Source organism: Petromyzon marinus, chromosome 17 (genome assembly GCF_048934315.1).
Source record: "Petromyzon marinus isolate PM22_M1 ecotype Great Lakes invasive population chromosome 17, UKy_Petmar_22M1.pri1.0, whole genome shotgun sequence".
Classification (NCBI taxonomy): domain Eukaryota; kingdom Metazoa; phylum Chordata; class Hyperoartia; order Petromyzontiformes; family Petromyzontidae; genus Petromyzon; species Petromyzon marinus.
Window position 1 is genome coordinate 15,920,426 of NC_133683.1, and position 109,916 is coordinate 16,030,341.

A 109,916-nucleotide genomic window follows, 5' to 3' on the forward strand; every position below is an offset into this window, starting at 1 on the left:
TTAGTGGTAGCTGTGTGGGTATAACCAGGGTTAGTGGTAGGTGTGTGGATGACCAGGGTTAGTGGTAGGTGTGTCGATGACCAGGGTTATTGGTAGGTGTGTGGATGACCAGGGTTAGTGGTAGGTGTGTGGATGACCAGGGTTAGTGGTAGGTGTGTGGATGACCAGGGTTATTGGTAGGTGTGTGGATGACCAGGGTTAGTGGTAGGTGTGTGGATGACCAGGGTTAGTGGAAGGTGTGTGGACGACCAGGGTTAGTGGTAGGTGTGTGGACGACCAGGGTTAGTGGTAGCTGTGTGGATGACCAGAGTTAGTGGTAGGTGTGTGGATGACCAAGGTTAGTGGTAGGTGTGTGGATGACCAGGGTTAGTGGTAGGTGTGTGGATGACCAGGGTTAGTGGTCGGTGTGTGGATGACCAGGGTTAGTCGTAGGTGTGTGGATTACCAGGTTTAGTGGTAGGTGTGTGGACAACCAGGGTTAGTGGTAGCTGTGTGGATGACCAGGGTTAGTGGTAGGTGTGGGTATGACCAGGGTTAGTGGTAGGTGTGTGGATGACCAGGGTTAGTGGTAGCTGTGTGGATGACCAGGGTTAGTGGTAGGTGTGTGGATGACCAGGGTTAGTGGTAGGTGTGTGGACGACCAGGGTTAGTCGTAGCTGTGTGGATGACCAGGGTTAGTGGTAGGTGTGGGTATGAGCAGGGTTAGTGGTAGGTGTGTGGATTACCAGGGTTAGTGGTAGCTGTGTGGATGACCAGGGTTAGTGGTAGGTGTGTGGATAACCAGGGTAAGTGGTAGGTGTGTAGATGACCAGGATTAGTGGTAGGTGTGTGGACGACCAGGGTTAGTGGTAGGTGTGTGGATGACTAGGGTTAGTGGTAGATGTGTTGATGACCAAGGTTAGTGGTAGGTGTGTGGATGACCAGGTTTAGTGGTAGGTTTGTGGATGACCAGGGTTAGTGGTAGCTGTGTGGATGACCAGGGTAAGTGGTAGGTGTGGCTATGACCAGGGTTAGTGGTAGGTGTGTGGATGACCAGGGTTAGTGGTAGGTGTGTCGATGACCAGGGTTAGTGGTAGGTGTGTGGATAACCAGGGTAAGTGGTAGGTTTGTAGATGACCAGGGTTAGTGGTAGGTGTGTGGACGACCAGGGTTAGTGGTAGGTGTGTGGATGACTAGGGTTAGTGGTCGATGTGTTGATGACCAAGGTTAGTGGTAGGTGTGTGGATGACCAGGTTTAGTGGTAGGTTTGTGGATGACCAGGGTTAGTGGTAGCTGTGTGGATGACCAGGGTAAGTGGTAGGTGTGGGTGTGACCAGGGTTAGTGGTAGGTGTGTGGATGACCAGGGTTAGTGGTAGGTGTGTCGATGACCAGGGTTAGTGGTAGCTGTGTGGATGACCAGGGTAAGTGGTGGGTGTGTGTATGACCAGGGTTAATGGTAGGTGTGTGGATGACCAGGGTTAGTGGTAGGTGTGTCGATGACCAGGGTTAGTGGTAGGTGTGTGGATGACCAGGGTTAGTGGTAGGTGTGTGGATGACCAGGGTTACTGGTAGGTGTGTGGATGACCAGGGTTAGTGGTAGGTGTGTGGATGACCAGGGTTAGTGGTAGGTGTGTGGATGACCAGGGTTAGTGGTAGGTGTGTGGATGACCAGGGTTAGTGGCAGGTGTGTGGATGACCAGGGTTAGTGGTAAGTGTGGGTATGACCATGGTTAGTGGTAGGTGTGGGTATGACCAGGGTTAGTTGTAGGGATAGAGCTGGGTGTGAGTTTTGGGCGCCAGCGCCACCTTCATCGCAACCGAGACACTGCGCATCCTGCCTCAGGGATGGTGATGTGGTTGTTGGTCAGGGTGATGGCTCCGCTGTGACGTTGTAAAGCTGATGTTGGTGATTTCACGGCGCTGTGACAATGGTGATTGTGATGGGAGCTATGATTATTATTGTGATGGTTTTGCTGCAAGAGCATGGACTCTTTTCACTCTCGCGACCCCCCGATCCAGACTTGGGACCCTGAGGTTGCTGAGAACTTTCCACCCTGTCCCAGTGGTGGAAAGTCCTCATTCCCATGGGGGACATGTATTTCGTTTGTTGTCCTTCCCCCGCACCTCCGATTATCACGGTTGGCTTCGCACGGCGCGAGAGAAGTTCAACACACATGCATCCGTGAGTTAGCCACTGCTGACTTCTCACAGTGTTACTCATTTTATCGACCCAGAATGATGGACAGGCTGGGCCGAGTTGACGCCCGGTCTCCTGCTTTGGCCTCCCAGTGCTGGCTGCGGTCTTAGATCCCACTCCCAATCAGTTGCTCCCACCGGGGTTCTACTTTGAACATGGTCCCAGTCCCCCCCTTGCCCCTCTCTTCCAAGTCCTTCTGGGTCCCCTTGCAATGTCTTCTCTGAACCCCCTTACGTCGCATACCTGGGTCCCCCTAGGCCCCTTGGGTTTCCCTCTGGATCCCCTCCATAGTTCCCACTCGGGCCCCCTGAGTCATTCTCTGGGTCCCCCTGGGGTCACCTTTCTATGTCCTCCTGGGCCCCCCAATATCATCACTCAAGCTGCCCCCCCAAGTCCCCTCTCCACGCCCCCCAGGGTCCCCTCTTTGGGCCCCCAGAGTCTCTGCGGTCTCTCTAAATCCCCAATGCAGCTCCCCTCTGCTCCCCTGGGTCATCAACTCCAGGTCCCCGTGAGTCTCCCCATTAGGTTCCCTTGCGTCCCCTCTCTGTACCCCCCCACCCCGCTGGAGGTCTGTTCAGGTACCCCCTAGGTCCCCTCTCTGGTTCCCCCCAGGGTCCCCTCTCCGTATCCCCCCCGGAACCCCTCTGGAGGTCTGTTCAGGTACCCCCTAGGTCCCCTCTCTGGTTCCCCCCGGGGTCTCCTCTCCGGGTCCCCCCAGGGTCCCCTCTTCGCTCCACGTGGGACACTCCGGGCGGGTTTTTAGGCCGTGCGTTGCTCGCGTTGTTCCAATTGGACGGTGCGAGTCACGTGCTACAAGCGGCGCGCTCCCATTGGTCGCTGCGCGGGGCCGCGCTCGAGCGGCGCGGAGTGGAGGCGAGGCGAGACGCGGGGCACCCCAGCAGCGCGGAGCCCTGCGGCGCGGGACCCCCTCGGCGCGGGACCCCGGACCCCGCCAACGAAACTCGGGGACCTGCGCGAGCCCTGCGGCTGCCGCTGCTTCCGCGCACCCCGAGAGCCCCCGAGGGCGGGCGGTCGGGCGCCACCGTGGGGCCTAGCAAAGGCTTCTGCCGGGCAGAGCGCGGGGATCGCGGCGGAGCGGCCAGGCGGGACCACCCGACCCCGGGACCCCCCCGGATCGTCGCTCTCCTCCCTCGCGCGCCCAAGCGGGGACCGGCCCGGCTCGGCATGGAGGCGGACGCGCAAAGTAAGCGGCGGCTCGCTAGCGTGGGGCGCCACGAGGCTGTGGCGAGAGTGTGGGGCTGCGGCAGGCGATGCGGGGGTTCGTGGGGTAAAGAGTTTTCCCGAGTCCCGGGGTCTCCACTCAAGAGGAGTTCCGCGACTTACGGGCTGTCGGCTCCCGCGGATAAGGAGCCGAGAGGGAGGGGGGTAGACGTGGTCGTTCAACTCGCGGTCCCGACGCAAGGTTCTGACACTCGGGGTGTGGGTGTATGGGAATGTGTGGGTTCATGTGGAGGTATGGGGGGTGTAGGTTGGTGTGGGTTCGTGGGATGGTGTGGGGCGCATGTGGAGGTGTGCGGGGTGCATGGGTAGGCGTGGATTTGTGGGATGGTGTGGGGTGCATGTGGAGGTCCTCGGTGTTTGGGAGGGGGTGGTTGCGCGTGGGAAGGTGTGTGGGTGCATGGAAAGGTGTGGGCTGCATGGGAAGGTGTGTGGGTGCATGGGAAGGTGTGTGGGTGCATGGGAAGGTGTGTGGGTGCATGGGAAGGTGTGTGGGTGCATGGGAAGGCGTGTGGGTGCATGGGAAGGTGTGGGGTGCATGGGAAGGTGTGGGCTGCATGGGAAGGTGTGTGGGTGCATGGGAAGGCGTGTGGGTGCATGGGAAGGTGTGGGGAGCATGTGGAGGTGTGGGATGCATGGGAAGGGGTGGCTGTTTGCGAAGGTGTGGCGTGCATGGGAAGTGGTGGTGGGGGGTGAGTGCCTAAGGTGTGTGGCGCAATGTGGAGCAGTGGGGGCAAACAGGTGAGCAGTGGGTTTGAGTAGGTTCGGTGTGTGACGGAGGGTGTGGTGGACAGGAAGGGGGCCCGCATGTTCAGGAGAGAAGGCGCGCGGTGTCGAGGGAGTCGTGGGTGTACAGGAAGGTGTGAGGAGAATGGGATGGTGTAGGTGCACAGGAATGGTCTTGGGGTGCGAGAGAGTGCAGTGTCCGCGGCAAGGTGTGGAATGCGCGGATGAACGTGAGATGTGTGCGGTGTAGGTGAGGGAGGCATGGTGGTGGGTGTGGGGTGTGTAGGGAGTAAATGGTGCGCACAGTAATGTTGACCAGTGAACGAGTCGGGTCAGTGAACGTGAGTGTCGGGTCACCGTGGCTCAGACGTCGTCTGGGTGATGGTGATTCGGGCGGTGCAAGGGTGGTGGTGGTGGTGGTTATAGGTTGTTGTTAGTAGTCGTGGTGGTCCTGGTGGTATTATTGGTTAGTGGTGTCGGTTGTAGCGATTGTGACGGTGCTGTTGGCTGTCGTGGTGTCGGCGGTGCAGATGATTTGTCGTGTTGGTGATGAGGATGTTGGTCTCATTGCCAGACAATGCAACTGACAGCATCGCAGTGGCCTGGCTGCAAAAAAGCAGAGCGGATGAAGAAACTGGGAGGCAAGGGAAAGACTGTGGGGGGTCGCTGATTGGAGATGGATGCAGGGAGAAGGCAATAGAGGGATAGACTGGGAGAATAATCTAGGGGATAGAAACCCTGGGGGAAGGTGCAGACAGCAGTGAGAGGTGATGGTGGTGCTGATGGCGATTGAGATGGTGCCGAGTTTCTGTATCCCCGTTTACACGCGCTGCGGTGGTGAGATGTTTACTACCTTGCCTGGTGTACAGGAGGCCATGGGTTCAATCCCAACCCAGACGCCTGTGTATATTTGGAGTTTCCATGTTCTCCCCGTGGTCGCGTGGATGTTTATCCGGGTCCTCCGGTTTTTCCCCTCCACATTTAGAAACACGCGTTTTAGAGTATTTGGCTGCTATACGTTTAAACACGATAAGCCACTTAATTGGGCTATCATTTGGGGTCAGGTCACTTCTGAAAAAGAGCTGTATAGCTCAGTAGGCCTTACATGGTAAAATAATAGTTTAAAAAAATGCTAGTTTTACACGCCATGTGCCATTGCAGAGTCATCCAGAATAGATGTTGCCGCACCCTCTTCCCGGTGCTTGCTCTTGCCGGAGCGACCGACGGAGCCGTTAGTATTTGCATGGAATACTGGTGCTGCGGTCAATTTAATGAAATGGCTACAATCATTTCCCGTAAGCACAACTCCGCTTAATTACAAAGCAAGGGAAATTCCCAATTGAGGTTTTTTTTTATGTAACTAGACAGGGGCACCCATAAATCTCAGTCATTCTCATCATCATGACCATCAACAGCAGTGTCATCGTGATCATCATGATCATCATCAGTATCTTCCTCATCGTCATCATCTTGATCATCATACGCAGCAGCATCAGTGGCAACATCTTCTCTGTCGAAACTGCGAAAGCTGCTGATGGGAAGGCAGTGATGAGGTTGTGTGGAGTTCTTTGAGAATAATCATTGTCAGGATGATGGTGCTGCTGCTGATGTTTATATGCCCACCTTTTAAAAAAAAGATTTTCTCTCTCACATCCCAGGTGAATGTGTGATCTTCATGTAGTCGCTATCACCGCCACCACCGCTATAACTACGACCACTGTAACCACCACCATCGCTACCACCATCATAACCATAATCATCACGACTTCCTCTGCCACCATCGTTAACCACCACCATCACCAATGCCATTGCCACCACCATCATCATAACCATCACCAACACCACCATCACCACCACCACCACGCCTGGCCCCCATACTCCCCAATCTCCCGCCCCTCACCGCGCCGCGGGCGATTTCTCCACATTCCAGCGCCTTAATTAAAACTGTAACGAGAGCGCGTAAACAAATAAATAAATAAACAGAGCCCCACGGCCACCACGTCGGCGCAGCGGTCCCCGTGCCGGTGGAGCCATCACGAGCGGTGGCTGCGTCTCCGAGGGGTGGCGTTGACAAACAACGGTAATAGTGCCAATGATGGCATTGATGATGGTGATGCCGATGATGGTGCGGATGGAGCTCATGATGGTGTCAATGATGGTGCCGATGATTCCAATTGTGAATTGCCTGGCTTCTAACGATTCACCGACATCCCCGGTGCTTAAATAAATTGTCACGGTTCAGGTTTGTGATGCGATGAAAAAAGCAAATATTTGTTCATCTCGTTTCTACAGTTTTGTTCACTCCGTTCACCTAAATGTAAGATTCCCATATCATCTGTATACATTGTGAATGATCAATTCTCACTTGTGGTGCATCCTGAGATTAAGAATCGATGTAAATTAAGTGATGCATATTTATATGCCCAGTGTCTATAAGTAGATGTTGCATGAAGTGTACTTGTAGGCAGCGCTTGTGCAGGTGCCGACGTTGATGGTGGCGGTGATGCAGGTGGTGGTGATGCAGGTGGTGGTGGTCAAGACTAGTTCAAGATACACTTTGCAAATCGCGAGCACAATAATTAATTACAAATGTTATGCTAATTATCAATAACGGGGTGCGTTCCCACCAGACCTCACCGGACTGCTAATGCGGGTTTTGTCCACAGAGGTTGTCACATAGCCTTCATGAACCACAGCATGAAAGAACCCGTTGAGACTCATGAAATGGCATTGCCTTTTTTGCAAGATAGATAAACAAACAATGTCTCATTAACATATGTCTACCCGCTTACATTTAAAAAAAGTATTTAATATCCAACCCATCGGCCCACAGCCTTGTGGGAGTGAATAATTTCAGCGGGGCACATTTGCTTCAAACAAAACAAACTCTGTACCGGTTTCGACATACAGAGTCTCACCAGCAGAGTCAGGCTGCCTGAATCAATCGCTGGTGAACTGCCAGATGTAATAGGAGGCAAGGACCTTCTGTTTAAGAAGTGGGTCCTAGTTGGACGCAAACATTTAATCGTAACGCATGAAACAAATGAATCGTTAAGTGTCGTTCGTTACTTATATTCTCTGCCACGATGCTGCTGATGAGGATCTCTCTTGCAAGAGCGTGACCTGGATTACATTGAGAACAGTTTAAGAATAGAATAAAACGTAAAACAAATGTAAACAAATCTTCAGGCTAAATTCAACAAATATAATTAATACAGGACAGTGTGCATAAGGCGAAGCAAAAATGGGTGCAATGTTACTCACTTATACATGTATAAAAAGTATAAGTCTTGGAGAGGAAAGTGACTGGATTAGGCAAGTACTGCCAAGGGTTAAATCTGATAACAAAAAGTTACAAAGTGGCTTTGGCAGTTGCAAAACATTAAAACACAATCCATAAAAACGTCTGCAACGGGGCGATGCTCATCTGCCTGGGGCCTGCGCAAGTGTCGTGGGCAGCGCTGGCGTAGGGGCTGACTGCAAGTGGGGCTCGTGGCGGGCGGCGATTTGCCACACTCCTGCTGATGATGCCCGTGCAGGTGGTGGTCGTGCCGGTGTCGTGCGCCGAGCTGGGTAGGAGCTGACAGTGCATGCTATGTGGGTGGTGCTGGTTGTGTGGGTGGAGGGGGTGGTGTGGGTGGAGGGGGTGGTGTGGGTGGAGGGGGTGGTGTGGGTGGAGGGGGTGGTGTGGGTGGAGGGGGTGGTGTGGGTAGTGCTGGTGGTTTGAGTGGTGCTGGTTGTGTGGGTGGTGCTGGTGGTGTGGGTGGTGCTGGCGGTGTGGGTTGAGTGGGTTGTGTGAGTGGGTTGTGTGAGTGGGTTGTGTGAGTGGTGCTGGTTGTGTGGGTGGTGCTGGTGGTGTGGGTGGTGCTGGCGGTGTGGGTTGAGTGGGTTGTGTGGGTGGTGTGGGTGGTGCTGGCGGTGTGGGTTGAGTCGGTTGTGTGGGTGGTGCTGTTGGTGAGTGGTGCTGGTTGTGTGGGTGGTGCTGGTGGTGTGGGTGGTGCTGGCGGTGTGGGTTGAGTGGGTTGTGTGGGTGGTGCTGTTGGTGAGTGATGCTGCTTGTGTGGGTGGTGCTGGTGGTGTGGGTAGTGCTGATGTGGGGACTTGACTCCGCAGGCTCGACTGAAGTAGGCGGTGCTCTGGGCTGACGCGTTTCGCTCACTCGCTTGTGTGCGGCCTCTGTGGCACAAGTGGCCTCTTGTGTGGCCACGGGCGGCCGCGTGCAATTGTTAAACAGAGGAAGCTGTGCCCGCCCGCACGGCTCAAACTTCACAGTGTAGCGTCTCAACCCTCACCGCACGCGCCCGCATGCGCACCGTTGCGCGCGCACACACGCGCAAGAAACGCACGCACACACGTGTGGCACACACACACTTGATCGCACACTCATGCCCTCTTGCACACTCATGCACACTCATGCACACACACACACACACCGCCAGTGAGTGGGCACAGCGCGGGTCGGGGATAAAAATTCCAAATATTTCGCTGGTGAGCGTGGAGGGCGGTGGCGGCGCACCGCCCTCCCCACTCTGTTTACATTCCCCGCCGACGATCGGACCCAAACCCCCCCCCGACTCCGCATCACCGGCCCCCCCCAAACCTCCTGCGCCGGTGAGAGCAACATCCGAGACCCCACACCCCGTCACCTGGCCCCTCTCCCCCTCACCACCGTTCAACTGGCCCATCTCACCGTTGCCACTCACCTGTACCCCTCTCCCCCTCACTGCTCACCTCGTCACTTCTCCATTCACCTGTTCCCCTCTCCTTTTTACGGCTCGCCAACTACCCCCCCCCTTCACCGCTCACCTGGTGCCCGCACAGACCTGCACCTGCTGCTGTGCTTTGGCATGGGGGCTCCTGGCGACGCACATCTCTTAATGGTTTTTATAATCTCGATGACGCGGGCGTTGTGGATGTCGTGGATATGGGTAGCGGAGCGAGAGGCGGGGGGGAGGAGGAGGAATGTGCCCTCGCCGCTCGCGATTGTTTTGTCTCTCGCGACGAGGACGATGAGGCCCCCGATCGGAGAACGTGATAGGGGCAGCATGCGTCTTGCACTCACACACAGGGCCTCCACACTCACATACAGGGCCTCCCCGCTCACGCTCACACACAGGGCCTCCACACTCACACACAGGGCCTCCCCGCTCACGCTCACACACAGGGCCTCCACACACACAGGGTCTCCCCGCTCACACTCACACACAGGGCCTCCCCGCTCACGCTCACACACAGGGCCTCCACACTCACACACAGGGCCTCCCCGCTCACGCTCACACACAGGGCCTCCCTGCTCACACACAGGGCCTCCCCGCTCACACTCACACACAGGGCCTCCCCGCTCACACTCACACACAGGGCCTCCCCGCTCAAGCTCGCACACAGGGCCTCCCCGCTCACGCTCACACACAGGGCCTCCCCGCTCACACTCACACACAGGGCCTCCCTGCTCACACTCACACACTGGGCCTCCACACTCACACACAGGGCCTCCCCGCTCACGCTCACACACTGGACCTCCCCGCTCACGCTCATACACTGGGCCTCCACACTCACACAGGGCCTCCCTGCTCACGCTCACACACTGGGCCTCCACACTCACACACAGGGCCTCCCCGCTCACACTCACACACAGGGCCTCCCCGCTCACGCTCACACACTGGGCCTCCACACTCACACACTGGGCCTCCCCGCTCACGCTCATACACTGGGCCTCCACACTCACACAGGGCCTCCCTGCTCACACTCACACACAGGGCCTCCACACACACAGGGCCTCCCCGCTCACACTCACACACAGGGCCTCCCCGCTCACACTCACACACAGGGCCTCCCTGCTCACACTCACACACAGGGCCTCCACACTCACACACAGGGCCTCCCTGCTCACACTCACACACAGGGTCTCCTTGCTCACACTCACACACTGGGACCCCCACTTCCACTCACACTCATTGGGACCTTTCCACTCACGCTCATACTCTCCCTCGCCTCTCCCTCTGTGCCTCCACGCTCTCTCCCAGGTATCTGGGCATGAGGCACATGGAGGCCAAGAAGATGGTCGAGTTGTGCAGAGAGAGTGGAAGAAGCCAGAAAAATGGGAGCAGGGATGGGGGTAGAAGGGAGGGGGGGAGCGTGGAGGGGGTGGGAGCAGGGAGCGGGGAGGGGGGAGCAGCGAGGGGGAGTTGCGGTGGCGCGCTCCCTCGCTCCGCCCCCGTGTAGAGCCGCGCGATGAATGCCGCCTTTCACCGAACTTCCTGCCGCCCGCTCTTTATTTGTGTTGCAAAATCAGACTCGGTGTTTTCTCTACAGCTCCACCTCAGCTGCAACTCCACCTCAACCCCGACTCCACCTCAGCTCCACCTCAATCCCAGCTCCACCTCAGCTCCACCTCAGCGCCACCTCAACCCTAGCTCCACCTCAGCCCCAGCTCCACCTCAGCCCCAGCTCCACCTCAGCCCCAGCTCCACCTCAGCCCCAGCTCCACTTCAATCCCAGCTCCACCTTAGCCCCAGCCCCACTTCAATCCCAGCTCCACCTTAGCCCCAGCTCCACCTCAATCCCAGCTCCACCTCAATCCCAGCTCCACCTCAGCCCCAGCTCCACCTCAATCCCAGCTCCGCCTCAGCTCCACCAAATTTCACCGAGTTCCACCATATCCTGGCTGCACCGCAGGCTACACGTGTGCACGGAGATTACCCGTGGCTGGGGCCGTTAATCCCTATCTCTTAATCTCACCACAGCCGGCGTTGGTGCAGACATGGTCATGGGCCATGGCCTCCTGACCCAGACATAGGCAGCAACAGGGAGGCCTACGTGGTGCAAGGATCCTCACTTTGTCATCGCCATCGTTAACATCATTGTCGCCATCGTCATTGCCATCATCACCCTCGTTGCCATCCCTGTCATCACCATCATCGTTGTCACCGTTGTCATCGCCGCCATCATCACCATCGTCGCCATCATCACCATCGTCGTGAGCAAAATCATAGCCATCACCACCATTGTTGTCAGCATCACATCATCATATTAATCAATGTTGTGGCCATACTCTCCCACAATCATCTATCGCACTCATGCAGTGTTTGCAGCCGCAAGTGTCTTCCTGGTCCCAAGTGGACTGGTTAATTTCTGACATAACGAGCGCCCTTAGTCTCATATCCACCACCCTGAGTCTCATATCCACCACCCTGAGTCTCATAGCCAGTACTCTGAGTCTCATAGCCAGCACCCCGAGTCTCATAGCCAGCACCCCGAGTCTCATAGCCAGCACCCCGAGTCTCATAGCCAGCACCCCGAGTCTCATAGCCAGTACCCCGAGTCTCATAGCCGGCAATCCGAGTCTCATAGCCAGTACCCCGAGTCTCATAGCCGGCACCCCGAGTCTCATAGCCGGCACCCCGAGTCTCATAGCCAGCACCCCGAGTCTCATAGCCAGCACCCCGAGTCTCATAGCCAGCACCCCGAGTCTCATAGCCAGCACCCCGAGTCTCATAGCCAGCACCCCGAGTCTCATAGCCAGCACCCCGAGTCTCATAGCCAGCACCCCGAGTCTCATAGCCAGCACCCCGAGTCTCATAGCCAGCACCCCGAGTCTCATAGCCAGCACCCCGAGTCTCATAGCCAGCACCCCGAGTCTCATAGCCAGCACCCCGAGTCTCATAGCCAGCACCCCGAGTCTCATAGTCGGCACCCCGAGTCTCATAGTCGGCACCCCGAGTCTCATAGCCGGCACCCCGAGTCTCATAGCCGGCACCCCGAGTCTCATAGCCGGCACCCCGAGTCTCATAGCCGGCACCCCGAGTCTCATAGCCGGCACCCCGAGTCTCATAGCCGGCACCCCGAGTCTCATAGCCGGCACCCCGAGTCTCATAGCCGGCACCCCGAGTCTCATAGCCAGCACCCCGAGTCTCATAGCCAGCACCCCGAGTCTCATAGCCAGCACCCCGAGTCTCATAGCCAGCACCCCGAGTCTCATAGCCAGCACCCCGAGTCTCATAGCCAGCACCCTGAGTCTCATTGCCGGCACCCCGAGTCTCATAGCCGGCACCCCGAGTCTCATAGCCGGCACCCCGAGTCTCATAGCCGGCACCCCGAGTCTCATAGCTAGCACCCCGAGTCTCATAGCCAGCACCCCGAGTCTCATAGCCAGCACCCCGAGTCTCATAGCCGGCACCCCGAGTCTCATAGCCGGCACCCCGAGTCTCATAGCCGGCACCCCGAGTCTCATAGCCGGCACCCCGAGTCTCATAGCCGGCACCCCGAGTCTCATAGCCAGCACCCCGAGTCTCATAGCCAGCACCCCGAGTCTCATAGCCAGCACCCCGAGTCTCATAGCCAGCACCCCGAGTCTCATAGCCAGCACCCCGAGTCTCACATCCAGCACCCCGAGTCTCACATCCATTGTCCTGAGTCTCATAGCTGGCATCCTGAGTCCCCATAACCAGTCACGTGCGTCATAGTTGGTGCCCTGACTGTCGTAACTGGTGCCTTGAGTTGTATAATCGCGAGGTGGTGTGGGAGTTGCTGTGGTGAGCAGGGGAGGAGGAGGAGGAGGGGGTGGGAGGTTTCTTTGGTGGCCCTCAGGGCTCCCCGTCCGGTTTATCGACATAAATCATTAGTGAGTGGGGCTGCGCTGCAGGTGACGATTACAGGTATGCGTCCCGTGAGTGCTTGTGTTAGTGTGGCAGCACGTGTGTGTGTGTGTCAGCACGTGTGTGTGTGTGTCAGCACGTGTGTGTGTGTGTCAGCACGTGTGTGTGTGTCAGCACGTGTGTGTGTGTCAGCACGTGTGTGTGTGTCAGCACGTGTGTGTGTCAGCACGTGTGTGTGTGTGTCAGCACGTGTGTGTGTGTGTGGGAGCGCGCGCATGCATGTGTGCGCGCGCGTGTGTTTGTATGGGCTGAATGTGCACCTAGCCTGGCACAAGCGCCGTAGTGCTTTCGCTGTCACTTAGCGGGGACTGCTGCTGCTGTTGTACTTTGTGTGCTTGTGTGTGAATACATGCCCATGCAAGATACCCGGGCAACTCTACCCCCTCCCCCTAATTTCCATGAGCATCCACTCCCCCCCTTGTCTATCACCACCCCAGTTCCCCCCCAGCTCACCCCAGGAGCCCCCCTTTGTGAGTGTGGGGGAGCTGCCCCGTGTCTGTTTGAGCTGATTGCACCCCCCCCCCCACTCCTTCCCCTACGGGGGCACTGTTTGTTTGAGACATTTTTCTGCAGAGTTTTTGTTTGATCCCCACATGCCCCCACTCCCCCACCTCCTCTCATTTCCCCCCCTCTCCTCCTCTCATGGTCCAGGGCTGTGTGAACTGGGTGTATAAGAGGGGGCCTGTTGGTGGGGAGGGGTGTGCGGCGGTGATGGGGGGGGGGGGCGGCTTCTGCCTATCAGGGATGTTTGTGGGATCTTGAGGAATGGACCAAACAGGGGTGGGTGGGGGGGAGCTGGAGTGGAGGAGCAGTGCTGATGAAAGTGGGAGCAGAGAGAGACAGGTGGGGGAGGAAAGAGACGGGGAGAGCGATAGAGAGAGAGAAAGGAGCTGGAGCGAGAGACGGGAAGCTGTGAGATAGACGGGGAGAGCTTCAGGGAGTGAACGGAGCTGGAGAGAGTTGACGGAGCGGGACCAGAGCTGGGAGAGGGGGTAGAGAAGGGAGCGGTAGGGAGTGTGGAGAGCGAGGCGGGAAGAGGAGGTGGACGGAGAGGGTCAGGGTGGTGGGGATAGATCTGCGAGAGGCCCCAGGGCGTGAGAGTCGGGGGTGGCTCGGGGAGATGGAGCACGGAGCTGGGATCCTCTACGTCTCCTGTGGGGCCCCTCGTGTGGGTGAGCATGGGGGGGGGGGGGCGGTGAACGTCCACGGCTGAGCGTGTGGGTGAATGTAGGGGTGAGCACACATGGGTGAGTGTGTGTGCGAGCATGTGTGTGAGAGAGTGAGTGTGTGTGCTGGCGTGAGCCTGTGTGTTCGCTAACAGCACTTGCCCCAACAGTCTGTTAAGGCTATACGGGGGATCTTTATCTTTGCCCGTGTGTATGTTAGTGTGTGGGGAGTGGTGGCGCAGTGGTTAGCGTGCTGCGCTACGAATCTGACGACCCCAGTTCGATTCCCGCTCCCGACCAATTGCAGTGGCGAATATCTTACCTAATCGTGTACCTCCCCTTGGTCGAATTATCCTGAAATGAGTACCTGGTGTGATGTGTAAACATCAGTACTGGGGAGACAAAGGTGGCCGGACGTGGTTCTGGCTACCCACCTCCGCATGTACTTTGCCGGCATTCATAGATGCTCAGCAGCAGCACTTGCCCCAATAGTAAGTTTAAGGCTATATGGGGGATCTTTGTCTTTGGTGTGTGAGAACAGCTTTCGAAGGCTAGACGGGGGACATTTGTCTTTGTGTGCTTGTTAGTGTGTGTTGGCAGTGCTGCTATTAGGAAGCCACTGGAACTATGCACTTGAATCATCTAGATTGCAAACTCATTTCTTTAGAACTGCTTTTTGTGTTTAGTTTGTTGTCCTTCGCCCGCACCTCCGATTAACACAGTTGCCTATGTACGGTGCGAAATAAGTTCTACATACATACTGTTGCTATAGCTTCCACAGCTGATACAGCTATTGATGCTGATAGATGCTGCCACTGCTGCTCCTGCTGCGATCATTTTGAGGCCATCAGTCGCAGGGTGAAATTACTGAGAATAGCAGGGCACTCATCTCGACCGTAATGTGTGGCATAGCTGCTGCTGTTGCAGCTTCTAGGTCACTGTGCTGTGTGCAAATGTGCGTGCCTGCGTGTGTGTGAGTGCATGTGTGACCAGCTCCAGTTTAACAGCAGAGGTCTCACTCCGAATCAGTCGAGCGGCAATATCTTTTCATCGGTTGCGTAACGCTGTGTGGAAGCTACCTGGTCTGTTGCTCCGCACTAAGCTTCAGGTCTTCTCGGCCACGGTCATTCCCTCCCTTCTCTACGCTTGCGAAACGTGGACCCCCCTAATGGAACATCTTCGCCGGTTAGAAACATTTAGGCTAGCCTGCCTACGATCCATCCTGGGTTTAACCAGGCTGGATTGTGTGAGGAGCTCACAAATCCTTGAAAGATCTGGGCAAGGTCCCATCGGTGAGCTCCTCCGGCAGGCAAGGCTGCGTTGGCTGAGTCATGTAGCCCGCATGCCCAGCCACCGCTTACCGAAACAGCTTTTGTTCGGCCGGATCGAGGGGGCTAAACGGGCGCGGCACGGGCTAGAGAAGAGATGGAGTGATGTGGTACAGGAGGACGTGGAGCTGAGTGGACTTGCCGATGACTGGTACCAGCAGTGTTAAGATCGGCCTCTGTGGAGGAGGCTCGTGAAGGACGCTACTGGGCAGTTGAGGCAGTCGCCCTCCAACAACAACGGAGGGCAGAGGAGCGACGCTCACAACAACGAGCGGAGCGCCGGGTGGCTAAAGCACAGCAGGTTGGCACAGTAAGGGGCACAGGTGGGTCATCAGCCAGTCATCTCAGTCATCTCAGTCAGTCGACCCGTGGCACTTGGGTCTGCCCCGTGACCTCCTGTCAGCGGGCGTTCGACACTTCACGTGGCCTCAAGGTTCACATGGCCTGGCACAAGTGTCGTGGTGACGTCACCGCCACTTAGTGACGAATGGCGGTTGTTGTTATGTGCGTGTGCGAGCGTGGATCCAAGAACATCCACTGCATCTGCACGGGTGTCTGTGTGCGCAAATGTTCATGCCTGCGCACGTTTGTGTGTGCGCACGTGTGCATCGTACGTCAGCATAAGCGTGAACGTGCATTGCATGTGACTTTAACACTGCACGTGCAACGAGTGTGCGTGCGTGTGTTCATGTGTATATCGCATTTGCGGGCACTTGTGTAAATACAAATCGCCAAACGGGATTGCATGTAGGCGTGTATGCGCGTGTGTGCGGATTGCACATGCGGGAGCACGTGTGCACTGCACGCATGTGAGCACGCACGCGTGCCTCGCGCGTTCGTCTTGACGTGCGGCGGTGGGGTTGCCGCTGCACATCCCCGCGCCTCTCTGTGAATTTATTCTGCTTCGCTTGCCCTCTTCGGGAAGCCGCATTTTGGAAAAAAAAAGGAACAAGAATATTTTCTTCAAAAAATGCTGACCAGCTGAGCTTGTTCCCTCCCCCAGTGCAATGCCTCGTGGGCAATGCCTCGAGATGTAAATGGGCGAGCTGCGATTACACGCGCGTGACCGCAGGGTCCGGCGGTAGGCACCGTGTTTGCCAAAAAATGGAGTACGAGGAATTTGTTTTAATTAAAGCATGTTCACAGGCAGCCTGCTGCAGGCACAGACGTCTGTACTCGCCCCACCCACCCGCACAGGCCTCTCCGCTCACACCCCTCCCCTCCTCCCACGAAAAACCTCAGAAATCAACATCCGCAATTGGCCCGACTCTGGCCGATGGAGCCCACCACCTCCACCCTACCCACTTGCAGGCACTGCCAACGCACGCACACGGGCACACGCACGCTGACGCTCACAAACACTCATTCACAACGTCGCACGCACATCGACAGACATACACGGCCGTACACTCGCTAAGACAACAAGGGCAGCAGCCTGCCATTCGCCAGCAATGGCGGTGACGTCTGCACTTGTGCCAGGCAGGGTGCACTCAGAGGTCGCATGCAGTGTGGAAGGCTCGCTTGCAGGAGGTCTCGGGATAGACACGGGTGTTATGGGTTGATTGAGATGGCTGGTAGATGCACCACCTGCGCTCCCCACTGTGCCGTCTTGCTGAGTCTTAACCACTCGGTGCTCAGTTCGTTGTTGTGAGCTTCGCTCCTCCACCCGCTGTTGTTGTCGGAGGGCGACTGCCTCCAACTGCCAAGTAGCGTCCTTCACGAGCCTACTCCGCATCGGCCGATGTTGACACTGTTGGTACTATTCATCGGCAAGTCCAATCGGCTCCACATCCTCCGTTACCGCATCAGCCTTCCTCCTCCCTAGCCCGTGCGCAGGTTAGCTCCCTTTGACTGGCCAAAGCGAAGCTGCTTGGGCATGCGGTGTCTGGACATTACCCAGCCAACACAGCCTCGCTTGCCGAAGGAGCTCATTAATGGGACTGCGTCCAAATCTATTAAGAATCTTTGAGCTCCTCACACAGTCCAGTGTGCATTAAATCAAGGATGGATCTTAGGCAGGTGAGCCTGAATGTTTAAAACTGGCACAGGTGTTGCTGTAAATGCGTTCACGTTTCATAAGCGTAGATAAGAGAGGTCTTAACTGTGGCCAACAAGACCTGGGGCTTTGTATGGAGTAATAATAGATCAGGCAGCTTCCACATAGTGTTGGGCAACTGATGAAAAGATGATGCCGCTTGACTGCTTCCAAGCGAGATCTCTGCTGCCAAACTGAAGCTGTTAATGAGCACACTGCCCAGGTATGGGAACTCCTCCACCCTCTTTACAACTGCCCCATTACTCATGGGTAGTTGAAGGGGTAGAGTGATTTGTGACGTACAATACCCACGCAGGTGCTTTGATTTCGTTGGGCTAATGGTAAGGCCCCACCTCTTCAGTGGCATGCTCCAGGTTCAGCAGTACAGTCTCCAATTCTTTCCATTTTTTTCAGAGTGAGCCGTAATGACCAGATCATCGGCGTACGTGGCATGGTTGACGAGTAAGGTGCCGGCCCTAGACCTCACCTGGAAATCCATCAGCCTCCGATTGTACCTCTCCCAGATGGATGTATATTCCACTGGTAGAGTCATTGAAGCTTCTGCGAACTGTGTGGTTAAAAAAGATGTTAAATAGTGTAGAGGCCAGAGGACATCCCTGTCTACTCCAAGGTGAACAGGAAATGGATCTGACTTCCGGCCGCACGGCTTTATCCAGACCTGCACGCCATAATGACAGCTCTTGATGATTGTGAGCACTGGGTCAGGGACCCTCCTGATGTGGTTCCTGTGCTGCGCTGCAAACCCATCGACCAGGGTTTGATTCCCGGCCACGGCTAGCGTAAGTGGCGAGTGATCTCAAAACCTCCCTTCGGTCGACTCGGTCATGAGGTCGACTGCCTGCGTTGGTGTGTAAAAGACGAACACTGAGAAGACAAAGGTGGCCGGACGTGGTGGTGGTGGCCACACCACCCCCTCGTGCGCCGTACCGGCATTCATAGGTGCTCGCCGACACACAACGCCCACGTTACGCGCCCACATTTCGTAACCCGCTCACTACCACTCTCGGATGCAATTGGTGACACAGTCCCATTGATTCACACACACAATTAAAATGAAATAAAATGAATCGGGGATGGCATGGATGGCTGCCTTCCTACCCCGCTACCCACCCCACTCGCCCCCACACGCTCTCCCTCCTCCTCCGACCACTCCCCCCACGCACAAAGACAGCTTTGAGCGGCGCTGCACGATTCAGGTCCCTGCCACCCTCCTCGTCCTCCTCGCTCCTGTCGTCGTGACGAAGGCAGGAGGCCGCCTCGCTCACCGCAGCGCGCGCTGCCCGCAGCAGTGCCGACGCCGACGCCGACGCCGCTCGCTCTCCGCAATTAGCGGTGGCGACCGCTCCCGGCCGCCCGTTGGGGGTTTTTTGGGATTTTCGTGGAACAAAGGGAAGGGTCAAGCCATTGTCGCTGGGGGTGAGTGGGGAGATGGAGGCTGTGTCTGTGCGTGCGTGCGCGCGCTGCACAAGCTCTCTCCGCGTCCGCCTCCATTTGCCTCCGAGTCTCTACGTCTGCACCGCCACGGTCACAACCGTTGAAGCTGCTGCTGGTGGTTGTGATGGCAATGAGGATGCTGCACTTGCTGTTGATGCTGTTGAAGATGCTGTTGCTGCTGCTGTTGATTGTGATGATGGCGGTGATGAGGACGTTGCACCTGCTGCTGATGCTGCTACCTCTGCTGATGGTGGTGATGAGGATGCTGATGGTGAAGATGCTGCTACCGCTGCCGATGGTTGTGGTGATGGTGGTGTAACGTCGCCCGCGCCAATCGTGCGTGCGCAGTCGCTTTGTCTGTCGAGCCAGCGGACTAATCTGTGTCCCGTGTGCCCGAGTGCGCGTACTCGTGTGTGTGTTTGTGTCCATGTATAACCCGTGTGTACGTGTGTGTGTCTGGCCATATCTGCCCGTCCATCCTCGCGTGTGCGTATGTCCGTGTCTGTCTTCATGTCCATGGGTGTGTGCCTGTGTCTATGCCCGTGTGTATCTGTGTATGGTCCGTATGTTTTTGTGTGTGTGTATTTTGTCTTTTCTATGTGTGTCATATGTCTCTATGCATGTGTGTCATGTGTGTCTATGCATGTGTGTCTATGCATGTGTGTCATGGTCTCAATGCATGTGTGTTTGTGTATCTGTCCATGTCTTGTGTCTGTGTGTCCGTCCGCACGGTGCCTCCTCCTCCGTCCCCCGTGGCGCAGGCGAGGACGGGAGCTGCGTGCTGACGGAGAGCGACGGCGCCGACGCCCCTGGCGACGGAGACCCGGACCTCGTCGCCCTCGGCAATCGCTTCCTCAGCACCGACGGCATGGCGAACAGCACCGACGGCGACGGGGCCGGCCCCACCGGCAACGCCGGTGGCGGGGCCCAACGCTCCGTCTCGCTCGCTGAGACCACGGCCTCATTGAGCCTGGGCTCGGTGAGCGACTACCACCCGCTGCACCACCACCACCATCAGCAGCAGCAGCAGCACGGCGGGGCGGGCGGCGCCGATGCCCTGCACCGGCTGGCGGCGCTGGAGCGGCGGGCGCGCGCCCAGGACGACGAGATCACGGTGCTCAAGGCGGCGCTCGCCGACGTCATCCGGAGGCTGTCGGCCGCCGAGGAGCAGCAGCAGCAACAGCAGCCCGGCACCACCACACCCACGCGCGGCAGTGAGAGACGCCGCACGCTCGCACGCTCGCACGCTCGCTCACTCGCTCGAGCCTCTTTCAAAGTCGCTCACTCGGGCTCCCTCTCACTCAGCCGCGTGTCGTGGTGAGAGATGCTGCCCACCCGCTCGCTCGCTCGTACTCGCCCACTCGCACTCGCTCACGCTCACTCCCTCTCACGCACGGGCGGCGGTGAGACTACACAACCTTTCACACAATTTCTCTCAATGGCCCTCTTTAACTCGCGCAAGCAGCTTTGCCTTTCACATTCCCTGTTTGTCGTGCGTCAGTAAAGTCAATGTGTGGTCCTTAAGAGCTGGGAACGAGCCAAATTAAATAAAAAACTAAATTAATCTGTGCAGCGACATCGGCCTCCCACCATCGACTCCTTGGTCTCAAGAACCTGCTTTCATCGTAAGCAGCTGAAAGCTGGATTCAAACCCTGGATCTCAGCAGTGCCGTCATCCGTCTCTGACATGGCCATTGGGAACCCCCTTGGACCCATCCTTTTACTAGGTTACTATCAACCTGTCTCCTTGCTGCCGTCTCCACACGCCGTCCTTGCGTCCGTGCGTGTGTACAGTCCGTGCACGTTTCCGTCCACTCGTGTCTTTGTGCGTCTCGGTATGTCTCACTATCTCCGTTTGTCTGCGTGTGTGGTGTCCCCGTGTGTCTCCACTTGTCTCCTTTCTGTCTCAACGTCTGCATGTTTCTTTGCATATCCCCGCGTGTCTCTTTGTCTCACCGGCTCCGTGGGGAGCGGTAGTGTAGCGGTAAGCGCGCGCTGCGCTACGAACCCTACGGCCCGAGTTCGATTCCCGCTCATGGTCAACACCAGTGACGATTGTCTGAACTGGCCATGGGCCTCCCATAGCTCGACTCGGCGGTCGGGGCGTGATGCTGGCCACCGACCCCCTCGTGCGCCGTGCTGGCCTTCGTAGGTGCTCGTTAACAGCATTTGACCTGACAGTCTGTTCAAGGCTGTATGGGGGATCTTAGTCTTTGCACTTGTCCGTGTGTCCCCAGGTCGCCCGTCTCTGTCCTCCCACCCGTCGCGCTCGAGCCTGCTAAGCGACGGGCCCCCCCTAACCCCCCGCAAACCGAATTCGGGATACGCCCCACTCAGCACCCCCTCACCCAGACCGTGAGTTTCAACCACAATACGTCCACCGCACCAATTCAACCAAACCACACCAACCACACCATGGCAATCGCCCCAGTGAAACCACACCATGGCAACCACACCATTTCAAATACACCACATCGTGCCAACTACGCCACACACTTTAACCACACCATGGCAACCACACCACTCGCATTACACCACACCATGCCAACTACACCACAACATGGCGACCACACCATTGCGATCAACCCACACCTCGGAGTGCAGCGTCATGAACCATCAATGTGTAATTGTAGGAGCAGTCTGCAGTGCTGCTGCTGTCGCTGCTGCTGCGTCAGCAGTAGATCGAGCGGCTCGCTAGCGGAAGGTCGCGAGTTCAAACCCTGGTTGGTGGATGGTTGACTCAGCCCATCAACCTTCCTCCCCGGGGTCAACGGTGGCTCTGCTATGACTGCTAGACGCACCCCCGCCATAGGAATGTGGAATTGTCCACTACTGGCTCAGGGCTGTAAATGGGAGATGAGCACCAATGTCCTCGTAACGTGATGATCAGCTTTGTGTCTCGCTGGGTCATAATGAATGTTCGTGTACGCTGTTGCACATCTAGTGCAGATGTGTAAACGTATGGTCCTCGCTTTATGACCATATATGTGTTGATTGTGAAAATTAATGTTGAAAGAAAGTGTCTTATTTATGTATCATCATCATCAGCCGTGATCTCTCCACTGCTGGCTGGAAATCACCGTGGCTTGCTCCTGTGTCGTGCGCAGCACGGAGAACTGCACCCTGCGCAGGGAGGCGCGGCTCAACCGCTCGCGGTCCGTCACGGAGAACAGCGCAAGCAAGCGCAAGCAGCTCGAGTGGGTTCCCCCTCGGCACGCTCGCCAAACGCTCACCCCACGTTCACCGCACTCCACACGCTCACCACACTCCACACGCTCACCACACGTTCACCGCACTCCACACGCTCACCCCACGTTGACTGCACTCCACACGCTCACCACACGTTCACCGCACTCCACACGCTCACCCCACGTTCACCGCACTCCACACGCTCACCACACGTTCACCGCACTCCACACGCTCACCCCACGTTCACCGCACTCCACACGCTCACCCCACGTTGACCGCACTCCACACGCTCACCACACGTTCACCGCGCTCCACACGCTCACCACACGTTCACCGCACTCCACACGCTCACCACACGTTCACCGCACTCCACACGCTCACCCCACGTTGACCGCACTCCACACGCTCACCACACGCTCACCCTACGTTGACCGCACTCCACACGCTCACCACACGTTCACCGCACTCCACACGCTCACCACAAGTTCAAGCGCCACTCGCACCGCACACGCCACGTGCACTCGCATCACGCTCACGCCACTCGGACCACACGGACCACGCACACGACTCGCACCACTCGCACAAGTCCTGTGCTGGAGCGGTGTTGAGCCCTCGAACTTTCACTAACCTTCCGTCACCCATCCCTTCTGTCTCTGCCCTCACTCCCTCTTCTCTCGGAGTAGCAAACCCAAGCCGGAGTATTGCTCAGGTGAGCTCTCCACAAAGATACACACACTCGCATGCATGCACACAGACGCACGTGCACACACGCACGTGCGATCGCGAGCGTTGCCACTGTGTAATTATTCACGATGCGAAATGACGGTCCATGATGGTGATTATCGTTTGTGGTTCTAACATTTGTTGTAACTGCTCATGGAAACAAATATTTACTTCAAGCTTCTTCAACTGCAGTTCACTCTGCCTTCGCCTGCACTTAGTTATGCAATGTTAGCAACCTGTAATGCGTGAATTGCACATGCTGGCCATTATGCAAAAACTGTTGCATTTCCAAATATTTAAATGAAATATAATGCCAATGATGAGGTCATATAATCATGCCATCATTTGCTCCGCAGAACATTCTGCAGAGCACTCAATTTAACGTATAACAGCCGTTCGTTTGCAGCTTTAATTTTAGAGTTTGTTATTTCAGACGTAATTTTGCCAGGGAATAAAATAATACAAATGATCGGGATTTGATATTTAGCAAAACGGACGATAACGATCGTTGTGGATCTTATATATCGTACGACGAATCGTGGTATCATCACAACGTGGCAACGCTCGTGATCGCACTTCCGGGGGTGAGGCTGGGTGCCAGAGAACTCCATCTGCCTCGACCGTGCGCACGAGCGTTCATCGTTATGCTGTGATTGTCGTTTTGCTGGTAATTGATTGGATTGGTGCTGTGATGGCTGCTAGTTGTTTAAATGGTTGTGTCGGTGTGGGTGTCTGTGCGACAGACAAGCGTCGCGTCACGTACTCACCAGGTGAGCCTCACCCCGCACGGTGCCAGCTTGCTCTGCAGCCTCCCCACCGTTCTCCACCTCCTATCCTCCTCGCTCACTACCCCGGTCACTCTGCTCCTGTGTGCCGCTGCATGATATCATATCGTGTGTGTTGGTGGTGGGCTGTGGTCACTTCCTGTGTTAGTGGTGGCGTGACAGCACCGTGTTGCCGGCGGTGCGACATCACTTGCTGTGTTGGTGGCGGTGCGACTTCACTTCCTGTGTGTTGGTGGCGGTGCAACGTCGCTTCCTGTGTGTTGGTGGCCGTGCGACATAACTCCCCAGCGTGTCGCTGGCGCGGCTGTGTTACACTCCGCTCTGGCTGTTGGTGGTTGTGGCTGTGCTTGTTCCTCGTGGCTGTGTCGCTGCCGCTGCTGCTGCTGCATGCCGGTGTCCCAGCTGCTAAACGCTTCAGTTCGATCAAGAAGCAAATCTTAACCCAAACGGCTCTTATCTTGTAGCTACACACCTCGAATCCCTGTTCAGGCTCAAGCCCTTCATTTTTTTCCCTTGGCCGATAACCAACAGCCTCAATCGCTCTCGGTACAATAAATATGGCCCCTGTTCCTGCGCCGCGTCTCCGCGATGCGGTCGCATTTGAACGCGATGTCACTCGACGTTGTTTCGCTTTGTAGCCACAAGATAAGGGCCGCTCGTTTTTTCCCCCGTCTTTTAACAAAACAAACTTCGCTCGTGGTGCGTTTCGATGTCTTTTGCCACGCGAGGGCGGGCGTGTGAGAAATGCTTTCCCCCCCGCCCACGCTTGCGATGGTGGCGGCGCGGACACCTCGCTCCCCGGCCGGCGCGGCTGATTTCGCCATCGATCATTGTCGGCGACGATGATCGTGTGGCATTGCCTATGGTGGATGGGGGCGGCGGGGGGGGGGGGGGTCGGTGCCTGCGCCTGAGACTCACTCGCTGATGCCTTACGCTCGTGACGCTCTGCGTCTCGTCTCACTCTCCCCCGTGGACACTGGGAACGGGAGGGAGGCTTCTTAACGGACCCATGGCCTGGCCCAGGGAAAGGGCCGGCACTTTCCGTTGTGGTTACACAAATAATTATCCCGACGGTGCTGTCGGTGCGCTGTCATGGAACGAAGATTCCAATTCGGATCTCTCGCAGAGAAGTGTGACCCTCCGTTTTGGGGCACGGCCCGCCCTCTGGTCCACATAGTAGAGGGCAGCATTTTGCCACCAACAATGCTGCTGAGAGTAAAGTTCATTGCATGACATTTAAACCGATGTTTTTGATTGTCAGTGATGGAATTTAGCCAAATTAAGTGAAAAAACTAATTTGATACAGTGGGTTTTTGTGTAGTCATTGGTCACCCTGCTAAAATTAGTTTCTTTTTTTGTTTGAGAACCCATTTTAATCATGAGCGGCTGAATGCTGGATTCTAACCAAAGATCACAGCGGTGCCGGCTTCGTGCTCTGACACGGCCATCGTGAACCCACGGAGCATCTGGCCACTGCCTCCAGCGTGGTTTTGATTATCTGCTTTTTCCACACCTCACAACACACACCTGTGCTCACTCTCCCATCCCCACCCGCCCATTCGTTTTATCAAACCACTCATCAACCCACTTATCCACTCGCTCAACCATCTACTCCCTCAACCACTCCCTCCCTCCCTCAACCATTCACCCACTGACCCGCTCACCTACCCACCCACCCACCCACTCCCTTTTCCACTCATCCACCCATACGCTACCTCGTTCATCCAACCACTCATCCACCCCCTCACCCACACTCAATGTCACCCCCATCTTCCCATTCACCCTCGCTCACTCCCACCCGCTTGCCCGTGCGGTGGGGTCACCCGCGCCACCCGCCCGCTGGCCGCAGAGGAGGGCTACGTGAAGATGTTTGTGCGTGGCCGCCCCGTCACCATGTACCTGCCCTCGCACCTCAAGGACGATTACAGCCTGAGCCAGAAGGTGGCGCTGCCTCCAGACAAGCTCAAGCTCGAGTGGGTGTATCCTCTCACCTCGTGTTGTTAGTACAATAGAGGGGTGAACGGCACGTCGCCTTCACGTATTTATAGCGACATATAAGTAAAACAAAGTGTCTCCCATAACCCGTTGGCCACGTAGCCTGGGAGTGTGTAAGATCAGCAGCATTTAGTAAAGCAAATTCTAAGCCGGTTTTGACACGCATTGTCCCATCAGCAGGGTCAGGCTCGCTGCCATGGCATGGTGCCGATGGGTTGTGTGAGAAATGCGTCTTTATTTTTTGCATTAGGAAACAGATATGTGAAGGAGACATTCTTGAAATCTACTCTGTTATTTAAGTTCCCCAGAACTACGCGCATGATTATTTTATGCTATTACATTTGTTTAACCAGGAAAGTCAAGAGTCTCAAGATCCTTTTGTCAGCCGGGTCCTGCCAAGTTCCGGGTCCTGCCAAGTTTTCGCGGGAGGGGGAGATGTTGCTTTGTGTAGTCCCAATTGAGTAATTGGCAGGTAATTTTTGAGCATCGGGATGATTGGCCAACATCAGTTACGTTGTGTGCTTTAATGTAGCTATGGGAGAACCTGTAGGAAACCCGTGGGGAACAGGGGGATGACATACAAACTCCACACAGGTGCCCGATTCGGGAATTGAACCCAGGCCCTTCTTACTGTGAAGCACACCTATGACCACTGTGCCACCCTCTAATATTAATCATCTTTGCATCGCTGTGGCGCTTGCTTAAATGCGCCTTGCGTCGCATCTCATCGCAAACATCCGAAGGGCACCCCCCAGCGGCAGTTGCAGGGTTCTCGACGACAGTGAATGACCCCTTGACAGCGACGCCCGACCCCAGATACGGCTACCGCGGGCAGGACTGCCGCTGCAACATTCACCTGCTGCCCACGGGGGAGATGGTTTACTTCGTGGCGTCTGTCGTGGTGCTCTACAACGTGCAGGAGGGCACCCAGCGCCACTACCTCGGCCACAACACCGACGTCAAGTGGTGAGCACCGCCGCGGTGATGCTGGTGATGGTGGTGGTTGGCATAGTCGGGGACACAGCTGGTGCATCTGCCAGTCATCTCGGTCAACCCATGGCACCTGGGTCTGCCGCGTGACCTGTCAGCGAGCCTTCGACACTTCGCTTGGCCTCAAAGTGCACCTTACCTGGCACAGGTGCCATGGTGATGTCACCGCCACTTAGTAGAAAATGGTGTGTGCTGTTGATGAAGGTGGTGATAATGACGGTGTGATAAATGAAGGCTAGGATCAGGGTTTAATTTGAGCTGGAGCTGTGCCAGGTTGAGCTCCAGAAAATATATTTCCCCACGCTGGGTCCAAGAAGTTGCGGGTTTGGGGAGACCCCGTAAAATATTCCATGAGCAATGAAGCCCTGTTTATGATGGTGATGATAGTGATGATGGTGGTGCTGAGGATTGTGATGATAGTGTGGTAGTGGCAGTTGTCATAATGGTTAGGAAATTATGGTAATTGGTGGTGGGAGTGATGGGTTGGTGGTAGAAGTTATGATGGGGATTATAATGGTTATATTGTGGTGATGGTTGCACTGATGATGATGAGCATGTTTTAATATTGCTTGTGCCGCACCACTGCCAACGCAGCAGCATCGCTCATTAATTTGACGACAGCGACGGTGCTGGTGGTAATTGTGGGCGTGGTGAGATCGTGGTGTTGGCGGTGATATTGGTGGTGGTAGTCAGGACAGTGCTGATGATGTTCATGATGTTGCTGGTGATGAGAGATGCGGTGATAACAATGTTGAAGGTTACGTGAATAATGGTGTGTGGGGGGGGGGAGTGATTACCGTGGCGATAGTCATGCCGGTGTGTTTTTTCCCTGCAGTATCGCAATACACCCTGACAAGGTCACCGTGGCGACAGGCCAGATGGCTGGTGTTACCAAGGAGGGCAAGGTGAGGGTGTGTGTGTGTATATGGGTGAATGTAGATATATGTGCCATGTGTGGAATTGTGTATTAGTTGGCGCACTTCACTACGAACCCGGTAAGGTAAATTCCTGCTCGCGGCCAACAGAAGTGACCGACATCTAACCTGGTCCTCCCTACGGTCGACTCAGCCTTAAATGAGTACCGGGTGCGGTGTAAACATCAGCACGAGGAAGACAAAGGTGACTGTGGGTTGTGCTGACCACATCACCCTCTTCGTGTGCTGTGACGGTCTTTTATAGGTGCTTCCAAACGGCACTTGGCCCAGCAGTCTGTTAAGGCGTGTTTGTGCGCATTCCGAGTGTGCTCGTTCTGTGTGTGTGTGCGCCCCGCATAGCCGTTCGCGCCCAACGTGCGGATCTGGGACTCGGTGACGCTCAACTCGCTCCACGTCATCGGCACCGGCTCCTTTGTGCGCTCCGTCAACTGCCTCTCCTTCTCCAAGGCGGTGCGCGTACACGCATGTTGAAGCGAGCGAGCGAGTTTGTGTATACGTGCGCCCGGAGTAAGTGTGCGTACACGCGCGTCGGAGTGAGTGACTGCGTAGAAGCGCGTCGGAGCGAGTGTGCGTACACGCGCTTCAAAGTGAGCGAGCATGCGTATGTCGGAGTGAGCAATTGTGGATCTTACGCCATGCCTGTTATCCTCGGGTCTCAGCACTGATGCTGTCATTTGTCATCTCGGTGGATGTGTGCGGCCATGCGTGGAGACCGCGTGATGTAGGAATGAGCAATGTTGAGTAATGTTGATTAGTCAGGAGTCAAAAGTGATTTCGTGCTCAATTGAGCAGTGAGGTCAGTGCTCCTCTCCCGTTTACAGCCCTGAGACAGTGATGGGAATTCCGCAAGACTGTCCATAGGACAACCACTGTGGATGCCGTCTGCTCACTTGCATCCACGGCACCACCCCCCCCGCTCCCCTATATGACCTTAGACCCCTGCATTTAAGATTTTGTGGCGATAAAATTCCACATGATGACCATTTATTGAGCTATCACTTGTGGGCAGTTCGCTTATGAAAGTTAATACCTCCGTGGTCTTTACCTGGTAAAATATATTTTAGTTTTAGTTGCATATTTTTCAAAAGCGATTTGTTTACCTTTCCTATACTTTGCACTTCTATTGTTTTTGTATTTGTTGTTGTGACGTTCTGACTCTCCCCTACTGGATATCTGTGAAAAGGAGCTTTATAGCTCATCGGATTCATCCAGTGTAAATATTCTGATTCTTTGACCCCTGCATGCGTGCAGAACGGAGGCCTACACCTCATGGTGGTGGACGATGCGAACGAGCACGTGATGTCCATCTGGAACTGGCAGAAGGAGGACAAGTTCATGGAAATCAAGGTCCCTGTCACCTCCACATCATCACCATCACTCTCATCATCAGCCGACAATCATTCTGCGGCTTTCATCGTCATAAGCCCCCCCCCCACCAAGCCATCTTTATCTCGCACGATCATGTGATGCAACAACCCATATCGCTCCGTGCTTCTTCCTCTCGAGTCTCAACCGCTGGCCATTGTCCCTTCTAGTTGTGACGTGTCCTGCCCCAAGCCCTCTTACTTTTCTTAAGAGCTGGGACACTTTGTAACCTGCATTTGTTTTCTTATCCACGTGTTCCTCTCCTGTCTCAAAGTAATTCCAAGATTATTTATTTCAATGCCCGTGTTGTGCTGCTGCTTATGATGAGACAATTAGTGATGTGACGATGGCAATGTCGCGGTGATCGTGACGTTGCGGTGATGTGTTGGTGATGGCGCGTGGTGCTCTAGTGTGCCGGGGACCCCGTGTTTGCGGCCGAGTTCCACCCAACGGAGAGCAACTCGATCATCACGTGCGGCAAGGGGCACATGTACTTCTGGAGCATGGAGAGCGGCATGCTCACCAAGAAACTCGGCCTCTTCGAGGTGACGCCGCCACGCCTGCGTGCCCGAGTGTGTTTGCACGTACAATCAACATGCAAGTGTGCGAGAGTTTCTAAGTGTTCGTGAGGCTGCGTTTCTGTGCACGCGTGCGAGCGCGATGTTGTGCGACGTGTGACGTCGTGCGGTTGTGCCTGCCACTGCCCCGGCCCCGCAGAAACACGAGAAGCCCAAGGCGCTGCTGTGCCTAACGTTCAACGAGAGTGGCGACGCCGTCACCGGCGACTCCAGTGGAAACATTCTCGTGTGGGGCAAAGGTACGATGGCTTCGAGCGCGCTGGCGGCGGCGGCGCAACCGCGCACCTCGCGTGGCGTGCGGCGCATGTCACGTGTGTCATGTTGCCTGTGGGTCACGTGCGTCATGTTGCCTGTGGGTCACGTGCGTCATGTTGCCTGTGGGTCCCGTGCGTCTCAGGCACCAACAAGATCAGCCACGTGATCTCGGGCGCGCACGAGAGCGGGATCCTGTCCCTGTGCCTCCTGCGTGACGGGACGCTCGTGTCCGGCGGAGGGAAGGACCGGCGCATCGTCGCCTGGGACAGCGCCTACCGCAAGCGCCGCGAGATGGAGGTGTGGGGCGGGGGGGGGCATGGGTTGTATTCGAGTGTGTGATTTGACATGCGGGGAGCAGCGGCCCAGTGGTTAGTGCACTATGGTACTAACCCTAGCGACCCGAGATCGATTCCCACTCACGCCCAATACCGGTGATGAATATCTGAAACGGTCCTTGGCCTACCGTAGGTTGCCTCGGCCTTAAAACGGCATCGGCTGGGCGTGGTGCTGGCCACCCATCTTCTCATGTGCCGTGCCGGCTTTAATAAATGCTTTTAACAGCACTTGCCCCAACAGTCTGTGAAGCCTCCGAAAGGCATCATTGTCTTTGTACACGTGTTGTGTGTGTACACGTACAGGTCCCCGAGGCATATGGGCCGGTGCGCACGGTTGCTGAGGGGAAAGAGGAAGCCATCTTGGTGGGGACGACCAAGAACTTCATCCTGAGCTGCTCCCTCGACGGGGAGGTCAATCCCATCATACAGGTGCAGCCGCTCGCCCACCCATACCCGTTCACCCATCAGCTCGCCCACCCGCCTGCTCACCCCTGCTTGCTACACCTTCACCCCCCCCACCCCAAGGGCCACACCGATGAGCTGTGGGGGCTGGAGTGCCACCCGAGCCGCGACCGCTTCTTCACATGCTCCTACGACAAGCGCGTGTCCATGTGGGACGTGCACTCGCACCGCCTCATCTGGAGCAAGTCCGTCGAGGTGGGGGCCTGGCGGTTCACTTGAGTGCCCTCTCACCCACGTCGTTACACTCCAGCACGTGCTATAATGCTGCAGCGCACACGCTAACGTGCGACAAGAACATACAAACAACACACCAACGAGAACCCCCAGTAGTCGTGGTTGTGCGTGTTCATTCATGTGCTTTAATTAGAACTTGGCGAGAGCCCAAAGAGACAAAACATGTATTTCACTCTCCCCGTTCATTTCTGTGCTTTATGCATAACCAGGTGAGAGCCCATTGCTGAGGACTTTGTGTTTGTTTTGCTGCGTGTCTTTGCAGGAGGCGGCTCAGTCAGCTGACTTCCACCCGACGGGGACAGTGGTTGCGGTCGGGATGCAGAAGGGAAAGTGAGTAAAGAGTTGTCATGGAAGTGATGACACCCGATTTGCAAATGATAAGGCATGTCGTGCTTACAGCTAGCTCCCCATCATCATCCTTCTGCTAAAATATTATTATCAGTGCCATATTACTTTTGAAGACGAATGGACATAATCCACGTGTATACATGGTTTTTCCTTACTAATCTTTGTCCCAAAACTTCTGGAACTTGCTGCTGGTGGAGTCTTGCCACTGAGAAGTGAAGTCAAGTAAGTCGTCCGGCCACCTCAGGTTTCCAGACTGGTGTGTGGTTATGGTGCAGGTGGGCGGTGCTGGACGCCGAGACGAGTGACCTGGTGACCCTGCACACGGACGGAGCCGAGCTTCTCTCCGTCATGCGTTACTCCCCAGGTCCCTATTCGTTTCTCCCCTTATATCTTTGCGTTACTCTAAGGAAAGCGCTCCGTGTCTGTGTGTACACTTGGGCCTGGGCTGTGCCTGGGTTCATTTGGGGTAAAATTGAGCGAACATGGAAGGGTGTGGGATAGACCCAGACTTGGAGAGACACCGTTTTGGCACTCACTAAAAATGTGTGCGTGTCTGTGGCAAGTGGTGGCACAGTGGTTAGCATAATGTACTATGAAACCGGCAACCCAAGTTAGATTCCCGCTCATGGTAAAAAAATCCATGGTGAATATCTGAACTGGTTCTGGACCCTCCCCTAGGTCGACTCGGCCTTAAATGACTGCCTGTTGCAGTGTATATCTGCATTGGAAAAACAAATACGGCTGGGTGTGGGGTTGACCACATCACCTCCTCATGCACTGTGCCAGCCTTAATTGGGGCTCGCTAACGGCACTTGCCCCAACAGTTGATGAGCTACATGGGGGATCTTTGTGTGTGCGATTGCCATGCAGACGGCTCAATGCTCGCGATCGGCTCACACGAGAACTTCATCTTCCTGCATGCAGTGAGCGAGGATGGGCGGCGATACACGCGGCTCGGCAAGTGCACGGTACTGCCAACACCGCGTTCGCCGCACACGCAACAAACCCAACACCCCAAACTCACTATACACCCTGCACTCACCACATACTTAACCACACCCAGTGTTACCAATACCACAAACACGATATTAGCAATACCACACACAGTTGGTCATATCACTGCAAGCCTTGATAGGTGCTAACAAACAGCACTTGCCCCAACACTCAGATGGCTGCACGTGATGTTTTCCGTATGCACGTGTGCGCATGCAGGGTCATTCCAGCTTCATTACTCACCTGGACTGGTCAGTGGATGGAGAGTTCCTCGTCTCAAACTCCGGGGACTACGAGATCCTATACTGTGAGTGGCCATGTTGTGAATGCCTGGGAGTGTGGGTGGGTATCGCCGTGTGCCGATGTATTGTTTGCCACATTGCCCCCACGTGCGCCGTGCAGGCATGCATAGGTGCTCGGAATGGCCGCATTTGCCCCAACAGCCTGTGTAGGCTACATGGATGTGTCTTTGTGTGAATATATTGTTTGTAGATGCGTGCCTGCCTTTATAGGTGCCCCCTCACAGCCCTTGCCCCCTACAGTCTGTTACAGGCTATACGTGGGATCTTTGTCTTGTTTTTGATCATGTGTGGATGTGCTCGTCCAGGGAACCGTAACTGTAGGCAGCAGCTGATGGCGGATACCATCCGGGACATCGAATGGGCGACATACACCTGCGTTTTGGGCTTCCACATCTATGGTACGCACACACACACGATCTTGGATATTTTTGAGTAAATGTAACTTTCAGCAAGAAATTCCGTCGAGATGGAATACCTTGTTTGCAAGGGTGTCAATATAAGCATACAGCTAACACACATGGGTACATAGTCACATGCGTGTGTACATTTACTGGTGCACACAGACATTTGACTTCAAGGCTCCTCCCTCACTCAGTGGGACGAGGGTTAACTCCTGTCGAGGCAACCACCAATTGAATGTGTGTGTGCTCAACGGCCCATTGCGCCTTACAAATTAAAATTATTTGTGTCTGTGCACGCGCATCTATGCGTAGAACATTGTTATTGTGATTTGTGCACTATGCTATCATCCCGGTGACCCGAGTTAGATTAACACTCACGACTAACGTCAGTGTTAAATATCTGAACTGGTACTGGGCATCTTCTAGGTCGGCTCAACCTTAAATGAGTACATGGTGCAGTGTGTAAATATCAGCACTGCACAGTGCATGGCACACCCCACCCCATTGTGTGGCCATCATATGTTCTTACTAGCATTGCTTGCCCCAACGTTGTGTGTAGGCTACACGGGTGGGTCTTTGTCTTTGCGTGCATGTAGGAGTGTGGCCGGATGGCTCCGACGGCACGGACATCAACGCAGTGTGCCGAGCTCACAACCGCGCAGTCGTTGCTGTGGCCGACGACTTCGGGAAAGTTCACATCTTTGTGTACCCCTGCTCCCAGCCCAAGGTGTGCCATGGTCCCGTCCAAAATGCAGTGACCAGATTCTTGGCCCACACCTTTCAACGAGACTGTCACCCCCATACTCCGATTTCTTCATTGGCTCCCGATCTCACCCCGTTCGAAGAACCTCCACGGACTCATCCCTGCCTGCCTATCCTCCATGCACTCTCCTAACTCTGCCCTCATCTCGCTATACTCGTTTCCACACTCCTCTACCCGTCACTCTCATCCCACTCTATTCCCCTCCACCCACTTTTCTATTAAAGTCGCAAGTCAACCTTGGGCCAGGAAATAGTTCAGGCTCAAGTCCTTCCTCTGCTCCTATGACTATGCCCAGCATATGTACAGCATCTCGAGATGTGGTCAGATCCTGTATACTGTATATCCACAATGAATTGTGTTGCGCAGGTGCCGAGCCGAATCTACAGCGGGCACAGCAGTCACGTGACCAACGTGGCGTTCCTACACGATGACTCGTACCTGCTGAGCACGGGCGGCAGCGACACGTCCGTCATGCAGTGGAAGGTGTGCTGAGGCTGGCGTTGGGGCGCCCCCCCACCCTCCGCAAAGCCTGCGCCACTTGGTTGCCCCCGCTCTCCCATTGGTGGAGAAATTCCGAAAACCGACCGTTGCTACTGCGTTGAAGAGGTAAACGGTACCGTGGAGGCGACGGCGAGCCCTCATCCGTCTCGATGGTGGCGTCGGTGCTGGGGAGGCCACGGCTTTGTTGTGCACATGGGTGGGTGAGCAACCCCTCGCAGAGCCCCCCTTCCTGACCACCTTGACCCCCTGAACCTGCTTATAGAGCCTGCCCCACACCGCACGGAGTTGGTGAACAAGTCGATTATTGTTGTAAAAACTCAACGGTGACGTTTTCGTGCGCTGGTCTTAAGTGTCCTGCTCGTGTCGGATTCCTGTAAATGTGTAGCTTTGCCTTGTGCCGTTGCAAATGCGCCCCGGTTGTGCGCACACGTTGCTCGATGTCGTTTTTGTAAACAAGGAAATATTTTCAAGAAAATAATAGCGGCTTTGCAAAGAAAAAAATTAAAAACGAAAATACCAGTGGTGTTTAATTGTGGGGCGGAGGATGTACAGTATTTAGTATTAAGGCGCAACTTGGCGTTGTCGCGAGGAGCCGTTTTAGAACGTAGTGAGTTTTGTTGGTGGCGCCCTAGTCCTGGTAACGGTAGCGTTGTAGTACATTTCACTCCTCGGTTGTTCTGATACATTCCTGTGTCCGCCCCCCCACCCTGCCTCACCTGGCCCCCCACACCCAGGAGAGGTTGGGTTGAGAGTTTTGGGGCGAGAAGCTTAGGCATTTTTACCTGGAATGTGTTAATGGGTTTTTATTAATTTATGTTTATAGTTTTTATCGTGAATCGTAGGGGGAAGCTGGGATGATGTTGATGCACGATTCGAGAAGAGGTCGTGATGGCGCAAGGGCATGGAGCCTGGTGGCTACAGCTCATGTTTGCTTGACACTGATGGAATGCGAAGGAGGGGGGTGAGGCGGGGATGACCAACCCTTCCCCTGCTTCAGGGTGGGAACATCACCCCCCCCGTCCCCCCTCACGTCAAGTCACCCCTCACCCCCAATCATACCTTACATTGCTGCCCCTTAGTCACTCTTCACTCCCCTTTCTCTCCCAGTCGCCCTGCACTCCTCACACCATTGAATCCTCGCCCACTCTCGCCATAATCCCCAGTCACTGCTCACCTCTCAGTCGCTCCTTGTTATTCCCAGTCACCTGTTGTTGTGCACTTGGGTTGAGGGGAGGTGGAGCCACGTGAGATGAGGGTTTAAAGGCAAGCACGCGCCGGCCACGTGATGATGCTTGTAACTATGATGATGACCCCCCCTATTTTGATGGCGACTGTGACAATGTTTGGTGGTGATGTTGGTGATGATTGTTAGTGGTGGTTAAGACGATGGTGACTGTGGTTCATGTCGCACGCTCTCCCGAGTTCCACGTGAGAGGCTGAGCTGTTTTGCTCGTTATCTGAGAAATAAAGAAGACTTCACACGGTGAGGAGGGGCCATGTTGTGGATGATGAGTGACCCTCTCCCCTGCTCACACGCACTTCTTAATCGCTCTGCAGATAACTCCTCAATAGCCATGAGCGGAATAACTACGTTTGTCAAGTATTTAAAGAGTAAAATTGTGGACCAACTTTTGACGAAAAACGATACGGTAAAAGCAATTTTTCTCAGGATACATTTTTTTAACTTGAGTTCATATTTAAATATTTCACATTTTCTTATTAAATGCTTGCATAAAATCAGTTTACAACAACGAGCAGAAAAAGTTGACCGATTTTTCACAGACTAGTAAATTTAATTATCTAACCCTGTCATATTTGTTGTATTTTATAGCATATTTAGGATCAACACCCTCGTATAAATACTAACATAAGTTAGCATGTTGGGGTTTCCCCCAATTTTGGCAGGACATTTTATAAATGCATACTGCGTACAGTGTCTATACATATTTTGTTTCTTATTGAAAAACCAAGAATTCTTGTGCACGTTTTTCAAAACCATTCCTAGATTGGTCGTATTGAAACATTTTGGCCAGTTTTTTTTATAAATCCCTACTTGTCATTATTTAATACGTTAAAAACTTATCTATGTCTCTTGAAAAAGTAAAATCTCCTTTTAAATTCCAGTCAAATACAAATGTCACACAATGTTTTTACCAAGCTACAATACCTTGTTTTTTCGACTGCAGTGACAGCACTTTCAAATTAGAAACGCATTGCCCTTTAGTACCCAATTAGTACAGCACAATAACCAATTAGTCCTCAAACAGTCATAGCCTGTATCAAATTAAGTCGGGGCCAAATGTGTAGGTTCCTCACCCTAGCCGTAAACAAATGACAGCACCGCTGTGCGTTGGGCTTCATCCCAATGCCCAGGATTCACATGTAAAAATATATAAAACAAGCGAAATGCCACGTGAGCCGGACAGACCCAGAGTAGGCACAGCCACAACTTTAGGGGCGTGACCTTCACAAATGCAATCTCCCTGCACCCGGGCAAACAGTGCCTGGTCACGGTTAAACGACGGAGGCTGCGCATAAGTTGGCGTTGAGTGGACGGTCACCTGGTGCAGGCGAGCAGCGGGGGGCTAGTAGAGGCCTGGGAGCAGGCGGTATGGCACGCGGTGGCAGTACTCGGCCCACGCGGCGCCATAGCGCCGCACGCACGCCTGCTCGGTGTGCACGCCCCGCACGAGCAGTGCGCCGCACACGTACACGGCCTGCACCCACGGCAGGGCGGCCTGCACGCCTGCAGAGCGCAGCGCACACGGGGCCACACAGCGCATCCAGGATACATTACACATGGACTTGAAGAGCACACAAATTATATGATAAACATGACACAGATAGGACACGACTGCACACAGGACATGGTATACTTTAAACACAGATCACATACACGAACAGCACACACCGTATATGCAACACATGGGATATTACACAGGATATTACACAAGCTCTTAAACACCATATCCGATTGATTGAATAATTGAACCAACAATCAGAGTCAATTATTACATAAACAGGTCCCTGCAGGGTGGGCTGGTAGGAACATTGGAATTTTGCGCAATTTTATTTTTACACCCCAACAGCACGAGATTTCACTTCGTTAAAGTATTGAAAGGGGACGGACGGACGGACACATTAATCTATTGCAGGCTGGTACACTCAGTTTACAACTTCGTTCCTACCAATATCATCAGATAATCCAGATGTAGGGGTGCAGATGTTTACCACAGGGCAGGGTCCACGCCATCGTCATTAGCAGCTGTCCCAGTGTGTCAGGGTGGCGCAAGACGCCCCACCAGCCAGACACCAGCAGACGCTTGCCAGTCGCCGTGGGAATGCTCTCCTTGCCTACGCAGTGGAGAGTTTGGCGCCAATGGGTGGCTCAATAACACAATCCAGCCACAAAACTCGGGACTTTTCACTTGGGTTTTTCAGCATCGTCAATAATTCGCAGAAGTATTACATCCTCAAGTATTTAATTAACAATATGTTCCAAGCCACACAACAGGCTTGATGTCGCTAGATGAAGCCACACAAGATGATGTCATCACCTTGGCCAGCAAGGGGAATATACTTTAAGCACTGGCGTTTGTCTTCAGAAATTTTGGGCAATGCTTTTATTTTAAAATTACACTGCTCAAATGAGCGTTGAGGCGGTGCCCATCTCCTGTAAACAGTCATGAGCTAGTGATCGAAGTTCTGCATGGTGGAGGGGATATTTGGCCAGTTTTATAAAGAGTAGGTCCCTATTATTAACACAACTTTATACTAAAAACGAATGCATATTGGATCATCTTTTGTGAGAGCTATTGTGGGGCCCCCCGTGACAGACAGCTAACACATTAACGCTTTCAACCTTTGTTGGAAAGCGTAAAAAAAGGAAAACGGTAAGAGTGCACTGCGAGGCTTACGGGATGAGTGAGCCAAGCTGGGTTTGTGCTGGAAGGCGCGTCTCTCGGCGCTAGCTCTGCAGTAAATGTACAGACCCAGTCCTGCAAGAAACAGTATACATGGCACACTTAAAATGCCGGGTACTGACAGCCAGTGAAGTCAGTGTTCAGGGGCGGAGCCAGGATTTTTACTTTGGGGGGGGCTGACTTCAATATTCTGAGATATCCAGTGTGTTTTCCAATGGGCGCCACAAATGTATAAAACAAATTTTATTGGAGTTTATTAATAGGTCGAAGCCGCTGATGTGGCTAATAAGTTCGATAAGTTCGAAAGGCTGCCGCTCAAGCAGCCTGCAGGGCAGCACAAGGTGGCAGCCAGCATTTTGCAGCAGCTGGATATCCGGTTATCCCGATTACCGACTTTCCCAAGATTTCAGGTGGGCTAAGCCCCCCCAGCCCCCCCTGTGGCTCCTGTCGGTGTTCAACACTGCAGGAATAAAAGTGGGTAAGCGGTTAAGTATTAGTACCAAGCAGTCGGTGAGTGGGCATACCATATAGCTATGTGTGCGGGTGAGTATTATTTGTCAAAGATGAGGGCGAGTGCAGCACTGAGCAGGTACCATAGAGTAGCGCGAGTGAGGCAGAGTGGTATAGGGGCAGCTGAAGGGGCTGCTGGACCAGGTAGGCAGCCGGAAGGGAGCACACGAGGGGAGTCCAAGCCAGATCAATAAACAGCAGCAGGAACCCGGCCCCTAGAGGCGATGTATCCAATGCAGCCACCAGCTTCCCCTACAACAACAGCCACCATTCTTTACTAAGTGACGGTGATGTCACCGCAGCGGTTGTGCTAGGCTAGGTGCACTTGGAGGCCACAAAAAACATCCGACTTACCGGCAGGTCATGAAACATAGCCAGTTGTTAGGAATTGCATCACTTATCCTAAAACTACCCAACTAAACTTTTTTTATTTTACCAGGTAAGGCCCTACACATCCTGTAAGAGCAGTTGACTGTTGATTATAAACCAAAACAAATTGTCCTGCTTATTGATTTAAATCATAATTTTCACAAACCAAGGCCTAAGTAAAAACGGGATTTTAAAAAAAAAATCCACATTAAACGGGTAGTCAGACAAGGATATGCTTTTGGCAAAGTTACAGCAACAGAAGATTTCATTTGATGAGATAAATAAAGGCATAAATATAAATGCATAAAATATTAAGCATCCCAGACTTGCCGATTGCAGAGGCCAGTCATACTGCTAGTGTAGGAACTAAAATCGTCCATACTTCACCAGAAGGTCACGCGTTACCTCGTTCCACAGGGCAGCAGCGACGTACACGATCTGAAAGGTTGCGACGAGAGCGAGTGCAGAGCACGGGGTGCCAGCATCCCGCGTCTGCGCTGCCACCAAGCCCAGCACTAGCACCACCTAAACCAGCACCGAAACAGTCCAGCAGGGACAAGCGAGTGACTCATTCCAAGTTTTGTAATGATGCATCGATTAACATTGATTAAGGATCAAGATGTGTTCATCGAGTCATTGATACAAATTTATTTTTACTTACATGCCTAAAGACCATCACTCCACACTCACAACAGCTCCTCTCAACCACATGTGTTTTTGTTCGAGCACCATTTACGTAAAGGTTTCTCAAGAATGTTCTATACGCAATAACCAACATCTCATCTCAAACATTTGCAAGGGCACCCCGAGTGACAGTTGTCCGTGTGGCACAAGGTGACTCGACACCTGGCCCACAAGCAGGCAATAGTGTGCCAAGTAGGGGATGATTCTTGTGTGTATCCCAATGAAACAATTTGTGAGTCATTTTCGAATTTGGCAAATTTGGACTATGCATGAAGAGCAATGAACATGGTCATGGACATGAAGTTAGTAATTCTGTGGAGCAATAATCTGAGGTAGGGAAGAGCGTGGGACCTGTTCAAGGCGTGGCACGAATCCCCCATAAAGCGTCAGCTGTCACTTGCAGCAGACTAACATGCACCCCGGCACCACTCACCCAGCCCAGCAGGCCCAGACGCAGCTCACAGAAGTGCTTGACGTTTAGGGCGCCCATGCGTGGGTTCAGCTCCCGGCCGAGAACAAAGTCATATGCCATGTTTCCTGTCAACAGCATGAGGTCAAATAACGATTGGGGGAGAAACCTTAACAAAGACAAATATCCCGTTGAGGGAAGCGCTGTTGGCGAGAAACTCAGCAGCCTCTCTGAGGCACAGATGACTGCACCTAGCAGCAGCGCTTCTGCACCTCATTGAGCCACTTCAACAAAGTCTCAATTTAAGTCCTATAGCCCGTTTTGGGATCGTGCACATGCTCTCAAAGCACCTTCATTCAATGCTGAAGCAGTGGAGAGAAATCTGGGACAATACCAACGTCCTTAATTGCTGAATCCACAGAAGATCCACTCGTAATGGTGTGTACAGAATCACATCAGAAACTCACAGCAGATGTGGTTATTTCCTGCAATGTATAATAAACAATAGTCCACAGTGCAATTACATCGTAATGCCACTGCCCGCTTCGATCATTCACCAGCAGTGTTTTGATATTCACCAGGCTACCCCTCAAGCCGCCCACTGGCTGACTCACCAATCTCGATGTCCGCATATTCATATTGGAGATCAAATGTCTGCTATATGTTATGCAGCACACAACTTCAACCAATGGCTTATTTCGCACAGAAGCCATTCGCTCTTCAAGCCTCACCACTGACGCAGCTTCATCCAATGAGCGGAACCCAAGGTGCTAATGCTCACCTGTGTTCCCGAGCGGCGCCAGGTCCGCGGTGTCTTTGCCAAGCGAAGCCAGGTATAGCGCAACGCCCAACAGCAGTGCGGCGCCGGCAGCGGCGGTGGCCAAGGGAGTGAGGAGGGTGGGAGCCGAGGTGGGGTCCAGATCAAATGCCCACCAGCCCCCTCCCATAGCAGCCAGTGTCAGCAACAGCGCCAGCATCCCTGCCCACAGGGAGTGACCACGTGTCAATGAACTGTCACTGTTGTGTTCTAAAACAGGGTTTCCACACTTCATTCCCGTGACTCGCATCTGCAAGTTTTTTTTTTACATTTGCTAATCTATTTAAATAATGCTTCAGTCGTTTCAAGTTTTATGCACCTGATGGTGAAAATGTAAGGTAACAATCACTTTGCAAATGTTTGTAAAACTATAAGACAATTTATAAAATCGAGATTTCTTGTTTAAGGTTGTGAGTGAGATTTGCAGGTCCAATGAAAGACAGTGAGTAAATGGGGGAATGTATACCAATCATTAGGAATGTGCAGCATGTAATAACCTAATTTGTATGACACAATTGGTAAATGTGAAAAGACGTATCATGGCAGGCCACGAGGAATGCTGTTTGGGAAAACTCTTTTCTAAATAAGTACCTGCGATGGCTGCTCTGGACCCAACTGTACCCCACCCTGCCTCAAGTTTCTCACCGTTGGTTCTGTAGGCAAGCACCTCCCCGCTGTTCTGCAGCGCTCCCTTCACCACCTGCACACGACATGGTGCCCAGGTGACATCGCGGCCCCGCATTTACAGAACCGCCCGCAAAATTTATATGATAATAATTACATTCGTGAATGCTAAATATTGCATCAGGGTCAGGGAAGCAAATGCATTGCCAAAGTATCAAATAAAGTCAATATTACAAATTATACAAAACACCTACGTGTTAAAGCAATAGTTAAAGTTGTAAATAAATATATTATTAAAATCAATGCTGTTGGTCTTTGCGCCCCTGCCCGAGACCCCAAAACAACTAAGGTTGCTAAAGACCTCAGAGGTCACAGGTCTACGCCTTGAGTAATTGTGGTGCTCATAAGGAATTTGTAATGTTTTATCACCGCAATGTGGCACTGACGTTCATTACGCATGTATGTTATGCACAATACAAAATTGTCAGCCTATGCCCTCCCACCTGACTCCCTTTGGAGTGGGTGTGACCCACGGGTAAAAGTCCTGTTGTATTGTGAAAAATTATATCGCAATAAAACCTCACTACAAGCAGCTGTGACAACGAGCAGGCATCTCTCACCTCACCGCCAATGGGCAGCACAAACAGCAGCACCTGCAAAGCCATCCACGCCAGCAATGCCACAAGGCAACGCGGGTCCCACAGCCGCGCTGGGGTCCAGGCAGGAGCACCGGGTGACCGGGACAGGGGCCCCAGCAGGCTGCAGCTGGGGGAGCCGGCAACCTGGGCCAGGCACAGCAGACCGGCTGGCCACACCAGCAGCAGCATCACCGCACCTGTAACCCCAGAATTGGAAATTGCCTGATGATGCTGGTTGTAACCGCAAGCAAAACGTCGTATCCAATTGTTAAATGTTGTGGATTGCTCTCCAACATACTGGTGTGCTGAAGCAGTAATACATTGGTACGTTCACGTAACAAATTTATTAATTGGCTGTTTCGGATGGAGGGCATGCGACACATTTGATGTAACCCAAAATATGAATTAGGAATCAGTAAACATGTGACCTTACAAATTATACAAAAATATGTTTTATATATGTATTGATTATGTAATAGTTTTCAGGAAGTATTGATATAGCATTATGGAAGCTGAGTGGTAGCCATCAGGGTGAAATGTATTTACATATTAGTTCCTTAATTGCAACAACTTTATACTGTAGGTTTAAACTGATCTCCATGTCGCCCTCCATTACAGGTCAATGGAGAGAGTTTATGGATTAACGTCCTCAACCTTGGTTGGAAAGCATAAAAAATAAACAATTCTTGGATCAAATCATGACAACTCATCACATTGCAGGGATTGGCGAGCAGGTGGGTGAGGCAAGTGAATCGTTACTCAACTACCGCGCACTCACCTGCCAGGCCACGGGAGGTGAGCGGCGTTCTCTTGGGGTGACATGGGACGGCACGCTTGTGTGGGGAGAGGAGTGGGAGACACAGGGAGTCCCAGCGTGCGCATCTGGGTCCCCTCTGAGCACCAGCCGCCCAGCGTCGTTGGAAGCTGTAGTTCTTCACAATGTCAGGGGTTTGCATCTGCTCATGACCCTCCGCCTGCGTGGCATGTCGCACAGCCATGACACGCTGCAACACATAACATGGGAGTGCACAGCAGACACATGAGCACGTCTGATTAGGATGGGTAGCTATGTACAGTGCGAAATAAGTTCAACAAACCATTTGGATCGCTCACACGGCAGCGTAAGCATTCGTGTTAGAGAACAGCACACGGTCAGAGGCAGCACTTTTCCATCCACCCTGCTACAGAAACAAGTTTGCCAGATAACTGTCAAACAGCAGTGGAATTTAGCCTAACCTGGAGTTTATTTTTTGCAGTTATTGGTAGCCGGTTTAATCACGGGCGGCTGCCTGGATTCAAACCCAGACTCTCATAGATGCCAACTAAGCACTCTGACCCGAGCCATGTAATCGATTCACATAACCTACTCGATATCTGTGAAAAAAGAGCTTCATAGCTCATCAGATTTCTCCAGGATAAATATTCGAACCTTTCTTTAGAAAGATATACATTTTGAGACGTTAAATATTTCCTCCTCGGCCACGAGTGGCGCAACTGTTTACCACAAATGGAATCGCAATCCAAATTGTGAAAATTCTTCAAACCGCCAGGATATTGTGAATATTTTAAACCACAGTACACAGCAAAACAGGCTTACAGCACTCATCCAGACCAAGGTACAACCATTACTACACACACCTGTGGTGCAGGTGCATCTCCCGAACTGGGCTGGGGCTCAGTGCGGTCAGGGCTGCTCTCCAGGTTGACGTTGCTTGGGGGCCCAGGGGGCTCCGGAGGGCTGGCGGCTGGCTTTGTGGGAGAGCGCGAGGACCTGGGCCGTCCACGAGGGCGCGCTGAGCGACCAGGGGAACCAGGAGCGAGCGAGGACTTGGGGCTTCCAGAAGAGCGAGCAGGAGAGCCAGGAGAGACGGCAGACTTTAAAGCCTTGGAGCGGCCCGGAGGGAGGGCATGAGAGGAGGCAGGAGAACCAGACGAGCGTAAAGACTTGTGGCGGCTGGAAGAGCGGGTAGGAGAGCCAGGAGAGACAGCTGAGCGGGAAGCCTTGGAGCGGCCGGGAGAGCGGGCAGTGGTGACCCGGCGCTGCCTCCCTGGCTGCAGACACGCAACAAAGACAATACAGATGACACAACATTGCACACGCATTGGGGAGGATTAAAAAGATGCACGCAATTAAAATAAGCAACTATTTACGGGTTTTCCCACGTGATATAAAGCTTTGCTAATGAGAAAGAACATGTGAATATCATTCGGGCGCGCTCTGACTAAGGCACGGAAGTGATGCTATGCCAAGAACAATTGTGAAGTGTTACTGGTGTGAGTATACCAGATTTAAACCCCTGCAAGCTAATATGAACCATACAATCCTTTTGCGGTGCCCAGAGTTAATAACAGTGTAGGGCATGTGCATTAATCCGTGATGCTGCAAAATAAGTTGAACCTCGTTTCCCTCTTGCAATTCACAAGTCCCCTTTAACATTGGTATCATGCGATAACCTGGATGGCTTTTAAAAGTTTATGTGGAATTATTTCTCATCGTATTTTCTACCCCACTTCATTTACTATCCAGTGTTATTTTATCACCAAAATAGAACATTTTCAAGGTCACTCGTAAGACTTAGGAACAAGAGGTGCCAGTGACCCGCGAGCACAGACAGCCGTGTCGGGTAGGTATACTGGATGTGGTGTGCAGGGTTCGTACAATGTTTTCCTTGGTCAACAAACACGGACAAAATCCGGCTGTAATTAATCCCTGGGTTCAATTCGGGGCTGTGCCAACGTCAACTGCTCCCAACAGCTGCCACCAACGGAACAAAAATGGTGTCGCGTGTGAAAGGCAATACTCGTGGTCACCCCCCCCCCCGTCACTCCTCATCCTCAGTCACTCATCTTCATAAATCACTCCCCCAGTCACTCCTCAGTCACTCATCTTCATAAATCACTCCCCCAGTCACTCATCATCCTCAGTCACTCATCTTCATAAATCACTCCCCCAGTCACTCCTCATCCTCAGTCACTCATCTTCATAAATCACTCCCCCAGTCACTCCTCATCCTCACTCATCTTCATAAATCACTCCCCCAGTCACTCCTCATCCTCACTCATCTTCATAAATCACTCCCCCAGTCACTCCTCATCCTCAGTCACTTATCTTCATAAATCACTCCCCCAGTCACTCATCATCCTCAGTCACTCATCTTCATAAATCACTCCCCCAGTCACTCCTCATCCTCAGTCACTCATATTCATAAATCACTCCCCCAGTCACTCCTCATCCCCAGTCACTCATCTTCATAAATCACTCCCCCAGTCACTCCTCATCCTCAGTCACTCATCTTCATAAATCACTCCCCCAGTCACTCCTCATCTTCAGTCACTCATCTTCATAAATCACTCCCCCAGTCACTCATCATCCTCAGTCACTCATCTTCATAAATCACTCCCCCAGTCACTCCTCATCCTCAATCACTCATCTTCATAAATCACTCCCCCAGTCACTCCTCATCCTCAATCACTCATCTTCATAAATCACTCCCCCAGTCACTCCTCATGCTCAGTCACTCATCTTCATAAATCACTCCCCCAGTCACTCCTCATGCTCAGTCACTCATCTTCATAAATCACTCTCCTCAGCTTACTCAGCCGCTATACCCGCCTCGCTCCCAGACCCAGCCACACGCCTCAGTCACCACCCTTTATCACTCTCCTCAGTCCTGCCACTGTCACTCCCCCACCCCCAACCCCCCCAGTCACGCTCGTCGCTCCAGCGAGTCACTCCTCAGTCACTCCTCACAGTCACTCATCAGAGTCGCTCCCCTCGGTCACTCCTCACACTCCGTTACACCCCCCCCACCGCGGAGCCGATTCTCGGCAGGGTTGAGGCGACGGGGGGGGGGGGGAATCTTGGATTCACTCACCGAGCGGGCGACGGCGCCGACTTGCATGCTGTTGGAGCCCCGAGCCTCCGCGTGTGTCCCTCTTCTCTCCTCGTCTTCCCCTCGTCTCGCCTCCGCTCTCCCTTCTCTTCTCTTCGCCTCCCCCCTCATCGTCGCGTGCCCTCCTCCACCCCTCGTCTCGGTTCCGTATTTTGGGCGGGAAAGGCGAAGCAGCCTCGCGACGCCCTCAATGCGCATGCGCGAGCGCGCGGATCCAATCGGAATGCCGAACTCTGGGTCCCGCCCAAATTATTTGTGCACGCCCACTAATTTGCATGCGGCGTCATCGACCATGGTCACTGCACTGCTGGGCGAAGACACCAGTCAAGGCGTACTACGGTGTAGACCCCGTGTACTCTTGTCCAGGGAAATTGAGTTGTCAGGTCAATAGCGCGTACAGCCGGTTCAATACGGGCAAACACAATGTGTCTATTTGTTTGTGTTTCTCTCCCCTTGTGATGGGACTTTGTAGGATGAACGTTGAGCTTTATAAGGGGCACGGGGTGAGCAATACGGTCTGAATTGGTCTGTAATAAGGTAGGGCACTGATAAATAATGGTTTGACATTATTTATCAGCGGCTCCATCCTTCAAGGCGATTTGTTTAACCAGGCAAACACTCAAGGTGGGCAGGATGGGTCTCAATTGCAAAGGGGGATGGGATCTTGGTCACCAAAATGACGCGCAAGTGAAAAAAAAAACCCAAATGACATGGATGACGCGAATTGAAATCGGCACGAAAATAACAGTCTCACGTGGGTGAGCAATCGAAAATATTTCACAAACATAAATCAACGTCAATTAATAAATTCCTCCCCTTCCAGGGAGTCGGATCGGACAGATTATGCATAGAATACACGAAAAGGGCAGAGATAGGAATATGGGGGGAGATAAGTTTGGTATTGGAGGTGGTATCTAGAGGTGGACATCTAATAAGAGTTCACATCTTAAGTTGTAGATGTTAAACACTTGTTGGCCCAGCAAAGCGTCTTTTAGGTGAAATTGGAAACGAGATCGATTCGATTGCAATGGACAAAGATCAGTGTCAGAGGCGTCTCTTAGTCCTCACAATTCAAACGCAGGAAGTGCCCAGAGTGGCTGTGATGCAGGGTTCACTTCAGCGACGAGGAGGAGGAGGGGGGGGCGAAACGAATTAGATACAAAATATGAATAACATCGAAAAAAGAGATCAGGCGGGTAAGTCGATTGTGACCTCGAATTCGGAGGCTTCGCTGAACAGCACACGATGCGGTGGTTGTTGCCATTGCATAGCGACTTCGCTGCGGTGACCGAATGAAATGACACCTGACCGGCGAAACGTAAAATGAAACGGGAGTTTAAAAGTAAAAGCTTCAATTTTTATATATATATAAAACGGAGAATGCTCGCGTCGTAGACCCGCGGCGAGACAGACGCTGCGCCCGAACCGCGCGGGTTCCTGCGCTCTTTTATTTCGTGAACGTGCGGCGGTGCAGCTCCACCGGCAAAGAAGAAGCGATGCGGTGCGCACGAAGCCGGCCACTGGTGTAGCCAGCGGGGAGCGGGGGGGGGGGGTCAAGGTGGGAGCGGGGGGGGTCAAGGTGGGAGCAGGGGGAGGTCAAGGTGGGAGCAGGGGGGGTCAAGGTGGGAGCAGGGGGGTCAAGGTGGGAGCGGGGGGGGTCAAGGTGGGAGCAGGGGGGTCAAGGTGGGAGCAGGGGGGGTCAAGGTGGGAGCAGGGGGGGTCAAGGTGGGAGCAGGGGGGGTCAAGGTGAGAGCGGGAGGGGGGTCAAGGTGGGAGCAGGGGGGGGGTCAAGGTGGGAGCGGGGAGTGATCAAGGACGCGGCGGCGACGGTGGCGCTGGTACCCGAACTTTGCCGTCCAGCGGCAACAATAATCCCAGGTCCGCCGAGCTCCCCAGGAACCGTGGGATTTTCTGAACCCCGTGGGCCGGCGAAACTCCCAGGACCCCGGGGAAAGTGACGGTGCACGCGTGTGGTTGCTAGCAGCGACGTTATTGCTTTGCAAATTATTAACATTGCCATTGTTGCGACTACTAGTGCTACCGAGCGGTGAAAATAAAGACTTCATATTGCAACAACCGTGGCGGTGGCATCCACCGCCGTGGAGCTCTGAGCGCAACGGAGAACCGGGCAGGGCAGCAGCTGCCATCTGTCCCCCACACACCCGACAGCCCCAGCACACCTTTACACACACGCACACACACAGGTCTGCACACCGTGCGTATACACCTGTACGCACCTGTCCACACACCTATATATATACACACACACATCAATGTACACACCTGTGTGTGTATATACATATACCTATACACACACGCACACACATGTCTACACACATGTCCGCAGAGTGTGCACATCTTATCCAGGGTGTGGAGGCGATTGTTACATGTCATGGGGGTGACAGGTTGGGCTAGGGGAGATGGATTATGGCAGTGTTCTTCACTAATTTTCAGAGGGGGGGCACTTTTGCCGATAAGACATCGTCAGTGCGAGGGCCGCCACACATTTGAAACCATTGGGGGGTTTGACGGCATCACGACGATGACCATGTGGGATGTTGTCACTCTGTCTTGTCGGGGGGGGGGGGCGCACGTCAGAGGCCGCACTAAAGGCCACCGGGGAACGCTAGTGGCCTGCGGGCCTTGCAATGAAGAACCCTGCATTATGGTGAATGGATGATGGACGAGGTACCAATGGGATAGGATGTATGGGCTTCAATAACAGTGATGGACTGGGTTGACAGCAATGGGCCAGCCTAATAATGGAGTGGCGAGAGCTGATCTAGGAGTGGTGGGCTCAATGAGAGGCCCAGGATGGGTATACTTTGGGGGGGGGGGGGGTGTCCTCTTTGTATATTCAATTCCTTCCCTTAACCATTTCACCACCACCCTTGCCCAATGAAGCCAAATGCTCGATTGTTTGGCAATTTCATCTTGCCTTTTTTTTTTAAAACGCGATGCAAGATTTAAAGGCTGAATCAAAGTTAAAAATAACTATTTTAATTTCGGCACAAGGCTGCTAGTAATACACACAGCGATGCGATGGCTTTCACTCCCAAACTACCCGCAGGACGTGCCATAGTGCTCCAGTATTGCGTTGTAACCATTATAAATCAATACACATTTCACAATAAAGGGGGACTTGTCATTCCTAAGACACAGGCTGCAGCACGTTAAGCCCCTGCGTTAATCGAGCCCAGGTGATGGGTTGGGATTGATGGTCTATGATGTATGGGCTAGGGTTGATGGGCTAGGATTGATGGACGAGTGTGTATAGGCTGGGGTATTATGGGCTGTGCAAGCAGGGGGGTGCGAGCCGAGGTGTGTCAGAAGCGAAACTCCCATGGCCCCGTTTCAACCACCACGACTGGAATGCAGCGTTATCGCTTCGCCACCCTGCCACCCATTTAATAAAGGGTAATGTTTTTTTTATATATATTGTCCCCATATTAAAATGGCAATATCAATAAAGTTATATATATTTTATAATTTATATTTGGGTTAGGTCACATAACAATCCGGTTACATTTCTGCTGTAAGACCCACCACCCAACAGTAAAATTGTCACGCGTGCGAGCGTTTAACGCTCATACGTAATTATAAATGTTTTGCTCACCGGTGAAGTTAGTGAGCAATTATCACAACCAGATTCAGCGATTAGATATGCCGCGATGTTCCATTCGAAAGGTCCATGAAGTCAGAGCAAAACCCAGGAAGTCGTCTAATCCATAAATGTTGGTTGCGAGAATCGTTCTCCAACTTTATCCGGTGAGCGAGCTGAAAACAATAACTGGCATCGTCAAACGCGTGTATGCAACAACTGATTTTGTTTGGCTGCGTCAAGCAGTAGAGGGTCTTGCGACAGATTTTACGGGGCCCGAACCAAAACGCAATTATGAATCGTAATACTGACTGCGCACAGCTCCATGCTTAGTTGTATTTTTCGTCGTAAATTATTTTACATTTTATTTTTAATATCTATGGTGGAGCTGTGTACCACACAGGGGCAGGCCAACAACCAATTCCAGCCGTCGCCGGACTCCAACCCTGACCCTTGCATGAAGCCACGGAGAATGGCGAGGACGGGGAGGTGTGGGATGGAGCGAGAGGAAGCGAGTCTATATAGCGTGGGGATGAGGACCCGGACCCTGGTGACTGTTTCTGGGCCGATACTGGGCCACAGACAACAGTTCCCAATGGTCATGGACATGACGTACCGTACCCCCTTTTCCACTGCCACATCTGAGCAGAGCCAGCGCGGGTATGGGTGGTTTTCCAGCGGCTATTTGCCGTGCCGAGCCGGAAACCAAACAGTGCTACTGCTGGCCTCGCAAGAAAACGTCTGAATCTGGCTGGGGGCAAAGCAGGGCCAGGGAAAACGAAGCGCTAATGACGCGTTCGTTGCATCTCACGTCATCACACCTGAGGAGTCAACAGCAAGGCGTCTAAGCGAGTTGGGAGGCGTGCGACTGTGAGCGAGTGAATGAGTGCAACCGTGAGTGTGCGAGTCAACTCAAACACAGTGTGACCGCGTCCATCGTGGGTTCCCGACTTCACACGCGGTGCTCGGCAAGGGCGGGGGAAGCGCGGTTGCAACCGTCGCAGTGCGTGGCCGGAGGTGCCCGGGGGGTGGGGCCCGGCCCCAATCCTCGGCTATTGCTGCTGCCACCGCTAGGCTTTGCTGAACCGCGTGAGCTCCTGGCGCACGGCTGGGGAAGGAGGGGGGAGGTGAAGGGGGGGGGGAGGTGAAGGGGGGGGCAGGGAGAGTGGACGGGGGATAGGTCAGGGTCTACTCGGGGGCTCTCCGATCCCTTGCCTATTGTCAGTGAGGAACACTAATGGGCGATGGCGCTTAACGAGCCGGGACGTGAATGTTGCCACCAGGGGGGAGACTGAGCCATGCGGATCCCGGTGTCTCCTGGGCCGTGCAATTGTGGCCCCGTGCACGGAGATTTGACTGCTACGAACACGGCGGCCGTGTGCACAGGGAGGGGGGGGGGAATGGAGACACGGAGCGAGAGACTGCGAGACAAAGACGTGGAGAGATACACGGAGAGAGAGACACGGAGACAGAGACACCGAGAGACGCTGAGCAACAGATCTAGAGAAAGTAAAATGGAGAGGATACAGACGGAGACACAAAGACAGAAATACACAGAGATGCAGAGAAATGGGGATGCGCAGAGACACGGCACAAGGTTGCAGGCACCTGAAGAAATTGGGGGCCCTGTGCACAGGAGCCTTCACAGCCCTCTAACATTAGAGACCCCCCCCTCCCCTCTACCAACATCGGGTCTCACCGGCCAGGATCTCCTCCTTCACCTGGTGCAGCTCCAGCCGCACGCCGGCCAGGATCTCCTAAGGCACCGCGCGCACCACACAGCCACCGTTACGACGCCCGTCCGCTCCGCGAGCACCCACTAATGGCGCCATGAACACCAAGACGGTGGCGGCGCGGTGGTAACGCCTGTGCCTCACAGCAAGAAGTGCCTGGGTTCAATTCCCCGACTAGGGAGTCTGTATGTTCCCCAACTTTCCTCTCGAAGGTAAACCCACCACGAAATGCGACCGTGTTGGCCAAACGTCCCAATTGCTGAAACCTGACCTGCCAATTTATCGATTAGGACTTCCCACACAGCAACAGCATTGCTCCTGAGCGCAAGGACATGGCAGGACCCTCCTGAAATAGCCTTGAGTCTCACAGTTAGGATGTTCTGGGTGACCATGTGGTTTTGATATCATCCTCAAATCCTCCCTATCTGACCTGGACTAACCCTCCAGTATCCACTGGCGGAGCCAGTGGGGGGGTGGGTGGCACGTGCTCCCCAATGATCCGATCGAAATCCATAATTTTCGATCGGATCATTGGGGTTTATTAGTAATAAATCGGCATTTTGCGACCCCCACTGCCTGCCACTGTGTAGCATATTATTACGTGCCAGGGACTCTATGAGATGATGTATACGCAGTGAGCGCGATGCCGATCACACATTCGCGGTTCGAATTCGACCCTCGATCGATGGCTGCGCCATCGCCGCACACACGTCAAATAAAAAGCAAGGGACAAGTCCTTACTTACTAACAACCCCTAACATTTTTAATTGCTGGAGGGGTTGCCCCTCCTACCTGAAAATCCTGGCTCCGCCATTGCCAGTATCGTGCTCAAATCGCTCATTCTGTCGCCGTAGAACTTGCACGCTCAGCTTCAGGCGGTGTCCTGCTACATCGGGCTGTTGAGCCACAAATTCTATAACCAAAGAGCTTGGCTTCGCATGGGAGGAACCCAAAGCAAACCTCGACATGAACATTCCATGCTCCGTACAGCTAGATTCAATAATTTATCTGCCTTACTGACATCCGGACACATTGCAGCTCGGCGGTAGGCTTTGGGAGTTTCACAAATCTCTCACGTGATCCACCAACCCCTGCCTCAAAATAGCACCACCACACAAAGAGGCCCCAAAACCTTGAGGCCGCAGACCCAGAGGCCTTGGCGGGCGAGTCGGTGCTAGGAACCTTTTTTGCGCGAAAATTCCAATTCGGTGCAAAAACTCAAATTCGCTGCGGCGAGACCATATGTAAGTGGGGGGGGGGGGGAGGGGCACGAACCTCTTTGAGGTTTTGCGAGGGGCCGCCATCCGGCACGGCGTGCAGCGTCAGAGACCCGACACAAGACTTGGTCCTGGTGGTGGAGGGAGGCGGGAGGGGGTGGGGGGGTGAGTGGACAGTGAGTGGGGCGAGGGTGGGGGGAGCCACAGGGATATTTGGTGGCTCAGGACCCAGGCCAGTCCCCCCGCCCCCTCCCCCAATAGCGCTGTCCCTGCATCCGCACCTGCTCAGGCTGCGCAAGGAGTTGAGCGCAGCATCCGGCTGCTTCTTCTCGGCCCCGCGGCTCATCTCCAGCCTGCAGAGACGGAGGAGGAGGAGGAGCGGGCGGTTGGTGGAGAGACATGTGGACGCACTTTGCCGGCGAATGGACAGACAGGCAGATTCACGGATGGACCATTGGTGGACGGACCGACGAACAGATGTGGAGAGGCATACGGACAGATGGACAGGGAGACAGATTACGAGACGTAGGCACCTGCTCAGGCTGCTGGAGGAGTTGAGGGAGGGACCGCGTTCCTTTCCCATGGCCTCATGGCCCATCTCCAGCCTGACGGGGATAGGGGGACAGGGGACGTACACAACGCACACGTGGACGGATGGACGGACGTGTGGACAGATGATCGCACAGATAAACAGTAAAATGGACGGAGAAATGAATCGACATACACAGGAACAGACAAGTCAATGGACAGATGGACCCGACTGATAGACGCCGTATCAATCGACAGATGGACGAACAGTTGGATGGAGATGACGCATGACGATGGGGAGGGGGAGGAGAAGGCAGACATGAAGGGACGCACTTGGACTGTGATCGACTGAGCGGCTTCCCGCTGGCCCATGGCGCCTTCTTGGGGCTCTCTGCGGGCAGACACGGGGAGAGAGAGCGGTACACTGCCAGCAACAGATGCCCAACGACACCCCCCCCACACACTCACCAACAACAACACCCAACAAACACTCGGTTCACGCACGTCACACACACACACCAATACCCAATACACACCCCCTTGTTAAATTTTGATTTAAAGCTTTCGTGACTGCAGTAATTCATATTCTTAGTTCTTTCGGTAAAGTCACGTTGAAGGGAAACAATAAAATAATAAAATATATATAAAACAATAAAAATTCTCACGACGTTTCGACCATAACACAAACGGTCGTCATCAGGTGTGTCGGTTTGTTGCCAGGTTGAAAACATGCGCACCCCTTTAGTGTTCGATTAGTGCAGCTAAGGTGCTACTTGCAGTGACTGATAAGCATCGTCTATGGGCCATTTCTAAGTGGTAGGCCTCATGTGTCAGGTTCCCTGCCCCTGATGATCTGGAAGAGTCTAGAGCTGAGATGATGCGGTCGCTATGGTGACACACCAAGAGGCCTCGTGTCTTTCTTGGGACCAGCGAACGCAGCCGGAGCCTCCTCCTACACAGAGAGACCCACCACCACAGTGATACACCATCACATCATCACACAATCACAGTGACACACCATCACAATCACACACCATCAGCCGTACGCCATCACACCATGAACCACCACAGTGACACACCATCACATCATCACACCATCAGTGGTACACCATCATAGTTGAACCTGGAGACACTCACGGGTCCCGGTGCTGGGTCTGGGGTGCCTGGGGTCCCCGTCGCTGCTGAGAGAACCCCCTGAGAGGTCTTTCTCCTGCGGGGACACACGGTGGGAGGAGGGGGGTGTCGATGATGGTGATGAGGTGTGTGGAGGCAGGAAGGCTCCGATTGTTATTCTTGTCGTGCAAGCCGCATGCCGTATAACGATGGTGTTGACGATCGTGATGACGTCGACAGCAGCGACGGTCGTCAGGATGATGGTTGTGATCATGATGAAGGCGGCAGAAGTGATGGTGACGGGGATCGTGATGGTAGTGGTGGCGGAGATGATGATGGTGATGCATGGTGATTATTGATGATGATGTTGACGAGGGACCCCACCTCCGGGCCAGCATGGCACTCATCTCATCCATTAGGCCCCCCCCAGAGCCTCCTCCTCCTCCTGAGGGCCCCCGGCTGCCCCCTCCTCCTCCAGGCCCCGACTCCTCAGTCTTGGGGGGGGGGGGTACCCAGGGGAGGGGGGGTTACAGGTGTAATCCACCTGTCCATACCAAGGGAGCCTTTCACAAGCTCGAGTCGAGGGTTTGGACATGTACTGAGGGCCATCGACGTATCGAACGCTCGATGTGTTTGATAAATCATCGATGTTCACCGAAAGGTCTCAATGAACAAGCCATTATTTACGGCAAATATCAATGTCTCTAATTCAAACGCAATGTTTGTTTATTGAATAAAACAATTCGCAACGAATCGGTCCGTTCCCGACGTGTCCACGGTTGTTGCCCAATCCCTCCGCATGGACGTTGGCTCCCGCGCGGCCCAGTCCCACAAGCGGTGTGGGGCCCTGGGGACCCTCCCGAGCTTGCCCTGGGAGACGCCCTGGGAGAGGCGCTGGGGGGGATGCGTGGACCCCTTTCTCGCAGGCCAACCCCCAGACACATTTCTCAAGTCAGCCTAGGTCCACTGCGGGCCGACCGAAGTTCAACGCAGCAACAACGGCCACGGGAACTCGGCACAAACCAATTTCTGCCATCCAAAGCACAGACGCCAGCACCCGCACTGTCCGGGGCAAACCCAGAGGCAGGCGGCAGCAACCCTCACCCCGGCCGCCCACTGACTCTTCTGGGACTCGTTGGGCCTTGGTTGCTTTGTCCGCGCCTTGGCCCCCTGACTCCACCAACCCCCAACCTCCTCGTCCTCCACTTCCGCTTTTCTTCTCCCCGCACTTCCCCACCCCCCACCCCCAATGCCACTCGCTCGCATGATGCGGTTGCGTTTTGACGCTGTTTATATATTTCCTGGGTCGTTGAACCGGGCAGGTGGCGGCTAAATTAAGCGTTGCTCGGTGTCCCTGCCTTACAGTGTTCGTGGCATTGTTTGGTTATTGTTGGAGTATGTTATCGGTGCTGTGTTGTTGTTGTGTTTATGTTGTTGTTTCTTGTTGTAGCATTGTTGTTGTCGATTGTGTCATGGTTGTTGCGATTGTTGTTGTTGGTTACCGGCTGGACTTTCTTGAGTTGGACCCCTGCGATCGAGGCCCCGAATGCAGGGGGCCTTGGGGCCGCGCTTCCTCCCGCGGGGGGCGGCGGTGGGGGAGGGGGCGGGGGTGGCGGGGCCCCACCTTGGGTCCCCTCACTCGTGGACCTCGCACCCTGGGGTCCCGTTCCACACACGGGGGCTGCAGTGTGGGCCAAAGTGGAGGCCCCGTTTCGTCCTGAAGTGGGAACAAACAGGGGTCCCATGAACCCCCTCTGATCCCTCACTCGAGTCCCCCCACCCTGCCCCGCCTCCACCCCCCCCCCTTTAAGTCCCCCCGTCACTGAAACCTAAACACGGACGGTGAGACTGACGAGGGGACACTGCAACGAGGTTGAGGACGAGGAGAGGGATGATGGGGAGGGAAAGGAGAGATGAGGGACGAATGTTATGAATGAGCGAGATGAGAAGAAGAGAAGAGGAGGTGAGGAGGGATTAGGAAAGAGGAGAGATGGTGAGAAAATAGGGGAGATGGGAAGCAGACAGATGAGAGGATAGAGATGAGGTGAGAGAAGAGGTGAAATTATAGGGAGGGAATATGTGAGACAGGAAATGCGAGATGAGGTAAGAGAGGGGAAGTGAGATGAGGGCAGGGGACAGGTGGAGAAGGAAGTGACACGGGGGAAATGAGAGGTAAGGCAAGGAGAGATGTCAACGGGAATCGAGAAGGGAAGGTGGTCGTGAGGAGGTGTTACCGTGGAAACTCTTGTCCATGTCCTGGTACAAGTCTAGGGACTCGTACAAGCTGAGATGCAGACACATGGAGACAGATACACACACAAAGACAAAGATTCCCATATAGCCTATTAAGGCCGGAATGGAACACAAGGGTGGCCAGCACAACGCCCGGCCACCTTTGTCGCTTCTCTACCCTCCTGTTGGAGGGAAACTTCCTCCAAATGCCCGGAAGCATCCTTCACAAGCCTCCTCCACAAAGGCTGATCTTGACATCGCTAGTACCAATCATCGGCAAGTACAATTAGCTCACATCCTTCTGTACCGCATCAGTCCATCTCTTCTCTAGCCCGTGCCGTACCCATTAAGTTCCTCTATCCGGCCAAACAGAAGCTGCTTGTACTTGGGATGTCTGCACATGTAGGCTACATGTCCCAGCCAACACAGCCTCGCCTCCTGGAGGAGCTTCCATAGACAAAAAAAACACAAAGATCCCCCGTGACTTTACCGAAAGACCCAAAGGATATTAACCCAGACTGTTGGGACAAGTGCTGTTAGCGAGCACCTATGAAGGCCGGCACGGCACACGGGGTGGTGGGTGGCCAGAACACCCGGCCACCTTTGTCTCCCTAGTAACTAGTGCGATGTTAACATATCGCACTAGGTACTCATTTGTGGCCGAGTCGACCTAGGAGAGGCCCAAGACCGGTTCAGATAATCATCACCGGTGTTGACCTTGAGCAGAAATTGAACCCGGGCCGCCGGGTTTGTAGTGCAACGCGCTAACCGCTACACTACACAGACACGCACACACTCATTGCACACTCACCACCATTGCCCCTCTGTGGAAACATCATAGTGCAGAAATAGGAACCATTCAGAACAGTGCTGCTCGGCAAGTTTGGTGCACTGAGAAGTGCCGGCATGGCAGAACAACGCATCAATAACGTCATACTTATCCACCACTTGAGACGTACAATAACAAAGATCCCCCTGATAGCTTTAACAGACTGTGGGGGAAAGTGCTGTTAGCGAGAGCCTATTAAGGCCGGAATGGTACGCGAGGGGGTGAGTGACCAACACCACGTCAGGCCGCCTTTGTCTCCCTGGTGATGATGTTTACACACCACACCAGGCATTCGATTATCTGAATCGAACCAGGACCGATTCAGATAATAGTCACCGGTGTTGGCCGTGAGCGGGAATCGAACTCGGGTCGCCGGGTTCGTAGCGCAGCATGCTAACCCGCTACATTACCGCTCCACCCCAATTAAGACCACACGCACACACAGGTACACATACACACACGTACATACATACACACACGTACGCACCTGTCGCCGCCCGACTCGGCCTCATCCCGATCCGGGCTTTTTGGAGGTCCTCCTCCTGAGATGATCATGCACACACACGTGTACACCAGTCCACACGCGCGTACGCCAGTCCACACGCGCGTGTACAGACAAAGTTCCCCCGTATAGTCTACACAAGCTGTTGAAGCAAGTGCTGTTGTTAACCAGCACCTATGAAGGCTGGCACGGCGCACGAGGTGGTTGGTGTGACCAGCACCACGCCCTATCGGCTTTGTTTACACATCGCACCAGGTATTCATTTAAGGTTGAGCTGATGTGGGCGAGGCCCAGGACTGGTCACTCGTCACTGATGTTGACCGTGGTGGGGAATCCAACTTGGGTGGCTGCGTTCGTTCTTTGTTGTGCAGTCTGCCGACTAGCGCACCGCAAGTCCCACATACGCACAGTGTCACGCACGCATGCACCGAGCACGCGCGGGTACTATAACCCGCGCAGCTACTGCAGATTTCCTCCCATCACCACAGAACGGAATCCCGCTTCCCCTACACCCACGTGCGTTTAACTACACAAACATACGCCGGTACAACTGCGTACACACGCGTATGCGACACACACACGTGCACACGTGTGTACACACACCACTGCCATTCGCCACTTAGTGACAGTGACGGTACCACACCGCTGGTGCCAGGCTAGGTGCACTTTGGGGCCATCACATGAAGTGTGGAAGGCTCGCTGCTGTCAGGGGGTCACGGTACAGACCCAGGTGCCATGGGTTGACTGAGATGACCATATCCCCTACTGTGCCAACTTGCTGCGTTTTACCCACCCGGCGCTCCGCTCGTTGATGCGAGGGTCACTTTTTTGCCCTCTGTTGTCGTTGGAGGGCGACTGCCTCCAACTGCCCAATAGCATCCTTCATGAGTCTCCTCCTGGCACCACTGGGACCAGTTTTCAGCAAGTCCACTCAGCCAAACATCCTTCTGTACCACATCAGCCCATCTCTTCTCTAGCCTGTGCCATACACATTTCGAACACCTCCATCTAAACAAATAGAAGCTTCTTGGGCATGCAGTGGCTGGGCATGTGGGCTACATGACCCAGCCTTGCCTACCAGAGCAGCTCACCGATACGACTGTGTCCAAATCTTTCAGGGATCTGCGAGCTCCTCACACAATCCAGCCTGGTGAAACCCAGAATGGATCAGTAGGCAGGCCAGCCTACGTTTTTCAAACCGACGCAGATGTTCCATTAGAACGGTCCACGTTTTGCAAGCATAGAGGAGGTCAGAACTATGGCTGAGTAGACTCAAACCTTTGTTTGGAGCGACAGACCAGGAAGCTTCCACACAACGTTGCACAGCTGATGAAAAGATAATGCCGCTTGACTGACTTGGATATAACACACAAGGACAAAGATCCTCCACAGAGTAGAATCTTGGGGCAAGTTTTGTTAGTGAGCACCTATCAAGACCGGCACAGCACATGAGGGGGGTGGGTGGCCACACACACACACGTTCACACACGGACGTATACAATCCAGGGCTTAAAAACGAAACTTTTTCCGAGTCCCTGGTAAACTGCAGTAGCAGTCGTAGCCACAGCCCATAGCGAGAGAGAGGTAGCCTGGATGTGGTTTGTGCGGGGCTGGAAATATTTTCCAGGTTGATGACCCGGTCATTGCTAACTGAACTTCAGTTCTGGAAACAACGACATTCACACACACACATGCACAAGATAAAGACAACGATCCACCATATAGCCTTAACAGATTGTAGGGGCAAGGACTGTTAGCGAGCACCTATGAAGGCCGGAATTGTACAAGAGGGGGTGGGTGGGCCAGCACAACGCCCGGCCGCCTTCGCCTCCCTAGTGGCAATGTTTACACACGAGGGGAGGCCCAGGACCGGTTCAGACAATCATCACTGGTGTTGGCCGTGAGCGGGAATCGAACCTGGGTCCCCGGGTTCGTGGCTTCGCACGCTTACCACTGCGGCAATGCTCCCCACCGCACACAACAACAACCGCCATTCGCCACTAAGTGGTGGTGACGTCACCACGACGCTTGTGCCAGGCCATGTGCACCTTGAGGCCACGTGAAGTGTCGAAAGCCCGCTGGCAGGAGGTCACGGGGCAGACCCAGCAGGTGCCACGGGTGGACTGACTGAGATGACCGAGATGGCCGGCTGATGCCCCACCTGTGCCCCCTACTGTGCCAACCTGCTGTGCTTTAGCCACCCGGCGCTCCGCTCGTTGTTGTGAGCGTCACTCCTCCGCCCTCCGTTGTTGCTGGAGGGCGACTGCCTCCAACTGCCCAGTAGCATCCTTCACGAGCCTCCTCCACAGAGGCCGATCTTGACACCGCTGGTACCAGTCATCGGCAAGTCCACTCAGCTCCACGTCCTCCTGTACCACATCACTCCATCTCTTCTCTAGCCCGTGCCGCGCCCGTTTAGCCCCCTCTGTCCGGCCGAACAAAAGCTGTTTAGGCATACGGTGGCTGGGCATGCGGGCTACATGACCCAGCCAACGCAGCCTTGCCTGCCGGAGGAGCTCACCGATGGGACTTTGCCCAGATCTTTCAAGGATTTGTGAGCTCCTCACACAATCCAGCCTGGTTAAACCCAGGATGGATCGTAGGCAGGCTAGCCTAAATGTTTCTAACCGGCGAAGATGCTCCATTAGGGGGGTCCACGTTTCGCAAGCGTAGAGAAGGGAGGGAATGACCGTGGCCGAGAAGACCTGAAGCTTCGTGCGGAGCGACAGACCAGGTAGCTTGCACACAGCGTTACACAACTGATGAAAAGATATTGCCGCTCGAGTGATTCGGAGTGAGACCTCTGCTGTTAAACCGGAGCCGGTCATGAGCACACTGCCCAGATATGGGAGACTATCCACTCTCTCCACAACTGCCCCATCGCCGATTGGGAATTGTGGGCGTGGAGTGTCTGATGGTACAAAATACCCAGGCAGGTGCTTAGTTTTGGTGGGGCTGATGGTAGGGCCCCACCTCTTAGTGGCACGCTCCAGTTTCAGCAGCAGCGTCTCCAACTCCTCCTCTGAATGAGCAGCTATTACCAAATCATCGGCATACATAGTGGTTGAGCAATAGGGAGCCATCCCTTGACCGCACCCGGGCATCGATCAGCCTCCCATTATATCTGTACCAGATGGCGATTCCCCCGGTACAGCTATTGAAGGCTTCATGAACTACATGGTCAAAATATATGTTAAATAATGTGGGAGCCAGAGGACATCCCTGTCGCACCCCAAGGTGTACAGGGAATGGCTCTGACTCCCAGCCACGTAGTTTTACCCGGGCCCGCTCACTATCATGAAGGTCATTAATGATCGTGAGCAGAGGGTTAGGGACTCCGAAAGCATGAAGAACAACCTAGAGCCCAGGCCTACTGATGGCATCATAGGCCTTGACCAGGTCAATAAAGCAGAGATGTAGGTCATGTTGGAATTCCCTACACCTCTGCTGTAGCAGACGGACAGAAAATATGGCAGGACCGCCCTTTCCTGAAACCGCATTGGGGCTCCGCAAGCCTCTCCTCAGCGTGCCGAGCAAGGCGATGTTGAATAATCCTTGCCAGGACCTTTCTCGGCACACTGAGTGAGATGCCCCTGTGGTTGTTACAGTCTGTGCGGTCCCCCTTCTTAAAGAGGGGGACCACCAGGGCATCCTTCCAATCCTGCGGAACCCATCCAGTGGTCCAGACTGTTGTTATGATGTCATGCAGGGCAGTCTGTGCACAAACACCACCCTCCCTCAGCATTTCGCTTGGAAGATAATTTCTGCCCGGTGCCTTTCCTGGTCTCAGACTCTGGATCGCCTTTAGTACTTCCTAAATAGATGGCACCTCAGCCAGCCACTCACAGGGGGTGACTTCTTCTTCCAATATTTGAGGCACCGCAGCCTCAGCAGGGTCATCCCCACTTTGTGCCACGATGTTTTCCTGGCTGAGGGATTTCCCCTCCCCCAGGACCTCACAGAAATGCTCAGCAAATGTGCAAACCTGTTCCTGGGGGTCGGATATTGGATCACCGTTTTTTCCCCTAATGATGGTAATAGGTGTGGCGCTGCAGGTTGCTTTTTTATGGAGTTAAATAGGGATTTGTGATCGCAGGCCACTGAGGCAGACTCCATTTCCTCAGCAACCCGCGACCACCATCCATCCTTGCAGCGCCTCACGGCTCTCCGAACCTCCGAGCGAAGGCTGCTGTAAGCCTCCTCATTCTCTGATGTGGGATGCTGTAGACGATTAGAGTGGGCCAGTCGCTTTTTCTCAACCATCCTGAACACCTCCTCTGTCAGCCAGGGTCTCTGGGGAGGTCTGGACCGCGTACCCAAAGCAGCCATTGCAGCTGCATGAGTCACAGTCCTAAACCTCGCCCATTTACCCTCGACATCAGGAGGAGTGGGGGACGATGCCAACCCCAGCCGCAAGCGATGATGAAATTCTGGCTTGCAACTTTCATCAGCTAGTTGAGACCAGGCCACCTTAGGTTGGAATGTGGTCCTGGGTGTACACTCACCACCGGAGTGAAAGAATGGCAGACGCATCTTACAGATGACTAGTCGATGGTCAGAGGGCAGATCAGCTCCACGGAAGGTCCTGGTGTCAAGGACATGGGCTCGCATCCGCTGGCCCGTTACTATGTAGCCCAGCAGATGTTCCTGCTTAGACCCGGCATGCATCCATGATGTTGTGTGGATGTGCCGATGCCGGAACAGCATGTTGGTAAATACGAGCCCATGGGCTGCACAAAAAGCTAGCAGCCTCCTACCGTTGTTATTGAGCTCATCTGGCCCATGCCTTCCAATCACTCCAGACCAGGTGCCAGCATCATGACCAACTCGGGCATTGAAGTCACCGCACACGGCCACACACACAGACACACACACAGACACAAACACACACACACACACGTGGCTACACGTGCCACCCCTCCTCCCAATGCAATGTACGTGGTGCCCCCCCCCCCCCATATCAATCCTTAAGACTCAACCTCAACACTTCCCAAGTGTCACCCCTGATTCTATGACCCAGTAAACAGTGGGAGAGGGAGCACAACAGGTGGGGGGTGGGGGGGGGGGTGCACATAACCTCACCTGTGACACAAATCTGTTGTGCGTCGCACCCCGTGTACAGGTGCCCCCCCCCCGCGTGCTTCTGTACTGGTCACACCCACCCCATGCACCCCCAAAGGCACACACACACTCACGTACAACTACAGACACAGAGATACACACACAGGTGCCTCCAGGCCACCCTCCCTCTTCCTACGAGGCCCCCCCCACACCCCCCCCCCGTACCTCCCGCACCCCCCACCGAGAGCGCCTCGGCCCCCCACGTCATGGCGTTGGTGAAGAGGTTGGCGTCGTCCTCGCTCGTGAAGCTCAGGCCGAACACGCGGCCCTCGCTGCGCCACTGCAGGAAGGTTGGGGTGGCGCGGTGGAAGCGCGTGTCCTGCGACAGGTGGCACTCCAGCACCGTCTGGGGACAGGGGGGGGCACGGAGTGAGGGGGGGGCACGGAGTGAGGGGGGGCACGGAGTGAGGGGGCGCACGGAGTGAGGGGGGCACGGAGTGAGGTGGCGCACGGAGTGAGGGGGCGCACGGAGTGAGGGGGGGCACGGAGTGAGGGGGGGCACGGAGTGAGGGGGGGCACGGAGTGAGGGGGGTACGGAGTGAGGGGGGGGTGTACGGGGTGAGGCGGATGGGGCACAGGGTGAGTGGGGGGCAGCGGCGAGGGCAGGGCGGTGAGGTGTGTGAGGTGTGTGTATGTGTGTATGTGTGGTGTGTGTGGTGTGTGTGGTGTGTGTGTGTGGTGTGTGTGGTGTGTGTGAGGTGTGTGTGTGTGTGGTGTGTGTGGTGTGTGTGTGGTGTGTGTGGTGTGTGTGTGTGGTGTGTGTGTGTGGTGTGTGTGTGTGTGGTGTGTGTGGTGTGTGTGTGTGTGTGGTGTGTGTGTGGTGTGTGTGGTGTGTGTGGGGTGTGTGGTGTGTGTGGTGTGTGTGTGTGTGGTGTGTGTGTGTGGTGTGTGTGTGGTGTGTGTGTGTGGTGTGTGTGATGTGTGTGAGGTGTGTGTGGTGTGTGGTATGTGTGTGTGGTGTGTGTGTGTGGTGTGTGTGGTGTGTGTGTGTGGTGTGTGTGTATGTGTGTGTGGTGTGTATGTGTATGTGTGTGTGGTTTGTGTGTGTGGTGTGTGTGTGTGGTATGTGTGTGGTGTGTGTGTATGTGTGTGGTGTATATGTGTGTGTGGTGTGTGTGTGTGTGTGGTGTGTGGTGTGTGTGTGGTGTGTGTGTGTATGTGTGTGTGTGTGGTGTATATGTGTGTGTGGTGTGTGTGGTGTGTGTGTGTGTGGTGTGTGTGTATGTGTGTGTGGTGTGTGTGTGGTGTGTGTGGTGTGTGTGTGTGGTGTGTGTGGTGTGTGTGGTGTGTGTGTGGTGTGTATGTGTGTGTGGTGTGTGTGGTGTGTGTGAGGTGTGTGTGTGTGTGAGGTGTGTGTGTGTGGTGTGTATGTGTGTATGTGTGTGTGTAGGTATGTGTGTGTGTGAGGTGTGTGTATGTGTGTGAGATGTGTGTATGTGTGTGAGGTGTGTGTGTGGTGTGTGTGTGTATGTGTGTGTGGTGTGTGTGTATGTGTATGTGTGTATGTGTGTGAGGTGTGTGTGTATGTGTGTGTGTGTGTGGTGTGGTGTGTGTGTGTATGTGTATGTGTGTATGTGTGTGAGGTGTGTGTGTATGTGTGTGGTGTGTGTGTGGTGTGTATGTGTGTGTGTGTAGGTATGTGTGTGTGTGAGGTGTGTGTATGTGTGTGTGAGGTGTGTGTATGTGTGTGAGGTGTGTGTGTGTATGTATGTGTGTGTGTGGTGTGGTGTGTGTGTATGTGTATGTGTGTATGTGTGTGAGGTGTGTGTGTATGTGTGTGTGTGTGTGTGTGGTGTGTGTGTGTATGTGTATGTGTGTATGTGTGTGAGGTGTGTGTGTATGTGTGTGGTGTGTGTGTGGTGTGTATGTGTGTGTGTAGGTATGTGTGTGTGTGAGGTGTGTGTATGTGTGTATGTGTGTGTGAGGTGTGTGTATGTGTGTGAGGTGTGTGTGTGGTGTGTGTGTGTATGTGTGTGTGTGTGTGGTGTGTGTGTATGTGTATGTGTGTATGTGTGTGAGGTGTGTGTGTATGTGTGTGTGTGTTCACCTATAACTGCCATCTCGTCACTGCGATGCTGGACGAGAACCTCCGCAGGCCGCGTGGGCGATTGTTTTTTTTGTTTATCACCTCACCACTGTGCCTCACCACCACCGCGCCTCACCACCACCGTGCCTCACCACCGTGCCTCACCACCACCGCGCCTCACCACCGTGCCTCACCACCGCGCCTCACCACCGTGCCTCACCACCGTGCCTCACCACCACCGCACCTCACCACCGTGCCTCACCACCGTGCCTCACCACCACCGCGCCTCACCACCGTGCCTCACCACCGTGCCTCACCACCACCGCGCCTCACCACCACCGCGCCTCACCACCGTGCCTCACTACCGTGCCTCACTACCACCGAGCCTCACCACCGAGCCTCACCACCGCGCCTCACCACCGCGCCTCACCACCGCGCCTCACCACCGTGCCTCACCACCGTGCCTCACCACCGTGCCTCACCACCGCGCCTCACCACCGCGCCTCACCACCGCGCCTCACCACCACCGCGCCTCACCACCGCGCCTCACCACCGCGCCTCACCACCGCGCCTCACCACCGCGCCTCACCACCGTGCCTCACCACCGTGCCTCACCACCACCGCGCCTCACCACCGTGCCTCACCACCGTGCCTCACCACCACCGCGCCTCACCACCGTGCCTCACCACCGCGCCTCACCACCACCGCGCCTCACCACCACCGAGCCTCACCACCACCGAGCCTCACCACCGCGCCTCACCACGCCGGTCAGCTAGGGCTTAGCGAGTGCCGTGCAGCAGCGCGCTGCACAATTTCCCTACACCGCCCTCTGCTGACCCCGCAGCCAGCACAGCGCTTGGACACCGGCTCGAGGCGGTCGCTCTCCCGCCCTCGTGCGGCGCAGTCCAGGCTCAAAAGTGGCTCAGCTGCCGAGATCTGCCGAGATCGGGCGGATTCCCCGTGGCTTGGCCGTAGGAGGGGGACACGCGCAGGAATAATGATAACCACCACAGTCATAGGACTGTAATAGCGGCCGTTTGTTTACACGAGTCGGAGAGGCAGCAGAGTGCGTGGAGGGGATTAGAGTGAGGTGAGAGTGGTGGGGTGGGAGAGTGCGTGGAGGGGATTAGAGTGAGGTGGGAGTGGTGAGGTGGGAGAGTGCGTGGAGGGGGGCAGAGTGAGGTGGGAGTGGTGGGGTGGGAGAGTGCGTGGAGGGGATTAGAGTGAGGTGGGAGTGGTGAGGTGGGAGAGTGCGTGGAGGGGAGTAGAGTGAGGTGGGAGTGGTGGGGTGGGAGAGTGCGTGGAGGGGATTAGAGTGAGGTGGGAGTGGTGGGGTGGGAGAGTGCGTGGAGGGGAGTAGAGTGAGATGGGAGTGGTGAGGTGGGAGAGTGCGTGGAGGGGAGCAGAGTGAGGTGGGAGTGGTGAGGTGGGAGAGTGCGTGGAGGGGAGTAGAGTGAGATGGGAGTGGTGAGGTGGGAGAGTGCGTGGAGGGGAGTAGAGTGAGATGGGAGTGGTGAGGTGGGAGAGTGCGTGGAGGGGAGCAGAGTGAGGTGAGAGTGGTGAGGTGGGAGAGTGCGTGGAGGGGAGCAGAGTGAGGTGAGAGTGGTGAGGTGGGAGAGTGCGTGGAGGGGAGCAGAGTGAGGTGAGAGGGGAGTGTTAGGCAGGAGTGAGTCCATGGAGTATCTTGAATAAAGCGAGTGCAATCTTGACATTGATCTGAGATTGTATTGGGAAGTAGCGGAGGGATTGCAGGTTGGGGGTGATGTGGTCTTGGACGGTGGGCTCCCTGAACACTGCAATTGAGAGTCACTGCTCTACATCAACAACAGCCACTAAGTGACGGTGACGTCACCACGGTGCTTGAGCAAGAAGCGGTACCCCTCGAGGCAACGTGAAGTGTGGAACACTCGCTGCCAGGTCTTTGGACGGACCCAGGTGCCATGGGTTAACTGAGATGGCTGGTAGAGGTACTGCCTGCATCCTCCCCCACACCCCACTGTGCCAACTTGATGCCTTTTAGTCGCCCTGGGCTCCACTCGTTGTTGTGAGCATAATTCCTCTGCCCTCTGCTTTTGTTGGAGGGCACCTGCCTCCAATTGCCAAAGTAGCGTCCTTAACGAGCCTCCTCCTCAGAGACAAATCCAACCAGCTCCACATCCTGCGGTACTGCATCAGGCCATCTCCTCTCCAGCCCGTGCAGCACTCGCTCAGCCTCTTCTATCTGGATGTGGGCTACATGACCCATACCGATGCAGCCTTGCCTGCTGGAGGAGAGCTTCCTGATCGGACTGTGTCCAGATCTTTCAAGGATTTGTGAGCTCCATCACACAATCCAGTCTGGTTAAACCCAGGATGGATCGTACGGAGGCCAGCCTGGGTGTTTTGAACCGGCGCAGATGTTCCTTCAAAAAGGGGTCCACATTTCGCAAGCGCAGTGAAGGGAGGGCATGACTGTGGCGGAGTATGACCCGGAGCTTCGTATGGAGCGACAGGCAGCTTCAACACAGCGTTATGCAGCTGATGAGAAGATGCCGCTTAACAAGACCCCCCGTGTAGCCTTAACAGACTGTTGGGGCCAGTGCTGTTAGCGAGCACTTATGTAGGCCGGAACAGCACACGATAGGGGTGGGTGGCCAGCACCACGCCCAGCTGCCTTTATCTCCCGAGGGGCAATGTTTACATACCGCACTAGATACTCATTTGAGGCTGAGTCGACCTGGGGAGGCCCAGGACTGGTTCAGATAATCGTCACGGGTGTCGACTGTGAGCAGGAATCGAACCCAGGTCGCCGGGTTCATAGCGCAGCGCGCTAATCACTGCTCCACCGCTCCCCAAACACACAACAACAAAATATCCTCCGTGTAGCCTTAACAGACTGTAGGAGCAAGTGCTTGCTCAGACGAACCCTGCTTCTAGCCTCGTTTTCCTACTGGGTCGACTGCCCCTGATCTGTCTGAAGCTGTGTGGGACACACAAACTCGTACACACACGACAAAGACACCCCATATAGCCTTAACAGACTGTAGGGGCAAGTGCTGTTAGCGAGCACCTATGAAGGCCATAACGGTACACGAGGGGGTGGGTGGTCAGCACCACGCCTGACTGCCTTTGTCTCCCTAGTGGCAATGTTTACACCGCACTAGATACTCATTTGAGGCTGAGTCGACCTAGGGGAGGCCCGGGACCAGTTCAGATAATCGTCACTGGTGTTGGCCGTGAGCGGGAATCGAACCCGTGTCGGCGGGTTCATAGCGCAGCGCGCTAACCGCTACACTACCGCTCCCCATACACACCTACACACACCTACACACACACACACCTACACACACACCTACACACCTGCTGGTCGTATACACGCTGCCCCCACACGCGGATGGAGGTGCGCTCCTTGAGGAGGTGGATGGACGCGGGACCGGATTCCCCCGCTCGCCCCCCAGCACACGGAACCCAGCGGCGACTCGAGTCATCGTAGAACATTGGGACAGCGACCACCACCGCTAGCTCACTGTGGACATCGGCACGGAGACATCAACATCGAGACGTCGACATTGACACGTCAACGTGGAGACATCAACACATCAACACGGAGACATCCAGACATCAACACGGAGACATCAACACATCAACACGGAGACATCCAGACATCAACACGGAGACATCAACACATCAACACGGAGACATCCAGACATCAACACGGAGACATCAACACATCAACACGGAGACATCCAGACATCAACACGGAGACATCAACACATCAACACGGAGACATCCAGACATCAACACGGAGACATCAACACATCAACACGGAGACATCCAGACATCAACACGGAGACATCAACACATCAACACGGAGACATCCAGACATCAACACGGAGACATCAACACATCAACACGTAGACATTGGGATTCTGGTGAACGCAGACAAAGACTCGTGGAGACGGAGCCGTGGGGGACACAGAGACGTGGGAGATGTGGGGACACGGGGGACACAGAGACGTGGGGACACGGGGGAGACATGGGGAGTGGGAGACGTGGGGGACATGGGGGGCACGGGGGATACAGAGACGTGGGGACACGGGGGACAGGGGGACACAGAGACGTGGGGACACGGGGTAGACATGGGAGACATGGGGAGTGGGAGACGTGGGGGACATGGGGGACGTGGGGGACACGCGGAACACGTAGGGAGACACGTGGGAGACATGGGAGACATGGGGAGTGGGAGACGTGGGGGACATGGGGGACGTGGGGGACACTCGGAACACGTAGGGAGACACGTGGGAGACATGGGAGACATGGGGAGTGGGAGACGTGGGGGACATGGGGGACACGGGGGACACGCGGAACACGTAGGGAGACACCCCGGCCGGTGGGGGGGGGTCCCGTGGAGTCACTCACCTGCTGGTCTCCGCAGGTCCCCCGGGTCCCGCGGGGACCGTGGGAAGCAGTCTCCTGCTGCTCATAGGGCCGGAGCTGGGAGAGAACACAGGCGCAGCGTTCGGATCACGTGTGTCTGCGTGTGTGTCTGTGTGTGTGTTGTATGAGTGTTCGTGTGTATGTATTGGTGTGTGTGTGTGTTCCACAGTGCGAGTTCAGCTAAGGGAGGCCAGACCACATCCGGTCGGCTCTCTCACACACGCAGACAAATATGCGTACACATCAACACTTGTACACACACAGACACACAATTACATATCAACACTTGTACACACAATTACACATCAACACTTGTACACACACACAGACACACAATTACACATCAACACTTGTACACACACAGACACACAATTACACATCAACACTTGTACAACACACACACATCAACACTTGTACACACACACAGACACACAATTACACATCAACACTTGTACACACAGACACACAATTACACATCAACACTTGTACAACACACATACACATCAACACTTGTACACACACACAATTACACATCAACACTTGTACACACACACAGACACACAATTACACATCAACACTTGTACACACAGACACACAATTACACATCAACACTTGTACACACACACACAGACACACAATTACACATCAACACTTGTACACACACACACAATTACACATCAACACTTGTACACACACACACAATTACACATCAACACTTGTACACACAGACACACAAGTACACATCAACACTTGTACACACACAGACACAATTACACATCAACACTTGTACACACACAGACACACAATTACACATCAACACTTGTACACACACAGACACACAATTACACATCAACACTTGTACACACACACACAGACACAATTACACATCAACACTTGTACAACACACATACACATCAACACTTGTACACACACACACACAGACACATAATTACACATCAACACTTGTACACACACACACAACACTTGTACAACACACATACACATCAACAATTGTGCACACACACACATACACATCAACACTTGTACAACAACAACCGCCATTCGCCACTAAGTGGCGGTGACGTCACCACGACGCTTGTGCCAGGCCATGTGCACCTTGAGGCCACGTGAAGTGTCGAACGCCCGCTGGCAGGAGGTCACGGGGAAGACCCAGCAGGTGCCACGGGTTGACTGACTGAGATGACTGGCTGATGCACCACCTGTGCCCCCTACTGTGGCAACCTGCTGTGCTTTAGCCACCCGGCGCTCCGTTCGTTGTTGTGAGCGTCGCTCCTCCGCCCTCCGTTGTTGTTGGAGGGCGACTGCCTCCAACTGCCCAGTAGCGTCCTTCACGAGCCTCCTCCACAGAGGCCGATCTTGACACCGCTGGTACCAGTCATCGGCAAGTCCACTCAGCTCCACGTCCTCCCGTGCCACATCACTCCATCTCTTCTCTAGCCCGTGCCGCGCCTGCTTAGCCCCCTCGATCCGGCCGAACAAAAGCGGTTTCGGCATGCGGTGGCTGGGCATGCGGGCTACATGACCCAGCCATCGCAGCCTTCCCTGCCGGAGGAGCTCACCGATGGGACCTTGCCCAGATCTTTCAAGGATTAGTGAGCTCCTCACACAATCCAGTCTGGTTAAACCCAGGATGGATCGTAGGCAGGCCAGCCTAAATGTTTCTAACCGGCGAAGATATTCCATTAGGGGGGGTCCACGTTTCGCAAGCGTAGAGAAGGGAGGTAGCTTCCACACAGCGTTACGCAACCGATGAAAAGATATTGCCGCTCGACTGATTCGGAGTGAGACCTCTGCTGTTAAACTGGAGCCAGTCATAAGCACACTGCCCAGGTATGGGAAAACAACCCCCTACCTCCTCGCGGTGCCGGACGGGCAACTCTGTCGTGGACAGTGCTGTGGGGGGAGGTCCAATTGTGATTGGCTCCTCCCCTCATGGCGTCTGTGTCCACCACGGGGGCTAAGCGGGGGCTCTGGACGGGTGCGAGGGGCTGGTAACCCCTCCACCTTCAATTAATTACCACTAAACCGCGAATTAAGTATATAACTTGTACAACACACAGACACATCAACACTTACACACACACACAAATACAGACACATCAACACTTGTACAACAGAGGCAAAAATGCATACACATCAACACTTAAACACGCAAATATATACATATTAACTCTTGAACAACACAGACACATGCATAAACACGTGTACAACTAAAAAGATGAAGATCCCCCGTATAGCCTGAACACACTGTTGGGGGCAAGTGCTGTTAGCACGGCACACGAGGGGGTGGGTGACCAGTAACACGCCCGGCCGCCTTTGTCTCCCCAGTGGCCATGTTTACACATCGCACCGGGTACTCATTTGAGGCGGAGTCAACCTAGAGGAGGCCCAGAACCGATTCAGATAGCCACTGGTGTTGGCCGTGAGCGGGTAAGTCCCTCGGGTCGGTTCATAGCGCAACGCGCTAACCGTTGCACCACCGCTCCCCCCCCCATTCTTTCGCACGACACATGCACCCACACTCACGACACACACAACCACGACATACACACACACAACCACGACACACACACACAACCACGACATACACACACACTCACGACACACAACCACGACATACACACACACAACCACGACATACACCCACACTCACGACACACAACCACGACATACACACACAACCACGACATACACCCACACTCACGACACACAACCACGACATACACACACAACCACGACATACACACACACAACCACGACATACACACACACTCACGACACACAACCACGACATACACACACACACAACCACGACATACACCCACACTCACGACACACAACCACGACATACACACACACAACCACGACATACACACACACGCACGTGTTCGCGAAAGGGCGGATACGCACGGTGTGTTTACCCCCTTAGAAAAGGGGACCTGAATAAGTGAGGGGGATCTGGGGGGGGGGGGGGGGAGGAGGGCGCTGTCAGGATGGGTGAGGGGTAGGGGGCTGGTAGTGAACCCGAGTTGGGGTTTTTTGTGGGGGCACACGCGGGGCTGGTGGGACATTTTGGCTGGGATCACCACAAACCACACTCAGCATCACCGTCAGCACCATCACCATCACTTGCGACCGGGGCTTCCATTCAGATTTCGGGAAAATCTTCCACGAACATGATCATGATGGTCACCACCACCACTCCCATCAACCACCACTAACATTATCACCATCACTACACACATCACCATCACTGTCTGTAATCCTCATTACCACCACAATTATTATCACAATCATCACGACTAAAACACTGCGACTACCAACGTGACCATCAACACCACCCCCTCGACAGCCATCACCCTCAAGCCACCATCATCACCACCATCACCACTCTCTCTCCCTCCCTCCCACCAGCACCACCCCCTCCCACCAGCACCACCACCACTCCGTCCCACCAGCACTACCACCACCACCACTCCCTCCCACCAGCACCACCGCCACCACCACTCCCTCCCACCAGCACCACCACCACCACTCCCTCCCACCAGCACCACCTCCACCACCACCACCACCCCCTCCCACCAGCACCACTCCCTCCCACCAGCACCACCACCACCACTCCCTCCCACCAGCACCACCACCACCACTCCCTCCCACCAGCACCACCACCACCACCACCACTCCCTCCCACCAGCACCACCACTCCCTCCCACCAGCACCACCACCACCACCACTCCCTACCACCACCACCACTCCCTCCCACCACCACCACTCCCTACCACCACTCCCTCTTACCACCACCACTCCCTCCCACCACCACCACCACCACTCCCTCCCACCACCACCACTCCCTCCCACCAGCACCACTACCACTCCCCCCCACCACCACCACCACTCCCTCCCACCAGCACCACCACCACTCCCTCCCACCAGCACCACCACTCCCTCCCACCAGCACCATCACTCTCTCCCACCACCACCACCGCTCCCCACCACCACAACCACCGCTCCCTACCACCACCATCATCATTCCCACTCCCTGTCATCACCACCACTACCTCCAACTACCACAACTCCCTTCCACCACCACCACCGCTCCCTTCCACCACCGCTCACTACTCCCTTCAACCACCACCACTCCCTTCCACATCACAGCCACACCCCAGGCCCAGTTCGCGCCGGGTCGGGGCCTCGCGCCTCGCCTCGCGCACCCTTAGACAAAGGGGACCCGGCCCCTCTCCCCCCAGCACCCCCTCTGCACCCCCTCTGCACCCCCTCGCTCCCTCCACACACCTCGTGTGTCTGCGCGGGACCGGGGCGGGGGACTCCGGCACCAGGGCGGGAGGCGGCGGCGGCTGCCGGTGACGACGAGGAGGAGGAATGGGAGGATGATGAGGTGCTGGAGAACGAGGTGGATGAGATGAATGAGAATGATAATGCGGATGATGATGCTGCTGATGTTGTGTATGAGAAAGACGAGGCGGATGATGACGATGTGGTGGATGATGATGGCGATGTGGTGGATGATGATGGCGATGTGGTAGTGGATGACGATGTGGTAGTGGATGACGATGTGGTAGTGGATGATGATGTGGTGGTGGATGATGATGTGATCGTGGATGATGATGTGATGGTGGATGATGATGTGATGGTGGATGATGATGCGTAGAGGTCACGCATCTCTCCCCTCCACACGCGCACGCGCAAAACCTCCCCTGCAGCCCGAGCGGCGAGTGTGAGCACGTGTTAATTCATTCGTGTTCTCATTCACTCGCACGCGGTATCATTCACAAGCATGTCTACTCACGTCCCCTCATTCATTCCCGTCTACTCAGACGTGATTTCATTCATTCACGCGTGCACCCGGCGCTTTCATTCATTCGTGTGCTCAGAAACATGCTGTCATTCATTCACTTGTACTCATCGCAAGTGCTTTCATTCAATCGTTAATTTATCCACACCTGTGCTTTCGCTCGTGTACGCACTCTTAAAATTCATTCACACCTGCTTCAATCAATACGTGCTCATTCACACACGTGCTTCAACTCATTCACGTACTTTCATTCATCCACTCACTCACACGTGCATTCATTCGCTAGCACGTGGGGGTGGGGCCAAGCGTCAAGTCACGCCTCTACGCAGCTCCACCCCGGGGAGGTTTCTCTTGGGGACTCCGGCAGAGTGGAGTGGATCAGGGCAGAGCGGAGTGGATCCGGGCAGAGCGGAGCACGAGGGAGCGGGGTGGAGCACGAGGGAGCGGGGTGGAGCACGAGAGAGCGGAGTGGAGCACGAGGAAGCAGAGTGGAGCCGGGCAGAGTGGAGCCGGGCAGAGTGGAGCACGGGAACGCGGAATACTGCCGCTGTTGCTGCTATCAGTCGTCCTACCTTGACCTGTCTAAACTCAGTAGAAGCTGGGCATACCCCCTCACATCTGATGCAGCTTAATCACAGTTCTGTCGTGGTACAGTGCGTTGGGTATGTTTTGGATACAATTGCTGAGCACAGGTACGAAGGTAAAGCGGCCAGCAACACACAGCGCTATCCGAGAAGTAAACAGAGGGGTGTTATTATCGGTGTAAGAGCTTGGGGGAAGCGACGACGGGAGGGAATTCCACAGTGGAGCAGTGGCAAGGGAGGAAGAGGCAGGTTGGAGAAGTGGTGTGTGACCTGCAGGATGGTGGAGCGTAATACACGTTTTTTTGGGTTGGTTCGCGTAAAAATAAATGTGTCGTTAAACCCGCCGCCACCACCACCCGACAGAGCCAATTAGAAAGTTTTTTCACGTAAACAGAACATGTTGGACAGCAAATCCACATTTGTTCACACCGGTCTGCTGTGCTAGTAGCGAATTGGCATGTTCTATTTACGTGACAAACCTTACTAATTGGCTGTGTCGGGTGGTGGCGGGTTTAACATATTTACGCGAACTAACCCAAAAAACCTTGCGATGTTAGGATGGTGGTGGTTGAACACAATGTGTGGATGAGACGAGACGATCGGTCTAAATCGGTGGCTTAACCTTTTACTGCAGCCTTGCTTACACCCCCCTTTGGTTCTCAAGCGTTAAAACATCTACAATGTTCATACACACCTGGGGTTTGATGAAAACAAAGTGATGATTTACCTTCTCAAAAAAAATCTGCCCATGTCTCGCAGCCCCAGAAAGGGCATCTCGAACCCCCACGGGGTGCAGCGTGCACCCCCAGGTTAAGAACCACTCCTGGTCTAAACTAACCAATTGTATTTTTTATTTTACCAGGTTAGGTAAACTAAGCTAAATAGCTCTTTTTCAGAAGCGACATGGCTATCACAAATGTGGTAGCAGGAGGGAGGGCGAGATGGATGGATGTGGTGGATCGCGATCAGGGAAGAGTGGATGGTGACTAAAGACGATGATATAAACTCACGGTGGTGAGAGAATCTGTAATAGCAGTCATGTTTTTATTTTTATATTGGGACGCTTGGATTGGATGATGTAAGCACAGTTATTATAATACAAGCAACACATCATTATATGAAACTGGTAGGGGGGAAGGAGGGAACTTCTGATACAAGCACACCATATGGGATATAGGCAGCTGGATTTGCTCCCACGGGGGATGTGCTTATATCCAGATGTGACTGCGCATGGCTAATGGCCACGTAACGATTTACCCAAAAACCGGAGCAGGGCCGGCTTGATGGTGGGCCCTTGGATGGGCCCTGGAATGGGCCCTGTGCCACTAATCGTCCCTGCGCCCCACCAAAGTTGACCCCCCCCCGAATCCGAGAGCAGCTGGAGCCAGGCCTGCCCCGATGCCCCCCACCCCCAGCAACGTGACTGGATTGTCACGATTCCGGGTCCCGCAAACCATTCCCGTTGATCTCGTTTCCCCCCCACCCTCCCCCCGTCTCGTTGTTTCGACCTGGTTGGTGCCGCTGAGTTTGCTGCTGTCTAGCCGGAATGCCACATTCGCATACAAGCATGATTCCCAGCCATTCTCTATCCACCAACGGCTGAAAGCCTCTTCTCCTCACGCAGTGTCGGTCAGCGTGCTATTACGACCATACTTCACGCTGGCAGCGCGGATTGGTGAAGGGCGGAGAGGACTGGATGTCACCCGCGACCGATGTCACCCGCGTCTCGGAATCGGAACTGCCCTCACCGTGTTTGTACCGCGGTGCGCAAACCGCTGGACCACCGCTCCACGTTCACATGCAGCCTGGTGACGTGGCCCAGCCATGTCAGGTAGGCAGTTCGAATCCGGCAGGCCGTCCTGGTTATTACTACGTCGTGCGTACATCTGTATAAATATGCAGTTTGTTTCACAGTGGATGTTAGGCCATTGTGTGCCGGCGTAATGGTGTGTAAAAAAATTAAACCGCAAATTACTCCATCCGGGTTACGCACATCAATCAACGCTCCCTACTGGCAGAACCATATCCCTCTGGAACATAGCACCTTCCCTTCGTGACAGCAATGCACTGACAGGGACACGAATACCAAATGCGCGAATTATAAATCTGCGTTAATCGTAATTGCTCCTCGCACACACGACTCGATGCCCGTGTCTTGAGTGTAAACAGTCGTACCCTCAACTACGACTGGCTGCAACGGACGGTGTTTTTCCCAGAGCATCTTCGTTCCAGGCTACAGCTCCAGCGATGAAATTCCGCGCCATCCGCCAGGTATCGGCCACACGGCCAACGGGTATCGGGCAGGCATCGGAAGAGATTTTTAATTTCTCACTGAATATATTCCAGTTAGCAGGTAGGCTGGAGTGGGTGGCATGTGAACAGTGGTAGTCGGGGTAATCGTAAGGGACAGGTATATACTGGATGTGGTGTGCTGGCGGTGCGGAAATATTTTCCAGGTCACTGCCCCGGACAGACCGCCAGGAGGACCATGTGTCTTCCAGGTGTTGACCGGCTATTGTTTCCACAGTGGAATCATATCGCTATAATAGAATGTGTATCCCCAGGGTTCAAACCCCGTGTTTAATATTTTATTCGGTCAAATTTGATCTCACACCAGTAGCAAGGTATTGGCCATGTGGCCAGGCATGTGGCGCAGGCCGTGAGCGCAGGCGAGGGTGCGAGGTGTTGGCCGTCGGCGGTGGTGGTGGTGCCCAGGAGCTGGAATCACTTGCGCTTGGTGGCCTGCAGGTTCGGAGCGGAGACCTTCACCTTGCCCGGAACGTTCCTGGACAGGTCCGTATCCTACCGGGGTGGGGGAGGACATAGCCAAAATTCTCGGCACTCGGCTCATCGATCCGTCCTCTCTGTCCCCTCTCTGCTGGACCTGGAACAATTGTGTCATTGTGGATGTGCGATTTGATTCGGTATTTGATGTTTTTGCCATTGAGTTTGACATTTAACACCCCGCGTAGTTGCAGGAATGAGCACCCGTAGCGACTGCAGGGTATGTGTATGCGTGTTAGCGCTAAGCTGCGCTACGAAAGCGGCGACCCGAGTTTGATTCCCGCTCACGGCCAACACCCGTGACGATTATCTCAACCGATCCTAGGCCTCCCATAGGTTGACTCAGCCTCAAATGAGTCCCTGGTGCGGTGTGTAAAAATATCGCCACTGGGCAGACAACGGCGGTCGGGCGTGGTACTGGCCACCCACCTCCTTGTGTGCCGTGCCGGCCTTCATAGGTGCTCGCTAACAGCACTTGACCCAATAGTCTGAAGGGCTATACAGGGGGTCTTTGTCGTGTGTGTACGAGTTTGTGTGTCCCACACAGCTTCAGCCAGATCAGGGGCAGTCGACCCAGGAGGAAAACTTGGCTAGGAGCAGGGTTCGTCTGAGCAAGCTGTGGAGGCCATGGTTGTTTGAACGTCGAGGTCACGTTCGGCCGGTGTCTCCGAGCTCGAGTCGCTGCCCACCCCCTCTCCCGTGCCGCCCCTGTCGTCATCAGGATCATTTGCCCTCCTCCCCTGCTGCCCCCACTCGCTCTCTCTCTGACTCGCCTTGACGCTCTTGAAGAGATCCTTCTCCCGCGCCGTGGTGTCGCGCGCGTGGAGGAAGCTGTGCAGGGCCGTCTTGGCAGCTGCGACGCACAAACGTGGATGTTCGGCCACACGGGAGCGCAGTAAGAAAGCACGCAACGGCACACAGCCAAACAACGGCGCACAGCCAAACTACGGCGCACACCCAAGCAACGGTACTTATCCAAACAACGGCACGCGCCACCACCACCGGCCGTACACACCACCACACACTAAAAGCACACACCGCTACAAAGACCCTCGGTGTAGCCTACGCAGACTGTGGGGCAAGTGCTGGTTACCGAGCACCTATGAAGGCCGGCACGGCACACGAGAGCGTGGGTGGCCAACACGACGCCTGGCCGCCTTTGTCTCCCCAATGCCGATGCTAACAAACTGCACTAGGTGCTCATTTAAGGATGAGTTAACCTAAGGGAGTCTCATGACCAGTTTAGGTTTGTTACGAATGTTGTCATGAGTGGGATTCCAATTCAAGTTGCTGAGTTCTTAGAGCTGTTTGCTAACCACTGTGCCATCGCTCCTCACATACATCAAGACCACCGGTAGAGCCTTAACAGATTGTTGGGACAAGTGCTGTTCGTGACCACACACACACACACAAGCGCGCGCACACACACAACAAGCACACACATACGCGCACACACACACACATATGCGCACACACACACACAAGCGCACACACACACAAGCGCACACACACACAAGCGCACACACACACAAGCGCACACACACACACAAGCGCGCACACACACACACACAAGTGCACACACACACACAAGCACACACACACACACAAGCACACACACACACACAAGCACACACACACACAAGCGCACACACACACAAGCGCGCACACACACACAAGCGCGCACACACACACAAGCGCGCACACACACACAAGCGCGCACACACACACAAGCGCGCACACACACACAAGCGCACACACACACACAAGCGCACACACACACACACACAAGCACACACACACACAAGCGCACACACACACAAGCGCGCACACACACACAAGCGCGCACACACACACAAACGCGCACACACACACAAGCGCACACACACACACAAGCGCACACACACACACAAGCACACACACACACAGTGGCGGCTGTCAGGACGCACCTTTGCCTTTCTTCTGGGCCCCAGGAGTAAGCTTCACCTTGAACCTGGTGGCAGAGCGTACAGCCTCAGGGCAGGTCCACCTCACCACGTCTGTGCATGCGTACATGTATGTACGAGTGTGTGTGTGTGTGTCAGTGTATGCGTGGGGAGCGGTAGTGTCGCGGTTAGCACGCTGCGCTATAAACCTGGCGATCTGTTTTCGATTCCCGCTCACAGCCAACACCAGTGACGATTATCTGAACTGGTCCTGGGCCTCCCCTAGGTCGACTGAGCCTGAAATGAGTACCTGGTGCAGTGTGTAAACATCGTCACTGGGGAGACAAAGGCGGTCGGGCGTGGTGCTGGCCACCCACCCCCTCGTGTACCGTTATGGCCTTCATAGGTGCTCGCTAACAGAACTTGCCCCTACAGTCTGTTAAGGCTATAGGGGGGATCTTTGTCTTTTTTGTCAGTGTATGCACATGCCTATTTGTGTGTGTGTGTGTGCAAGCCTGCATGTGTATGTACATCTGTGTAGCCGTGTGTATGTGCGTATCTCTGCATATACCTGTGCAGTTATTTGTGCGTGTTTACCCATGTGTGCACATGCCCATGTGTGCCTGTGCCTGTGTGTGGGGAGCGGTAGTGTGGCGGACAGCTTTTCGCCTTTTGGCTTTCTCTGGCCTAACACTGGTTGAGACTAGGCCCTAAAGAAAGGTGTCTCTGGTGTAGACCAATCAGTTTCAAAGACAATGCATATAGTATCATGTTCTCCACAAGTACGTGTGGTTAATGCAGACATGATTCATTGAAAAAGGTTTCTGTTTGGTGTTTGAACATCTTAACACCACCTGTTTTGTTGCCAAGAAAGGGTAAAGCCTATTCTTACTGGTAAGAAGGGTCCCATGTTGTGGTAGTGTAGCGATTAGCGCGCTGTGCTACGAACCTGGCGACCCGAGTTCAACTCCCGCTCACGGCCAACACCAGTGACAATAATCTGAAGCGGTCCTGGTCATCTCCTATGTCTGCTCAGCCTTAAATTAGTACCAGATGGGATGTGTAAACATCGTCACTGGGGAGACAAAGGCGGTCGGGCGTGGTGCTGGCCACCCACCCCCTCGTGTACCGTTATGGCCTTCATAGGTGCTCGCTAACAGAACTTGCCCCTACAGTCTGTTAAGGCTATAGGGGGGATCTTTGTCTTTTTTGTCAGTGTATGCACATGCCTATTTGTGTGTGTGTGTGTGTGCAAGCCTGCATGTGTATGTACATCTGTGTAGCCGTGTGTATGTGCGTATCTCTGCATATACCTGTGCAGTTATTTGTGCGTGTTTACCCATGTGTGCACATGCCCATGTGTGCCTGTGCCTGTGTGTGGGGAGCGGTAGTGTGGCGGACAGCTTTTCGCCTTTTGGCTTTCTCTGGCCTAACACTGGTTGAGACTAGGCCCTAAAGAAAGGTGTCTCTGGTGTAGACCAATCAGTTTCAAAGACAATGCATATAGTATCATGTTCTCCACAAGTACGTGTGGTTAATGCAGACATGATTCATTGAAAAAGGTTTCTGTTTGGTGTTTGAACATCTTAACACCACCTGTTTTGTTGCCAAGAAAGGGTAAAGCCTATTCTTACTGGTAAGAAGGGTCCCATGTTGTGGTAGTGTAGCGATTAGCGCGCTGTGCTACGAACCTGGCGACCCGAGTTCAACTCCCGCTCACTGCCCATACCAGTGATGATTATCTGAACCGGTCCTGGGCCTCCACTAGGTCGACTCAGAGTCAAATGAGTACCTGGTGTGGTGCGTAAACATTGCCACTAGGGAGACAAAGGCGGCCGGGCGTGGTTGCTGGCCACCCACCCCCTCGTGTGCCATTCCGGCCTTCATAGGCTAACAGCACTTGCCCCAACAATTGTTAAGGCTATAGGGAGGATCTTTGTTTGTTTGTGTGGGCGTATGGTACTTGTAGTTGGTCATGGCTGTATAGGGGGCGCAGGTCGGGATTGCAAACAGGAGGAGGTCGTCAGCATCCGGCTGCCCAGTCAAAGAGTCCAGCACAGCCTCCGCGTCCTAGACATCACATCACCGTCACATCACCGTCACATCACCGTCACATCACCCCCGACGTATTTGTCACATCACCGGTCAATTAATAACCGCATCACTGTCACATCAGCACCGCTTGATGACCAAATTACGGCAAATATCCACATGTTATCATCACATCATCGCCAACATCCCTGTCAGCTCACCCAACATACCACTCCAATCACACAAAGGCAGGGGCGGTTGCAAGTGGCATCCCACGTGACCAGCTGCAGACAGGGCCCCCCCTGCCCCCCCCCCCCCCGCCCCACTTACCTCGACTGCGGCCTGCTCTGTTTCTCCCTCGTCCGGGTCCTGCGTGGCGACACGACGGGTACAAGTTTGAGACGCGACGCAGAAAATCAGAGACACGTGGGGGACCTCCCCCCACCCGGTGCAGAAATCCTGTGGCGAGACCGCGATTCCGCACTCACGCCGCCACTCTCACCTTGTCCTCCGCGTCGCCCCCCTGCTGCTCAGAGGAGACCGTCACGTCTCTCAGCTGATTGGCAGCCTGCTCCACGGGGGTCACTGGACCCCGAGGCTGGATGTTGATTGGGCGTGGCGCGGGCTTATGTTTCACGTGCTCATCCTTCTTCCCCTTGCCTTTTTTGTGTTTGGGTTCCTTTGGCTTCCCCTCCGACTGCCAACACATGAAAAGCACACAAGGTCATGTGACAGGACACGAGCACGTGACAGGAACACGAGCACGTGACAGGACACGAGCATGTGACAGGAACACGAGCACGTGACAGGACACGAGCACGTGACAGGACACGAGCACGTGACAGGACACGAGCACGTGACAAGAACACGAGCACGTGATAGGAACACGAGCACGTGACAGGAACACGAGCACGTGACAGGCACACGAGTACCTGACAGGTCGCCTGGTCACGTGACAGGTCGCGTGGTCACGTGACAGGTCGCGTGGTCACGTGACAGGTCGCGTGGTCACGTGACAGGTCGCGTGGTCACGTGACAGGTCGCGTGAGCACGTGACAGGTCGCGTGGTCACGTGACAGGTCGCCTGGTCACGTGACAGGTCGCGTGAGCACGTGACAGGTTGCCTGGTCACGTGACAGGTCGCCTGGTCACGTGACGCGCGTACGGCTAGGCGACACACACGCCTCCATGTGAGATAAGTAGCAGGGCAAGGCCTCACCCCGAGCAGCTCCATCCTCAGCTTCCGCTCTTCCTCATCCTGGTCCGCGTACTTCTCCCGAATCTTCTTTAACTTGCCCTGCTCGCACCCAACACACGCAAACACAAAGATGAAGATCTCCCAGGTATATTTTCACAGGCTGTTGGGGCTACTGCTATTTCCGAGCATCTATGAATGCGAGCCTGGCATACAAAGGAGTGCTCTGGGCCAACACTACATCCGGCCGCCTTTATCTCCCCAGTGCCCATGTTTACACACTGTACCAGGTACTCATTTAAGGTTAACCTAGAGGGGATCCAGCATGGGTTTCTTATATCACATGCCACTGATGGTAGCCATGGCTGGGAATTAAACTCAGGCAGGAGAGTTAGGACACAGTAGGAGGTAGCAAGAGGAAACAGGAGGAAGCAGGACGCAGTAGGAGGCAGTAGGGGGAAGCAGGAGGCAGCAGGGGGTAGCAGGGGGAAGAAGGAGGTAGCAGGGGGAAGCAGGAGGTAGCAAGGGGAAGCAGGAGGTAGCAGGGGGAAGTATGAGGTAGCAGGGGGAAGCAGGAGGTAGCAGGGGGAAGCAGGAGGTAGCAGGGGGAAGCAGGAGGTAGCAGGGGGAAGCAGGAGGTAGCAGGGGGAAGCGGAAGGCAGCAGGGGGAAGCAGGAGGTAGCAGGGGGAAGCAGGAGGCAGTAGGGGAAGCAGGAGGCAGCAGGAGAGTGAGAACACAGCAGGTGAGCCCCTCACCTTCTGGCCACGTTTGTGGGCAGGCTGGGCCACCCCTCCCAGCTTCTCGCCCTCTCTGATCACCCTCTCCGCCTCGGCCTGGGATCCAGCAGCAGAGGGGTCCGCGTGGTCCGCGTGGTCCGAGGGGTCCGCGGGGTCCGAAAAGGGCGTTTCGATATCCTGCAGGGTTGAGCTGCAGGCGAGCCCTGTCTGAGCCCCTGGATGCTTCTTCTGCTTCTTAAGGTCCCTGGAGTCACAAGGGGTGGTGGAGGGGTGGGAGGGCAGGGTAGGTGGGGTGGGAGGGTTGGGGCAGGGTAGGTAGGGTGGCAGTGAGGTCATGCGGCTGCAGTTATGAGAAGGTCAGAAGCGCGGAGCAGGCACTGCTGAGATCCTGGGTTCTAATCCCAGTTTCAGCCTCCCCGGGTTTGCAAGTTAAGTGTGGACTGACCTGCGCTCCTTGGCAGAGAGATGTTTCCGTGATTTCTCATCTCTCTGGAGAGAAACGCGGCATTCGGAGAGGGGAAAGAGTGATTGGGGCAAGTTACGGTTCACAGATCAATGAATTATTAGGATCCAAGTTGACAGTTCATCACGATTAAAGATGCAGAGTTACCATGTGTGTGTCTGTGTTCGTTACCCGTGGCCTTTACTAATGTGTGTCAGTGTGTCTCTGTGTGTGTCTGTGTTCGTTACCCGTGGCTTTTACTACTGTGTGTCAGTGTGTCTCTGTGCGTGTCTGTGCGTGTCCGTGCGTGTCCGTGCGTCTCCACATGCAGTACCTGTGCGTCTCCCTGCATCTCCGAGGCTTGTGATGTGCTCGCTGGCACTCTGTCGGACCCAGCTGCCATGCCGGGCCTGCGGGGGAAACACGGGAGACACACGATAGGCATCACGCGCCACACACAGCCGCTGGCGCCCAGTGCGAGCGAATGAGGGGATGGGGGGAGAGGAGGGGGAAGGTGGAGCGATGCCCTCACCTGTGCATGTGTAGGTGAGACGGCTGAGACAGGTGAGACAGGTCGATGTTCGTGTCGGGGAAATCCATCTCCCCGCCACTATCGCCTCCGCCATCGGAGTCCCCGCTGCCTGGCTGCACCCTCTCCTCCTCCTCCTCTTGCGAGCCCTCCGATTGGCTGTCTTCCTCTTTGGGGGGTGGGGGGCCACCCTGAGCGGAGGGGGTGGCCGAGACGGCGTCTTCTGATTGGGTGGCAGGGAGGCCTCCTCCCTCCCTGTCCCCCGCCGCCTCCTCCACCTCCCCATCAGAGGGTACCTCCTCTGTGGGAGAGCGGGTCGTAGGCCTCAGGCTGACAAATGCTCGCACGTGCATTACCGCGGCAACTAGAGCCGGGTGCCATGGGCTGCGGTCGTCCTCAACAATGTCAACGTTAATTTACTTGACCCCGATGAAGGGCACCCCCAGTGGCAGCTGTTTCTATGTGGCACAAGGTGACTCAGCACCTGGTCTGCAAGCGGACATAAGTCTGCCAGTCAAGTGATTGCTATGTGTTATCCCCACCAACTATGTAAAATTAATTCGGCCAATATTTGGACCATGACGCTGGTAAGCATTGGTCTTTTTGGGATGAATGACGAGATGTAGGCAGCACATTTTCATGGTTCATACTCCACCAGTCGTACTCATGTACTGGCAGAGCTGGAATTTAGGCGAATTAAGCGCACATCCAAATTGTAAGCGATTTTTTTTTTACAGTCCTTGGCAACCAGCCAGAGATCAGCAGCTCACTTGAAACGATACCGGTAATCAAACCCAGGATTCTCAGCGTTGCCAGCCCAGCGCTCTGACCTCCTGACCCAGCTGGGCACCACCACTCCACCAGCCTGTGGGGTCAAACAGGGGTCGCACTCTGTGACCTACCCAGGTCGACGGACGCCTCCTCCATGAGTCGCCCCGCTTCCCTCGCCTCCGACTCCAGGTCCTCGTCCTGAACTCTGACCTTTCGCTCCCCCTTGTGACGAGCGACACAAGACTCGTCCACCTGATCAACACGAGCGAACACACACACACACACGCGGGAAAGTAAATATATATACACACACACAAGTATTTAAGGTTGAGTCGACCTAGGCGAGGCACACAGACACCAGCAGCCCGAGTCACCACGATTGGGCTAAGAACAACTTGTGGGTGCAATTTGTTATTATTATTATTATTACTACGCTTGTTTACCCAGGAGAGCCTCACTGAGTCTCAAGACTCTTTTTCAGGCGGGCCCTGCTAAGTTTTTTTGCAGTAGGAGGGTGACGTTACTGTGTGTGATCCCTCATCAGTAATTTGCAAGTAATTTTTCAGCACTGGGATGTTTTAAATGGTTTTGTTGTTGTTGCAATGGGAAGATACTGGGGAACCCAGAGGAAAATCATGCAAAACAGGGGGAGGGAGAACATACAAACTCCACACAGGAAGGCACCCAAGTCGGGAATCGAACCCAGGCCGTTCTTGCTGTGAGGCAAGAGTGTTACCACTGCGCCCCCACCCTGCCGCCCAAGTAAACGTGGCGACGGACTCAAGACACACACCTTGAACAGGAATCCAAACCCCATCATGAGGTAAGAAGGAGGCAGGTAGTTCTTCTTACCTGCGCCAGCAAAGACACGCACACACGCATGCCCGCACGCCCGCACGCACGCACATGCACGCGAGCACATGCACGCACGCACACACACACAGACACGCCAGCACGCTTGCACGCGTTAATACCCATGACCAGGTGCTTTCAGAGCAACACTCGCAACCGGATAACGCAGCCGTAGTGTACTGCACGCAATAAACACATGGCACCAAACCTGTACATCGCCACACCCGCGTGTCGCCATATTCATACGTCACACCAGTACGGTACCACACCTGCATTGTCATGGCAATTCTCCAGAACAAAGTATTTTCTTCAGGTTTATTTCGTGTAACCAGGTGACAACTCGAGAGAGCAGGACAGGAGTCTCATTTGGCATGAGTGACCTGAGGTTGCAAGAGTGACACCCGCGTGTCACCACACCTGTACGGCACTACACATGTTCAGCTCTAACACCTGTATGGTATAACACCGGTGTTTCACCGTACCTGTATATTACTGCCAATCCTGGCTCTAGCTGCTCTTGGATTGTGGGGGGCCCATTTGAGCTGTTGAGTGCGGGGTGGGGGGGGGGGCACCGTAACAGCGACATACCGCTAAAGAGCATCAACTTGGGTGGGCAACGGGGACATCTGGTGGTGAAGGGCCCAGCCAAGCACAGCCACTATCACACCTGCGTGCCCCAATCACACCACACCTGCGTGCCCCAATCACACCACACCTGCGTGCCCCAATCACACCACACCTGCGTGCCCCAATCACACCACACCTGCGTGCCCCAATCACACCACACCTGCGTGCCCCAATCACACCATACCTGCGTGCCCCAATCACACCACACCTGCGTGCCCCAATCACACCACACCTGCGTGCCCCAATCACACCACACCTGCGTGCCCCAATCACACCACACCTGCGTGCCCCAATCACACCACACCTGCGTGCCCCAATCACACCACACCTGCGTGCCCCAATCACACCACACCTGCGTGACCCAATCACACCACACCTGCGTGCCCCAATCACACCACACCTGCGTGCCCCAATCACACCACACCTGCCTGCCCCAATCACACCACACCTGCGTGCCCCAATCACACGTGCGTGCCCCCCTAAACCTGCGCGCCCCCCCACACACACCTGCATCACGCCGCCCGCTGCGTGGCACTCACCGCGGACCATGAAGCTGCCCGTGGTGAGGTACTCCCCGGAGGGCGCTGTCTTGGTGACCTGGTGGTGATGCACCCACCAGGCGCTGGTGACCACGCGGGCATCCCACGCGGCGCTGTAGCACACGGCCATCGTGCCAGCCTCCGTGAGCGTGCGGGGGGGCACCGCCTCTCCTGGTGGGGGTCATCACGGGGGGGGGGGGGGGCGTCATCATAATAGGTGCAGCGTGATTATGAAGGGGTCCTCATCATGGTGAACAGAGTTAATGCAGACCTGAGTCCTTGAAAAAGGTTTCTGTTTGGTATTTTAACATCTTAACACAACTGTTTTATTGCCAGAAAGGGTGAAACATATTCTTATATTTTGATACTGGCAAGGGAGGTCCCATGATGTAGCTGCTCACCCCGAGCTCTCAATGTCCTGATAGTGGCGTTCGCCTTTTGGCGTCCTCTGGTCTAACACTGTTATTGAGACTAGGTTCTAAAGAAGTTGTCTCAGGTGTGGACCAATCAATTTCAAATAATACATATAGTATTCAATGGTTCTTTCGGTAAATTCACGTAGATAGAAAAAGCAGTCATAATTATATATATATTATTATTTTATTGTTTCCCTTCAACGTGACTTTACCGAAAGAACCAAGAATATGAATCACTGCAGTCACGAAAGCTTTAAATCAAAAATAAAGTGAATAAGAAATAATTAAAATATCATCCTGATGACGATTGCTTGTGTTGCGTTCAAAACGTCGCGATATTTTTTTTATTTTTTATTCAGTTTATTTTCATTTTTATTATTTTATTATTATTTTTCTATCTACGTGACTTTACCGAAAGAAGCATAGAATATGAATTCCTGCAGTCACTAATTGTATGCATACAGTATCAGAGCAAGTTTTTTTTTTGCATGTTCACCACAGGTACATGTGGTTAATGCAGACTTGATTCCTTGCGAAGGGTTTCAGTTTGGTGTTTAAACATCTTAACACCTCCTGTTTCATTGCCAGAAAGGGTACAACCTCTAGTTTGGTGGTTGGAACGTGTTTTGTGTTTCCAGTGGGACGTAACCCGCGCCAGGCTAGGTGCAGGGATCCCTGTGAGTGGTTCAGAGTGGCAGTCGCACCTGTGGGGTTTTTGATGACGCAGCTCGTGGCTCCGTGCAGATCAGCGTGAACGTAAAGATCTCCTGTCAACGGCAGCAAACACACACGTACACAATATACACAAGACACTAGTATACACACACATAGAATACACACACACTTACCAATTTACACAATACAAATATACACGCAAATAAATAAACATACACACGTAAATACACACATATCACTATGTCAATGACAGTGCACACATACATACACCAGTACACACACAGACGTACGGCAAAGACTAAGATCCCCCACAGCCTACACAGGCTGTTGGGGCGAGTGCTGTTAGCGAGCACCTATGAAGGCCGGCAAGGCACACGAGGGGATGGTGTGGCTAGCACCACTCTCGGCCGAGTCGACTTTAGGGAAGGCCAGAACCAGTTCAAATATTCACCACTGTAATTGGTCGTGAGCTGTAATCGAACTTGGTTCGCATGGGTTTAGAGTGCAATGGGTTAACCACTGTGCCGCCGCTGCCCACACTACCCCAAGACACACTCACGCCCTCTCACACACACAGGTGAGCTCACCTGCTCGCAGGTAGCGCTTGACGATCATCTCGTTCTGCTGCTGGTCGCGGCCGGCGATCACCAGGAAGTTCTCCGAGCTGATGAACCAGAGGAACTTCTCGAACCTGCTCGCACGCACGCGGCACGGCGCCACCCATCACTGCCGCGCCGAGGGGGTCACAGCAAAGCCCAGCGTCATGCAGTGGAGTCGTCGCTTCATCGATACGGAGGTCAGGAACACTCTGGCATTGAGGAGAGCGGTTAACTTCCGCTTGGCTTTGAGATTGCGGGTCAAGTGGTGTGTTGGGTTCAGGGTTGAAGGGGTCAGGGTTGAAGGGGTCAGGGTTGAGGGGTCATACCAGTAGACCTTGCGCGCCTTCTGGATGGAGCTCACGACTTGCACCTCCTTGAGAGTCTGTCGCGTCTTCTTCTCGGCAGACTTGAATGCCTGTGGCACACCTCGTCAACAAGCCACCTCGTCAGTCTCATGTCTTTATAACACACCACTTCGTCGGTGTCACACCTAGTCGGTGTCACACCTCGTCAGTATCACACCTGGCAACAAGGCAGCTGCTGATACGCTCAGCACATGAACATGTGGCACACACATCTGGCATGTGACACACGCACCTGACACGCACATTTCTACCTTTTCTGATGCCTCAATGGTTTTCTGCTCCTTCTTGGCGGCGTGTCTCTTGTGATCGTAATACCTACACACGGCACCGCACACACACGCAGCACCAAACACACGCGTAGCGTCACACGCACAATTAGCGCCACACACAGCACCATGCCATACACTTAGCACCACAAGCACAATTAGCACCACACGCGCACAATTAGCACCACACACACACACAGCACCATGCCACACACGCAGCACCACACGCACAATTAGCACCACACACACACAGCACCACGCCACACACACAGCACCATGCCATACACTTAGCACCACATGTGTAGTGGGTTCACGGGACACGGAGACGGTGGAGTAGAGGCAGTACTGTTGATTTAACTTAACAAGGGTTACACTGGAAGGGGTAACGGCCCCTTCACCCGTATACACGCTGGGACACCCCCTAGGCTATCTAGCCTAATTCCTGTGCTCCCAGTTCCTCCAGCTACAGGCGCTAGAGGAGGCTATCTGATCTGGCCCTGGTCAAGCACAGATCACAGCACCCCACCAACCAGACCGACCCTTAAAAGGGCTCCGGCTCTGAGGCTCTGGGGCCGCACCACCGGCTTACCCTGCCGGCCCTTAAAAGGACAGCGGTCAGGGAAGTCCCAGGGTCTATCTAGCCGGCATTCCTTCTGCACTGGTTCTTCACTCTTGGCTTACCCCAACACTCTGCCCCGAGCTCTCTGGCTCCCCGCCCTTTATACCCATACACCACTGAGGGCGGGGCTATAGCGGACGTGGTTGTAGCCACCAAGGTGTGGCTGTGTGTCACCTTCCCACAACACCCCTATACATGCACAATTAGCACCACACGCGCACAATTAGCACCACTCACACACACACAGCACCATGTCACACACACAATTAACACTACACGAACACACAGAGAGAGAGGGAGTGAGAGGAGGAGGAGCAGGGCAAGGTGATTAAGAGGGGGAGCAGGGAGAGGGAGCTGTGAATGGGAGCAGAGAGGGGGAGCAGAGAGGGGGAGTTGGGAAGGGGAGCAGAGAGGGGAAATGGGAGAGCACCTCTTGGAGTTTGCGTAGGCGGACAGACTCAGGTCGATGTCTATGAGCGCCGGGCGTCCCTGTTGAGGCTTCTGCCGCTTGTGCTGCTGCTTTGTCGCTTTTACGGCCTCACCATCGCCGGCCTCACCGTCTGAGCCGTCCTCACCACCAGCCCCAGTGTACGGGTTACTGTATCACCGCCAATGCCACATGCACCAATAACACCACCGTTACCACCACATGTACCAATAACACCACCATCCCATTCACCGTTAACACTACCACATGTGGGGGGGGGGGGGGGGGGGCTGCGGGGGTTCTGGGATCCCACACAGCCCCACCCCTCGATGGGCAAGGGGCATAAAAGGGGACCTCCCCAGCCGATCTGGACCAGTTGAAGACCGAAGCCGAAGGCCAGCTAGGACCCTGAGACCCCTCGCCCTGCTGTCCTTATCAGGGCCGGGACTCTGTGCGGCTCAGCGGTGAGACCCTGGGAACCCCCTGGGCCCGACGTCCTTGTAAGGGCCCAGTGGGTCAGTGGTCGGAACTCGCACCCTGGCTAGGGCGAGTTAGAATAGCCTCCCCCTAGGCACCCATAGCCGGAGGACCCTGAGTGTAGCCCTGTGTTAGGGCACGTTAGCCCAGAGGCAGTACCTCCCCAGACAGTAGCTGTAGGAGGACAGTAACCCTGAGTGTACTGGGACTGTACTGCCGAGCGAGGTGGTTAAATAAATCGTGTTGCCTCCAAGAACCGACTCCGACGTCTCCCGAATCCACAACACTACACATGCACCGATGATAGCACCATTATATACACCAATAACACCATCACCACCACTGTATCCATGTGCGCACCAGACCTGGGGGCAATTATAATCATAATTACAGAAGCATTGTTGGCTGAAATTAAGATAATATTGTGATTGTAATTAATGAGTTATAAATCACACAGTTAATTGCAATTGCCCCCAGGTCTGCTACACGCAGTGTTTGTGTTCTGTTTAACACGTAGGCTTTCGTGACCAATATTATTCATAATCAAGGCTTTTGGGTTACATTGCGTAAGTATGAATGTGTCGACCCTCCACCACCTGACACAGCCAATCATTAAGGGATTTGTCACGTAAACAAAACGCGCCCATTAGTTACTACCTCAGCCCACCGGTGTGTTGGAGAGTAAATCCACAACATTTACAATTTAAGTGCGACGTTTCGCTGGTAATTACATCCAGCATCTTTCGGCGATTTGCCAGGACTATTCTGGATTTACTCTCTAACACACCGGTGGGCTGAAGTAGTAACTAATTGGCGCGTTTTGTTTACGTAACAAATCCCTTACCAATTGGCTGTGCCGGGCGGTGGAGGGTTACGACACATTTATACTTACTCAATCTAACCCAAAAACCTTCATCGTGAATTTGCCGCGTGCCGCCCCACCTGAGCGCCATGGTGATGTGGTTGGTGTTGAGCTTCAGGGCCTTGATGGCGCAGGCCACAGGGTCGCCCTGCTCGCTGGCCTCGCGCACCAGCGCGCCGATCTCGGCCCAGTCCAGCTGGTTGGCCAGGGCACTGCGCACCACCGTGATGGCGCGCTCCACCACCAGCAGGTTCACCTCGATCAGCTCCGCCTTGCGCCGGTCCTCCTCCTGCACTCGCACGCACGTACGCACGGCTACGTAGAGGCACGGGTATGTGGAGGTGCGCATTGGTGCTGGCGTTTCGCACGCGGTGGGGGGGCGGTGGGTGGCCACCCTACTCCGTGACGTCACGTAAAGACTGTGGGCGATGCAGACGCTGTAGCCGAATGGCTATAGGCGGGGCACGAGAGGCCTATCTGCGCCCCCCGCGCCCCCCTATGGCGGTGTTAGTGCCCCGGCGTGAGCTCACCTGCGCCTGCTGCAGGGCGTCCAGCCGCCTCGTGTGGTCCTTGCGCACGTTATCCAGCTTCTTGAGTGCCTGCTTCTCCTGTGAGACACACGGGACAGCTTGCACACACGCTACACACACACACGCTACACACACACACACGCTACACACACACACGCATGCTACACACACACACGCTACACACACACTAACACTCTACACACACGCTCTACACACACACACATGCTTCACATACGCACGCACAACATACACTCTACACACACACACGCTACACACATACACTCTATACACACACACACACATGCTATACACACACTCCACACACACGCTTCACACACATATGCTTCACAAACGTGCGCACAACACAAAAACACTCTACACACACACACACACACGCTACACACACACACACGCTCTATACACACACACGCTACACACACACACTCCAATACCCGCCAATATAACTACACCACTAAGTGACGGTGACGTTACCACAGCGCTTGTGCCAGGCTAGGTGCACTTTGAGGCCAAGTGAAGTGTCGAAGGCTCGCTGACAGGGATCGGGACAGACCCAGGTGCCATGGGTTGACTCAGATGAATGGCAGAGATGCACCAGCTGTGCCCTCGACTGTGCCAACAGTGCCGTACTCTCCACACGCACACTTATCTTAACACACACAGACACTCCACACGCACACACAATCCACACATGCCCATCTCAACACATACACATGCTCTACACACACAGACATCTATATACACAGAACACACAGAGTATACACTAAACACACACACACGCGCACGCATGCACGCCCAGACCTGATGCAGTGCCTTTATGTCGATCTTCTGTCCTTCCATCTTGGAGAAATACTCATCCACGGCCTGAAACACATACACACACAACATTCACGACGACGGGATCTCGTTTTCAGACACCTCGTTAAAGAGTCACACACAATAAACATAATGGGAATGTATAGAGTATAAAGGTAACCGCAATGAAGGTAAAATAATCGTTACGTATTTTCCCAGGAAAGCCATACTGAGTCCAAAATCAATTTTTCATGAGGGTCCTGCATTGGAAGGTTTGATCAATAACATACAAACTCCATTGATAAAGGCATCTGAGTAGAGAATCGAACCCAGGTCCTTCTTTCTGTGAGGCACAAGTGTAACCGCTGTGCCGCCCTGGTGAAGTGGCGGTTATGGGAGAGGAAGGCATGGGGAGGGAGAGGGCTTCTGTCTGTTTTTACATCAGATAATGGGACAGAGAGAAACGGTCATCGGGAGAGAAGAGGGAGGAGATCTTGAGTCTTGACCTGAATGGGGAGGTGAATCGACCGTGCAAAGGCAGGGATTCTCACACATCGAAGGCAGCAACGGATAAACGAGTGACGTCCTGTTTAAGACATTTTACTGGAGCTTCGGATGCAAGGCGTAGAGGGGACATGGAGGAGAGTAGAGTGAGATGAATGGGGAAATGAAGGATAGAGCGTGGAGGGGTTATAGAGTGCAATGAGAGCAGAGAGGTAGGAGAGTGCATGGAAAGCAGTAGAGTGAGATAAGAGTGGTAGACAGAGCTGAGTCCATGAAGGATCTTAGCAGATAACATAATTTGATTGGGAGCCAGAGGAGGGGGATTGGAGTGTGGGTGCGCCATGGTCTCGTGGACGGATACTGATGAGGGAATCTGGCAGCCGTATCTTCGATCATCTGGTTTTGGAATTGAGGGGCTTGTAGAGGCCCTGATGGAGATACTTTTTAAAGTCAATAGAGAGACGGGGTTGTGTTGGGGTTGTGTTGGGGCCGTGGTGGGGTCATGGTGGGGTCATGGTGGGGCCATAGTGGGGCCGTGGTGGGGCCGTGGTCTGTGTGCGCACCTTATCAAAGCTGTCCATCTCCAGGTAGGGCCCACGTGAGTGCTGCGCAAACAGGAATGGGTGGAACTCCTCATACCTGTAAACACGAGCACACACACAATACACATGTGCATGTGTCACACACATGCACAGAGATTCTACGTTGTGGCCTCAACGGACTGTTGGGACAAGTACTGTTAGCGAGCACCTATGGCCAACAGCACGCCCAGCCACTTCTGTCTCCCCAGAACCGATATTAACACACCACATCATGTACCAGTTTAAAGTTGAGTCGACCAATGGGAAACCCAGCATACATGCGCACAGACACATGTGCATGCACACATGCACACAGGGAAAAGTGCGCACCCACACACATATCCCCATTTCAATATACACAGACAAAGGGAAGCCAAGGAAAGCTCTCACTCTCACATTCTCCAACTTCCCTTCCACTCTCTCACTTTTTCACGCTCCCCCACTAAGTCTCCACCACTCTCCCACTCACTTCCCCGGTCTCTGACTCATTCTCCACCACTATCAACCACTCACTCTCCCAGTCTCCCACCCACTATCCCACACCCTACAACGCTCTTGGATATCCCTCCGCACACACTCCCCCGCACTCTCCCATATTCTCCCGTGCTCTCCACCACTCTGCCCCACGCTCCACCGCCCGCTCTTACGCACGTGAGCAGCTCCTCGGGCTGCTGCGTTGCGTCGACGCTCGGTTTCTTCTCTCGCTTCTGGATGATGTAGCCCTGGGAGGAGATGGAAAGCGGCGATAAAATCGCTAGCGACGAGAACGGTGCTAATGACGCTAACGCAGCTAACGATGCTAATGACGATAACAATGATAGACTCGAAAGACAATGCTATTGACTCGAACGGGACGATCGACGCTAATGAATTGAACGTCGGTAACGTTGCTGATGACGAGAGCGGCGCTCAGGGCACTAACGACAGGAATGGTGCAGAAACGCAAAGAACGCTAATGAATTCTAACTCTAACCCCAAACGTTCAGGTCGCTTAACTCCACCACACGATATTGCCACACGTGATGGTGGAAACACTTCGAAATAATTTCCCCCCCCCACCCCCCCCCCAAATGTTTGATCAGCAAGCGCCACTCATGGGCGTCAGCAAGTGGCGTCCTGCACAGCAGGGGATGAGCGTCACGAGCGAGGTCACCGCCCGAACGACTACGTAGGGACGAGCTGTGTGGAGTCGCCCCTTCAAGCACGCTCCGCACCTTTCCCTGAAAGTCGCTGGCTCTCTCCATGAACTCCTCCGACAGGGCGACTGCCTGCAGGACCTTGGGCAGATCTGTGTGTGTGTAGTCACACACAGGCACACAGACACGAACACATAAACACACATGCATGAGCTCGCATAAGATGCACGCACAGAGTAGAAAGGGGATGTGGGAGATGGGAGAGGGGGAGATGTGCGGGATGGGAGGAGGGGGGATGTGAGATGGGGAGAAGATGTGAGAGATGTGATGGATGGGAGAGGGGATGTGAGGAGGGAGAGGGGACCTCACCTCGCGTGAGATCGAACCCTTGGCCCAGCTTGGCCCCCTCGGGGAGGCCGGCCTGCAGGAGGCAGTGCTCAATGACCGCAGGACCAGGCGCTATCAACAGCACACGCACACACGCGTACAAATATAAAGACAAAGATCCCCCCTCTAGCCTTAATCGGCCAACACGGCACATGCCCGGCTGAATTTGTCTCCCCGGTGCTGATATTCACACACCGCACCGGGCACTCATTCAAGGCCGAGTCGACCTAGAGAAGGCCCAGGACTAGTACAGATATTTGCCACAAACACATAAACACACACATGTTCTATAAACATGTGCACTCAGATTGGTAATGCACATTAGGCATTGCAGATGAAATAATGGAGGTGCACAGGTGCTGTCACGGGCTGTACATGTGTTTGGTTGTGTGTGTGTTGCAACCTGATAAACTGTGGGCGAGGCACCCTGCTGCTTTCAGATACATCCTCAAAACCCAGCATCACACGCACGAGCATGACCGGTGGCCGCAGACTTACTCATGTGGGGGTTCAACACCCGCTTCAGTTGGTCGCCCTTCGATGCCGCTTCGAGGATCTCCGTCAGCCTGAAAATAAAACAACCATCATGACAACAACACAAACACAACAACAATAACCACAGCCTAACGGGCACTCCATCAAAAACTAATTATTATAACATTACGCACGTGACCACCGGCGCGCGTATACACACGGGTGGGAATGCACATGTGCACAAGGTGCCCACACACCCCACGCACGCTGGGACTCACCGCTCCATGGAGAGCGGTGCTTGCACCGCGAGTGCGGCGGCGTCGCGAGGGTAGCGCTCGCGCACGGCCAGCTTCACGTCCATCGACTCGTCCGTGCGGAACCGCAGCAGGTTCAGGATGGTGAACTCGTGGTCCGTCAGCACAACATTGCCCTGGCAGCCACAACAGCAGCAACAACACAAAAAGACGAGCATCAGCAGCAGCAATACCATTAGCAATAGAACATCTGGACATTATAGATTCCGACAGGCTTAAGAAGCACACTCGGAGAGCACATGGAGGGCACACAAAGACACAAAGTGACAGTGACACACAAAAGCACATAGTGACACGTGGTGATAGTGACACATAGTGACACAGTGACACATGACACACCGTGAAACTGTGACACGTAAAGGTACATTAGCACAAGGACATATACAGTGACACATGGTAATACACGACGGCACACAGCGATACACAAATACACATTGAGACACAGTGACACACGGAGTACACAGTGTGACACACAGAGGTACGCAATGACACACAGTGACAAAAATAGTTTCACGCGAAGGTACACGGTGACACACAGACATATGTAGAGGCACACGGAGGGACACAGAGACACACAAAGGAGGTGGGCGAATGGGTGGGTGGGTGCTGGCCCCTCACCCGGTCGTAGAGCTCCACGATGAGGTGGTACGCCGCCTCGTTGGAGCCGAACTGGAGGTCGACGACGCGGTCCGTGCCCAGCTGCTCTACGCTCACGAGGCGCCGCGACTTGAGATGCTTACGGCACTGAGCGTAGCACACATCACGCCACACTGGACGTTTAAAAAACACATGCTACGCGCAACAAATACAGCACCATACACACGCAACACACCACGCGCAGTAGAAAGCACCCCACGCACGGCACATCAAACACCACACCGCGAAAGACTACCACGCACCACACATAAACACGACACACCGCACACAGGAGGAGAGGAGGGAGACGGGGCAGTGGGGCCCCCATGGGCACCTTCATGGAGAAGCCGGAGGGCATGTTGTTCTTGGGCCACTCAAACTCGGTGGTGTGAAGCCGCGTGCCAGACTCGATGAGAAGCACAGCCTTGGCGTCAGGCCTGTACACACGTGGCCACAACACCGCAGGGTCACACCGTCAGAAAGTCACGACGCTACTACTCAGCCACAACACCACCGAGTCAAAGACACTACACAGTTACAGCAATACCCAGCCACAACAACACGCAGCCACAATACTACACAGACACAGCAATACTTAGCCACAACACCACGCAGCCACAATAGTACGCAGCCACAATAGTACACAGACACAGCAATACCCAGCCACAACACCTCACAGCCACTACACCGCCCAGCCACAGCACCGCCTAGCCACAGCACCGCACAACGACAATAACTACATAATCACAAAACTACCCAGCCACAACACCACGCAGCCACAATGATACATAATCACAACGCTACCCAGCCACAACACCACACAACCACAATAACCACATAATCACAATACTACTCAGCCACAACACCACACAGCCACAATAACCACATAATCACAACACTACACAGCCACAACACCACACAGCCACAATAACCACAATCACAACACTACTCGGCCACAACACCACACAGCCACAATACCACAGAATCACAATACTACTCAGCCACAACACTACACAGACACAATAACCACATAATCACAACACTACTCAGGCACAACAACACACAGTCACAATAACCACATAATCACAACACCACACAGCCACAATACCACAATCACAATACTACTCAGCTACAACACCACACAGCCACAATAATCACTACCCAGCCACAACACCACACAGCGGCAAAACCACAGAATCACAATACTACCCAGCCGCAACACTACACAGCCACAACACCACACAGCCACAATACCACAATCACAACACTACACAGCCACAATAACCACATAATCACAACACTACACGGCCACAACACCGCACAGCCACAATAATCACAACACTACACAGCCACAATAACCACATAATCACAACACTACACAGGCACAACAACACACAGCCGCAACACCACAGAATCACAACACTACTCGGCCACAACACTACACAGCCACAATAACCACATAATCACAACACTACACAGGCACAACAACACACAGTCACAATAACCACATAATCACAACACTACTCGGCCACAACAACACACAGCCACGACACTACAACACCACACACCCACAGGACCCCGGATCGCGCACCGTTGCAGTCGGACCAAGTATGTCCGAGTGTCCACATCGTAGACGTTGTTCACGCGCATCCCCAGCAGGCTGCAAGACACAAGACACAGCAAGAGGACACTTAGACACAGAGAAATATTATAGAGGAAGACACAGAGACACTGAGACGTAGAGACACAAAGACAATGAAAGGCAGAGACAATTAGGACACAGAGACACGGAGACACTTTGACACCGAAACACTCACTCAGACACCGAGACACAGAGACCGACAAAATGAGACGGAGACACACATACGCATACTATGAGACACTCAGACATTTAAAACAGACACAGACACACCGTGACAGAGCCATTGACACGTACATAGCGACACGGAGACGCGGAGGGACACCGAGACCGCGCCACAGTGCCCAGAGCATCGGCCTAGGCTCTCGGCCGACAGAGGCCGCGCCGGGACGGCGGGGAATCTAGGCAACGCAGGGCGGAGCGGTTCTCAGTCCCAGATATCCCTCACAGGGGATGCCCTCGCACGCGGACCCCTCTCGTACCCCTCTCGGGAACCCCTCACCTGCGCCGCAGCTCGCTCACCACGGCCCGCACATCCACGGTGCTGAACCTTGTCTTCATCTTGCGAGTGACCGACCCGGAGCCGGGGTCTAACCTAGGCCTCACACACGTGAAGGGGTCAGAGGGCGAGGGGCCGGCTCTACCAGGGCCCGCCTACCGGGGTCCTCCCACAGGGGTCCAGACCCTCCCACCGGGGTCCTCCCACAGGGGTCCTCCCACAGGGGCCCTCCCACAGGGGTCCAGACCCTCCAACCGGGGTCCCAAAGGGGTCCAGACCCTCCCACCGGGGTCCTCCCACAGGGGTCCAGACCCTCCCACCGGGGTCCTCCCACAGGGGTCCAGACCTTCCCACAGGGGTCCTCCCACAGGGCCCCTCCCACAGGGGTCCTTCCACAGCGGTCCAGACCCTCCCACAGGGGCCCTCCCACAGGGGTCCAGACCCTCCAACCGGGGTCCCAAAGGGGTCCAGACCCTCCCACCGGGGTCCTCCCACAGGGGTCCTCCCACAGGGGCCCTCCCACAGGGGTCCAGACCCTCCAACCGGGGTCCCAAAGGGGTCCAGACCCTCCCACCGGGGTCCTCCCACAGGGGTCCAGACCTTCCCACAGGGGTCCTCCCACAGGGCCCCTCCCACAGGGGTCCTTCCACAGCGGTCCAGACCCTCCCACAGGGGCCCTCCCACAGGGGTCCAGACCCTCCAACCGGGTCCCAAAGGGGTCCAGACCCGCCCACCGGGGTCCTCCCACGGGGTTTAGACTTTCCCACGGGGTCCAAATCCCCCCAACGGGGACCTCCCACATGGGTCCCACTGGGGTCCAACGAATAAAGGTGTTTGGGTTAAATCGCGTCAAGTGTGTGTCGTAGCCCTTCACCACCCGACACAGCCAGCAAGGTTTGTCACGTAAACAAAACGCGCCCGATGATTCTGGATGTGATTACCGGCGAAACGCCGTGTACTCAAATTATAAATGTTGTGGATTTGCTCTCCAGCACACCGGTGAGCTGAAGTAGTCACTAATTCATTTGGGCGCGTCTTGTTTACGTGACAAACCTTACTGGCTGTGTCGGGTGGTGGAAGGTTACGACACATTTATACTTACGCGATCTAACCTATCCAGTGAGGGAAAAAGGTATTTGATCCCCTGCTGATTTTGTACGTTTGCCCACTGACATAGAAATTATCAGTCTATAATTTTAATGGTAGGTTTATTTGAACGAACAGTCAGAGACAGAATAACAACAACAAAGACGAATCGAAACAACAACAAAATCCAGAAAAACGCATGTCAAAAATGTTATAAATTGATTTGCATTTTAATGAGGGAAATAAGTATTTGACCCCCTCTCAATCAGAAAGATTTATGGCTCCCAGGTGTCTTTTATACAGGTAAGGAGCTGAGATTAGGGGCACACTCTTAAAGGGAGTGCTCCTAATCTCAGCTTGTTACCTGTATAAAAGACACCTGTCCACAGAAGCAATCAATCAGATTCCAAACTCTCCACCATGGCCAAGACCAAAGATGTCAGGGACAAGATTGTAGACCTACACAAGGCTGGAATGGGCTACAAGACCATTGCCAAGAAGCTTGGTGAGAAGGTGACAACAGTTGGTGCGATTATTCACAAATGGAAGAAACACAAAAGAACTGTCAATTTCCCTCGGCCTGGGGCTCCATGCAAGATCTCACCTCGTGGAGTTGCAATGATCATGAGAACGGTGAGGAATCAGCCCAGAACTACACGGGAGGATCTTGTCAATGATCTCAAGGCAGTTGGGACCATAGTCACCAAGAAAACAATTGGTAACACACTACGCCTTGAAGGACTGAAATGCTGCAGCGCCCGCAAGGTCCCTCTGCTCAAGAAAGCACATATACATGCCCGTCTGAAGTTTGCCAATGAACATCTGAATGATTCAGAGGACAACTGGGTGAAAGTGTTGTGGTCAGATGAGACCAAAACGGAGCTCTTTGGCATCAACTCAACTCGCCGTGTTTGGAGGAGGAGGAATGCTGCCTATGACCCCAAGAACACCATCCCCACCGTCAAACATGGAGGTGGAAACATTATGCTTTGGGGGTGTTTTTCTGCTAAGGGGACAGGACAACTTCACCGCATCAAATGGACGATGGATGGGGCCATGTACCGCCAAATATTGGGTGAGAACCTCCTTCCCTCAGCCAGGGCATTGAAAATGGGTCGTGGATGGGTATTCCAGCATGACAATGACCCAAAACACACGGCCAAAGCAACAAAGGAGTGACTCAAGAAGAAGCACATTAAGGTCCTGGAATGGCCTAGCCAGTCTCCAGACCTTAATCCCATAGAAAATCTGTGGAGGGAGCTGAAGGTTCGAGTTGCCAAACATCAGCCTCGAAACCTTAATGACTTGGAGAAGATCTGCAAAGAGGAGTGGGACAAAATCCCTGCTGAGATGTGTGCAAACTTGGTGGCCAACTACAAGTAACGTCTGACCTCTGTGATTGCCAACAAGGGTTTTGCCACCAAGTACTAAGTAATGTTTTGCAGAGGGGTTAAATACTTATTTCCCTCATTAAAATGCAAATCAATTTATAACATTTTGACATGCGTTTTTCTGGATTTTTTTGTTGTTATTCTGTCTCTCACTGTTCAAATCAACCTATTAAAATTATAGACTGATCATTTCTTTGTCAGTGGGCAAACGTACAAAATCAGTAGGGGAACAAATACTTTTTTTCCCTCACTGTAAGCCCTGATTATGCTGATGGTGGTGATGATGGCCGTGATGGTGTGAGGTGTCAGGGTGCTGACTCGCTGCTCCATCACGCGCGCGCGCGCCAGAATGACGCTGAAGCCCCTCTCCCCACTCCAGGGGGCCCAGCAGGGAACGAGGGGGTCCTTATAGGGGCATCGCGGGGTGTGAGGACCCCGGGGGCTCGGATTAAGGTCACCCGCGGCTGACGGGGGTGGGCGGGAGCCTAGAACGGTCTGGACCCTGGTGGAGGGATCCATGTGGGGGTCGCTTTGGAAGGGTTTGAACCGCGGTGGGAACTTTCTGGGAGGGCCTGGACTCCCTGCTGCAGGGTCTGGAGCCCTGTGGGACCGTTGTCGGACCCAGTCGGAGGTTCTGCGCCCCTTTGGGAAGGTCTGCATCCCTGAATATTGGTCGCGAAAGGCTAAGTGTTAAAAACCATTAGCATCATTACCACCACCGTCATAATCATACTCATCATAAGCACGACCACTATCGCCATCATCATTCTTAGCAACATTATCATAATCACTATAATCACCATCATCACCATCATCACCACCACCACAATATTCATCGTCATTATCCTTCCCATCACAAGCATGACTGTCATCATCATCGTCATCATACAAAGATCATCACCACTATCGCCATAACCACTACCGTTATCTCCACTATCATCCACACCACATTCTCATCGAACCTCCCAAGCCACCGTCACCCTCACCTCGTGTCACTCGCATTCACCCTCACCACTCACCACCTTCACCAACACCGCCCTCTCCACCCACAAAACCTCACCACCGATGCTCTCAGCACAACAGCACCTCACCACCACCACCCTCACCATGACTGCCCTCATCACCCACCGCTCTCTTCAGCCTCACCACCTACAGCCCTCACCACCTTCACCACCACAGCATCTGTCTACCCTCACCAACAACACGGCTTCCTGCATCCTCACAAACTCGGCCATGTCTCCACCCCTCGCACCGCAGCTTGTCTTCACCCTCACATCGGCCCTACCCAGCCGCCTGTCGCCGTTGCCCCGTGTCACCCCGCATGTGATGGATGCACGGTGTGGGTTTTGTTGATGAGGCTAAGTCTGGCTGTCAGCGGGCGCACGTGTTGAGACAGCGGGTTTTTTATGGAGTCACGACCACAATAATAATACAAATACAAGCTGGCAAGCCAGCCCGTTCATTGAGCCTCTCTTTGTTCCTGCGGACCGCAGTACAATCGAAATATTTAATATCGTGGATTGGACGAATGCCTCCCGAAAACCGTCGCCATCTCTCACGGTCACGCGACGCCAAACATCCATCGAGCACCTGCAAACGGGTCATTTAATATCGCTCCATCTCGGTGGTGGTGGTGGTCCTTTTGATCGAATTCCATCCTTTGGCTGCCATTCCGGCAGCAGTCTCGACCATTGCTCCTCATCGCTACCGGCGACGTGTCTTGCCCAACTACACTTGTTTTTCTTCACAGTAAACCCTCGTACCTTCAAACCTGCACTCACCTAAACGAGCGTTAATTACGGCAAAAATTAAAACACAGGGAAAACTGTGAACTTAAAACTACAAACTGACATTCAAACTTCCAAATCCTTTGAGGTCCTGCTTGGCTCAAGCAGCGAGCGTTGAAGTTCAGCACCGCAGACTCAGATTCTTAAGTACATTATATCATACGGTAATAGTAGATACGAATACAACTTGCACTTATATTGCGCCTGTAGCGTCACGAAACATGACCAAGCACAGTTTTAGCCTAGGGGACCCCCTTGTCGGCAGCTCTCCCTTTGCGCCACAAGGTGAACACAGCACCGGCCTGTAAGTGGGTCTGCCAGTAGGGGCGGATGTTGCTGTGTACTTATTCCAAGCGAGCAATGTAAGAGTAATATCTATTTTTTTGTTAATATATATATAATTTGAAAAATCTGAACCGCGACATCCACTACATACATGGCCTACTCATTTTCGAATAACGTCACACGAGATCTTTATTGTCCAAACTGGTGAAGCAGACGGCGAATATTTGCTGGTTAATACACCCGCGGTATTAAGCAGGGCGGCCGGGGACTTGAACCGCGAATATCTGCACTGAACGCCCTACCGCTGGGCCGTGTCATTCGAGGAGCGGAATGTGCAGAGGCGGCAGTGGTAATTCAGAGCGGTGGTGGCTTGGAACGTGGTCTGTAATCCGACACCGGAGGAGAGGGTTAGTGGATCACACGCAGATGTTGTTGTAAAACCGCCTTCTCGTGGGTGTCGAGGAGGTGCCCGTGCCCTGGCTCGCCAGGTGAAGACATTGCAGCAAGTGGACTAATCGCCATCTGTTTCCATCTGTACGGGGATAGGGTGTTGCGTACCTCGCGCGCGTGGGGTTTTCGTCGGGTGCTCTGGATTCCTCCCACGTGTGAAATAAACGCGACTCGTAATTAATTGGCTGTGCACTTCTTACGAATAAAAAAAACAAGAGCAAAACCCTCCTGAAAAAAAGAGTCTTACGACCCGGTGTGGCTTTCCTGGACAATACATCCAGCGAGTGTGAACGGGACAATGGCACGTGAACGGTACAAGACGAAGCTTATTATCTAACCCAGGTGAGAGGCCCTGGATACCAACCACATCCTGGGACAGGCCGACTCAAGGCGACTAGAGGTGGTCTGAGGTGGGCCTGGTCGATCCCAGAAATCGTTGGTAAAAAAGAAACATCTCCACAATTTCCAAATTACTAGAAATATCAAGCGGATTCGCGAGTTAAATATCAATACCGCGTTGCTGCTGGAGTAAAATGTTAATTGTTTATTTAGAAGATATTGTATTGGGTTAGCTGTGAGTGGGAATCGAACTCGGGTCGAAGGATTCGTATCGCGGTGCACTAACAGCTAACGACTACGCTACCGACGCGCACAAAGACAAAGACCCCCCGTATAGCCTTAACAGACTGTTGGGGCAAGTGCTGGTGGCGAGTATCTACCGGTGCGCGCACACACAGCGGCCGTTCGCCACCAAGTGGCGGCGACGTTACCACAGCACTTGTGCCAGGCTCGGTGCACTTTGAGGCCACGTGCAGTGTCAAAGGCTCGCTGACAGGAGGTCACGGGACAAACCCCGGTGCCATGGGTTGACTGAGATTATGGCAGATCCACCAGCTGTGCTCCCCACTGTGCCAACTCGCTGTGTTTTAGCTGCTCCTTGCTGGGAGCCCTCCGCTATTGCTGGAGGGCGACTGCTTCAAGCTGCCCAGAAGCGTCCTTTACAAACCTCCTCCACAGATGCCGATCTTGACATCATTGGTACCCGTCACCGGCAAGTCCAATCAGCTGCCCTGGCACACACGCACACACGTCACGCGGCGTACATACACCATCGAACAACATTTCAACGCCTTCCTAAGAGGTGTTACTTTATTGGTCAGCACCTGTTTAATCAGCTCGGGTCACGTTGACCATCAATTACAAGTACGGCCCAATCATTCACCCAGGACAGCGGTAATACATGAGTACGGGAAGACATATGACCAGATGGGAAAGCACAGGAGCGGATAAGAAAACAGGACTGGATGGGAAGACGTGGGATCAGTAGATTCGATTGGCTACGTACAGTGCGAAAGTGGCTCAACATACATAGGCCCAGATGGGAATTCAAACTGGACAGAGACTTGGCACGATGGGATCTAATAACAACAATAACCGCACAGTAGGCGGAGAGAGATCAGAAGAGATGGTGGGCAGCAGGGTGGCAGCGTAGTGACTATACCACTCGTGGCTCACAGCAATAAGCACCCCGATTTGACTCCTGACTCGGGCGCCTTTTTCTGCGCGGTTTGTTTATTCTCCCACCGTTCTGCGTTGGTTTCCTCCGGGGGTTTCCGGTTTCCACCCAAAGGTAAAACGTCCCAATGCTGAGAAATGGCCTGCAAATCACCCGTTTACGATCACACGCAGCAGCAGCATCGCCCCCTTCCTGACATAAAACCATGGCAGCACCCTCCTGAAAAAGAGTGCTGAGACTCAGTGAGGCTTAATAATACCGTGAATGGAACTCGTATCGGCAGCACGAACTGTTGCAACGCACGAGTGTACCGCCTGATGATGATTCACGCATAACGGTGGTGTAACGAGAGGGCACTTAACGTCAGGTGAAGCAGCTGTGTTCATTAAGCGCGGCTTATGAGGCCCACTTAGCTACGTGGCTCTTTTTTCAGAAGCGACCTGGTCAAAAATTATAGCCCAACGAAGTGGCTTATTATTCGTGTGGAAATGTATCGCAAGCCAAATACTCTAAACGCACGTTGCTTCTAAATGTGGAGGGGAAAACCGGAGGAGCCGGAGAAATATCCACGCGACCACGGGGAGAACACGCAAACTCCAAATATACAGCAGGCATAGTCAGGGTCGGGATCGAACCCACGACCCTCCTGTATACCAGGCGAGGTAGATAACATATCCTAGCCACCGTGATAATGATGAGAGAGACACACAAACTCCAAACATACAGCAGGCGTCGTCAGGGTCGGGATCGAACCCACGACCCTCCTGTATAGCAGGCGAGGTAGTTAACATCTCCTAGCCACCGTGATGATGATGAGAGAGACACACAAACTCCAAACATACAGCAGGCGTCGTCAGGGTCGGGATCGAACCCACGACCCTCCTGTATACCAGGCGAGGTAGATAACATATCCTAGCCACCGTGATAATGATGAGAGAGACACACAAACTCCAAACATACAGCAGGCGTCGTCAGGGTCGGGATCGAACCCACGACCTTCCTGTATAGCAGGCGAGGTAGTTAACATCTCCTAGCCACCGTGATGATGATGAGAGAGACACACAAACTCCAAACATACAGCAGGCGTCGTCAGGGTCGGGATGGAACCCACGACCTTCCTGTATAGCAGGCGAGGTAGTTAACATCTCCTAGCCACCGTGGCGCCCCGTGCTGATGATGAGACCCGAAAGGGGCGAACCCAACCCAGAGTTTTGCGCGGCTTAAACGATTGTCGCTGGGAAGATTTAATAGGTCGACAGACTGAAAATATATACACACTTGAACTTTATTTAGGGATACCGAACCAGCCGATTGAGTTTATTTCCCACTCACTTTCATTATTGATGGGTAAATAATTGGCGTTATTAATGTTACGTGTATTGTCCACGGAGACCGTGGCAGGCCATAAACAGCTGCGAACCGATAAAGCAGCGCGTCTCGGAGACAAGATGAAATATCATGTGATGATATATTTACACCGCGTGGTTTGTGTGCCCGTGTGTGGATGTGTGCGTGTGGCGTGCGGTTCTCCATCGATGTTCGTTAACACCACTTTCCCCAACAGCCTGTTAAGGCTATACGGGAGATCTTTGTCTATGTATGTACATCTATGTAGGCTGTAGGGTGGATGGGTGGAACATCTGACAGTCATCTCAGTCAGTGAACCTGTATCACCTGGATCTACTGCCGGACCTCCTGCCAGCGAACATTTCACGTGAACCTAGCCTGGCACAAGCCCCGTGGTGAAGTCATCGTCACTTATTGGCTAATTCCTTTGATGTCTGATTGCCTATGCGTGTAGGCGTGCATGTGCGTGTGTGTGAATTAATGGGTGCGTGTATGCGAGGCTGTGTACAGGAGTGCACTTGCCCCGACAGTCTGTTGAGGCTGTACTGGGGGTCTTTGTCTTTGTAGGAGTGCCCGAGTTTGTGTGTGCATGTGTTTAGTGGTGTGTGTGTGTGCGCGCCAACGTGAGTATGCGTGATACGCGTGTGCACGAGTGCCTATTTGTGTGTGTGGCGCAATGGTTGGCGCGCTGCGCTACGAACCCGCAGCCAACCGAGTTCGATTGCCGATCACGGCCACCAACACCACCACTGTGACCATCGTCTCCTTCTAGGTCGACTCAGCCACAAATGAGCGTGGTGCGCCGTTTTGGCCGGACTGGATGCATCGCTAACCGACAGCGCTTCTCACTCGCAGGCGGGTCCAGCCCCCCACCCAACCAAGCCCCTTCCTGTCCCCTTCGCAAACCCTCCGCGTCACCCGACCCCCATCCCCTCCTTGTAAGTGAATCCGGAGGTCGTATACCGTTGGCATTTCTCCGCCCGTACAGCGACAACACGCGCGACACTTGTACCGATTTCATTGCCCGAGGAGCCCCCCCAAAGGGGCAAGCAAGCCGGGGATGTGCAGGCACGGCGCGTGGGGACATGGTGGGGGCAAGGGGGGGGGGGGCACGTGGATGGAAGAGCGACGCCACTGGGAGACGCGGGGACGTGAGGGAGACACGGTGCGGACAAGGGGGGTGGGGGGCGAGTGGCAGGAGGACGTGACACGGGGAGACATGGGGGACGGAGACACGGCGGGGGACACGGGTATATGAGACGCGAGCAGACAAGGTGGCGGGAAGGGGGGGGGCAGTGTAAGAGGGACACGGGGAGACACGGGGACACTTGGAGATACTGAGACACGGTGGGGCATGAGGGCACGGGGACGTGAAGAGACATGGGGGGAGGGGGAGCACGGGTAGACACGAGGACTGGTGCAGGTAGCAATGGTGAGTATCGGTGGGGGGGGGAGGGTCACCCCTCTCACACCCACCCCCTCACCCCCCCGGCTATCGCGTCTCACCCCCCCCCCTTCTCCGAGCTGACGCACGCGCTTTTCCGGGAGCACGTGGTGTTACATCACTCACGCGCACTTGGCGCGCGCCTCACTGACCTCACCATTGCGACCCCCCGTGGTGCCCGCCTCCCATCTGACCCCCACACCCCCCACTAACCCCTCCCCCTTCACCCCTCCACTGCCCCCTCCCCTCAAAATCTCCAACCCCCCTCCCCGCCTCCTCGCACCGACTCATAATAAACAACGAGCGGTAAGGCGTGCGGTGAGGAGAGTGAGGTCAGGGGTCAGGTGAGGGGTGAGGTGTGTGTGTGGTGAGCGATCAGATGAGATGTCATGTTATGTGAGAGGTGGGGTAAGGTGAAGCTAGGTGTGTGTGTGGTTAGCGATCAGGTGAGATGTCATGTTACGTGAGAGGTGGGGTCAGGTGAAGCGAGGTGTCAGGTTAGGTGAGAGGTCAGGGGAGGGGTTAGGTGAAGGGTCAGTTGAGGTGTCAGATGAGGCGTTGGGTGAGGTGAGGGGTGAGGTTAGGTGAGAGGTCAAGAGAGATGTCAGGTAAGAGGGAAGGTAATGTCAGAATCAGAATATTTATTTGTACTGGAGGAATCCGATGAGCTATAAAGTTCTCTTTCACAGATGTCCAGTAGATATCAGGTTAGGGGTCGGCTGAGAGGTCAAGCGAGGTGAGGGGTGAGGTGAGGCGCTGCTCACCTAATCTCACCCGCACGAGACCTGCTGCTTCGCTCATACAGACCACGCTCACTTTGAAAATGATGATGGTAGTGGATGTGATGATGATGGTGGTGATGGTGGCGATGATGGTGGTGATGGTGGCGATGATGGTGGTGATGGTGGTGATGGTGGCGATGATGGTGGTGATGGTGGTGATTACGGTGACGACGATTCTGGCGACTCTGGGCACAACGCTGCCTCGGCGGATCACGGTGAATCAGCCCAGCGGTAGGGCATTCATTGCTTGTTGCAGAAGTTCACGGCTCGAACCCAGCGGCCGCCCCGATGAATGCGGCGTGTGTATTATCATCAATACAAATACGCGCCGTCTACTGCACAGTGGACGTTAAAGATCCCGTAGGCTTTCACGACCAATGTTATCCATAATAAAGGGTTTTTTTAATTCTTGGTTCTTTCGGTAAAGTCACGTAGAAGGGAAACAAAAAATAATAAAAATATAAAACAATAAAATTATCACGACGTTTCGACTGCAATACAAGCAATCATCATCAGGTGTGAAAACCACAGCAAGAAAATTTGAAAAAGTGGCCTGATGGTTCAATGAGCCACTCTGTCTACAGGAAAGCTACCCATACGGATGCTTACCTGAAACCGGACTCCCACCACCATCCATCCCAG

The 109,916-nt window shown here is 54.2% G+C and overlaps 4 protein-coding genes across 9 annotated transcripts; 1 reads left to right on the forward strand and 3 right to left on the reverse strand.

Moving 5' to 3' along the window:
• Positions 1-3,005: 3,005 nt before the first annotated feature.
• Positions 3,006-35,421, forward strand: LOC116943267 (echinoderm microtubule-associated protein-like 2). Of its 4 annotated transcripts, none has more exons than XM_032955982.2 (23): positions 3,006-3,381; positions 19,542-19,994; positions 21,018-21,135; positions 21,888-21,977; positions 22,653-22,678; positions 23,436-23,462; positions 25,327-25,456; positions 26,289-26,438; positions 27,298-27,367; positions 27,737-27,847; positions 28,649-28,744; positions 29,173-29,307; positions 29,480-29,579; positions 29,738-29,892; positions 30,234-30,359; positions 30,456-30,587; positions 30,889-30,956; positions 31,250-31,338; positions 31,845-31,942; positions 32,187-32,274; positions 32,575-32,667; positions 33,267-33,397; positions 33,800-35,421. In XM_032955982.2, the coding sequence occupies exons 1-23, from the start codon at positions 3,363-3,365 to the stop codon at positions 33,923-33,925; spliced, it is 2,631 nt and encodes an 876-aa protein (XP_032811873.2). In that variant the 5' UTR covers positions 3,006-3,362; the 3' UTR covers positions 33,926-35,421. The 4 variants fall into 4 exon arrangements, with proteins under 4 accessions (XP_032811873.2, XP_032811872.2, XP_032811870.2 ...); XM_032955981.2 differs by lacking the exon at positions 3,006-3,381 and adding an exon at positions 13,882-13,968; XM_032955979.2 differs by lacking the exon at positions 3,006-3,381 and adding an exon at positions 18,405-18,762.
• LOC116943268 (delta(14)-sterol reductase TM7SF2-like) lies at positions 30,729-47,008 on the reverse strand. 2 transcript variants are annotated; one of them, XM_032955983.2, is made up of 12 exons: positions 45,784-47,008; positions 43,547-43,960; positions 42,687-42,912; positions 41,891-42,105; positions 41,292-41,346; positions 40,611-40,808; positions 39,854-39,957; positions 39,142-39,261; positions 38,451-38,619; positions 37,852-37,932; positions 37,166-37,288; positions 30,729-36,680 (listed from the first exon to the last, which is right to left on the reverse strand). In XM_032955983.2, exons 1-12 carry the CDS (start codon positions 45,997-45,999, stop codon positions 36,520-36,522), a joined length of 2,082 nt encoding a protein of 693 aa, XP_032811874.1. In that variant the 5' UTR covers positions 46,000-47,008; the 3' UTR covers positions 30,729-36,519. The 2 variants fall into 2 exon arrangements, with proteins under 2 accessions (XP_032811874.1, XP_032811875.1); XM_032955984.2 differs by lacking the exon at positions 38,451-38,619 and having other exon boundaries at positions 36,559-36,680.
• Positions 47,009-48,785: 1,777 nt separating this feature from the next.
• On the reverse strand, positions 48,786-74,240 carry LOC116943266 (vasodilator-stimulated phosphoprotein-like). Of its 2 annotated transcripts, XM_032955978.2 has the most exons (16): positions 73,434-74,239; positions 69,102-69,176; positions 68,043-68,208; positions 62,843-63,023; positions 57,542-57,596; positions 56,228-56,277; positions 55,496-55,710; positions 54,378-54,487; positions 54,018-54,090; positions 53,781-53,832; positions 53,214-53,271; positions 52,886-52,957; positions 52,634-52,705; positions 52,411-52,483; positions 51,102-51,159; positions 48,786-50,510 (listed from the first exon to the last, which is right to left on the reverse strand). In XM_032955978.2, the coding sequence occupies exons 2-16, from the start codon at positions 69,164-69,166 to the stop codon at positions 50,473-50,475; spliced, it is 1,338 nt and encodes a 445-aa protein (XP_032811869.1). In that variant the 5' UTR covers positions 69,167-69,176; positions 73,434-74,239; the 3' UTR covers positions 48,786-50,472. The 2 variants fall into 2 exon arrangements, with proteins under 2 accessions (XP_032811869.1, XP_075923783.1); XM_076067668.1 differs by lacking the exons at positions 56,228-56,277; positions 57,542-57,596 and having other exon boundaries at positions 73,434-74,240.
• A 1,322-nt stretch (positions 74,241-75,562) lies between these two features.
• On the reverse strand, positions 75,563-99,343 carry NEMF (nuclear export mediator factor). The gene is made up of 32 exons (XM_032955976.2): positions 99,190-99,343; positions 98,640-98,708; positions 97,383-97,485; positions 97,031-97,156; positions 96,377-96,528; positions 96,123-96,190; positions 95,607-95,696; positions 95,316-95,389; positions 94,753-94,823; positions 94,084-94,159; positions 93,023-93,085; positions 92,204-92,281; positions 91,754-91,962; positions 90,338-90,505; positions 89,274-89,337; positions 88,984-89,072; positions 88,646-88,749; positions 88,088-88,150; positions 86,968-87,138; positions 85,743-85,801; positions 85,081-85,201; positions 84,182-84,479; positions 83,984-84,059; positions 83,653-83,696; positions 83,226-83,451; positions 82,494-82,571; positions 81,777-81,971; positions 81,605-81,643; positions 81,207-81,313; positions 79,268-79,311; positions 78,095-78,174; positions 75,563-77,339 (listed from the first exon to the last, which is right to left on the reverse strand). Exons 1-32 carry the CDS (start codon positions 99,246-99,248, stop codon positions 77,262-77,264), a joined length of 3,342 nt encoding a protein of 1,113 aa, XP_032811867.2. The 5' UTR covers positions 99,249-99,343; the 3' UTR covers positions 75,563-77,261.
• Positions 99,344-109,916: the final 10,573 nt, after the last annotated feature.

Bases quoted from the DNA above. Each gene is read 5' to 3' on its own strand.
- LOC116943267 (XM_032955979.2), top strand. From the start codon at position 18,420: ATGGCATGGATGGCTGCCTTCCTACCCCGCTACCCACCCCACTCGCCC. The intron at 18,763-19,541 runs GTGAGTGGGGAG...CCCGTGGCGCAG, and splicing joins TCAAGCCATTGTCGCTGGGG to GCGAGGACGGGAGCTGCGTG. The intron at 22,679-23,435 runs GTGAGCTCTCCA...TCTGTGCGACAG, and splicing joins CAAGCCGGAGTATTGCTCAG to ACAAGCGTCGCGTCACGTAC.
- LOC116943266 (XM_032955978.2), bottom strand. From the start codon at position 69,166: ATGAGCAGCAGGAGACTGCTTCCCACGGTCCCCGCGGGACCCGGGGGA. The intron at 55,711-56,227 runs GTAACACCTCCT...TTCCCACTTCAG, and splicing joins CATGGACAAGAGTTTCCACG to GACGAAACGGGGCCTCCACT. The intron at 54,488-55,495 runs GTAACCAACAAC...CCCCCCCCCAAG, and splicing joins AACTCAAGAAAGTCCAGCCG to ACTGAGGAGTCGGGGCCTGG.
- NEMF (XM_032955976.2), bottom strand. From the start codon at position 99,248: ATGAAGACAAGGTTCAGCACCGTGGATGTGCGGGCCGTGGTGAGCGAG. The intron at 92,282-93,022 runs GTCTGGGCGTGC...TGTGTCTCACAG, and splicing joins ACATAAAGGCACTGCATCAG to GAGAAGCAGGCACTCAAGAA. The intron at 88,750-88,983 runs GTATGACCCCTC...GCGTGCGAGCAG, and splicing joins AAGGCGCGCAAGGTCTACTG to GTTCGAGAAGTTCCTCTGGT.
- LOC116943268 (XM_032955983.2), bottom strand. From the start codon at position 45,999: ATGCGCATTGAGGGCGTCGCGAGGCTGCTTCGCCTTTCCCGCCCAAAA. The intron at 40,809-41,291 runs GTGAGAAACTTG...CCCTGTGGGCAG, and splicing joins GCTTGCCTACAGAACCAACG to GGATGCTGGCGCTGTTGCTG. The intron at 37,289-37,851 runs GTAAGCCTCGCA...TCCACTGCGTAG, and splicing joins CAGCTTGGCTCACTCATCCC to GCAAGGAGAGCATTCCCACG.